The sequence below is a fragment of the Myotis myotis genome, unplaced genomic scaffold (genome assembly GCF_014108235.1).
Source record: "Myotis myotis isolate mMyoMyo1 unplaced genomic scaffold, mMyoMyo1.p scaffold_m19_p_6, whole genome shotgun sequence".
Taxonomy (NCBI): Eukaryota; Metazoa; Chordata; class Mammalia; order Chiroptera; family Vespertilionidae; genus Myotis; species Myotis myotis.
The window spans coordinates 11,697,290-11,841,468 of NW_023416368.1; the positions used below are offsets into that span (position 1 = coordinate 11,697,290).

At 38.1% G+C, this 144,179-nt stretch overlaps 1 non-coding gene and 1 pseudogene across 1 annotated transcript; both read left to right on the top strand.

Annotated features, from left to right (window-relative positions):
• The first annotated feature begins 40,211 nt into the window (after nucleotides 1–40,211).
• LOC118657850 lies at nucleotides 40,212–96,860 on the top strand (annotated as a pseudogene).
• Nucleotides 96,861–127,273: 30,413 nt separating this feature from the next.
• On the top strand, nucleotides 127,274–127,378 carry LOC118659417. The gene has a single exon (XR_004968546.1). It is a non-coding gene; the product is annotated as a U6 spliceosomal RNA (small nuclear RNA).
• The last annotated feature ends 16,801 nt before the right edge of the window (nucleotides 127,379–144,179 follow it).

The window sequence follows — 144,179 nt, forward strand, 5'->3', positions numbered from 1 at the left end:
TATTGGAAACATTTGTGAAAAAGCATTTCACATATAGGAAGAGAAAGTAAACAAAGATAAATCATAGAAATTTAATCTGTCACAGATGCACTGAAAAGAGAAAACATGTGAGGGAGGGGTAGAAGAATCGTGCAAATATTTCAATCAAATTAACATCAAGCATAAGTTAGAGGAGACTGGAAAGATAATTACCTGCCTAGAAAAGCAATTAAATTATGGTTTGTTTGTTTTTTATATTTTTAACAGCACATGCTGCTGTTAAAAAGACGGAATGGAAGTGTTCTTTCCAGTAATATAATATTTTAGGATTAACTTCTTTTGGGAGATACCTATAAATAAGAATATTTGAATGTTTGGTGTAAAGGTAGAGCCATGCATAATCAAAATACTGTGGACACAGCCCAGGCACACATGGGCATTCCACTTCACTAGATCTTGATCGGATGTTATTATTCCGCCTGCCCATAATAAAATGGTTCTTTTGAAACAAATGTTACCTTCCAACAGTTCCTCCTGCTTTATTGGAAAAGTGGAATCTGTGAATCTTTTCTTGGTAACTTTAGGCTGTTCATCTCGAATGATTATTCATTTTACTTGAGTCCTTTTTCAAGAGAGTGTCAAGGACTTTTATGTTTGTCATAGAAACCATTAATTTGCATTTGAAAGGTGGGAAATTGGAAATAAAATCCTCAACTAATTATAATCAGTGGCTGCATCTCTGTGCAGAAGCCTGTGCATAGTCACAAAGATCAGAGAAGTTATGCATCTGTTTTATTCCTCTTTGTGTTTCAAGAGCAGTGTGGAAACTTCTATTAGTCTCTTCCACATTTCATTTCTCACCATTTCCTGTCTATGTTTTATTGGCCTTTCATTAGTCAATATTTCTAATTCTCTTTCTTATAATTTCTCTCTTCTTCCTCTCCCCTTTAATTTTCTTTGTTGTTTTTTCTTATTGTGAGAAAAGGTACAGGATAAAAGAAGGACCTAATGAAGATGGTAGGGAGTGTATTCTCTAATCTATATTTCAACAGAAACTGAGAAAGATATATTCACTGAATATCTCTACAGAAATAGCAGACAAAGTATAAGTAGCTACTAGTAATTAGTAGCAATATAATTAGCTTTTATATTGATTATATCTCTGAAAGAAAACTGTATTTTATAGGTAGTATTGCTAAAAGATGAAGAAAGCAGAGAAACTCTCTGTGGAACAGCAAAGTAAACTTGTAAAGGCTAGTCATCTATAAATAGGAAAAAAAATAAAACCAACATGAAAAAAACAATCCAACAATGAACAGAAGCCATACAATTTCCTGTAGAAGGAGAGAGTTGAGTAATGAAAACTTAATATAAAGTAAAAGTGGTTGCAACAAAACAGGTTCAAATTTCAAAGGTCAAAAGATACAGAGAAAAGCATTTCCATAACAGAAAATAAAATAAATTAGTACAAATGAGGTTTGGTGAAGAAGCTCAGATCAAACAAAACCAAACCAAAAAAACCCTCAAAAAATCACATTCATTCAAATTTAATCAAACCATCTTCAACTTAACCCACACTTCTATTTTGTATTTTAATAGTGTATACAGAAGCATTCTGGATCATAAAAATTTAATTTTTTGGCATTTGTAAAGAGTAAAGAGTAGTCACAATAGGATCTTTAAATTACAAAGATCAAATACAACAAACTTCAAGTGAGTTTCTGCATGTGAAAATAGGTGACCTATTAGGGTTGATTTCATATAATAAATCATCCATTAATATATCAGTATACACTTTCATCAGAAATTTATCAAGAGGCTTTGGATAAAATATTCGACAATGCTGTTAAAATATATTTTAGCCATAGTATCTGCTCTAAGGATATGCTAGTGGCATTTGATTAACTTTTTTAGGTCAAAGAGCCTCTAACTCTGAGAGAGTATTAAATTAATATAAAATAAATTTAAGTCCATTTCAAACCTGCATGCTTTCCAGTCTAATTTTCATTAAGTAAAGTTTTTAAAATAAATTTGTCTCCAGCTTCTGGTCCCATAAAGAGTCCCACTAAACATCCATAAGAAAAATACTTAACTACAAGAGAGAAGATATACTCAGACATTGACTTCTTATCTGTGGAATTAGAGTGGCAAAGCTAACAGCCAAAGAATGAGAGAAACATTGTGCTAATAGATATTTCAACTATTTCCCTTGGAAATGGCAAGACTAATATTAGCTTGCAATAATGCTAATGAATCTTACTAGCTTTTCAAGATGATGATGATGATGATGATGATGATGATGATGATGATGATTACCCTAGGTTGAAAATAGGATTGCTAGAAAGAATATTGTGCAAGATGTTCTCTAAAATTATAAATGAAATATGTGCTCTTCCATATGTACAATATTCCTTCCAGACAATGAACAAGGTCGCAGCTATTTCTTTGGTACATAATAACAGAAAGATCATTCTAATCATGCAAATTCAATTCTGGTCATTGTTTCCGTGAAATATATATGAGAAACAGCATATATGCTTTCTTTTCTCATTTCTGCAATATTGCTTTTTATCTGAGAAATCCTCTCTCCCCCAATATAGGGAGAAATTATCTCATATATAACAATGAATTAAGCCATCCTCAAAATTTAGTTTGGGTAAATTTAAGTAGGTTTAATTCTTACTCTAGAATGTGGTTTTATGTCAAAAAAAACCAAAACACCTAAATTAAAAATCCCCTGAAGTGTAATGAGATTGCTCACCTCATGTCATTACATTTGTTTAAAAATGGCAATCCTCTATTTTCAATAAAGTTGATGTCAACCATGTTATCCTTAGCTGTAATACCTTGATAAACAGCAGGTGGGTTTAGGCTATTATCATTTCAAGCCACTGTTATAAATATTTATAAAAGTTCCTATTTCAATAAGACAAGTTATTTTCTCCCAACCTGTATGGTGCATGATTAAGCAGTCTTTAATATTATGAAACTCTGTAGAACAATATATATAGCCTTCCATCCTGATTGAGCGCCAAGATAGAAAATGAATAAAGAAGAAAGAACGTGCCCTAGCCAGTTTGATTCAGTGAATAGAGCTTTGACCTGTGGACCAAACCTAAAGGTCCTGGGTTTAACTCTGGTCAAGGGCATGCACCTTGGTTGCAGGGTCCTCCCCAGTCCGGGCCCTGGTCAGGGCATGTACAGAGGGCGATCAATTGATGTGTCTCTTTCACATCAATGTTTCTCTTGGTCTTTTCCTCTCTCTAAAAATCAATGAAAAAATACCCTTGGGTGAGGATTTAAAAGATGAAGAAGAGGAAGAAGAAGAAGAAGAAGAAGAAGAAGAAGAAGAAGAAGAAGAAGAAGAAGAAGAAGAAGAAGAAGAAGAAGAGAAGAAGGAGGAAGAGGAGGAGGAGGAGGAGGAGGAGGAGGAGGAGGAGGAGGAGGAGGAGGAGGAGGAGGAGGAGGAGGAGGAGGAGGAGGAGGAGGAACACAATCAACAGTTGGGGTGATTAATGAGAAATGTGTCACCTAAACTTTAGCCAATATTTGTTCCATAATTTCAAATCTCTTCCTATTAAATGAAATTATTTAATGTAATTAATTGTGACTTTTCTTAAGGTCACATACAAGCAACTTCCCTCCATCCATCCCAACTCTCTTTCAAAGGGACTATTATGAGGCTTGTCCGCTTTATCACACATCAGAGGAGAACCATGCAGTTTAAAATGAACTGTTGGAACTTGTCTGGGGTAAATAATGACTCCTTCATTCAAAAAAATTATCTCTAGGATGCCATTTCTATGCCAGGCAGTTTGTTTTGAGTGTTTAACTCTTCCAGGGCTCAATCTTAAAAGAACTTACTGACTTTTTTTGGACACAGCTGCTTAGCAGTCAGCATATAGTCTCAATAGGGTATGATCTAAGATGGTGACTTTAAAAGGGGAAAAAGCAGTGGTGCAAAGGAGTTGGATCAGAAATCAGAAAAATAGATTGAAAGCTTGTCTTTTTTTTTTTTTGAGCTGTATGATCTTGGGCATGTCACTTACCCAATCTGGGCCTTAGTCTCATTTGTTAGATTGGTGAGTGATGAAGATGACCCTTGATCTTTGAAATGATACCATGCTTCCTTTAATCACGTTATGTCATTTTGTCTATGATTCTAATTTAGAATTTTTCAATTAATATTGATTAATACAATAGATTTCCAACTGATCTATATTTTCAATTCCTTCTGAGTATTCTTTTGTCTGATGTCCCTATATTTGCTTCCAAAAGCACTGCTTTCATCATGCATTTACCAGTGGTTCTTAAAATTCATGATTTCAGATTGGGTGAGCACTTGCCCTAATGAAGGGGACAGCTGTTACTTGGCTCAATCGATCACTTACCCCATTGGAAAGTTTTAACAGTAGACTAGGAGAAGCAGAGGGCCAAATTACCGAATTAGAAGACAGAGAAGCAAAACACACCCAAACTGAACTGTAATTGGAGAAAAAATATAAAAGACAGGAGGAGAGCCTACAGGAGCTTTGGGACAACATGAAACTAAGCAACATATGAATAATAGGGGTGCCAGAACAATAGGAAGAGGAACAGGGTTAGAAAACCTATTTGAAGAAATAATGTCAGAAAACTTCCCTAAGGTGGGGAAGAAAAAAGTCACACAAGCACAGAGAGTCCCAAACAAGATGAACCCGAAAAGACCCACACCAAGACACCTCGTAATCATGATGGCAAATGTTCAAGACAAAGAGAGAATCTTAAAGGCTGCAAGAGAGAGACAAAAAGTTACATACAAGGGATCTCCCATTAGATTATCAAATGATTTCTCAACAGAAACACATCAGGTCAGAAAGGAATGGAAGGAAATTTACAAAGTGATGCACAGCAAGGGACTGAATCCAAGAATACTCTATCCAGCAAGGCTAACATTCAAAATTGAAGGGGAAATAAGGAGCTTTACAGACAAAAAAAAAAGGCTAGAGTTTATCACTTTATATATAATATGAATTTTATTTTAAGATGCACAATATGAGCTTCTAACAACATGAATTCTCCTCACAAAATCTTCAAGTCTGGGTACACATAGAACAATATTTCCATTACATTTTCCATTGTTATGAACAACAACTTTCTCTTTCTTATATTATTTGCCTGAAATATGCATACTTCCTCAAGGGTACTACTTAAATCACAGTGGAAGAATGCTAATCCTGACAGGTCAGTAAAATCACTTGGATAAGTCAAAACTGATCCATTCTTTTAGATGTCATTTTTAATCAGTGATTTAAATTTGAGTTCTCAAATACAAAACATAAGTAGCTAATGGCTGCCAAAAAAAATGAAGGAAAAATGCTATGGTAACAAGAAATTAGTTTTTAAGTGTCACTGCATTCAGTATGTTTTAATCCACTGTTATTCAAACACTCAGGAAAAATGTACACATGGGTCCTTTTTATAGTATTGCTCAACAAGAATGAAAATTAATGAATAGTAGAAATGAAAATGAATATCTCTGGGAACATTAAGCTACTTGAATCATTTGTAATCCCATTAAATTGTATGAATGTTCTCAGACTTGTTTCTCCTCTTAGAAAAATGCTAAATCAGAGAATAGAAAGTAGAAACCTATAGGCCATATCTTGTGTACACATATTTTTATGTCTATATATATATATATATATATATATATATAGCGAGCGAGAGAGAGAGAGAGAGAGAGAGCGCGAGATGGGGGAGGGGAGGGGAGAGAGAGATTGAGACATTATTATTTTTTTGAGGTTGTTGTTGAAATTACTAAGTTGCCTACTTTGAAAAATTCTGTAGATTTTTACAAATGCATTGGATTCTGACTTCTCTTAAATAATGGGAAAGTCTGGAAATAACTAACGAAGCCTAAGTCACCCCTTTCCCTTTATATCTTAAAATGTTTTTTAATTTATTTTCAGTGTTGACACTAATAAGTTAACTCTAATCTAAAACATGCCATATAATTTCAAATGTGTTCATTACTTCATTTTTATGTCCATTTAAGGACAAAGATTGAAAAACCTCTTATACAGGTGTTCAGCATATTCTGGGTGAATTGTTCATAATCAGGGTTCTGGTACTCTAGAGCAGCGATTTTCAACCGGTGTAACACAAGAGGCACACTGGTGTGCTGCACGAATTTTTAAAATATACAATATCTGACCTCTTTTCCCTTAGACTGTCAAATTTTAAAAATGTAAACAGACAACATAACAATAGCTGTTCACTGTGAATAAATTAAAATTATACTTATTTTTTGTCAGATCAGCAAAAATATATTTTGTGATGTGCTACAGAATCTTAGTAATTAGTTTATGTGTGCCATGAGATTAAAAAGGTTGAAATCACTGCTCCAGAAGTTGGTATGCTATGGAGCAGTGATGGCGAACCTATGACATGCGTGTCAGAGGTGACACACGAACTCATTTTTTTGTTGATTTTTCTTTGTTAAATGGCATTTAAATATATAAAATAAATATCAAAAATATAAATTTTTGTTTTACTATGGTTGCAAATATCAAAAAATTTCTATATGTGACACAGCACCAGAGTTAAGTTAGGGTTTTTCAAAATGCTGACAGGCCAAGCTCAAAAGGTTCGCCATCACTGCTATGGAGACTATGAATACAGGCTCTGCAATCAGGCAAGCTAGATTTAATGGTTCCCTCACCTATTAACCATGTGAAGTGTGAACTGTTGTTTCCATTTATTAAGCCTCAGCTTCTTCACCTATAAAATGGGTCAATACTTTCTATACTGTAATGTTATAAGTATTAAATTCAATACTTGCAATATTAGAAATTTTCTTGAGAAATTCATGAATAACTTATTGGCAAATTGTTTATTATTATTATTATTATTGATTTACTATGAAGAAACAATAGAATGTTTAAGTTTCTTCCACCCACCCACCCCCACCCACCCCCGCCTCTTCTTTACAATGTTCAGTAGGGTATTCAGGTCTGTATCCCCAAGTTCTAGATTTTCCTTATCCCTATAGGGTATTTTTTAAATATATTTTTATGTATTTCAGAGAGAGAAGGGGAGAGGGAGAGAGAGATAGAAACATCAATAATGAGAAAGAATCATCGATCGGCTGCCTCCTATATGCCCCCTGTCGGGGATCCAGCTTGCACCCGTGGCATGTGCCCTGACCAAGAATCCACCTCCTGGTTCCTGGTTCATGGGTTGATGCTCAATCAATTGAGCCACACTAGCCAGGGCTCACTATGCATTTATTGAGTGACCATATGCCCCAGTTTGCCTACAACCCTCTCTATATCTATTTTTCTAGCATAATTATCAATAGTGCCCCAGTCCATTTTACTCTTAAAAAGTGACATGGTTTGTATGATAAATTATACAGTAAAACGATATAAAAATCAGGCAACACAGTTTTCTCACTGTTGATTGTGCTAGTTGTTTGGTATTCCCAAGACTTAAATAAAATATTTTCCCCTCAATAACTCACATTTAACTCCATCTCTCTTTAAGCACTAATTTAACCAATTATTTCTACATCCATTACCTTTCATTCATCACCAATGAACTGTGTGCTGAAACACCTGTTTTTAATTTATCCTTGAACATATAATATATCCTGCACCCCAAACTTAAGTGTTGAGGATTTTTACTGTTACAAAGGAGTGTCAGAGATATAATTTGTTACCATTAAAATCATGTTACTAAGGATTACTTTTCAATCAGTTTGTCGAATTTAACCTATACATACTAGAAGGCATGAAAAATTGGCAAAGGGTAAAAGCTTAATTGTCTTACTTAACAAGGTGTTAGTATGCATTCCTAGCAAGGGCATTAAATGGATTAAGCGCCTCAAAAAGGTGTTGAAAGGGGGCCCTAGATAAAAGCAGGAACTACCTGGCTAGCCATAAAATTGTGTTTCATCATCCTGTCATCTGATGAAAGAAAAGAGAATTTGGAACTGTCTCTTAAATCAACGATGGAGATGAAAAGGTGCTTTTCTAATTTAAATAACACAGGATAGCGGAAGTCACTCCATGGATTTGTAGAAGGAGTTCAATGGGAAAACCGAACCGGTGGCAAGATTTGCAAAAATAACAACAAAGAAAACCTCTTATCTCTGTTTGTGAGAGAGATTTCCCTCCTGGAACGAAGTTTGTTCTACAGGAAGAATTTACCTTTCGGATAGTATGGCAGAATATATTTATAGTGCAAAATAAATACTACCCTGTATTATCTGTTATACATGTATTACAAAATTATTTTGAGGTCATTTTTATTTATTATTTGTTGTTGCATCCGTTCTTTTCTTTCTTGCAACACAAAAACTAACCTCATAGCATCTTAAACTGCAAAAAATCCAACCATACATTTTGGTCAGTACACCTAGAGATAAAGTTTGTTTTGTTGTTTTCCTGCTGGGAATTTACTAAATAAGCAATGTGTCTATGTTGTGCATTTCAAATTTCATTAAATGTCATTTTGTCCAACACTCTTTTAAGTTAATTCAATTGGCCAAGCTTCCAACAATGAATCTTAAAATGAATTTTAGCCTTCATCTTTAGGTACTGTCTCCAGGAAATTTTTTCTGCTACCATGATCACAAGGCTGAGATTTTATAGGACACATGTGGAATCTTTCACTAAATATAAATGTGCAGGTCCCATCTCTACTTAGCTTCAATCAATAATATTTCTAGACTTGTTAATATCTATTTAAAAACACTCTAAAACAGTGGTTCTCAACTTTCCTAATGCAGCGACCCTTTAATACAGTTCCTCATGTTGTGGTGACCCCCAACCAAAAAATTATTTTCGTTGCTACTTCATAACTGTAATTTTGCTACTCTTATGAATCGTAATGTAAATATCTGATACGCAGGATGTATTTTCAGGGGTCACGACCCACAGGTTGAGAACCGCTGCTCTAAAGCTTCAGAGTTTGTTTTGTTTTTTCATAGAGATTTCTCTGACATCAGGTAACTAAATCAAACTCTACCTCTCATGAAAACACCACAGATGGTCTTCATCCCTGAATCTTGTCCTCAGCCATTCAAACATGTCTTTGGGCATTTCACAGCCCTCTTCTCACACCCTCTTGGGAACTATTCTAGTCATTCCTGATGTTAATTGATCTCATCAGTCATAATCTTCTCCTGGCCAACCTGTGGCCAACCTGGCTTTCTTCCAAGGAGAATGGCTTCCTGCCCCCTCTGCCCACCCCACCCCCCAGGAAAACATCAGAAAAACTGCCCTTCAAATGTGTACAGCTTTTTCTAGAAAGCATCCAATTCATGATAAACCACATTTAAACACTAGGAAATAGAACCCTCACACACTGCTTGTGGGAATGTGTAACAGTATGTCACTTTGAAAAACCATCTGGTATTTCCTCAAAAATTAAATGTAGTTACCATTTGATTCAGCAATTTCACTCCTCATTATAAATCTAAGAGAAAGAAAAACGTATATTCACACAAAGCTTATACATGAATGCATTAGCTGTAATACCCCAAAAGGTGGAAGCAACCCAAATATCCATCAACTGAGAATGGATAAATAAATGTGTTATATCCATACAATGGAGTATTATTCAGCCACAAAAGAAATGAGAAGCACCGTTACAAGTGGAGTGAAACTTGTAAATACTATATAAAGTCAAAGAACTTGTCACAAATTGTGACGTATTGTATGATTTCATTTATATGACATGTCCAGAATAGGCAAATTTATACAAACAGCAAGTACATACATTAGTGTTTGCCTCAGAAGGAAGGATGATGAAAAGGAATAAGGAGTGACTATTAATGGAAAAGAAGTTTCTCTTAGGATAGAAGTGGTGATGGCTGTACAAATCTGTGAATATACTTTGAATTATATACTTTAAAATGAGTAAATTGTATGATAAATTGCCAGGAGCCGGTCCATCCTTGCTGTTTCAAGGGACCTGGCATATATGGCATACTGTTCTTAATATGTTTGCTCACCTTCTTGGCACTATGTGTTTTAACCAAGGTCTCTGAGAAAGGTTGTTTCCCCAGGTAGGGATTTTCCCTGAAGTTAGGGAGGGAATAAAACCTCTTAACTAAGTGCCAGGCGGGTAATTAATCACTTTAACTATGAACAATCATGCTTAAGCTACATAATCTTTACTCCCTGGAATGGAGATAAGAAACACCCTAACCTTTGGAATAGAGATTGATAGGATTGGAATCAACTGGTATAAATACAGATGCAACAAGACAGCAAGACACAGAACTCAGAAGACAGAACCTACACAGAACCTAGAGACAGAAGAACTTCGCTGGAGAGAACATGGCAAAAGATCCTGGACTGAACCTGACTACAGAAATTGGCAAGAGAACCTGACTAGAACCTGGTGACTGAACCTGGCTGGAGAGCCTGGAGAACCTGGCTGGAGAACCTAGCAAGAGAACATGGACACAGAACCTGGCTGGAGATCCTAACCAGAACTTCGCTGGAGATCCTGACCAGAACTTGGCTAGAGATCCTGGCTAGGCTGCTGATCAACTGAACGCTGCCTCCGAGTCTTTCCTTCTTCGCCGACTCCATCCACACCTTTGGGGACCCCTGGACCTGCTGGGGTTGGACCCCGGCAATAAATAAATTAAGTTATTATAGTTAAAGAAGAGCGTAAAGTGACATGAGATACATACATGCATATATACATATGTATTCTATATTATGAACAATAACCAACTTGAGTATTTATTTTTTCAACTAACATTAATTGAGCGCCTAGAAAAGCAAGAGGAATATATTGAATATAAGAAATAATTAAAAAAAATAAAAGTTTAACTTTTAAAAAGAATGAAGTAAATAAAGTGCAAGTAAATCTAGAGAATAGATGTGGCATATCTTCAATGTAATCTTAGCTCCAGCAGTCAATAGAGTAACCTCAACCTGGACACTTAACCACCGTCAGTCAAAGGCCACCTGTCTCCGCTAACTCCCCTCAGCACCGCAAATGCACTATTCCTACTTGTCATCTATTCCAGAACATTTGGCTCACTTTTGATGTTTGGACAATTATAGTTGTTTTTTTAATTTAAATAGAAAAGAGTGGAAAACGCCTTTGAAAAATTAAACTGATTTAATCAAACTATGCATTTTTTAAAAAATAGAAAAGAAATACATTCACCACACCTGTGCACACTACAACAGAAAAGGTGAGTGCCTATTGCAGAACAAAACATACAGTGTCAAAATCATGGGCTGCATTTTCAATTCTGTGCCTATTCCTACTGTTTTAAGATACTTTCTTTCTATTCTGGTCAATAACAAATAATTCAAATCTGCTTTGCCACAAGAGTGTTTACAGTCCACAATCCTCATCTTCTTTGCCAAGCAACTTCATTTTCAAACTTGCAAAGCCCACAGAACCATTACTCCTAAATTCACAGAGAGCAGTGCTCTGAAGGTTGACAGACCTGGCCCCAAACCCAGCTCTGCCTTCCCTCCACGTGCCTTGTGACTCTGGCCAGTTACTTCACCTGAGACTCAGTTTCAGTAGCAAATGCTCTTAAGTTGCCTAATCCATATCCATTCTCCTCTTGTCCTTAGATATGAACACCAATTAATCGGGGGTATCGGTGTGCCCAGTTAGTACTCAGCTTTCCCTGGGTGAGTCGGTGAGAAGTATGGGGATGTTTCTCAGTGGAGCTTCCAATAAATCTTTCCAAAAAGGGCGGAGTCCCTGGCATTGCATTTTGGTTCTTTGTTCTTTACCTTTCCCCTCGGTGCTTGTTGAGGATGTAGACACAATACCTGGAGGAGAAGCAGCTGGACAGCCCATGAGGAAACACATCCCTTGCTAAGGATGGAGAAGAAGGAAGATCAAAGGATTTCTCCAACATCAATGTAGTAAACCCACCAGTCCTGGACACCGTACCTATGAACTACATCTCATTTGCTTAAGCTCCTATTCTCTGCGTTTCCCATTCCTTGAAACAGACCACATTCTAGTAGTTTCCTTTTCTGATTCTGTCTGAAGAGCATGATGGTACCGATCTCTGTGTTTTTTCATTGGCACAATGCTTAGCACATTGTGTGAGAAAGCGTGTACTATTAATATTATGAGCAGGGGTCCTATCGCAAACCTTACATGACAAGCATCTCTGATCCCTAATGTCTGAGGCAAGACATGCATGGGAAAGAGACACGTGTGTGTAAAACCAACCATAGAGATATACATCTTAAAATCTGATTGGTTTCCAGTCACACTTCCCTTTAGCTAGGGAAGACTTCCATATTATACACTTAACCTTGGAGCCACTACCGTTTTCCCATGGTCTCGAAGAAGTCAATAAGCAATTGATAAATTTTCTGTCACTGTGGGCAATTAATAGGAGTTACACAGCATCGGTTACATCAATTTTCCTGTATCTGAGGAGCAAAAAAATTGATTTCACAAACTTACTGGTGCGTATTGATTCAATGTCTATCTTTAGGCTATTTCTATTTAATGCTTTTGTGCAGTCATTGAAAAAAAGAGTCTCAGGACTGTCGAATAAAATCTAGTTCTGTGGAGTTTTTATCTATTACTCGGCTTTGCAAGTACTTTTGGTATCAGTAATGCACTTTCAAGCTGAGGGATATGGATATTCTCACTCTTAAAATATTTTCATACCTGGCAAATAAGAAGAGGGAACAGCTAAACATTATTCACTTAAGTCTGAAAACTCAGATGACACATTTGTAGAGGTATTAAGAGTATGTGTTATTTTGGGGGTAAAAAAGAATAGGATTTGTGTGTTTTAAGCCCCCCTCTTGCGTTTCAGTAAATGTTGTGAGATAAAAGAATATAAATCTATTTCTAACACTTTATTATCAGAGATGCTCTGCTTGCTCATCTTCCCAAGGAGGCCTGGGTAGCATTCAACAAGAAGGGAGGCATCTGGATATATGTTATATTCAGCAATAATAGACCTTAAAAACATTTCTAAAAATTTCCTTTTGGAAATATTTCCCTGTAAACAAATGTGGGTGAAATGTTCATTTATGTGTCAGGTACATTCTGGGGATAATGGTGTGAGCAAGACAGACAGGACTCCTGCCCTCATGTAGGTTATACTCAATAGAAGTACAGGTGGATGAAGAAGGGGAAGACAGACAAATAAACAGCATAATTTCAAATCGTGTTAATGCTGTGAGGAATAGCATCAGAACCTACCAATAGAAGAGACTGTGAGTGGGAATTTGCTATCTAGTTAGGGTGGTGAAAAAGTCTTCTTAGATGAGGTGACACATGAGCTAAAACCTGAATGACATGAAGAGGGATATACAAAAACTGGGAGATGAAAATTCTAGAAAGAATAGACTGTGCAAAGGCCCCTAAAGCAGGATAAAGCTTGCTTGGGTTGTTCAAGGCCCAGACAGAAACGCTGGTGTCTGGAGTGAGCAAGGGGTAAATGGTAGAGAATAAAATAAGAGTTAGCAACTGAAGCAGATCATGAACATCTTACAGACGGTGATAAAAAAACATGTGGATTTTATTTTATGTGACATGAGTAGCCACAACAGAGTACTAGGCATGAATGTTACTGGACATGATTCATATCATGTTTCTTTAATTCCACTGTCCCTACTTAATCCTATATTTCCTAGGAATTAGTTAACATTATTTTAAAAATATAAAGAATGTGATTGTTGCCCTGATCAGTGTGGTTGGGCGTTATCCCATGCACCACAAGGTTGCAGGTTCAATTCCCGATCAATTCCAGATCAGAGAACATGCTTGGGTTGCTGGCTCTATATCCAGTAGGGGGTGTTCAAGAGGCAGCCAATCAATGTTGTACTCTCACACTGATGCTTCTCTCTCTCTCTCTCTCTCTCTCTCTCTCTCTCTCTCTCTCTCTCTCTCTCTCTCTCTCCCCTCTCTATCTCTATCTCTCTCTCTCCCTCCCTCCCTCTCCCTTCCTCTCTAAAAATCAAGAAAAATATTTTTTAAATAATGTAATTGTTTATTATAATCACTCAAAAATAAAAATAAAAACTAGTAACATTTTTTGTAAAAGAGTGATTCTCACCTGAGGGAAATTTTGCCCCATAGGATTATTTGGCACTATGTGGAGACATTTTTGGTTGTCACAATTGCATGATCCTACCAGCATCTTGTGGCTAGAGGCCAGGGATGCTGTTAAACATCATACACTGCACAGTGCACAGCCACCCCCACAGATATGCCTACCTGGTCCAAATGTCAATAGTGCCAAAGATGAGAAACGCTGCTCACTATAAAGGAATACAAACTATAGAACTCAAAGAGCACATAGCATTTTTTTAATAATCGCTGTTTTTTGTTTGATTTGATGCTGGTCTCTATTTACTCAAAGTTCCAACATCTCCCTTGTAAATGAATGCATAAATACAGAAATAGACCAGAAGCAATCAATGTCAGGTGTTATGGATTGAACTGTATATCTCCCAAATTCATAGATTAAAGCCCTAACCCCAATACAACCATATCTGGAGATAGTATCTTAAAGAGGTTATTAAGGTTAAGTGAGTCATAAAAATGGAGTCCTAATTCCATAGCATATGGCCTTATAAGAGGAAGAAAAAGAGTGAAATCATCTCTCTCTCTTAACCCCCCCCCCCCCAATTTCTGTTGTTTAATCTACCAAGTCTATAGTATCCTAATATATAAAAAGCCAGGGGCCGCCACGACCGAAGCAACCGAATGGATGACTGAACAGCAGGCTGCATGGGGCAACCAGGCCGGCAGGAAGATTAGTGAGGAATGACCAAACGACTGAACAGCAGGCTGTGTGGGGCGGCCAGGCTGGCTGGGGGGGGGGGGGGGGGGGTAGTTAGGGGTGACCAGGCCAGCAGAGGGGGGCAGTTGGGGGCAACCAGGCTGGCAGAAGGAGGCTGTTAGGGGCGACCAGGCAGGCAGGCAGGGGTGGTTAGGGGTGAATAGACTGGCAGGGGGGCCAGTTAGGGGCAATCAGGCAGGCAGGTGAGCAGTTAGGAGCCAGTGGTCCCAGATTGTGAGGGGGATGTTCTGGATTGGAGAGGGTGCAGGCTGAGCTGAGCCCCCCCTGCCCCCCCGCACGAATTTCGTGCACTGGGCCTCTAGTTTTGTCATAACAGTCCAGGCATGCTAAGATATTTGCATATGAGCCTTCCAAATAGTGATTAATGTAGATAGAGAGAAGAGCTTGAGAAACACTAACCCCTGTGACACATTTCAAAGTCATAGCAATTTTCAACCTAAAGCTCATCAAAACTATTACATTCAACTTGATAGGTGACCAAGAAATCCTTTTCCAAACCCTGGGATAGAAAAATCTACAGTGTATACACAACACCCCTGACTTATTCACTGCAGCATTCCCCCTGAAACCCATTATTTCCTTGATGACGAGGTAAACATTCAAGCATATGGCTGCATTCAATAAAACAGCAGTTACGCTACGTATATTTCCATTTTAGAACAACAAAATTTATAGTGTGGGATTTATTTTCTAATTGAAATTTACTATCATTTCTTCCTGAGACATTATTCCTAGAGATGTAAAAGTATTTTATGTTTCAGCCATTGCAATTTTATTCTTTATAATTAATAACACAATCACTGTGTGTTTCTCATTTTGATGTATTACAGGGGTCCTGACAGTTGGGAGAGTTTGTAAAATGTGTTGTGTTTTGTTGCTTAATACCTTATTAGAAAAACTGTCTTGCCTCCAAGTTAGTTCCATTTGCTACATTACAATAGACTGTAAGTTATTTTGACAGGGAAGCAGAAAAAGGAAGTCTATACTTATAAATATAAATAAGCACCCAGACAATAGAGAACATGTAAAATTATTCCATAACCCACTGATGATTGAGAATCCTGATCAGTATAAGCATAAAACTCAAACACAGGCCATTTTCTTTTTCCTCTGATATCTTTATGAACATAATCAAGACTTTCATACAGTCCTATTGGCCAATATTATAAACACTGTTAATGTTTATGAACACATATAACTCATTTCCATTGTTAGCATTTACATATCCTTAAAAATAAATCCCCTGCAATTCTGCTCAATTTAAAGATTTTTAAGAATTTATCATAACCTGTACTCCTCTGTGAGAATAACAAAATAAGCTTATTTCATGTTTATGTGTGATTATGTAGTATAAAATATTCATAAAATAGATTGTAATATATGACTCTCTTCTGCAACAAGCAGTCTAATAAACAGGGTGGGGACGGCACAATATTGGTCATGATGGAGATTTGTTTTTAACTGAAATAATAGAAAAATTAAGCAAAGGAGTTTCAGGCCAAGGGAAACAAAATATTCTGTTTTCCTGATGAATTGTTACAGGATTAAAGCTAATCAATCTTGTTTGGTGAGTGCTCTTATGCTAAATTTGTTGAGTGCAACATTAATTAATCATCTGTACCTTGAAAAGAAATCCTTAGTTTATTTTTTCTCCTCTCTCAAAAGAAAAAAGAAGGAAGGAAGGAAGGAAGGAAGGAAGGAAGGAAGGAAGGAAGGAAGGAAGGAAGGAAGGAAGGAAGGGAGGGAGGGAGGGAGGGAGGGAGGGAGGGAGGGAGGGAGGGAGGGAGGGAGGGAGGTGAGAGGAAGGAAAAAAGAGATTGAAAGAAAGAGGGAGGGAAAGGAAAAGAAAAAAGTAAAGGAATAAAAACAAAGAATGTGAGAGCTGGGAAGAGCATGGACATAGCTTGAAAAAGATAGCAGGTAAGTTTCAGGTTGCTTCAGGAGCAAGAAAAAAAATTATGGAAATCATAAAGTCAAATCCTCCCTTTCAGTAATGACCATTGTACCAAACAGTCAGTCAAATGTCACAACCGCATGGAAGCAATGGTCACACTCACCATAATCAGCTGGGTGCCCTACTGGGCAAATCTGCTTGAGGAGCAACTAAACCAGGTCTGCACACCTAGCTTCAGGTAGTTTGCATAGCAAAATGAGGACTGGCCTGCTTACCTATACAGCAGCTTTTGAACATCTTGCATTGCCACAAGATATGTCACACTTTAAAGATAAACACATAATACCCTCCAGCAATCATCTTTTATCAGTCATTTGGGTCTCAGTAGAAATTAGGTTCATGTTGTCAGGGCCTGGTGAGAATGTTCCTTTGTAATCACAGGTGGGCTTCATGCTGCTTTGTGATGTGGCTACTTGCATAATTTATAGCCCCAACACTTGGCCCAGGATTGTAGGAAATCTAGGCTGTCTGTCTGTATTTTGTTCTTTCATTTGGCTGAGCATTTACTTTAAAGAGATAATCTTAATGATTTTTTTCAGCTTTTCTTTAAATTGCTTCTTTATTTAAACAAATATAATTAAAAGAAGAGAACTTTATTCTCCTCTCTACTCTTTGTGCCTACTTATCTTGCCTTACAAAAAGACAAAAAGAAATATTCCACCTATTCATGTTGCTTTTAACCACAGGCTGACTTTTTATCTTCCTAGTACAGGACCCCTTAATGAATAGTATGTGTCTTTTTATGTAGGAAGTTATAGTCCTCCTAACATCCCATGTATAGTTCTCAAATAACCCATTCTCTTTATAAAGTAAAATTACTAGGGTTCATAGCCAAGCCATTAATAATTAGAGGAGAAGCTCTAAAAATGTATATATATAAACTAAAGGAGGTTTAAAATTGAGGTACTGCTAATATGTATGTTGTCTTAGTTTGGGCTGCTATAGCAAATTAGAATAAATTGGGTGGCTTAGACAACAAACGTTTATTTCTTACAGTTCTGGAGAGTGGAAGTCCATGATCAGAGTGCCAGCATGCATGGGTTCTCAAGGAAATCCCTCTGCCTGGTTTACAGACTGGTGGCTTTCTTGCTGTGACCTTACATGGCAGAAAAAGAGGTAGTTAGCTCTCTGACCTCTTCTCATAAGGGTACTAATCCTATTCATGAGAATGTCACTCTCGAGACCTAATTAGTTCCCAAAGATCCCAGGTCCTAATACCATCACAATGGGATTAGGGTTTCAAAATATGAATCTGGGGACACACAATTTATTTATTTATTTATTTATTTATTTATTTATTTATTTATTTTTTATTATTTATTTATTTATTTATTTATTTATTTAGATAGATAGATATAGACCTTGATTGCAAGTACAATGAGGAATAGAGGCAAAATTATGAAACATCATGGATACCTTTCGTCTACCACAAAATCAGTAGTCTGTGTCCACGCAGTGTCTCTAACACTCCCACCTTAAAGGAAGTGTTCTGGTTTTATTATTGCTTTAATTGTATCCTAAGAAAGCACTTGAAAAAAATACTGCATATTGCAAATGAACATACCACTATTGCTAGAATTCCTGGTATTTACAAGAAGATGGTAGAGGAGATACAGTTTTTATCAGCAAGCACTACATGCCCTCTTAACTAAAAATACATAATTTTAACATCTATTTGCTTCATCCACACACAAAAGGCTAAATCAACTGTTCAAAGTGTACTTATGTATTTTAATACTCTATAAAATTATAGACTACTGTACACTCTTTTAATGAAACAGCTAAAACAAATTACTATTATGTGGCTATTGATATATCAACACATGTGTAAAAACTACTGTAAAGTCATAGAAGAAAACAGAGTCCATTGTTCCTGTCATCTTGATCTTCCCCCAAAATATAAAAAGTGATAAGCCATCTTAGAGAAAAATATAATATGCAACAAGAGCCAAATTTTTGGACTTTCTCCAGACAACTGCCACCATGGCACCTTCTACAGGGATAGAAGCAACAACAACAGCACTGACAATTGGAGTTTCCTAAAAATCCATCCCTGCAAAAGGGGTAAGAACTAAAAGCTCCCTCATTCTTCCCTTCCCAGGGAATGAACACTTGACCATGTGGCATGTTTCAGCAAGACTCCAGGTAAGTGGTGAACCTGTCCTAAACCCGCCACTCCACTTCAGAACAGCTGCTCACTTAGGCCCCTTCTGAACAGAGACAAGAGTATATATCTTTCCACTTCACCTGTTAGTCCCTTTGAAGAGTTGCACTTGACATTCAGTGAGAAATCATCTCCCTTGAGGGTCTTAAGTCACATATCACCTACCTACTGCAGACTTGAGATTTAAGTCCTGTGTAAAACTATCACTATCTACCAAAACAAAAATGTGCTTCCCAGGAATTCTCACCCCCTTCTTCCATCCTGAGCCCCTCCGCAACTGGCTATCTTGAGAGAGGCTTTTAAAGTAAACAGAAAGTAGCTCTATTCCCATCGGCTCACAAGATATTCAGTATCAGGTAGTGTGTCCACTATATTCATGGGGGATTTCTTGTAACAGGAAAATGGGTATCACAATATAAATTTACTAAATGCTAATTGTTGTTCTTTGTAGAAAATGAACCAGAATTAATTAAAATTACAGAATTCTAACATTCTTTCTAGACAATCAGTGTGCAATTAAACATCAAGGCAAATGCAATAGTTCTACAATAGAGAGCTGTATCAGCTATCTTTTCTTATACATGTATGGTGGTAAAAATGAAGGAAATGATCTAAGCTTTTTTCCTTTAATTGAAGTTAGAAATGTATAAGCAGTCAGTGGATGTGAACATAATCTTTCTAGGGTTTTTACTGTTGTTTTGAATAATGCTGCTCATATTCTTCATAGCATGGGGATCACCTGACTTTGTGCCTAAACAATTTCACATCAAAATATCCAAATCAGTCCAGCTGCCCTTTGGCTACATAAAAGAAATAGCTTGTGCAATTTTGTGGGTTTAGGAAAACTAACAACTGAATATTTTAGGTCCAAATAGGCCCTAACAAAGAAAGTCAACAAAGTTCTTAGAAATATAACAGATACGAGTTACTAACAGGAATTCTGTTGGCCTCACCCTCTAAGTAGGCAAGATGAGAAAACATCTGTATGATAAAGAGTTCCCATCTTTCTCACTTGTACCATCTGGCTTGGTCATCTGTTACAACTTTCCCAAACCAATCTCTCTCTGATTTGTATGTGGAAGAGATGCATTCCCTAAGGAAATATACAAAATTGAGGTGTTTTATGGGTGCAGTCAGCATGTAACAGAAGACTTATGGCAACCATCTGAAATGTAGCAATTTTGCATTTTCTAAGTCCATTTACTATACTCCTGCTATACTCTTGAGACATAAACAAGACCCTAAATGTTTTATCATGTCTGGAAGACACTTAAAGATGAACTTTTTATAAAGTAATAAGTTTCCTTGGGCATGTCTATTGCTTCAAGGTAACCATAACTATGATGGCCATTAATATAGTTGTTGGCAGAAATGTCCTGTATGTCTCAGTTGCAATTAAAATAAATAAAAGGATGCCAGGTGTTACACATAACCCACCTGAGCCTCTAGGGTAAACCACTGTCAAGATTTTCCCAGTATACTTTTTGTCATATGTAACTCAGTCTAATATATAGAGACAGGTTTTTAAAAGCCACTGTTATTGGCAGAATATCAAAATTTCAAATATATTTAATAGTAGGTAACTATAGCTACATTGAAATAATGAAATGCTATTTCAATAATATTTAGTTGTGTGTTGTATCTCTGCTAACTTTACTATTTTATTATTACATGCACAAAATTTCATGTAATGGCGGGGGGGGGGCGGGGGGGCGGGCGTCCCTCAGCCCAGCCGGCACCTTCTTGCAGTCCAGGACCCCTCAGGGGATGTCTGCCTGCAGCAGAGGTGGGAGAGGCTCCTGCCACCGCTGCTGCACTCGCCAGCTGTGAGCCCAGCTTCTGGCTGAGCAGCACTCCCCCTGTGGGAGCACACTGACCACAAGGGGGAGCGTCTGCCCCCTGGTGGTCAGTGCACATCACAGCAACCTGTCGTTCTGCCATTCGATTTGTGTATTAGGGTTTTATTATATAGGATTACTCTTCTTAAGGCTTAGAATATAACAGTTCCTACTCAGAATCAAATGCTTCCTCACTAAACTCTAGATGAAGTCCAGTTCCCTTGCATACAACACAAAATTTAACAAGTCTACTCTACTTACTTCTCTAAATTTAACTCCTACTGCTTCATGGGATAAACCACCTCAGCTACCTCCACAACCTTACATCTCTTCTTTGCCACCCCCCTTAGTGCCTTAGCATTCTCCTCTCTCTCTGCCTGGAGCTCTCTTCTTATCCAGATCCAAATGTCTCATTTGCTCACAATCTGTGTTAGTCAGATTCTCCAGAGAAATAGAACCAACAGGATGTACATGTAATACATACAAATTGCCAATTCAAGACCCAGGAAGAGCCAATGTTTAAGTTTGAGCCAAAAGACAGTAAAAAGAAGCCTATCCCTGTAAGAAAGGCAGTCAAGAGGACTTCTCTCCTCCTCACAGAAGGGTCAGCCTTTCTGTTCTATTCAGCCCTTCAACTGATTGAATGAGGCCTACCCACATAGGGAGGCCAATGAGCTTATCTCAGCCTACCAATTCAAATGTTCATCTCAACGAAAGCACCCTCACAGAAACACCCAGAATAATGTTTGACCAAATATCTAGGCACCCTTCAGCCCAATTAGGTTGGTACATAAACTTAATCATCACACAGTCTTTCAGTTTTGCTGAAATATTATATTAGAAAGGACGTCTCTAACTACCTATGTATAATTGCAACCACATTCTGTCTTTATTTCTTTATTTTTCTTCACAACACTTATCATCAACTGATGTATATGTTCTTTCTTTACTCTCTTCTCTCCAACCCCTCCTCAATACATTGTATTATAAGCTCCAGGAAAACATGGGCTTTGTTTCATTCACTGCTGTATTTCCATTGCTTGGAACAAAGAGGCAGTCATTCAACATTTGCTCTTTGAATGGATGAATACCTTCCTTGCATGCCACATTATTTTAAAAGTAAACTGGTTTGTTCTTTTATCACAAAGAGAAGTAATATACCATAGAGTTTAGTCATTCATGGGTGATAACCCAGAGATAATATTCTATTAGTAAGCCATTGGTGGCTTGTAGAAAATGCTTTTTGTTTTTGAATATATGCGCTGTGTGGATTATCATTACTCTTTTAAAAAAATAGATGTTTATTTCTTAGTGTTCACCAAGACAGTAGCAAAATCTTTTGATGAGATTTTAAGATATTATCAAATTCAGCATAATTGTCAGAAACATAAGAGCATTGATTTGTATCTTAAAGCTATTTCTCATTTTTTAAAAACAGGTAGATTTCTTAACTACTCAAATAACAGCTTACATCAAATAGTTATCAATTGAAAGTTGTGATGACTACATTTCTGAGTTAAAATAAACTAGCATGGAAATCACTTAACAAAGAATATATATATATATATATATATATATATATATATATATATATAGTGCTTTTGATTCTAATTTCTTGTTGTTTAACCTGACAACCATCTCCATTCTGCTGCCTAGACTCACTTTATAGATTAAAAAAAAAACACACACAAAAAAACACATTTTTCATTTTCATTTTCCTTCTCTCATTTGATCTCATGTGATCTCATTGCTATTTCTGACTTCTGTTAGGAAATGGAATTTCTATATTCAATCTACAATGCCCTGTATCTTCAGCAATTTTGCTTTGATGATACACAAATCTGGAAACTGATGACTGCAGCCTGTCAGGAAGAAATATCTATGGTTCATTTTTATGAGAAGTTTCCTAATGAATTTCTAGGGCACATATTTTTTTTTTCATTCTTAGCATCAAAGTCTATTATTCTCATAAGCAGTTTTGAGAATGGTATATCCACATGTGAAACTTTGATAACATCCTTTATTATGTTCTTAACAAGCGTAGAACTCAGTTATTTTAAATCATTTCAATTAATGCTCTATTGCTTTTTCATGTGAGTCTCTCAGTATTTTAAGATCTTTGTGGAAATAACAGAAGCTTAAACCACATAATACTAGGTGCTTGAGGAGGGAGTATGTTTTAAAAGGCTCAATTCTCCAGGCAAAGTAGTTCTGAAAACTCTTTTTATTTTCTTAATGATAATCCATCAATTTCTACAGTCCTTAAAATAATATAAAGCAGTTAAGCCATGGGGTTTAGAGCCTCGCCTACCCCTGGAAGTAAGCTTAAGTCCTGTTTGTAAGGATGTAAAAACATTCTTATATAAAGAAAAATTAATAACCTCAAGCATTTGGGTAAGGACAACATAATCCATATGTTCTGATGTTTTGGTTTACTTGGGGAGCCATCACAAAGTATCAAAAAAGAAAAAACAAATATCTCAAAGATACCTTGAAAGGAAAATTCTAGAAATCAAATCTTTTTCCTATAATGACATCTATTCACTTACTTTAAAGATAATGTCAAAGATTTCAGAATTGAATGGACTGTTCCAGCTCAACAATACCAGAGAAAACCTCTTTGTTGGGTAACTGCAGAAATGGTTCAAGAAGCTAGGGAACAGAGACTAGGATTCTCTTATCATCTCTCAGAAATTTCAACAAAAGTTTATTGTAAAGAAACAATAATCATGGCCTTCTAGAGCAGAGGCAAAGGTCCTGGATCTTTACATGAATTATAAAGTAAAAGTTCTGTCAAAGAATCTCAGAGTTGAAATGATCTCGCTCAAACCTCTAAATATTTCCAATGAAGTGGCCCTTAGCCCTGTGCATATACTTCTTTCGACTGAGAACTTGATTTTTGCAAGGGAGCCCAGTCAAGTGGGTATTTGTGTAACAACCACTACAAACTTCCATTTCTATAGTATTATTAAGTGAACGCCTTCTGTTGTCAAGTACAAGAAGTTCTAGAATATAACAGGCAATCTTTTAAAAGTATACATATTGCATGTGTTTTGTGCATGCATTCAGATCTCCCAAGAGACCAAAACTAAAAGAAATCTGGAAATCCAGGGCTGGCATGTGAGTTGACTCCACAGAAGCTACATGGAGGGTTATTGCTCTCAGAATCCAAGGGATTTAGGATTTAAAGATTGTAAAAAGGAAGAGATGTTATCACATGGAGTCTTGAATGAAGACAGGACTTTTGAGTGGTTATTAAATCAGTAAAATGCTATTAAACGAGTTACCACTTAACAACTCATATATGGAGGTGAGAAAAAAAATGTGTGGATTCTTTTTTTTTTTCTTTGAGAATTCATAGGTCAGAGGTTCTGATTATAATCTACTTGCTTGATCTGGACCACACCAAGCTGAAACATTAATATTAAAGAAGCAATGATCATCATTAAAGACATTTTTCAGAAGCAAACACAAAGATGAAGTATTACAAATAAAGGTCTTCTAATAATAAGCCCACAAAAGACAAAGTTGCAGAACATTCAAGGAAACAATAGACCAGGAAGAAAGTCAGTAGACCAAACAAACACAAAAATCTTCAGATAATAAAGATATCAGAGTTCAGTATTTTGAAATTATTATATTCATGAGAAAAGAAAATTGAGGGCATAAGTTATAATAAAAGAAACAATTTTAAAAACCTGACAAAATTTAAAAAACAAGTTAAATTTCTGAAAGTAAACAAAATAAAATCACTGAAAGGAGAATTTGAAAACTGTGCATGTAAAGAATAATCCAGGAATAAGCACACATAAATAGAAGAACACTTGGAAGAAAAGTTAAGTGATATGGAGGATAGAATGAGGCTAAGTCAGTGGTTCTCAACCTTCCTAATGCTGTGACCCTTTAATACAGTTCCTCATGTTGTGGTGACCTCCAACCATAAAATTATTTTCGTTGCTACTTCATAACTGTAATTTTGCTACTGTTATGAATCGTAATGTAAATATCTGATATGCAGGATGTATTTTCATTGTTACAAATTGAACATAATTAAAGCATAGTGATTAATCACAAAAACAATATGTAATTATATATGTGTTTTCCGATGGTCTTAGGCGACCCCTGTGAAAGGGTCGTTCGACCCCCGAAGGGGTTGTGGCCTATAGGTTGAGAACCGCTGGGCTAAGTGCATACTATTTAGTAGTCATACACAAAGAAAAGAATCCAAAGAACAGGAAAGGGGATATACTGAAGATTACAACTGCAAGCTCTCCATAACTGACTCAGCAAGAATCCTTTGCCTTGGGAAATGTACAGAATACAATGGAAGCAAAGCAAACCAAAATCCACCCCTGGATTCACGGAATTTAAAGACAAAGAACAAGTCTTAAAAGTGGCTAAATAGAAAGAAACATATTACCTTAAAAAAAAGACAATTATATTTTTAATAAAATTTTAGTAGCAACAATAAAATACAGAATAGATGGAAATAAAAGTAAAGTATTAAAATAAATTGTTGCTAATTACTACCCAGTTGAACCATTATTCTAGAATAAGAAAAAATAAAAGCATTTTTAGTCAAGAATGAGAGAAAGTTTGCTATAAGAACTATTTAAGTATGCATGTCATGGAAGAGGACGTTAAACTCAGAAGGAACACGTAGGGGGAAGGAGTGGGGAGAAAAGAAAGTGGTGTGTGGATTGCTAAATCTAAAGAAGCAATGACCAGATCTCTCAGTCTGCTTGGGCTGCCATACAAAATAACACAGACTGGGTGGCTTAAACAGAGGAAATTGATTTCTCACAATTCAGGAGACTATAAGTCCAAGATCAAGGTGCCAGCAGGGCTGGTTTCTGGTGAGATCGTCCGTCACCTTGCAGAAGGCTATCTCCTCTCTGTGTCCTCACATGGCCTTTTATTCCTGTGTGTGTACATTCCTGGTGTCTCCTCTTCTTCTTATAAAGACAACAGTCCTATTAGATTGGGGTCCCATCCTTGTAATCTTATTTAATTTTATTTATATTTATAAGAAAGACAGGGCATGGGGAAGTTCACATCATGGGGAAATAGAGAGACCAGTACAAAATGGAGATTTTTTTTTTTTGCTTGACAACAGACCAGATCTCCTCACAAGTCAATCTATATATTTAAAAGGCTAATATGCTAGGTGTCTGACCGTCCAAACAGTCACTATGATGCACACTGACCACCAGAGGGCAGATGCTCAATGCAGGAGCTGCCAAGGTGCAATGACTTGGCAGTGGCGGTTCTCAGATGACACCCCCCAAAACCAAAGAGGAGGGAGCCCGATTCCTTGCAGGGCCGCACAATTCCACATTGGGCTGTGGGTTATGTTGTTTGCTGGAGCACTGGGGGCCCAAATCTGGTTTACTGCACACTTGCGTTTGCATTCCACACCCTGTATGATAGCAACTTTGCAGAGTGGCCTCTTGCACTCCAGGACCCCTTGGGGGATGTTGGAGAGCCAGTTTCAGCCCAATCTCCATAGGCCAGGCTGACTCCACCTGCTGGAGGAACCCCGATCACTCTGCAGAGGCCAGGGAGGGACCATGGGAGGTTGGCTTGAGGGCATGTCCCACCCATCTCGCCCACTCCTGCCCCACCCGCCACCTTCTCATTAATTTCCTTTCAATGTGCATGAATCCGTGTACTGGGTCACTAGTATTATATAAAAGAAAAGGAAAAAGAAATGTGAGGAACTATTCTAAATTAAATGAAACAAAAAGGAAATTCAACTATGGACTATATTTTGGTGATATAAAAGAATTATTGCTAGTGTTCTTAGGTATACATAAGAATTCTTTGTTTTGAGACTATGCACACAACAATATTTAGGCATAAAGTGGTCTTATGTTTGTAATTTACTTGCAAATGATTTAGCAAAGACAGATAAATGTACAGAGAGATAAAGTTAATGTGACATGTATTCCCTAAAATAAAAATCAGTTTCAAATGTTCATCTGTTAATGCTGATCTGTAATGAGATTTTACCAATTTCATCTTTAAAAATGTCTTTTCACAGAGATAGGTATTGTCAAGTGCTAATACCAATTCATGAGCATATAATTTTAATTGAGGATATTCATTATTTGGAAGACATTTATAAATTCTGTTAGATTCTTCTCTTGGTGTTTGTCTTTTGGCATGTCATTACAATGTAAATTAATCACTTCCACTGAAAGGTTAAGTGGAAGCTACTCAGTTATACAGTTAAGTGGATTTTGAAACATGGAAATTTCCTTTTCACTTGCACTAAGGTCCAAATATGCTGCTAGATCTGTAGCATGAGCTTGAAAAATATATCTGTTGTAAATATATGCCAGATTGAAGATCTTACTTCTTGTTTTAACTCCTAATAATACAGAAAGTATAAAAAGATGCTTGACATTACTTTGATTCAAGCAATGTTAGTTGTCATCAAACTATCATTATTGGAGAATAATTTTATATATAAGTGCTGCTTTGCTCTGTAATTTTAGTTTGAATTTATTACACAACATTATCAAGTCTTCAGCAAAAACAAATTAATCTCCAAAATGTGCAGTGTTGCAAAAACAGTTCAAGATGGTTCTTCTTATTTGGAAAACGTTTAGTCTCACTCCTGAGCTCAAACAAGTGCAGTAAAACTTTATTCCTGTAAGCTCATCAGACTCCTGAGTGTAGGGTAAGTCATGATATCTAACTTCTATTTTTGACAAAAATTCACAAAACTGATGACGGTTAAGTCCATGAGAGTGAATGCAGTTCACCAATGAGAATACCAGATTAAAAACATGTGATAGATTCAAATATTTTCTGCAAAGTACCCACCAATGAATGACACAATGAATAACCATGCTATTTAAACACTTCATATTTTCACAAGCTTTTTAAATTTGTCCAATTAAATCTATTCCTGCTCCACACATATTTTTAGCACCTTCGATTATAACATATCTTAGCAGATTCCACTTCATTCAGTATTGAGTTAGTGCTTTCTTACAATCTTTTTAAAAAATTCTTGCCTATAAATATTCCATGCGAACTAACTCTTCAGTGACTTCAAACGCAGTGTTGATTCCTCAGATAAATAACTGAGCAGTAGGTAACATCTGTCAACTCACCAATAACCAAAGAAATCCACTCAAAATTGTTTGCCTTACTTTATAATTGACTTTTGATGTTTTTCAAATTACCTCAACTCTTTAACTGTTCTCTCTGAAAAGCTAATATAGCCTTAAACAAGTCTATTATCTTTAAACTAGAGGCCCATTGCAGGAAGATTCCTGCAAGAATAGGGCTTCCTGCGGCTGGAGCAAATCAGAGAAGGGAGCGAAATCCACTGAGGCAGGCTTCGCTCCCACTCCCAGCCACTGCGGCTGTGTTTCCCCTGCCACCCCCAGTCACTGCGGCTGTGTTTCCCCTGCCACTCCCAGCCACTGCAGCTGGGTTTCCACTGCCGCCTCCCGTCTCCGCAGCCTTGGCTCTGTTCCTGTCTCCGCCGCCTCTACTTGCTCCCTTCTGTAGCGCTTCACTTCCATATTGTCTTCAGTCTTCATTCCCAGCTGGTATATGCAAATTAACTGCCATCTTGGTTGGGTTGATTTGCATATAGCCACTCTGATTGGCTGGTGGGCGTGGCTTAATGCATAGCAAAACTACAGTCAATTTGCATGTTTGTCTTTTATTAGTGTAGATACATTTCTTTGGCTGTTCCAGTCAAACTGATGTGATGATTAACTCACTATCAGTAAGTCACTTTTCTTGTCTAGTTAACAAATAAGTCATTCTAAAGTTGGCTGTTTGCAGCTTCACGTTTCATTTTCACTGTTGTGAAGAATTTCTACTGAAATGAGATACTCCTGTAACACTTTCTAGTTTTCCTGACCATTGCTTTCCTGTGCATTGGGCATATTGTGATGAATGCTCATTCTGGTAATACCATCACATAGGGTAGTCTTTTACCACATCTATCTTGCCACTGCATGATAAACATGACTTTGGGCATCTAATTCAATAATAAAATAATTCACACTCCATTGTGCTTTAAGAGTATAATAGATGCCCTATGTTAGTTTTTTTGTAGCCTCTGTAACAAATTACCACAAACTAATTTAGTGGCTTAAAGACATAGATTTGTCCTCTTATAGTTCTGGGAGTTAGAAATCTGAAATAAATCTTGTGGGGCTAAAATCAAGGTATCAGCAAGCCCAGTGCCTTTGGGAAGCTTTGGAATGAATCCATTTCTTGTTTCTTCCAGCTTCCAGAGGCTGCTGGAATTTCTTGGCTTGTGACTTGCATCACTCCAATCTCTGCTTCTGTGAGCCTCTCTGACTTTCCTGTATCCTGCCTGTGATTACACTGGACACACCCAGATAATCCAAGATAATCTATGCATCTCAACATCCTTAATTTGATCACATCTACAAAAGCCCTTTTGCTATATAAGGAAACACAGAAGTTCCAGAAATTAGAATGTGAATACCTTTGAGATGTTTTCAGTCTATTGCCCAAAGTTTACTTTTCTTTACTCATTTTTATATGATGAGCATGCACTGATAATTTTGAAACAGCCTAAGTGCCCATCAGCAAATGAGTGGATTAAAAAACTATGGTACATCTACACAATGGAATACTATACTTCAGTAAAAAAAGAAGGAATTCTTACCATTTGCAACAGCATGGATGGAACTGGAGAGCATTATGCTAAGTGAAATAAGCCAGTCGGAGAAAGATAAATACCACATGATCTCACTCATTTATGGAATATAACTAACAACATAAACTGATGAACAAAAACAGATCCAGAGACAGAGAAGCATCGATCAGACCATCAAACCTCAGAGGGAAGGTAGGGGAGGATGGAGGTAAGGGGGAGAGATCAACCAAAGAACTTGTATGCATGCGTATAGGCCTAACCAATGGACACAGACACTGGAGGGTGAGAGCATGAATGGGGGGGTGGGGGGAGAACAATGAGGTCATAAGGACACATATGTAACACCTTAATCAATAAAGAAAAAAATTTTAAAATATAATAAAAATATAAATAAATATTAAAAATTGTGAATGGGAGGGAAGAAAGGGGGAGAAAATGGGAAATATCTGTAATACTATCAACAATAAAAAATAGCCAAACCTGTTTGGCTCAGTGGATAGAGCATTGGCCTGCGGACTGAAGGGTCCCGGGTTCAATTCCAGTCAAGGGCACGTACCTTGGTTGCGGGCACATCCCCAGTGGGAGGTGTGCAGGAGGTGGCTGGTCGATGTTTCTCTCTCATCAATGTTTCTAACTCTCTATCCCTCTCCCTTCCTCTCTGTAAAAAATCAATAAAATATATTTAATATATATATATATATTTAAAAATAAATAAAATACACATAATGCAGTGAAAAAAAGTAGATTAATCAGACAATGCATAATAATCTGCATTTTAGGTTTAGGTGTTTTTTTAATATATTTTTATTGATTTTAGAGACAAAGGGAGAGAGAGATAGAAACATCAAAGATGAGAGACAATCATCGATTGGCTCCCTCCTGCACGCCCCCTATCAGGGATCAAGCTTACAACCTGGGCATGTGCCCTGACCTGGAATTGAACCATGACCTCCTGGTCCATAGGTTGATGCTCAACCACTGAGCCACGCTGGCAGGACTAATACACATTTTGAAATGCTGTCATGTTATGGCAGCATCATTACACTTTATAATAAACTAAACACGATGAGAATATAGTCTTTCATGTAAGTACTCAACTCTGCTCCTGTAGCACAAAAGCAGCCATAGAAAGTATGTAATTGAATAAGTATGACTATATCCACACTAAAATTTAAATTTCATATAATTCACATCATAAAATATTAATCTGATTTTATGTTTCCAACCACTAATGAAGTAAGTACACACATTCCTATATACAAGGCCATACAAAATTAGATGGCAGGCTAGATTTGGCCCCGAGGCTACAGTTTGCTGACTCCTGGCGAAAATCAATAGACAACACAACTTCCAGACAAGATGTGCTCTTCTCAAAACTTCAGCACAAGGACATTCTAAATATTCAAATATATAGGAAAATGTGGTTTTACAATTAAAGAAAAAGAGTTGCCTTAGTTATTATGACTCTCTCTTTTTGTCTATGAAACAAAAGTTATGGCTAATTTTAGGAGCTTTTTTCCCTTTGAGTATACTTACACTGTTCCTGGAATTTTCCCAGATGAGAAAAGGGATTTTCGTATATGTCTCCTTGCTGTGCAGCAGCCAAAAAGACAACCAAATAGAGATGGAAGTTTCCTCACTCACAAGAAGCCTCCTTGCCTGGATCGTATCTAACCTTCGCATGATAATGTGAGGGGTGAGCAGGTCTAGAGGTGTAAGCTCAGGACCATAAGCTTTGCTGTTGATGGCTCCAATCACTCCTCCTAAGTCATCTTACATGCTTTAGACCATTTATAAAGGGTCACAAAAAATAAGCACCGGTGTATTTTTAAAATCACACCTAGGTGAGAGTGGAGGTGAATTTGCCTGTGCGTCTGCATGTACTGAAATGATACCTCTTTTCAGAGTTCTAGGAATGTCACAGATACAAATTTTACCTTTTCTCACATCACACTTCCTTCTCCTAAACTGTCCATACTCTTATTTGAACTGCTTTTTCCTACCCTGTGACTAGAATTACATTACATATTAAAAAGCAATAAGAAATTTTCGTGTGTCTCCACTTGAGAAAAAATACAGGAAGATGTGCTTCTCTAGTCACTTCTGATTAGCTCTCATCTGGCTCTCCAGAGGGAAGGGACACGGCATGAAACATCGAGTCTCTCTATTCAGAAAGTTGATCCTTAATAGCAGTGAGGGGAGAAAAAGATTCTTTTGATCTTGTGTTTTAATCTTAAATTTTAATTTGCACCATACAATTTTAATAACTGTCATCTAGGTTTCAAAGCGAGTAGAATTGAGTATTTTGCGCACGTTGCATATTACACATGTAACTTCAGAACCCTTTGTATCTGCAAGAGCTCTGAAGAGTGCTTATTAAATTAATAATGACCACCAGTCAAGGGGCTGACAACCTCTCTGTACGCTCATGCGCCTTGGTCACAAATCAAACGTAGATGTTGAACTCCTTTTTGTACCCAAGCATAATATAATGATATGGCCATAATTAATAAACTCAATATTTCACATGAGACGGTAAGTAGCCATACTTCTTGTGTTTTCCAAGCTCTGCTTATTACACACAAATAAATAAAGATGCCAAGGGATTGCTTATACTGCCAAAAGTCTAATAGTTAAGTTTTAACACTGCAAAAATGGAACCACTTCTGAACAGTATGCTCCTAACCCCATTATTCTAAATGAAAGTTAATGCTCCTTAAATGGAAAGACATCAGTAGTTCAAGCCTATGTAGAAGTGACGATTGCACTTTTCATCTGCCTTTTTGTCCTATGCAAAGATTAGATGGCATTTAACATTAAAGAGTACATCTGTAAGAAATCACATCCTGCACTTCTTGACTGCAACTGAAATAATGAATCGAAGCTTATATATTTACAATTCAATTGGAAGCAAGCACTAAAAAGCCACAAATGCATAGTACAATTGGCAAACATTTATATTTTTCCAAGAAAGTACACTTCTTTTCATTAGTTCACTCAAGAAAAATACACTGAGAGTTTGTCATATGCTATGCACTGTACTGGGAGCTGAGGAGATACAAAACAAGGAGATTTGTTCAGTAATCCACTGTTTACTAGGGAAGATAAAAGGAATGGAATACTGCCAGGAAAGCATTGCAAGTGCAAGATTGGAGGCCAGGCAATGGGCTAGAACAAAGGTGCAGGAGCTCTGCCTTGAGGGGGCAGGAAGGTCCTGTGAGGACAGAGGCTTGACCTAGAACTTGAAATATAAGGAGAAACTCCTCAGGCAGAGAAGTGGAGCACGGGCATTCCAGGTGGGCCAGATGTAAGGAAAAAGATACAGAGGTAAGGGAGGTAAGAACCAAAGGCTTTCTGAGTTATCACTATTGCTAGATGATAAGTGGGAGAAATAGGAGATGATGCTGGAGAGGAAATCAGGATTTTGTGTGTGTGTGTGTGTGGTGTGTGTGTGTGTTCATGTGCATTCATATGCACATATATGAATATGCATCACAGTTTATGAGGATTAAAGTGGGTACCTTAATTATCTCTGTATATTTAAAACATAACCATATAGGAAAAAAGAGTAAGAGATTGCTATTATGTTCTCCTCCACCTCAATGCCTCAACACACCCACCCCCAACACACATACAAACAACAATTAAATTGGCCCAGAATAAAATATTCATTGAATATAAACCACAGCTAATGATATGGTAAAATATAAATAATAATAGACTGAAGCCTTTATTATCATGATGATTAACGCTAATGTTGATTCAACACATTGTCTGATATACTTTGTTTATTGAGTTATAATATACACATTGTAAAATTAGTATTTTTAGTGTAAGGTTCTCCGAGTTTGAAAAACATACACAGTTGTAGGAACATCATAACAATCAAAATATAGTACAGTTCTACCACCACCAAAAAAGTCCTTGTGCTCCTTTTAATTACTCCCTTTCCTATACTTCCCAACCCCCAACCAATGGCAGAAAATCATGTTTCTTGCCTTTTCAAGAATGTAGTGTAACTATAATCACACACCTTCCAGCCTTTGGAGTCTGGCTTCTTTAGTTTATTGCTTAGGAGGTTCATTCAAATATGTTGTATGTTCAAATATACATGTATCAAGAGTTCATTCGTTTGTATTGCTGAGTAGTTTTCCATTGTATGGATGCATCACACAGTTTGTTTATCCAGTCATGAGTTTAAAGATATTGGACTTATTCCAGATTTTGTCAAATATTAGTAAAATCAATATAAACATTAAAAAAGTTTGTGTGTGAACATAAGTTTTATAAAGTATGCTTATAACTATGTAAGTGACAAACTCTTTCCAAAGTGGCTGTACCACTTTGCATTCCCACCAGCAATAAGTGAGGGGCCCAATTGTGCCACATCCTCAACAGCACTGGGTTTTTGTCATATTTGATTTTAAGCCATTTAGTAAGTATCTAATACCACAGTGTATTTTTCATTTGCACTTCCCTAATGACTAATAATATTGACTATTTTTTTCATTACCCTTTTGCCATCCATTTATCTTCTTTGCTGAAGTGGCTGTGCACACCTCTGCCCATATTTTCAGGTGGGCTGTTTTCCTATTACAGCATTCCTCATATAGTCTGGATACATGTCCTTTATCAGGTATAAGTTTTGCAAAGAATTCTCTCAGCCCACAGATTTTTCATTCTCTTAGTAGCTAGCATCTTTCACAGAGCAGATGTTTTTGATTTGAACAAAGACCAATTTATCATTTTTTCTTTTTAAATTGTGCTTTAATGTGATATCTAAGAAATGTTTACCTAATCTAATATTACAAAACTTTTCTCATTTATTTTCTTATAAAAAAGATTTTAGGTATAATTTTAGGTTTTACAATAGGGTTTAGGAATCATTTTAAGTTAATTTGCTTGTAAGATGCAATATATGGGTCTATGTTCATTTTCTTGCACATGGATATTCTATTCTTCCAGCACCATTTTTTATATGTTTCATGTTATTGATTTCAGAGCGAGGAAGGGAGAAGGAGAGAGAGATAAAACATTAATGATGAGAGAGAATCATTGACTGGCTGCCTCCTATATGCCCCCTACTGGGGATTGAGCCCACAATCTGGGCATGTGTCCTGACCAGGAATAGAACTGTGACCTCCTGGTTTATGGGTTAACGCTCAACCACGGAGCCACACTGGCCAGGCCTAGCTCCACTTTTTGAAAAGACTCCTCTTTCTCCATTCAGTTTTCTTTGCAGCTTTATGTAATATCAATTGCCTCTATAGATAAGGCTGTTTTTTTTAAAATTCTTTGACATATTTTAAGTGAAATTAATAAAATGATGGAACGCACTATAGTTCTACTAAGCAAGCTACCTAAAATACACATTAAAAACAAGAAACCCTAACAGATATATGAGGAGATAGGAAGTCAGAGGCTTGGAAGAACCCCAATCTCGAAGGACCTAAAAACATGAGATGCTCTAGATCAGTGATGGCGAACCTATAACACGCGTGCCAGAGGTGACACGAGAAGTCATTTTTTTGGTTGATTTTTCTTTGTTAAATGGCATTTAAATATATAAAATAAATATCAAAAATATAAGTCTTTGTTTTACTATGGTTGCAAATATCAAAAAATTTCTATATGTGACACGGCACCAGAGTTAAGTTAGGGTTATTCAAAATGCTGACACGCCGAGCTCAAAAGGTTCGCCATCACTGCTCTAGATGGTAATACAGAAACATCCTTCTTTGTTAAGCCATTTCTAAGCATCTGGGGCACCTCTCTTTACTAGAAAGATCAGGCTAGATTATTTTCCATGGAATCGGTGACTTAAATTGAAGCTGACACATCACCTAGAAAAGCAAACAGGAGGATCTGACCCATGGTGGACAGATCCATTAGAAGCCAGCGCACATCGGTACCAGGACATAAGTAAAGAACAGCATTTTCTAGCTCTGTGCACAGATCTTGCAGTGCTGTTTGTTTTCTTCCCTTCTCCTGGCTCACTTTACATACACATGGATCTGTCTCTCAAAGAGCGTGCCACAGAAAGGCAGTTCCCCAGGTTCAAAACCTTTGTTGGGAGGCAACAGTGTTTGATACTTGAACTGTCCAAATCCAAATCCTCAACTTTGTCTGTATGTCATCCATGTTTCTTTGTGTGGTTAAGGACGTCATTCATAGAAAAGTCCTCTCTCTCTTGCACAGGCTGTAATTCTCCTTTAATTAGATTGTAATTAAAACCAAATAAAGAAACATGCAGATGAATAACTTCATATCTTTTCTTCCACCTGGAAAATAATTATTTTTTGCTTTGACAATCAGTCTAAAATAGAGTCAGGAAATGGTTTTGTGCATTTTTATAGTAAAACACCGGTGTGTGTGTGTGTGTGTATGTGTGTGTGTGTGTGTGTGCATTCCCCTGAAAGGCTCTCACACAAAGAGTATTTTAATTTTCCATGGTACTGCTATTTTGACCTCTGAGACCTTGCAAAGTAAAGTATTTATGATCCTGGGCTTTTTTTATGGTATTGTTTCAATATTTTTGAAACATTTGTATTTCTTGCTGATGTTTTTGGCATTAAAAATCACTCAAGCTGTGCTGAAATATAATGGTATTCACTGAACCATACCATGGGAGGATAATTCAGTGCAGTGAGGTTATTCTAGCTCATCATGTACACAAAAGATTGAAAGAAATTGTAGGAGATTCTCAGTTCTCTACATGGGCAGCATTGAGTCTGTGTTTTTCTTTCTCTCTAATAACCTGACATAGATAAACCTCCACATGAATATAGAAATATCTAGTTTTATGTCTTTAGAGCAAACCAAAGGAAAAATGCAATGGCCCGAGGTATGAGGAAGCAAAGGACTGCTGAACGGTTGCTCTGGATCAGTAATTCCCTTTACCTGTTACCCAGACAAACATCAAACCTGAGCAAACAGCTTCCTCTCCCAATTTCAACACATCCCTAGACAAGCCCCCAAAATGATGAGACTCAAACTTTAATTAGAGTAGTGGAGAGTAGTATTACAGATAAAAACCAGGGATGATTTAATTTCCATATATTTAAGTTGTCCTTAACTAGGAATAGTCATAATGCCTCAGATTGACTACAACGTTTGTATCATTTTATATATGTTTGTTTTTAATTTTCTGCCCCAAGAATAGGTAAATGCAAAACCTTCCTGTCTCCTGTCATCCTCAGCTTTGAGATGTCAATTACAACAGCCCCCCATATTGTATATTTTGTATATTTTCTCCTTGATTCAAGTTTGTGTTTGAGAACACAAACTCATAAGAGAGGAAGTACAAAAGAGGACAGGTCAATGCACTATAAAATAATATTGACTCAAACAAGATAGAAATTAATTTTGCTCTCAAGTGACATACTGAGCATAATAGTCTAATATAGAAGCTTTATGGTGCCAGGTATATGGCTCATTCTATCATGTGACTCAGCCATCCTCAATATATAGCTTCCATATTTTGGTCAAAAAATGCTGCTTAAGCTCTTGTAATCATATACATGTACCAGGCAGCGGAAAAGTGAACAAAGGAAGAGGAGGTGAGGTACACTCTAAAAATGATCGCATTCTCCACTCTTCCCTGGATCTATAGTATCTCTGTAACTCTGTAGTATCTCCCATGAAGTAGCTTATGAGACCCTTGAATCCATGAGTGCCTTATGACTTACTTTAATCAAGAGAATGCCCCCAAAATGACATATGTGACTTCTGTGTCTAGATCTCAATAGCCCTTGTACTCTTCCACTTGTTTCTTGGTAGCCACTGTGTGAACAAGCCCAGCCAGGGTAGCCCTCTGGATGAAGAAAGGTGTGTAGCACAGCCATCCTCGTTGTTGTAGCTGATGGTCAGCCCCCAGTCAATCTGATAGCTAAGCTCGGATAATGCCAGAAGAACCTATTAGCTGATCACACCTCATATTGCCAACCCACAGAATTATGAATAGAAATAAAATGTTGTTGTTTTAAGCCACTAAATTTTGTGGTGGCTTGTTAGGCAGCAAATGATAAAAGAAAAAGACATCACTTCCCTAGGAGTGCCATGACCCAGAATTTGTATGTTATCACTTCCACTCTTGTGCCATTGGTAAGAATTTAGTCACAGTACCTGCAAGGGAAGCTTGGAAATGTAGTCTTTCACTGGATGGTTGATCATGTGTCTAGCTCTAGCTAGATTCCTATTACTAAAAAAAGAAAAAGGGGATCTAGGTCATCTATATTGTGGGACAAGTCTCTGATACCTTTAACTCTTCAGCTGGTTGTGAAGATTAAATGGGAAATACATGTAACAGTCTTGGTCTAGCAGCTGGAACCTACAAAGGGCCCAATAAATTGTCTTTTATATTCAAAATCAGAAATAGTTACAATTTATTTTAAAAATTCTAAAGAGTAGTTAGGAGTGTCAAATTCTCCATACCTATTTCTCATGTGTCCATTATCTTCAAGCAACCTTCCTTTTTTCCAAAACTAAAGTCAGGAACCACAGTGGAGGGGGTCGATAGAGAGAATATAAAGAGTGACATTGAAACACGATGTCTACTGATATGACGCAAACAAAGTCTGGATGTCTGTTAGGAAAGATTAGATAGAGCCTATGGCATATAGCCAGGGGACAGGACTAAAGAAAGTCCTTTCAATTCTGTCACTGTCGCTGGGTAATAGAGGACATCACTGGGCAACTGTCAGAAATTGAAGTGGAAATGGCTTTTCTTCCTTTTCTTTCTTTTTTTTTTTTTGGTACTAGGAGTTTTGTTAAATATTACTACTACTAATAATAATAATAATAATAATAGTAATGTAGTGGGCAGGGTTATAAACTATTTTAGCCTTGAGGTGAGGAAAAGAAAAACCACAGGTGTCCATTTCCTGCAGCCAACTTGTGTGTCTATTTCCAATTTTAATGCAAAAGAAATGAAAGACAAGAACAGAACAGGGTTGTAGAAAAGGGACTGAAAAGAAATCTGAAATAACAGTTTTTGAAAACAATTTGATGGATGTATGCAAACCCCACCCCCATAAAAGATGATCATCACTTATTAACCAGATGATTACCTAATGGTAAAGGCAGAATAAGTCAGAAATCTTTGAACAAGTTTTAGTCAAGAACACATGTTTATCTGTATTTTGGAAACTGATATTTGGAGTTATTCTCAGTCTACTAGATGGTCTCAAATTGGGTAAACTGTTACTATTGTTGAAATCTGGGTGAATCAGATTTCTCTCTTTCCTTCCAGAGTTGCTGCCAATTCAGAATTTGCTATTTCAAGTCAAGTCCTGAAACAACCTCCCCGCCCCCCAAAAAAAGTGTAACTGAGGGACCCTGGATAGAAGAGAGATTAAATAATCAATAAGTGACACATGCACAAAAGAATGAGACAGCAGTGAGATGCAGGGCAGGTGTGGGCCATCTTGTGAGTGGCAGTGTTTACAGAATATGTCCAACTGAGATGCGAGGAAGGGCTCAAGGTCAACAGCAACTAGAAAAACAGAACGCCACAGAAAGAAGGTTTGTTAGGAGCCATATATGGACAAGGCCTAACAGCTGAGAGAAGGGTGCTCCAAGGTGAGCCAGAGAATGCAAAGGCCATTTCAAAGGAGAACGACTTCAGAATGGAAGAAGGATCATAGACCAAGATAATGGCATAGAGGAGAACAGGGAAATAAAGAGCTCCAAAGCAGCATCTTTAGAAATATCTGTCCTATTTAAAGTGATTCAGAAGCAAACACCCATGCTACCTACAGCAGTTGATATTTTAAAATATGAGAAATTGTTGGAATAACCCTACCAAAGAATTAGGAATTTTATGTATGTATGTATGTATGTATGTATTTATTTATTTATTTTCATTGTCTAAAGTTTTACATATGTCTCCTTTTCCCTGATTGGCCTCTCCCCCCCCAGACATTCCCTCTCCGGGCAAGCCCCCACCACCCCGTAGGAATTTTCTATGTAAGGCATAGGAATAATCCAATCAGATATTAAAGTGTGATGCCCAAGAGACATAAGTCAATCTTTTCAGAGGGTATTCAAAGGACTATGAGTCTCTCTTGAGGGTAATATGTATTACATAGAAACAATAAATATGAAAATGACCAGGTGACATGTGGTTGTATGGGTTTCTTTTCTGCAGAGAATATTCAGAGTTAATGAGCACTGTGATGTCCTAAAGGGAGGTGTGTGGCAAATACCCGTTCTTTGTGCCCCCATCATCACCTAGCTTTTCCTTTGGGAGCAACATTCTTGCATTGGGATTTTCCATCAGAGTGCTCAGGGTACACTTCCTCCCAAACTGCTGGGCATGTGACCAACTCCGGGCCAATCAGGTTCTTCCTCCTAAGAATGAGCTGAAGACTGGAAGCGTAACAGCCTGTGCCATCAGCATGATTGCTTTGTTCCTGCTAATAGGCTTCCTCTCCCTCCCAGGGCCTGAGGGTTCAGGTGTCCTTCAATGTTCTGAGCCACCTCAAATCTTTCTAATGAGTTCCACTCACCCTTGATACCCAGAGTTCTTTCACTTGCAACCAAATTGCTCTGAGGGGAGGAGTTTACAACACTTCACAGGTACAGTTAACTATGGTGTGTGTGTGTGGGGGGGGGGGGGGGGGGCGGCGGTATTCTTTTCTCTTTTTTTGGTAAAGAAACACCCTGCTCTAGAGAATAATAGCAGACTTTTGGATCATATTAAGGAAACATAAACTGTACTCGATGCTTGTATTTACTCATGGGAAATCAAGCAAGGAGCAGTAACACATCCAACGCTGCGTGTTCTTGCCACAGAGCACATTACAATGGCCTTGCTGATGATGGAGAAGTCACCTCGCAAAGGTATTGGCACTAAGACTATCAAGGGTCAGAAGACTCCTAGTCTGAGGAGAAATATAGTGTCCTTAGCAAAGTGCAGGGTTTACCAGGGCATTTAGAAATGACTATACAGGGGAACTTGGAGCTTACCATGAGTCAGGACCTTCCTGGACAACAGTAAGACCTATCTAACCTAACAATCTCCCTCAAGCTGGAAGGGTGTGAAAGGGTAGGGGAAATACCCCTCACAAGTCTCCTTCCAAAGCTTAGTAACATGGTGGTATAAACAACTTTGAAGAAAAAAAGTAGCTTTGTAAGTATATTGACGTAAGAAAAGTAAACTTTCCCTAATATAAGCACAACAACAAAAACCCCTTCATAGAAAAATAGGAGAGAAGAGGAAGGTCTAAGCAGAAAAAAAGGTGCTAAAAGCACACACCCAAATCATGTTAACTCTGTTTGTGTTTCTACACAATTTGTACAATGAGTCCAGAAAAAACAATAGTTTTCTTTTTCTTTTTTATTGATTGTTTACAGAGAGGAAGGGAGAGGGATAGAGAGTTAGAAACATCGATGAGAAAGAAACATTGACCAGCTGCTTCCTGCACACCCCCTACTGGGGATGTGCCTGCAACCAAGGTACATGCCCTTGACCGGAATCGAACCTGGGACCTTTCAGTCCTCAGCCCGACGCTCTATCCACTGAGCCAAACCAGTTTGGCACAACAATAGTTTTCATAATAGTAAGAGAAAATACGAATAATATGATTCAGATTCTATTTTATTTACAGTACAAACTCTATCATCCCCATTATACAGATGAGAAAACTGAGGCAGGGGGTAGGTTTTACTGTCCAAGAGCCTGCATCTTCAACCAATTTAACTTCTCAGCTAATTCATTTGCCCTAATTGTTTTCCTCTCTACCTCACAAGAAACGAAAACATGTTACAATTCATTAATAATAACGTCAATCAAGGAATTATATATAGGGTTATAGGCACATAGTTATATACACATATACATACTTATACATATTCAAAAGCTGCAGGAGAAGGATGAATAATAGAAGGAATATATCAATGGAGCGAGGTCCTGAAGGGGATAGGAAGGAGAAATTAAGAACATTCTTGAAGACCAGTAGGGAACATATATTTATATATAAGTCTGGATAACAGTAAAAATAGAAAAATTGATAACATAAATATCTCCTCTCCTATTTTCCTATTAAGGGATTTTTTTTGTTGTGACTATATTAGGGATATTTTACTTTTCTTAAGTCAATATACTTACAAAGCTATTTTTTTCCTTCAGGTATCAAGAATTTTGAGGAAATTCATGCCTGAAAGTAGTTTTTGGAGAAATATTATGCAGAGTAATCTAGGAAAAGAACATTTTGGGTCTGTTTGGTGAGTCTATTGGACTGGGCTAGTTTCCCCTTTTCTAACAACCCTTCTTTTATCCATGTAGGATATAAATATTCATCTATGATGAAAGTTAAATGAATGTTTATGGAGCAAATCAATCGTGTGGTTGTACTATGTTTACATAAATCCTAACTAGCAGCTCTTTCCAACTCTCACAGAATTACTTTTAGAAAAGTTATGATTTCATCATGAACTTTCAGTCAGACTTTATCAAGACTGAATAAAGAGTGTTGGCCTCTGCCCAAAGGGTCATGGGTTCGCTTCCCAGTCAAGGGCATGTACCCGGTTTGCAGGTTTGATCCTGAGCCCCAATCGGGGCACATGAGGGAGGCAACCAATCAATATGTCTCTCTCAAATCAATGTCTCTCTCTCTCTCTCTCTCTCTCTCTCTCTCTCTCTCTCTCTCTTTCTCTCTCTTTCCCTTCCTCTTTTCCACTCTTTCTAAAAATCAATGGATAAATATCCTTGATTGAGGATTAACGGCCCCCCGCCCCCCAAAAAACAAACAGAGTTCCAATGTCTTTGTCTTCTCTTTATTCTAAAGTCTTGAAAAATATTTCAAAATTAGAAGTTGTCTAGGTCACATGCCCCAAACTCACATAACCCCAGAATCTAGGCAAACAGCATTGAGTGAACGATGAAGCAATCTGTGTGTGCAAACCAACTGTGTGGCCATCTTGGTCTGCCTCTCATTTACCCACCTAATTTGGTCACTTTTTAAAAATATATATGTATATATTTTTATTGATTTCAGAGAGGAAGGGAGAAACATCAATAATGAGAGAGAATCATTGATTGGCTGCCTCCTGAATGGCCCCCACTGGGGATCGAGCCCACACCCCTGGCATGTGCCCTTGACCAGAATCGAACCCAGGAACCTTCAGTCCACAGGCCAACGCTCTATCCACTGAGCCAAACTGGCTAGGGTCTAACTTGGTCACTTTTTAAAAAGCATCTTTGTATTTTTCTTTAGTGCAAAATCACTCAGGTCTTCCCTCCATCCTTCCTGCCACTTTGTTTTTGTCTGGAGGCTAGATCCTCAAGAATCATCCACACTGCATTCATCTCTACAAGCCTCAGCCGAGCCCTGTCAGCTATTATCTTTTAAGCAGAGGATTTAAATTCTCTTGTTTTTCCCCAGGAAAGATAACATTTCTAAAAATGTGCTTGAGGCCATGAACTGGGTATATTCTTTCAGCATTAAACTCATACCACCACTCCCCCCAAAACAAATGAATAAATGATGGTTCTACTTTAAAATGGAGTAATTTCTACACAGTGTGCTGACTAAGGCCAAATTCCCATGAAATCTGGGTAACAATGGTCTCCGCCAAGCACAAACAATCTAGGATAAGAGCAGACAGGCAAATTCTAGTAGGGCGTGTGTCCATTCATTTAGAAAAGCATCGTTTCTCTTTCACAGAGCTGCTGAAGGAGAACCCATACTGAAAGTTGTGCTTATTGTTTTAGCTGGGATTCATAAAGAGACTAAACAGCTGCACACTTTATTAGGTCTAATCTAAATACCTGCTCCTTGTATTTTGTGCTGAGAGATATTTATGTTATCAATTCAACTTTATACTAACCATCAGGAAGAATGCTCCCTGTAGCTCTGCTGACTCAAAATAATGACTTGTAAGGGAGCCCTAATGACAGAACAAGGGGCAATTATAGACGCAGCATGAGACTTGGAAGAACTGTATGATGTATTTTGTGCACTTGATTGACCTCATGTTCAAGTTCGTTTGTGCCTCACTGTGGTAGATAGGACCTATGCCTCAGGGTATATGCCTTGTTAATTTCAGTATAAGAAGACAGAACAGATTAGATCAGATGGCTCATACAAAAAAACAAAGCTGCACCAGAGCTTGGCAGAAAAGCGATGGCACCTTAGGGTCTACCAGAAGGAACCATCAAATATATTTCAGGGAAGGAGGAGAAGTTAGAATAATCAATATGGAGTGTTAATTTATTTCTACTCTTGGGATAACTAAAACAATGTACATCTTCTCATGTCTTTACATAATTGTGGTGGCTGCTGGGAGAACTTAGCATCTATTAACATGAGGGAGGGAGAGGAAAACAAAGGGAGAACAACAACTCATTGTAGAATAAGGTTACTGTGAGATGTCGTAGATTGCACTGTTTTACAGAACACCATGTGGCAGCCTCTTCTGTGCCTATCACTGAAATGCATGCCTGCTGAGCTGTGATTTACTGAATACGGAGGGCGGACATCTTTTCCGTTAGGTTGTTTATAATCCCAATTCTAAACATGCTTACTTCAATGGGGGAGGGGACGCAAAGTAAGGGTGTGCAAAAAAGGAACAGTTGTTTGTTTGTTTTTTATCAATTTTAGTGTTTACAAAAAAATAAGAAACACAAATCCTCTTGTTTTGCTGTGTACAAAAATCATAGAGGGAATTCAAGCACATAATGATATTGCAGGCTGACTTGAAAACAACATGGAATAACGGGCACTTATGCAATTTCTCAGATATACAGCTTTGATTCTAAATTGGATGAAAGGAGGCGTTCAGAAATAGTCGTTTCATCAGGCTTGGTTGTTTGCTAATAGTAACCTAGTCAACTTCGCCTACTTTTCGAAAGTGGTTGTTAGAAAAACCTGCAAAAGCCTTGGTGAACATTTGAAATCGATGTTTCCTAAATGATACTGGGAACCACATCTTTGCTCTTCCACTGTGAGACATGTAATCTTTGAGAAAGTGCATAACTAATATCTAATATGGAATGAGGAATCTCATAACTCAGAATATAAAAATAAATCGCCAACCTTACAAGGAATACAGGCAAACAATACCAAGTGATTACAAACTGGAACATCGGGAATCTATTCCATAGTTATCTGTACTGAAAAAAATGTAGGATTGAAATGGGTCATAATTAAAACTATATGAACGTAAAAGCTATTATAGGAAGGGACAAGATGCTGATGTTTTTCACACATATTTTTGCCTCTAATGTTAGGTAAAGAGTAGGAAATGTGTGCTTAAACAAACAACACTTTTTTAAAAACTGATTTTCAATAGAGCAAGTTTTAAAAAACGAATATTAGTAAACTAGAGGCCCGGTGCATGACATTCGTGCACTTGCGGGGGAGGGTGGTGGTCCTCAGCCTGGCCTGCACCCTCTCACAGTCTGGGAGCCCTCAGGGGATGTCCAACTGCTGGCTTAGGCCCGCATAGCCAGGAGTCAGACATTCTTAGCACCGCTGCAGAGATGGGAGATGCTCCTGCCACTGCCACTATGCTCACCAGCGTTAAGCCTGGCTCAGGGCTTCTGGCTGAGCAGTGCTCTCCCTGTGAGTGCGGACTGACCACCAGGAGGCAGCTCCTGCATTGAGCGTCTGCCTTCTGGTGGTCAGTGCATGTCATAGCAACCTGTCGTTCCACTGTTTGGTCAATTTGCATATTACCCTTTTATTATACAAGATTCTATTTAAGACACTAGTCCGGTAAATATACTGATTTTAAACAGTATAGAGAAAAATGAATTTCCAGATTTCTCTGAGAAAATAGATTCCTAACTGAAAGTTCTTTCTTTAGGAAATATTTTTTCCCCACTTATTTGGAGTAACGAATAAGATGCAGGAAATCCTAATAAAACAAGTATAGCACATGTGACTGAGTCATTCATTTTAAATCACCACCTTTTAATGTTATTTTAACAAAACTGCCACCACATTTCCCAAAATTAAACCAAAGAGAAAATTCTCAGAAAGAGGACAGATAATGGTATTATTTTATAGTGCAGTTAACCCTGAACAACATGGGTTGGAACTGCACAAGTCCACTTATGCGTGAAATTTTCAATAAGTACCGTAAATGTGTTTTCTCTTTCTTATCATGTTCTTAATAGCATTTTCTTTTCTCTAGTTTATTTTATCGTAAGAATACAGTATATAGTACATATAACATAAATAATATGTGTATTAATTGACTATGTTATCAGTAAGACTTCTAGTCAACAGTAGGCTATAAATTTTTGGTACATCAAAGTTGTATGTGAATTTTCAACTGCACAGAGGGTTGCTGTCCCTAACTCTTGTGTTGTTTAAGTGTCAACAGTACATGTTTTTTAAGTCAACAAGTTAGAAAAGTAAAGCTATTTTCATGCAAAGACTTTTTTCCCAAATAATATCACATTACAGGTATTAAGGATTGGTATTTGGATGTATTTGCGGGGAGGACACCATTCAACCCACTCAAATACAAAAAATACATTTCTTTTAAGTCAAAGGAAGAAATATGTAAAACATTTGGGAATGTCTAAAGCACCATTGCAAGGAACCAAGTTTGAAAATCATGACTGTAATTTCAAAGACATATGGTTATTTTATTGTAGATTGCTAAAATTTCATAGAATGATGAAGAACTGAGTTTAAGCAGGACCAATAGATAGAAGAAATTAGTTTATACTTCAGGTATTGTATACTCACAGCACAAGCCTACTTAAAACACTTGAAATGACTGAAAAAATCATTTTGAGAGTCCCAATACTTGAGATGTGAGCCTCCATCTCCACACATAAGGAATTTTTATTTTCATCATGCCTTCCCTGAACCATCCTTACTCCATTTACAGTGTGAATTTCAATTTATATTGCCGTCCTGCATGCCTGAAGGTGACTCAGTAGGGAATAGAGGAGGGAATCACTGTAATATAGACAAGCTTGGTGATATCTGTCAAACAAAAAGAGCATCCTGTGAATGTTTACTGACTCTGTTTCTTATGTCGCATCCAATTGAACAATTGAGTCAAAAAATAATTATAGGGAAATAGAGATTAGAGAAAACACTGAAAACGCAATATATGGTTATTCTAATTTAAAACTACATTTAATAGCAATTTTCATTTCAGCCTATAAATGTACATAATAGGCCCATACTCTTAACATGGGGAATGTTTGCATATCCTTTATGTTGGCACATTTCTAATTTCATGCCTAAGAATATTGTGTTAGTCAGAATAATTTCTGTTCTAAGTAACCGCAAATGCAACTCAAACTGAATTTAGAAGGGAAAAAAAGGCAAAAACAAAAAGAAACAACAAAAGAAGATAGTAACTTAATGAGTCCCCAGTTTCAAGTATACATGGAGCCAGGTCCCTAAATGACCAAGTCCATAAATGACATCTCTCTGGATCCTAAATTTATTTTCCTATGCACTGCCTTCATTCTCAAAAAGGGCTCTCTCCATGATGTAGTCCTGCAAGTCTTGAGTTACATTTTATATTTCTTTCAGGTTCAAATCCAGTAGAAGACTAAATGTTTCTCCCCCAACACGCCATCAAAAGTCTCAGGTTTATTTTAGCATGGTCATTTGAAGCCAATTTAGGAAATTTAGGTTGCTCTCTTTTATTTTAATTATAGACATCTCTTCAAGGAATATCCTTATGTAAGTCTATATATTATTTTCTAATTATCTTATAGAATAAATTTGTAGAAGTGACATTGCTGTGTCAAAGTTTATACATATATTTTGAAACTTTTTTAAATGTACCAAAATTGCCTTCCAAGAAGGTGGTATCAATTTCTATTTCAATGAGTAGTGTGTAAGTTTGCCTTCACATAGTCTCATCATATATGAATATTATCATTTTCGCTAATCTTTCCCACATTAAAAGAAAAACAAGTTAATTTATGTTTATATATTGTTGAGCACACACCTTACTTTTGTTGAAACTTTTGAAAGTAAATTGCAGCTATCAAGATACTTTTTATATTTCAGCAAATATTTCTTACATAACCAAAATTCCATAACCAAGAAATTTAACTTTGATGATAATATTTCATAAAAAGTCCACATTCAAATTTTTCCAATTGCAACAAAGTGTCCTCTATAGGTTTGGGTTTTCTTAGATCAAGAATTCAATTGGATCATGAATTACATTTACTGCCGGGGTCCAACCCCAGCAGGTCCAGGGGTTCCCAAAGGCGTAGATGGAGTCGGCAAAGAAGGAAGGACACAGAGACAGTGTTCAGTTGATCAGCAGCCTAGCCAGGATCTCCAGCCAGGATCTCCGGCCAAGTTCTGGTCTGGATCTCCAGAGAGGTTCTGCCCTGGATCTCCAGCGAAGTTTTGGTTAGGATCTCCAGCCAGGTTCTGTATCCATGTTCTCTTGCTAGGTTCTCCAGGTTCTCCAGCCAGGTTCTGTAGCCATGTTCCCTCGCTAGGTTCTCCAGCCAGGTTCAGTCACCAGGTTCTAGTCAGGTTCTCTTGCCAATTTCTGTAGTCAGGTTCAGTCCAGGATCTTTTGCCATGTTCTCTCCAGCGAAGTTCTTCTGTCTCTAGGTTCTGTGTAGGTTCTGTCTTCTAAGTTCTGTCTCTCGCTGTCTTGTTACATCTGTATTTATACCAGTTGATTCAATCCTATCAATCTCTATTATAAAGGTTAGGGCGTTTCTTATCTCCATTCCAGGGAGTAAAGATTATGTAGCTTAAGCATGATTGTTCGTAGTTAAAGTGATTAATTACCCGCCTGGCACTTAGTTGAGGGGTTTTATTCCCTCCCTAACTTCAGGGGAAAATCCCTACCTGGGGAAACAACCTTTCTCAGAGAGGAGACCTTGGTTAAAACACATAGTGCCAAGAAGGTGAGCAAACATATTAAGAACAGTATGCCATATATGCCAGGTCCTTTGAAACAGCAAGGATGGACCGGCTCCCGGCAATTTACAGATCATGACTCTTTACTTCTTCCTTCCCAAACTATGTAACTTTAATTTCATTTTCTTGTATTATTGCATTGGCTAGGACTTCCAGTATGACATTGAAAAGGAGTAGTGAGGGGAAATATCCTTGCCTTTTTCTTATATTCAATAAAAAATTTTGAGTTTTTCACTATTAAGTATGATGTTAGTTGTAGGTTTTCATAGATATTCTTTATCAAGTTGATAAAGTTACTCTCTATTCCTAGTTTACTGAGAGTTTTTATCATGAATGGATATTGGATTTTGTCAAATGCATTTTCTACATTTGTTTATATGATAATTCTTTTTCTCCATGTTGATGGGATGGGTTACATTAATGGATTTTCGAATGTAGAACAGGTCATGCATAGCTGGGATAATCTCATTTGGTCCTGATGTATAATTCTTTTTATACATTGTTGGATTTCTTTTTACATGTTGTTCAATTTACTAATGATTTTGCTAAGGATTCTTTTATCTATGTGCATGAGAGCCATTGGTCTGTAGTTTCCGTGTTTTGTAATATCTTAATTTGGTTTTAGTAAAAGAGTAATGCTGGCCTCATGAAATGAGTTCGAAAGTATGGCCTCTGCTTTTATCTTATAAAGAAATTATTAAAAAATTGGTATAATTTCTACCTTAAATATTGGTAGCAATGAACCAATCTGAGCCTGTTTTTTTCTATTTTGGACGATTATTCACTATTGATTCAATTTCTTTATTACATATAGGACTATTCACATTGTTTATTTCTTTAATATATTTTTATTGATTAAGATATTACATATGTGTCCTTGTCCCCACGTTACCCTCTACCCCCCCCCCCCCCGCTCATGCCCTCACCCCCCCCCCCCTGTTGTCCGTGTCCATTGGTTAGGCCTATATGCCTGCATGTAAGTCCTTTGGTTGATCTTTCCCCCTTACCCCCACACTTCCCTACCCTCCCTCCAAAGCCCGACAGTCCAATCAATGCCTCTCCGTCTCTGGATCAGTCCTTGTTCATCAGTTTATGTTGTTCATTATATTCCACAAATGAGTGAGATCATGTGGTATTTATCCGCTCTCCAGTTCCATCCATGCTGTGGCAAATGGTAAGAGTTCCTTTTTCTTCTTCCTCTTCTTAAAGAATACCTTTCAGCATTTCATATAATGCTGGTTTGGTGGTGATGAACTCCTTTAGCTTTTTCTTATCCATGAAGGTCTTTCTCTGACCTTCTATTCTGAATGATAGCTTTGCTGGATAAAGTAATCTTGGTTGCAGGTTCATGCTATTCATCACTTTGAATATTTCTTGCCACTCCCTTCTGGCCTGCATGGTTTCTGTTGAGAAATCAGCTGACAGTCGTATGGGTACGCCCTTGTAGGTAACTGACTGTCTTTCTCTTGCTGCTTTTAAGATTCTCACTTTGTCTTTTGCTCTTGGCATTTTAATTATGATGTGTCTTGGTGTGGTCCTCTTTGGATTCCTTTTGTTTGGGGTTCTCTGCACTTCCTGGACTTGGAAGTCTATTTCTTTCACCAGGTGGGGGAAGTTTTCTGTCATTATTTCTTCAAATAGGTTTTCAATATCTTGCCCTCTCTCTTCTTCTGGTACCCCTATAATTCTGATGTTGGTTCGCTTGAAGTTGTCCCAGAGGCTCCTTACACTATCTTCATATTTTTGGAATCTCTTTTCTTTTTTCTTTTTCAGTTGGGTATTTTTTGTTTCTTTGTATTTCAAATCTTTGACTTGATTTTTGGGATCCTCTTGTCTGCTGTTGGATCTCCGTAAATTATTCTTTATTTCAGTCAGTGTATGCTTAATTTCTAGTTGGTCCTTTTTCATGTCCTCCATGGTCTCACTATACTTATTGAGGGACTCATTAAATTTATTGGCGGTTTCCATAAAATTCTTGAAAAACCTTATAAACGTGGCCTTGAACTCTATATCCAGTCATTTGCTTTCCTCCATTTCTGCCATTTGTGACCTGTTTCTTTGTCTCCGCATTTTGGCTGCTTCCCTGTGTTGATAGAGTGGCTTTGTGTGCTAGGTGTCCTGTAGGGCCCAGTGGCTCAGCCTCCCCAGTTACCTGAGGTGGACACTCTTGGTGCACCCCCTCGTGGGCTTTGTGCACAGTCTTGTTGTAGCTATGCCTTGGTTGTTGTAGGATCACTGGGAGGAATTGACCTCCAGGGCAATTGGCAGCGAGAATCAGCTGCCCTGATGATGCTCAGCTGTGTAGCAATGCAAGCCGCTGTGGGGCCTGGGCCTTCTCTTGGAAGCTCTGAGTCTATCTGGCCTGGCTGTGGTTAGGTAATTACAGGTTGCAAATGGCCGGGGCATTCATATGCAAAAGCCTCTGCCTCAGCCTGGGCGGGGCGGGGTCTCAAGAAATCAAAGGGCAGAGAAAGCAGCTATGGCGGAGCCTCAGCCCTGCCCTAAGGAGTCGCGAGTCCCAGTGTCCCGGCAATGGCTGCAAGCACCTCTGAGGGAAAGCCGCTCTCAAGCTCGCCTGCTGCCAGACAGTCCAGTATCTCCCCGTATGAGTCCTGGGTCCCCAGAGACTTCCCGGAACCGGATTTCAGAGCCGTCGGGAGCTTGTGTCTCCCTCCGGATTCAAAAAGACAGCCGCGTCCTCAGGTGCCAGACCCTTTCCGTGCGCGAGCCTCCGTACCTCTGCACGCCACCTCCGCAGCTCCTCCCGCTCGCAGTGTGCTTTTCTTTCCTTCTAGTTGTAGAATTTACACTCAGCCAGCCCTCCTGTAGTTCTGGATGATGTCCACCTTGTGTTTTTGATGCATTTATCGATTGTTGTGGGAAGCAGAAATTTCCCGGTGTTTATCTATGCCGCCATCTTAGTTTCTCTCCCCACATTGTTTATTTCTTGTGTGAGTTTTGGCAGATTGTGTCATTCAAGAAATTGGTCTACTTCATCTACATTATCAAATTTGTAGGCATAGAATAGTTCATTGTATTCCCTTACTATCAGTTCAATGAACATAAGATCTATAGTAATGCCCCACCTTTCATTTTTACCATTAGTCATTTGTGCCATCTTTATTTTTTCTTAACCTGGCTAGAGGCTTATACATTTTATTGATTTTTAAAAAAAACAACAAATTTTAGTTTTGTTGATTTTCTCTGCCTCATTTCAATATCATTGATTTTTGTTCTATTTTTTATTATTTCTTTTCTTCTGTTTTCTTCAGATTTTATTTGCTCTTCTTTTTCTAGTTTCCAAAAAAGGAAGCTTAGATTATTGACTTTTAAATCAATATATGTATTCAATGCTCTAAATTTCCCCCAAAACATGGCTTTCACTGCATCCCACAAATTTTAATAAGTTGTATTTTCATTCTGTTCAAAATATTTTTTTTTAATTTTCACTTCGGAATTCTTTTTTTTTACTTATGTGTGATTTAGAAGTGTTTGGTTTCATCTCCAAGTACTTTGGGATTTTCCAGCCATCTTTCTGTTATTTATTTCTACCTAATTCCTTTACCTAATTCCATTGTGTTCTGTGAGGAGACATATCTTTTCTACACTTTTAAATTTGTGAAGGTATGGTTTATGGCCCAGAATATGGCCTTTCTTGGTGAATGTGCCATATGAGCTTCAGAAAAATGTGGATGTCAATTATATCCAGTTGATTGATGGTGCCATTGAATTCAACAATGTCCTTACTGATTTTATGCCTGCTGGCCCTGTCCATTTCTGCTATAGGGATGTCAGAGTGGTTTCATCTGTTTCTCCTTATAGTTCTATCAGTTTTTACATAATTTATTTTGACACTTTGTTATTAGGTGCACACACATTAAGAATTATGTCTTCTTGGAGAATTAACCTCTATATCATTATGTAATGCCTCTCTTTTTCCCTGACAACTTTCCTTGCTCTGAAGTTGGAGGGTGTCTAAATTAATATAGCTACTCCCTTTTACTATTAAATAGAGCTAGCATGGTGTATCTTTCTCCATCCATTTATTTGTATTCTATACTAGAGGCCCATTGCACAAATTCATGCACATTGAAAGAAAATTAATTAGAAGAAATATTTTAATATATTTATTAAATATATTCGCCCCTTCTCTATAATAGAAGTGTCAACCAAATTCACAATTGACAATGACAGATTGAAACACGTGCGTGTGACTGGCGCCAGTGAGAGCTTTCTATGTATCACGCATGTGCGAGTCAACTTAGCCTTTTATATATATAGATAAACTTGCTTAATTAGACCTGCTTTCTGATGTAGCTAAACTTTTCCTACCCAGTGAAGCAACCCAACTTCTCTTTCAGGTAATTGTCAGCAACACAGCAGTAAGTATCAACACGAAGCTGATTATTATTATAGATCATGCAGCGAGAACAAAGGGTAAAATATTTAACTGCAGCAGTGTCTGACTGTATTCTGCACAGTGAGAAAACCTAAAGTCATTTTCAAGGTCCACCATTTCTTCTTTTCCGTCAGGTCAAGTTTATAAACTTTCTAAATCTCCATTTTCTGGCTAATGAATAGAAAATAGGATTCCACCAAGTCTCCTATCTACCTACTCCAGGACTTCTGTGAGGATCAAATGAGATGAGGCATGGGAAAATACTTCACAGACATTTGGTTGAAGTGTGAAATGTTTGAAGTTGGCTATAAAGCAAGTCATGTTCTTGGGCTGAAGAAACTGTAAGGGGGCTAATCGTCACTAGGGAGAGGAAGATCGGTCGTTGCTATGTGATGTCATTACCCGGTGCCCACAGCAACCATTTCTGGGCTGGGCTGGGCTGTGGGCCGCATTTTGTACCCTGAGGTCTCAGCAGCATTGTCTGTGATTTGGTGGGCAGTCACTCCAGGATGCTGGCAGGCCTGTGTCCCACTTGGGGGAAGCCAAGTGTTGCTTTGTAGGTGCCAGGTTTGCAGTGCCATTTCTCTGTGTGCATCATGGCAGCTCCTGCATTGAGTGTCTGCCCCCTGGTAGTCAGTGTGCATCATAGCAACTGGTCAGATGGTCAAACACTTAGCATATTAGCTTTCTGTATATATAGATGTGTCTTTATATTTAAAACAGGTTTCTTTGTCTGGCCAGTATTGCTCAATGGTTGAGTGTTGACCTATAAGCCAGGAGGTCACAGTTCAATTCCCAGTCAAGGTACATGTCCGGATTTCAGGCTTGGTCTCCTGTGTAGGGTATGCAGAAGCAGCCGATCGATGATTCTCTCTCATCATTGATGCTTTCCTATCTCTCTCTCTCTCTCTCTCTCTCAAATCAATAACACTATATATTTTTTAAAGTTTATAACTATAAGTGAATAATAAATAGCAGGAATCAAAAAGAGAGAGAGAGAGAATAAAGGCTCTGGTTTTGTGAAAATGCTCCTTTCACTCTAGGTGATGACTAAGACTAGAAACTAAATTTTGAATGTGATTTGTGATTTATTGGTACCATTGTATTTTGTTTGTTTGTTTGTTTGTTTTTCTTAATTCTCACCTGAGGATACTTTTCTATTGATTTTTTAAATTTATTTTTAGTTTTTTAGAGAGAGTGGAAGAGAGAGGGAAAGACAGAGAGGAACATCGATGTGAGAGAAACACATAGATTGGTTGCCTCCTGCACGAGCCCTGACCAGAGCTCAGGCCAAGGAGGAGCCTGCAACAGAGGTACGTGCCCCTTGACCAGAATGGAACCTGAGACTCTTTGGTCCACAGGCCAACCCTCTATCCACTGAGCTATACCAGCTAAGGTGCTACCATTGGTTTTAAACACACACACACACACACACACACACACACACACACACACACACATTTTCTCCTAAGGTATGTACTTGGGTATTATAATAGTTAATAATTCATAAGTGTTGAACTGCTATGAAGTTCATTTTCACTATTATTATTTTGAATGCAAAATAATAAATATAAAGTTGTTCTAAATGTACACAGTTGTGTGTATAACACAAATTACAGAGTTGATAAAATCAAAAGTAATATGACAGGACATGTAGTCTATAGGAAATTACAACCATACAATAGGTGCTATGCGTATACAAAGACTAAAGGTATTTTGATAAAAAGTGTGAGGAACAATAATCTAAATTAAAAGTCTTCTTACATTTAAAAATCACTGACATGGAGTACAATGGAGTACAACAGAAACTACATCTAATGAAGAAGTCCCTGAGCAGGGATCATTAGTGTTAAATAAATATTCAACGTTCACTTTCCACAATATCTAAATGCTGGCAGGCTGAATCCCAATGGCTCTGCAGAGCTATCTCTCACAGAAGCGTGGTTTTGAATTAACAAAATATTTAGAGCTCAGTAAAAGTCCTTTAGTTCTCAGGCCCAGGGGGCCATATGAAGAAAAGAGGAAGATATGCTGAGATGTCAGGTATTGCTTCTGTTGTCATCCCACCCCCATAGAGATAAAAGTAGAAATCACATAGCATCCTCTATACACCAAACAACTTTGTGCATTTTACAAATATTTACTGAGCTCCTAACAAATGTCGGGTGCAATTTCCAGATGTGTTTTAAAGTTTCAGTTCACAGTACACTGTGAACTCCTCCAAGACTCTCAAAATAACTTTCATAAATGAGATATCAGGTTGGCCAAGGAGAAAGAAGACAAAGGTAAAAGGTAGCTTTAGTTCTTGGGGAAAATCTTCTCTAAATAACCAGAATTCTAGTATACAGTAATGGAGTAGGAAGCACATGACATGTGGAGTTCAGGAAACCTGAATATGAGTCTTGACACCCACCAGGTGCAGTTTATAAACTTGGGTCAACTTGCTGAACTTCTCTGAGCTTGAGTGTGATCACTCATAAATGGGTGGTCACTCTAACTTCATAGGTTTGCTTAGAGAAAATATTCTTAATCTAAATTTTGAAGAGATTTCTTCATTGACCTAAAATTATGTGGAAAATATATATCTGTGTGTGCATTATTTTGTGCTACTCTTACTGGTATACCATTGTTAAGCACTTCAATAAGCTAGCATATGAAATCTTGTGTATCTTTATATTTCATTTTTAAGTATATATGGTAATTTATCATCTATTCTCTTTTTCCAAAGGGGGTGGGCGGGGAACCATAAGTTTACTCTGACTATGCTTTCAAGAAATGTCATGTATCTGCAAGTTTCTGAGTATCAGTTGAGGATTTGGAGCATAGAATTTCCAAGACCCAAGAGATTATTTTCACTTTGTCTAAAATATCTTATCCAGTAAGGACGAGAGGGGAAAAGAAACTTTTCCATTTAATTACTTCTTCGATTTCTATCAGCTGCCCTAGCTTTGTTGCTGATGCCATAGTTAGAAGACTGGAGAGGTGAGATATAACAGAAGAAGAGATTCTGTATGGCTTACAAATGCAAAGCAAAGCATCTTTATTGATATTCTTTTTAAAGAGTTCACTGAGGTTCAGCTCACAGTTGTCAAATGGAATGGAAAACAGAAATCCCTTTGAAAATAAGAGATAGAATTCAAGGTCAGTTTCCCACAGGCCATATTCCCTCTACCCTCACCATTTTGGAAACAGTAAACCACTTATCTGGATTTTTTCACTGCATGCTGATGGTATCAGACCGTATCACTGTCTAAAAGGAAACTTCACTAGCATATTTTTAAAACAACAATTTATCTTCTCTTGTGCCCTAAAGTAAGTTGAACCCCAAAAGTCTCACTGGAAAAAAATGTGTAAGTTGCAATGGTTTGGATAAAAGTTAAAACTTTCTTAGATCTACCATTCAAAGTTAATGAGTAGCAGGTACATTTAAAATAAATACATTTCTCTTAGATGAGTCCACTAGGCCTATGCCAATAATAAATTTTTCAGAATATATTCACAGCATTCAAGATAAGAGGAGAATTATCACATTATTCTTATGGATGACAACATGTTTCTGGTCATTTCTCCATCTCTTTCATGCTGGGTCTCTCATGAAGTGAAACACTGGTAATAAGTGGCCGAGACCATCATACAACCCTAGCACAGGATGCCTAAAGCCAGAACTACGTACTCAAACTTTAGCTCCATCCAGATTTCTGATTCAGTAGGTCCGGGATGGAGCCAAAAAAACTGCATTTCTGACAATCTCCCAGTTGATGTTGATGCTGCTAGTCTGGGGACCACACTATGGAAATCACCAGCTTAAACCATCCTATCTAATAATAGACAAACATGGTAATTAACTGTACCTCCAACACACTTCCCATTGGCTAATCAGGGCAATATGCAAATTAACTACCAACAAAGGTGGCAGCCAGCAGGCAAGCAGCTGAAGCGAACAGGAGGCTTGCTTGCTTCCAGTGAGGAAGCCAAGGTTCCCTGCCTGCTGCTGCTGGCCTCTGAGCTGCACTCTAAGAAACATTGTTACAATTATAGAAGCTAAACAAACCCCAGAAACCTGCTTTCAGCCAGCCAGGCCTCAGAGCTGGAGCTGCAACAGTGTTTCAATTATAGAAGCCAAACAAACCCAGATACCTGCTTTCAGCAGCCAAGGTCTCAGAGCTGGAGCCGAGCCTCAGAGCTAACGCCGGCTCTCAGTTCCAGTGACAGCCATAGAAGGTAAATAAATCCCAGAATAAAAAAGAAAAGAAAAAAAGGAGAGGTTGGGAGCTTCAGTCACCTGCCAGCCTGAAAACAGCCCTCAGCCCCTCACCCAGACTGGCCAGGCACCCCAGTGGAGACCCCCACCCTAAAGGGGGTGTGACCAGCTGCAAACAGCCATGATCCCCTCATCCAGGCTGGCCAAGTACCCAAGCAGGACTCCCACCCTGATCCGGGACACCCTTCAGGTCAAACCAGCTGACCCCCACCCGTGCACCAGGCCTCTATCCTATATAGTTAAAGGGTCATATGCAAACTGACCCTAACAGCAGAAAGACTGGGAATGACTCATCACTATGACACACACTGACCACCAGGGGGCAGACGCTCAATGCAGGAGCTGCCCTGTGGTGGTCAAGGCGCTCTCACATGGGAGGAGCTCTGCTCAGCCACAAGTCAGGCTGATGGCTGCCAGCACAGTGGTGGTGGTGGGAGCCTCTCCTGCCTCCTCAGCAGCGCTAAGAATGTCCAACTGCAGTTTAGGCCTGCTCCCTGCTAGCAAGTGGATATCCCCTGAGGGCTGCTGGGCTGCCAGAGGGATGTCTGATTGCCATCTTAGGCCCAGCCCCCCGGGGAGCGGGCCTAAGCCAGCAGGTGGTCATCCCCTGAGGGGTCCCAGACTGTGAGAGGGCACAGCCGGGCTGAGGGACCTCCCCACCCCCCGAGTGCACAAATTTTTGTGCACCGGCCTCTAATAAAAGCCCGGCCTCTAATAATAAAAGCCTAATATGCTAAGTGTCCAGTCATCTGGTCATCCATTCAACCAATCAAAATGTAATATGCCAATGATATGCTAACTCCACTCAACCACTCGCTATGACGTGCACTGACCACCAGGGAGCAAACACTCCAACTGGTAGGTTAGCTTGCTGCTGGGGTCCAGTTGATCAGGACTAAGCAAGATGGGCTGGACACACCCTGGAGCCCTCCCGTGGTCCCTCTCCAGCTGGCCAACCTCTCACATCCCTTCCCGGCCCCGATCATTCACCAGTGGGGTCCCTCACCCTGGCCTGTGCCCTCTCGCAATCTGACTCCTAGGAGGATGTCAGAGAGCCGATTTCAGCCCGATCCCACAGGCCAGGCCAAGGGACCCCACTGGTGCATGAATTTGTGCACCAGGCCTCTACTAGAAAGATAAATTCATTAATCATCAGAACCAGGATTTTAAAGTATTACCTCATTAAAGATTAAGGTATTTCTAAAAACACTTGAGCTGTATAAAACAGAGCAATATCTGTATCATATCTGTCACAAAATCAGTTCAGTGAGCAGGATATTTTTAGACTATTAAAATAGGGGTATGCTACAAAATGTAAGATTACTTTTTCTGCAGGCACTTAAGATAAAAAGCACATACAATTATGGAAAAAAAATTTTTTTTGCACACCTAAGTTCTATGGCTGGAATCATTGTTAAAGGGTTGGCTGAGGCACATTAAAACTGTCAAGAGTTTACTTGAGCACACATGGATTCCAATCAGGCAACACCAAACCAAAGGTGTTTGAGGAACATTCTACTGACAGGAGCTGAGGGAGGAGTATTTATAATGATGTGGAAGCAAAGTAAGGAAATTAGTTGATTGGTCATAGCTTAAGCAGTTGCCTTATTTGAGAAAGCCTAGTTGGCTACTTGTGATTAGTCATTCTTAACTTTCATTTTCTCTGATTTGAGTACATTGACTCTGGCTTAGGTTTTGGTTTGCTTACATAGGCTACCAAGGCATGAGAACCACCACTATCTAATTACCTCCTTGTTCAATTACTTTATCAACATTACAACTATTTCATTTATTTTAAGGGGACCAGTATTTATTGGTGCTTTCCGACGGGTAATGCAGTAATATTCTATCTCTGTGCCAAATGTAATTAGTGCATAAATTTCATATTTGTTTTGTCATACCTTGATCCAGACATAAAATTTACATTTTCTTTAATTTGAATATTCAGATGGTTAGACAACTCTAAGTGTTGCTGTGAAAATAGAGATCAGCGTACATATTTCTACAAATAGGTAAGAGGCAAATGTAACCTCAAGTCAAGACCAAAAGATAAAACAACAACAACAATGATAAAAGAATTCATATTTACGGGAAAGTTAAAGGGCTTCGTATCAATATTATACAGGACTGAGCTGAGGGGGCAGTAAACAGTTCTCTAAAATGAAATGTCCTAAAGAACAAACAAGAAAAGAGAATAATTCCTAAAAACATTTAAATTAAAAGCAAGACAAAAAAAGAAGTGATTAAGCTTGGCTGGCGAGGCTCAGTGGTTGAGTGTCGACCTATGAACCTGGAGGTCACCTATGAACCTGGAGGTCACAGTTCAGTTCCCAGCCAGGGAACATGCCTGAGTTGCAGGCTCTATCTCCAGTGTGGGGCGTGCAGGAGGCAACCAATCAATGATTCTCTCTCATTACTAATGTTTCTATCTCTCTCTTCCTCTCCTTTCCTCTTTGAAATCAATAAAATATATAGGTATATTTTTTAATGTGATTAATGTAATATATCTCCCACAGTTACAATTTAATATTTTGAGTCTTTTAAGGTTATCTTTCTCCCAAATCTAGTATCATTCAGGTGCCCTAAGAACACAGAGAAGATCAGAACTGTAGACCTCGAATTGAATTGCATGATTTAAACAAATCAAAATAGGAAAGATAGAGTAGACACCCCTCAAGGGTAGTGGGTATTGCTTGCAAAAACTAAGGATAAAAAAAACCAAAACAAACAAACAAACAAAAAACACGCGATTGATTAACTCAGGAGTGGGCCCAGGAAATATATTTATAAATGATTATGATCAGAACCAACTTGGAAAACTCTGAAAGAGATTGTAATCTTTGGAAGGTTCTTTCTCTTCTATGCCTTGCTTCTTACTCTACTTTAATTTCTTTCCCACCCAGGATTACATATCGGATTCACCACTGATCACTAGACTTACAATGAGCTACGTTATTGAAAATAAATGTTATACTCTATATACACTCCCAGTCTTGTAGACATTCTGACAAGGAAAATTCATACACATCAACTTCTTTAAACTATTGTTTTTAGCCCTGGCCAGGTAGCTCAGGTGGTTGGAGTATTGTACTGATGTGCCAAGGTTGCAGGTTTGATCCCTAGTCAGGACGCATAACAAGAATTAGCCAATGAATGAATAAATGGGTGGAACAACAAATCGATGTTTCTCTCTCCCCCACTTCCTCTTTCTCTCTAAAATTAATAAATAAAAAGTGAAAAACAATGCTCCCTTTAAAAAGAAGACATTTACAGACAAGCAGTTCAAGATGTCCCTGTCTCTGAAAACCTTGGCATAACACCAAGGTTTGCCCAAGACTTTCTCAGTTTTAGCACTGAAAATCCCGCAGCCCAGGAAGCCCTTCACTGATAACCACTGTGGTTGGTAACCCCACCAATCACTCTGTGATTGAATGTTCATGTTTCATTCCCAGATGCCTATATAGCAGCCGAAGCAATAAAAACAGACAAACAAAAAACTTTCAATCTAGAGGTTTTTTTCCCTCCTTTTTCAATTGCACTCTTGCTTCTATTTTGCTGATACCCTTCACATATTTTTTCAGAACAAAAAAACAAAACATCAAACAGCCAGCAAATCCATGAGTGACCTGAGGGCAAATATAGCATCACATTCAACTTTCTCTCCCCAATGTCTAGCCGAGTGCCTGACACTGTGAGAAGCATTTGATAAACTTTTAATGAATGAAAGAGGTTGGAGGATTTTAAAATATTGTTTTCCATATACCAGAAAGAAGTCATTTCCTTCTGTGAATATGCTTCGAGTCAGTTCTCCTCATCCCCATCTACCAACAAATGTATTTTAGCAATCTTAAGTCATGTTTTAGGTATATACTTCATTTGCAAACTAGGCTTGCTTCTCCAAATGCTCTTTTTAAAATAATAGCTCTCAAATTTATTTGGAGGGGCACTGTTGAAGTGCCAGAGAAGAGATCTACTTATCTGTTGTGAAGTTTGCTTTAGGGAAATATAGAAATGCAGATATTTGCACAACCAAAGATTGGGACATTCATCCCAAGCCTTTGTTTTTCATCAACAAGGATACCCGAAAAATCAGATTAAGTTCAGACACATTTCTCCTGATTCCTAGTGACAGCTGGGAGGCATGTAACAGCCATTCTGACAGTGAGGAAACTATGATGGAGAAAACTATAAGACCAAATGCCAAGCTACGGACACTAAAGTGAACACTCCAAGCTTTCTGGGGATTTTCCAGTGAGGCTTAGGAAAAACTTCTGGCTCTTATTAGAAACATGTATCACAGAAACATCAGCAACAATTAAAAATTCAGAAATCAAGCCCTGGCTGGTTTGGCTCAGTGGATGGAGCATCGGCCTGTGGGCTGAAGGGTCCCGGGTTCGATTCTGGTCAAGGGTACATGCCCAGGTTGTGGGCTTGATCCCCAGGATGGGGCATGCAGGAGGCAGCCAATCAATGACTCTCTATCATTGATGTTTCCATCTCTTTCTCCCTCTCCATTCCTCTCTGAAGTCAGTAAAATATAGTCTTAAAAAAGAAAAAAATTCAGAAATCAGTAAATCCATTTCTCCATTATCATCACCCCATATCAACTAAAGTTATAAAGACTCCAAATACCTAGAGAGGGAGTGAGGAAGTCAGGGAGGGGGTGGAGAAAGAGAGAGAGAACACATCTGGGCAGACGTGCTTAAGTTTGGGAAGGAAATATAATAAGACTTTGAAGAAGATGGACATCCCATTCCTACACAAAGAACAAATAACTGTAGCTGGAAGTTCACACTGATATCGCTGATTTGGGAAACTGTATTAATGACTCTTCTCCCCAAATCTTAATCTTCACCCTTGTGCCAATTTCACAGTCTCCTTTACATATTTCAGTCACCCATTAATAATAATAAAATGCCCTTGGAAAACATCCTTTGAGACATAGCCTTTCAACATAGTCTTTTGAATATTCCATTGCTCCTGCCTCCACCACTCACATTTTTCCATCACCTCTGCCTGCAACATCAAGTTCAAGGCCTTCCCTCTCCATCCCACCAATGTGTCATCACTTTGAAGCCTTTCCTAGCTCCTCCTGCCCTGACAGACTGAAGAAAGACAGGAGCACATGGCTTGTACAAAGTCTTTTCACTTAGGCAATATTACAGGTGATGTAGCCCAGCCAAATTCTCCCAGAGAATTCAGTAGTCACTGAGGACATTTCTACTATTTCTTCCATTTCACAGCCCATCTCTCTGTGCTGACAGCTGGCTTTGACAGTGTGTATCATTTTAATGTCACCCAAGGCATGGGAGTGTTATGTCAAAACTTTAACAAGAGTGATTCAATCCAGATGATGAGGAAACACATTTTTATTCAGTGTATATTGACTTGATAATAGCCTAAGATGGTGGAGCCATTTATTCTTAAACCCAAACACATCGTAAACAGAGCATTCTACCATTAAGAGCATTGCATTTATTTTGTTTTATTATGCTTTGGGCGGGGAGAGGGGAGGGGAGATTTTTGTTTTTATTTTGGTCTTAGCACTGGGTAATGTTTTGTGATTTTTCTTGGAAGAAAATTTACCATTTCCAATTGTGATTTTTTTCTCTATGTTTGCATTTAACATAGAGACTAGATATATTCCTAGTGATAGCTGGGAGGCATGTAACAGCCATTCTGACAGTGAGGAAACTATGATGGAGAAAACTATAAGACCAAATGCCAAGCTACGGACACTAAAGTGAACACTCCAAGCTTTTGCATTTACCAGAACCAACTTGGAAAACTCTGAAAGAGATTGTAATCTTTTGAAATTTTTGATTGTAATGTTTGGAAGGTTCTTTCCAAACATTTACTGTGGAGAATTTATATCTACATCTACTATAGGATAAACATATTAAAACTAAAAATTAAATTGAAATCTCTTCAGACATTTTTACCCAATTTAAGAGCATGGTATGTTTGTCAATTAAAATTGTCTGGGTTTTTAATGTAGAATTTACCATTTCCAATTGTGATTTTTTTCTCCATGGTAAATGTTTGATTGTAATGTTTGGAAGGTTCTTTCCAAATATTTACCATGGAGAATTTATATCTACATCTACTATATGTTAAACATATTAAAACTAAAAGTTAAATTGAAATCTCTTCAGATATTTTTACCCAATTTAAGGGCATGGTATATGTTTGCATTTAAGATAGAAACTAAATATATACACATTTCTCCTGATTCCTAGGTCATAAAATTCAAGACTAGCACTACCCACCAAAATTGATCCATAGATTATCTTTGAAGTTTTTCTTGCAAAATATGTCATTAGACTCTCTTGGGCATTCCCATGCTAAATAGCAGTTTGGGTTAAAAGAATAAATAAATAAAATTTATATGCACTCTGCAAAAGACACTGTACTTCACATGTTAGATATTTAAGAGTAAGTCCATGATTCCTTACCATTACAACTATAAAATCATCACAGAATAAGAAACACCTTGAGTTGCAATGTATCTTATATGGATTATAGGCTTGTGTGAGTCGTGAATTTTTATAGATTTAGACATGAAGCCTTTTATGCTTTCATGCAGACTGGTTTAGGCAGACAGAAAATGCCAGGTCATGCAGAGAAGTGACTGCCATCGATGAGAAGAGGTACAGGACTTTGGCATCTGCCTGTCCACTCTTCACCATCCACCCTCTACTGGAGGATCAAACTGGTAAGTGACAAAGACCAAACTCTAGGCAGGTTCCTCTGAGCTCTTTTCACTGGGTCCTGTCTTTGGGCATGTCCTTAAATTCAATTTTAGCAAGAATCCTGTCCAGATGGATTAGCAGGAATCCCCCCCCCCACACACACACACCCTTGATAAATCTTCTCATCCCTTCCTATACCACAGGTGATGTCAGATCGCCTTGCTGGGCCTGTTAGGTCAGTTTAGCCAGAATCTTGTCTTATCCCTGGTATTTTTCTCTTGGCAATTTTCCACCTGCTTCTTGACTATAAATTCCCATTTTCCTTGTGTTCAGCATGGAGTCCAATCTCAGTCCCTACTGCAAAATCCAATGGTCCCTAGATCTATGCAATAATTCTTAATAAAGTCTGCTTTATTTTCCTTTAACAAATGCCATTAATAATTTTTCTTCAACATAAGACTCTCAAAAGATATTTTAGGAAGCAATTATTATTTTGTTAATTTAATGTTTCATCATACCATGAAGTTTATTCATCTGTGAAAAAACTACATTGATCTCCCTGGGTATATTTCAGTGGTCCAAGGAGAAAATGTGGTCCCACCCAAGAAAAACAGACCTGGAAAAGAAAAGCAACATACCCCTGAGGGAATGCTAGAACAGCAAAAGGCAGAGCAGTGAAAGTCAGAGGTAAAAAAAAGATGAAAATTCATGATCTTGGGGATAGAGAAATCTGTCTTGCCCAAAAAGATACTCTGGGTGATTATTGGGATTTATGTATCTATGTAAAAAAATGATGCTGATTTGGAAACCAAAGGCTGTTGCTAAAGTTCAAGTGGCATCTATGTCAACCCTCATATTTGATTAGAGACTACAGTTTTGAGAGGCTGTTCCAATTTTCTAATTCTCTTTTAAAATTAAGAGAATAATTTTAATTCTCTTTTAAAATTAAGAGAAAAATTAAGAGAATAAATTCAAAGCACACAAATGAATCAAAAATATGGTGGATCACACCACTGCTGAGTTCACATTGTATCCCTTGCCTCAGATTATATTTGGGGGGGATTCTTCATTCAATTTTAAGTAATGTTTGGATTTCCAAAGTGAGATCATATTCCTCGGTTGGAGTACACGCTTGTGGACGGGTGAGACGAAAGCCCAGATCACTGAGGACACTCAGTCCTTGGCTCTCCCACGGCCTGTCACTATTCTGAATTGCTGGAAACACATTAAAAGAATATCTATGCTGTTCATGCTTTGGAGGTCTATTTTCTCTCTATTACACCTTTACCAAGAAGCAGCTTTGATTCACTTCCATTAATTTCTCCTTACCAAAGCCAATACTCAGAGCCAAGATCACTTTTGATTAACCACAGCTGTTCTAGCCCAAGCTTATTCCAGTATTTTCCCATTTGAGCTGTTTTCAATATCTAATGTTAATTTCATTGGATTTCCTGAATTACTTTAGGGAGGATGGAAGGGAATACTCCCATACACTACAAAAGTTTATTATAGGATGATAATTTGCATATACAGATATAGAGATAGAAATATATAGATATAAACACACAACATATACATAATATATATGTACTATATCTATATGTCTATATATGTGTGTGTCATTCACAAAATAATAAAATGTGGGTCAATTAAAATGTATTACAAAAATAATCTTTTATATTACAAAAAAAATGTATGCATTATAACTTTTAAATGGTCCTTTTGCTGAATTTTTTTCTAAAGGCTTTTTAAATAAGTCTCCTAAAATCTCTCTTTTAATAGGGAACATAAAATGTGAAGTGTTGATCCTTGATGTGGAGTTGAATAGATAAAATATACACATTTAAACCAACTGAAGAACAATAAAATCAAGTTCAAGTTTCTATGATACAAAGTTCAGAAGTGCACATAATCTTATTCCATAATGCCCTCCAGTTTATCAAATCATAGAAAAGATATTTGACTCGAGTGTCCAGACAACAGTGCAAGTAAGAGATCCCATGTATGCAACTGCACGGAGGAGGGAACAAGCATGGCGTCACATTTTAATATCCTGTTGTACACAGGCACCAGAGCCAGTTGAAGAAATAGTGAGAGAGAAAGCTTAGAAGGGAGGAGAATTTATATCTACATCTACTATATGTTAAACATATTAAAACTAAAAATTATATTGAAATCTCTTGAGACATTTTTACCCAATTTAAGAGCATGGTATATGTTTGTCAATTAAAATTGTCTGGGTTTTTAATGCAGAATTTACCATTTCCAATTGTGATTTTTTTCCCCCGTTTGCATTTAGCAGAATCTATGCCAGGTGTCCCCAAAGGTAAGAGTGGGGTATGTATATTTTTTTCATCTTAATTGTTTAACTGACAGCTAAAAGAACGCTCTCATTTCTAAGAAAATGAATGAGTGAAGTTGTCCATTCTAGCTCTGATTCCAGTCAAAAGCAGCTGGAGTTTATACAAGGTTCACACAGTTCAGCCCAATCAGAGAAGGTTATTTTCCTTTTCCACTTCTGACTGTGAAAGACCCGGTTATCATTTCCAGAAAACATCTATGCCAGAAAAACCTGCAGATAGAGACTTTTTTTTTTCTCGTTCTGAATTGTTAGTCAGTCTCTCAGCACATTTTGAATGTAACCTTTTTAATCCCTGCATTTGCAATTAGAGATTAAAATTCCATTCCAAGAGCCATTCGGCAGATGGCATAGCATGAAAAAAATGGAGGTAGTTTAAAATTGTATTTATACAGAACACCAGATGAATTTGCCAGCCTGTTTCTTCCTGAGCTTATACATTTGCTTGTGAAAATTGATTGTTTAAGATGCAAATTTCATTTGCTGGGATTTCGCATTTTTATAGGATTTTAAAGCATCAATTAATCCATCTCTTTTGTTTAGCACAGTTGCTTTTAATATGGAAGTAAAAATCTATATTTTAAGAAACTGCATCTTAAGAAGATTAAGTCACCTGTGCCAGGGTCACCAAGGTAGGCTCGGAAAGGCCACATGATAATGGAATGGACAGGCCACTGTATCAACACACCTGTTAAGCAGAAATCTCATCACTTCTTACACCATTTAAGCAGTTTGATTCTTAATTAAGATTTTTCCTTTAGCTTCCTCCAAGAGCTTTTTAAAAAATCCTTATAACTATTAAATGCTTATTGATATCTAAAAGATTCAGAAATGCACACAAATCAAAAGTGTATAGCTTAAGGGTTTTTTTTTAAATGAGCATACCTATGTAAACACCTCCCAGATGAAGAAATCAAAAATCGCTCACTCCCCGGAAGTCTCTCTTCTGGTCCTTCTCAACATAACCACTATTCTAATTCTAGCCCGGAAGATTAGTTTACATCTTACTGAAATACATGTAAGTAGAGTCTGTATTACTACTTTGTGTCTGGCTTCATTCACACAACAGTCTGCTTCATCCATTCACCCATTCTGTTGCATGTAGGAGTATTTGTTCATTGCCGTTGTTGTATATATATTTTTTTATGAATATGCCAATGAACTTTGGGGACTTTTCTAGTTTGGGGTGATTACAAATAGTGCTACTATCATTACTTTTATTCGTGTCTTTTGTGAACATATGTAGGCATTTCTGGTAGGATTAGACCTAGCTGTGGATTATTCACAATTCTCCAAATTAACCACATCCTCCACCAGGGTATGAGGGTTTCAGTCGCTCCACATCCTTGACTGAACCTGACAATGTCAGTCTTTTTCACTTTAGCAATGTCATGGCCATGTAGTGGTTTGTATTATCATTGTAATTGACACTTCCCTGGTGACTAATAAAACTGAGCCTGCTCCCATATTTATTGGTCATTTGTGAAGTGTTTGTTGAAATCACGTGACCATTATTTAATTGATTCATTTTTTTATATACAATATGTGTGAATCTCTTATGAGGTGCATGTATTGCAATCAATTTATATTCTCTAGTTTCCTTTTCCACCCTCATGGGTCCATAATTTTTAAAAACTTTAATTCATTAATATTTTTAGCTTTTTATGTTTTGTTGAAGAAATCTTTACTTCTCTTAAGTTCACAAAGTGAACTATGCTATCTTCTAAAATCTCTATTATTCTATCTTTCAAACTGGGTTAACAATCCAAATTTATTTTTGCACATGGTGTCCACAGGGATTAAATCATTCATTTCATTTATATATATATATAATTGATCCAGCAACTTTTATTAAAGAGACCACACTTACCCCTTACCCGCAATGCACTGCAATGACATCTTTTTCATAATTCAATCGATCCTGTACATATGGGTCTATTTCTGAACTCTATTTGTCTCTCCTTGTATCAAGAGCACACCAGTTAATTGTATAGTTTTAGAAGTCTCAATATCTGGTGGAATAACTTCTCCAATTTTGTTCTCTTTCAATAATTAATTTCTAGGCTATTTTAGTGCTTTAAATTGCCACAAGAAAATGTAACTTGCAGGAATTTTGACTGAAATTTCATTGCCAATAAATTATTTTGGTGAGAACTGACATCTTCTTGATACTGAGTCTTCTGTTAATATGGTATGTCCTCCTACTGACATTTTTAATTTCTCTCAAAAATGTATTGCTACATTCTGCGTAGACTAAATATACATCATCTAATAGGCTTCCTCTAGTTCTTTGCTTTGTTTTGCTATTATGCAACTAAACTATTGGGTTTTTTAATTGGTACTTATTTTTAAGTTCTAGAATTTTTGTTTGATTCTTTGTTGTTCATTCTAATGTTTAATTCTCCATATTCTTTTCTATTTTCTTGAACATAATGATAAACTATTTTAAAGTCTGGAACTCCAGTTTTTGCATTGCTAAAGTAAGGATTCTGATAGAAACTCTATTTAGATTTCTAGCCTCCATTCCTTCCTGCTTGCCTTTTTAGCCTTCTGCCCTGCCCAGAATATGAATCAGTAAATGCCTCAGTTGGGAAAGAACCACAGAATGTCAGGTCCATTTGATTATTGTTGATCCCTACTCTTCAGAATCTTGACCTCTCAAGTCTTGACTGCCTGAATGCCATCTTTTACCTACTCAACCACAGTGGACAGCCAAAAGCCTTGAGCCAGTATTCTCTGCCCATAAAACTTATGAAGCAGAGAACACTTTTAAGGAAAAGTGGAGAAGAATGTTAGGTTTACCCCACCCTTTTCTACAGCACCTTAAACCCTCCAATCCTGGATATTTTGGTTGCTTTACTATGCTTCTTTATGACTGTTCTCCACAGAGGGTTGGTCAGATACAGCCCTTCTATCATAGCCAAAAGCAAAAATATATTGCAGAGCTTAACAAAACTTCAAAGTTTGAAGCTGTAAGTGAGACTTGGGAGAAAAATCAATGTATCTTTGGTCCTTTCTTGCCATTTAAAAATATGTGGTATTATAGATTCAAATATAAAGTGAAAGATTGCTAGACTCAAATTAGTAATTAACTTACTCATTATGAGAATGGGCGGAAGGGAGGAATTATGGGATGTGGAATAAAAGTACTTATTTTTAAATCCCATGAATGAGATTCACTAGCTCTAGGTCCATGGCTAGTCACATATGTTTTCTGAGTGTTGGTTTTCATCCATAAAAAGAAATAATAATTGAGGTTAATATTTTAATCTGAAAAAACATTTGTAAACTGAAATGCAAGAAGAAAATGTGATACCAAAGAAATACAGAAAAGTTAAGTCATATTTATATTTAAAAGTATCAGAGCATGAAAAGTGAGAATTGACATATACCAACCTGCTCCACATAGAAGAGCCAGGCTTTTGTTGCTCTGAGAAGCTATTTTTTCAAAGGCTCTTCATTTAATAAAAACATACCTAACTAAAACATGATCTTTATAAAGGGGAATTTAAGATATGAATAGACTATGATAAGTAAAGAGATTAAGCTAGTAATAAAAAAATACCCACAAAGAAAAGCTCAGGTGCAGATGATTTCATTGGTTAAAGAACAAAAAGATATAAAATAAGAAAAATATAAAATAATATCTTTTATAAATATAAATCTTCAAGAGAATTTTAACAGACCAAATGCTACATACAGCATATAAAAAAAATTATACACTGTGACCAATTGGGATTTATGCCAGGAATGCAAGATTGGTTTAATATGCAAAAATCAATTAATGTAATAGACCATATCAACAAGTAAAATTAAAAACCAAAAGCCACCTAATCACCAATAAATTGGAGAAAAAGCATTTGACAAAATCCAACACTCTTTCATAATAAAAAATCAAATCATTTGGGATAGAAAAAAACTCACTTGACATGATAAAAGGCATCTATGAAAAACGCACAGTACACATCCACTTAATTAGAAAGACTGGATGCTCTCCTCTAAAGATCATGAACAAGACAAAGATGTCTGCTCTCTCTACTTCTATTAAACCTTATAATGACAGTTGTAGCCAATGCATTAAAACAAGGAAATGAAATAAAAGGTATCTAGATTGGAAAAGAAGAAATAAAACTATTTCTATTTGCAGATGATCTGATCTTGCACAAGAAAATTCCAAGAAATCTATAATTAAAACTAATTAATGAGATCAGGAAATTGTAGAATGTAAGATCAATACAAAAATCAATCACATTATTATACTCCAGCAATGAATAATCCAAAACTGAAATTAAGAAAACAATCTCACTTACAATAGTATCAAAAAGAATAAAGTGCTAGTTGGAATAAATTTAACAAAGAAAATGTAAGATTCATACTCTGAAAACTACAAATTGCTGAAAGAAGTTGTAGAAGTTCTAAATGAGGGGAAATACATACCACAACCATGTTCAGAAGGCTTAATATTGTTCACATGGCAAATGTTCCCAAATTGACCTGCAGATTCAATGCAATCTCTATTGAATCCCAACTAGCTTCTTTGTAGAAATTGACAGACTGATCATAGAAAATCAAGGGACTCAGAATAGCCAGAACAATCTTGAAAAAGTAAAAGCTTAAAAAAAAATAAAATAAAACCGTCTGATGTTAAAAGTTGCAACAAAGCAGCTATAATCAAGACAGCATAGTACTGGCATAGGATAGACATACAGATCAAAAGAATAGAATTGAAATCCAAAAATAGCTCTGGATTTGGTAGAGGTTTCTTTAGGCATAACACCGAGCACAAACAACAAATAAAAAAATTAATTAAACTTTATCAAAATAAAAAACATTTTGCTGCAAAGGACAGTATTAGGGAAGTAAATGCACAATCCACTGAATGAAAATATTTGCAAGTCATATATATGAAAAGGTAGCTGTACCTAGAATATATAAATAACTCTTACAACTCAAAAAATCATAAGATAAATAACAATATAGGCTAAGGATTAAATAGACATTTCTCCAAAGATATACAAATGATGAACAGACACATGAAAAGATGTTCAATATCATTAGTTATTAGGGAAATTCAAATCAAAACCACCATCAGATTTACTCACTTCACACCCACAAGTATGGCTAGAATCAAGAAGTCAGATGCTGTAGCTGGGTTGCTCAGTTGGTTGGAGCATCATCCTGTATACCAGTGGTTCTCAACCTTCCTAATGCCGCGACCCTTAAATGCAGTTCCTCATGTTGTGGTGAACCCAATTTCATTGTTAAAAGTTGAACATAATTAAAGCATAGTGATTAATCACAAAAACAATATGTAATTTATATGTGTTTTCCGATGGTCTTGGGCAACCCCTGTGAAAGGGTCGTTTGACCCCCCAAAGGGGTCGCGACCCACAGGTTGAGAACCGCTGCTGTATACCAAAAGGTTGCAATTTGGATCTCAGTTGGGCATGTACGGAAGGCAACTGATAATGTTCCTTATACAACTCTCTCTCTCTCTCTCTGTCTCTCTCTCTCTCTCTCTCTCTCTCTCTCTCCAGTGTGTGTGTGTGTGTGTGTGTGTAGGTGTATGTGTGTATCTCTTCCTCTTTCTCTAAAATCAATAAAACATATCCTTGGGTGAGGATAAAAAAAAGTCAGATAACAACAAGAGTTTGTAAACATGTAGAGAACTTGGAATCCTCATGCATTGCTTGTGAGAATACAAAATGGTACAGCTGCTTTGAAAAAGTTTGGCAGTTCTTCAAAAAGTTAAACAGAATTACTATTGTACAAAGCAATTTCACTCCTAAGTTTATATTCAAGAGAAATTAACACATATGTTCACACAAAAAACTTACATTCAAATATAGCATTATTCACAATAGCCAAAATATGGAAACAACCTAAATGTTCACAATTATGTGGTATATGTACATAAACAAAATGTGGTATATTCTGAAATGAAATAGTACTCAGCAATTAAAAACTAAAATATTGATACATGCTTCAACATATATTAACCTTAAAAACATTATGCTAAGTCAAAGACTTATAGTCATAAAAGAGTACATAGTATTTGATTCCATTTTTATGAAATGTCTAGAATAGGCAAATTTATTGAGACAGAAAATAAATTAGGGATTTCCTAAAGATGAGGGAAGGTGTGGCAATTGGAGAATGATAGCTAAAGGATTTGGGGTTTCTTTCTGGAGTAATTAAAATGTTCTGAAATTGTGGGGATGCTTGCACAAGCCTGTGAATATACTAAAAACCATTTCATTTTCTAGATGGGTAAATTGTATGGCATGTAAATTATCCTATCTAATACAGAGGGAATATGCTAACTGACTCTCACACTGTCACAAAGATGGCTGTGCCCACAGCCAATAAGGAGGGAATATGCTAATTGACTGCCCTGCCCTCAAAGATGGTGGCACCCACAGCCAATAAGGAAGGAATATGCTAATTGACCATCCCACCCTCAAAGATGGTGGCACACATAGCCAATAAGGAGGGAATATGCTAATGGCTACCCTGCCCTCAAAGATGACGGCACCCACAGCCAATAAGGAGGGAATATGATAATCGACTGCCATATCCTCAAAGATGGCAGCATCCACAGCCACAAGATGGGGGTTCCCATTTCCCTCAGCCCTGCCAGGGTGGCAGGCCTTGCCACATGCCTGCCTCCGGAGTCCTCCAGTCCCCTCAGCCCCCCAGCCGCCCAGGGCTGGCCCAAGGCGCATGCAGGCCTCAGATGTTGGCTGCCTAGCCGCCCAGGGCCAGCCTGAGGCAAAGGCAAGCCTCAGATGGCAGCTGCCCAGCTGCCCAGGACCAGCCAAGGCTTGCTCTGCCAGCAGTGGCAGCAGCAGAGGTGTGATAGGGGCATCACCTTCCCCTGATTGCTGGGTCACCTCTCCGGCCCTGAGGGCTCCCGGACTGTGAGAGGGGGCAGGCCAGGCTGAGGGACCCCCCTCCAGTGCATGAATTTTCATGCACTGGGCCTCTAATATCTTAATAAAGCTGTTACCCCTCCCCCATCCAAAGAAAGGGTATATGTAGTCAGCACTGATACTAGGTACTATGAGGACTTAAAATATATTAATTCCCACTAAATGCAATAAGATCTGTAGAAAGAATATATAGATACATTTCATAAATTAAACATCACACCAACAAATATGTATTTGCCTTCCTTTTAGATCCTAAATATCAGTGGCTTTCAAAATCTTACCATATCTACAAATAGGCTATATCTTTCCTTTGTCAACAACTTAGAGTCATATAAATGTTGAGGAATGTAACGGAAAATCATTTGTATTATACAGGTCAACCCACATTGTGAATTCATGCAGGAAGCCCCATGCTTCTGCGGCTTGAAATGGTCAGCGAAACCTTTGTCAACATTTCTGCTCAAAGAAGCCTTTGAAGAATAAGCAATGTACAGATTGGGGGAAGGAGGGAAGCAAGAAAAGAATTTTTCAAGCACTTTTTATGCAATTTCTGCAGATGCCCAATACTTTCATTCCCTTTTACTTGTACTTCTGTGCCATGGCTTTTTAACATATTGGATGCACACATCTGCTACATATAATCATTCAAATGAAGAATGAGATCCATGTCTTTTCCTTTTATATGTCACACAGATTACCAGTACAAATATTTCACACCATTCAAGATAAGATGGATAAAAACAGAAGATTTTTAAAAATAAATGGTGAGGTGAGGGAATTACAATGAGGCTCTGATAGTCTATTGTCTTTTCCAATCATGGCCAACAACTGTATTTATATAATATCAAATTCATAGTGATTTTACATTTTATATAATTTATTTCATCCTCCTCAAATATTCAACTAACTAATCCCACAAAGCAATACAGGATAAGCTCAGGCATTCATTCCTTTAAAAACAAAATAGAATAGTGTAATTGTTAAGAGCTCAGTCTGGGTTCAAAGCCAAAACTTTGTCATTACTTTGTCAGTTGTGCGTGATACCTAACTTTGAGTTTCCTCATCTTAAAGTGAGAATGATAATATCTATCTTTGGGGAAATGGGTTTGTTTTCATGGTCCTTGTAGGAACTCAGTATCAAATCACCAGGTAAAGGACGGTTACACCAGACTTAAGGGAGACTTCAGGGAAACGGGCCTCTGTAGTTCATACAAACTGAAGGAAGCTATACATCTACTTTCTGCTTTCAGACAAGGCTACAGATTTGCTATTACTACTAAGTTTGGTTTCAGAATCACAACTGTCCCATCACAGTAAAGATTCCCTTCAGAGGGAGCACAGATATTGTTAGTACAACTTTCTGAATGGTCACACAAAAATGACTGTGGCAAAGATTTACTCTCGGGTGTGACAAGATCCTACCTTGTCAGTAATCTGAGTGATCTCCTGTTCGGGACTCAGACACAAGAGAGGCTATGCTAAGATCTGCTGAAACTGGTTCTGCTGTCTCTCAGCATCCACCTCACTTACACAACGATTTTGTATCCTTGACTAATTAACTCAGGGTCACAATATAACCTACAGAGGATGTTTTTGTAAGCACAGGCCTCTCCTAGGATCTGTAACCTCATAGGTTGGTGTGTACACATAATCATATATAATACATTTAAAGTGCTTAGTAGGATATCTGTTACAGAGGAAAGCCCTAAATAATGATGTTGATTATAAAATGACTAGAGGCCTGGTGCATGAAATTCGTGCATGGGAGGGGGAGTGTCCCCCAGCCCAGCCTGCACCCTCTGTAATCCGGGACCCCTCAGGGGATATCTGATTGCTGGTTTAGGCCCGATCCCTCTCACAATCCGGGACCGCTGGCTCCTAACCACTTGCCTGCCAGCCATTCTGATCCCCCTAACTGCTTTTCCCTGCTGGCTTGATTGCCCCTAACTGCCTCTGCCTTGGCCCTGCCACCATGGCTTTTTCCGGAAGGACGTCCGGTCTAATTAGCATATTACCCTTTTATTAGCATAGATGAAGTCAGTATTCTATGTGGGTAGGTGATCAATAGGAACAGAAGTAGGGGAGATGTTACTTTTATTCCCCAATTAGGCACTGACATTAAAGAATGGGAATTTTAATCAGTTCCTAGAGAATCTTGTTTTGTTTTGTTTTCATTTAAGATCATTTAAGGCAATAAGACAGTCCAGAGATTACACAAAGGAGTATTTTTTCCTTTGTCTTTAAATTCAAAATGCAGTGATGGATATTAAATGAAGTTGGAATCTGACATTCTAAATGCAGTCTTGTGTGATTCAGAGGGATTCTGTGTTCAAAGTTCCATTCAACAATGGTTCCCTCACTTAGTAGACAAGCCTGCAAGATCATCCTGAAAGACGCAGATGGAAGATCTAAAGGCCCCTGGGAGTGAAAGTAATGCAGAGAGATGAAACAGCCTCTGTCTTCTCTTATAGTAAAGCTAGGCCTTTATCAGCTCTGTGGCCTTAGGCAGATACTTAATCTCTAAATCTCAATACACTCACTTGTAAAGTGGGGAAGTAGAAGCCACCTCATAAACTGTGTGGGCACTATCAAAATGTCTTCATTAGAAGGAATGGAAGAAAAGGAAGCCAAGAATAATCCCAGGCCATGACCTTGTATCCATCTTCCTTCCTAGCTTCCTCTTTGAAAGAGCCTTCAACTCTTCCTACATTTCAGAAACATCCAGATATTAATTTTTCCTTAAGTACATCCTAACTCATTCATTTTCAAACATTACTTAAGCACCTACTAGCATTCACAGTCCTGAAATACAACGATGAAACAAGTTGGACCCTGTCCTCAGAATATTTACAATCTGGTAAAAGACCATTATTTGACATTTATCCCTTAATTAAGACATAACTCTCTACTACAACCTCGATGCAGGAAACATTTTCCAATACACCCAAACAGTCTGAATCTATCAGCCCTTCTCTTGTTACATTTTTCTTTAATCTTGAATATGCACTTAAAACACTGGCTCATACAGAACAGTTAGTAACACTGGCTCATACAGAACAGTTAGTTGTAATTCTATTATGGAAAGGATACTGCTTTTTTTATACAGGGCCTCCTTTCTCTGTACCTAAAAGCACTAGCAAGCTGTATCTATCCACAGACATTACACACAAGTATATATACATGCACATAAATAATAATACTTATACTCCTTTGGCATTTTGTATGTTCAAAATGCTTTCTCACAAATCTCTTCTGTTAACTTTACAGCAACTTCTATAATGTATTGATGCAAAAGAAACAAAAAACTGCTTGAATGAGTCACCAAAAGTCACCAAAAGATAAAGCTGGTGGAGTCTGGAACAAAAGACTTGCAACTTCTGTTCCAGGGATTTTACTACCATGATCCCACTGCCTTCCAATGCCCTCTTTCAATGTGTCCATTTTCAGATGGACTTCAAGGAGACATGAAGGCAGAAGATTTGAAGCTAGATGTAAGAAAGATCAGGAGAGTGAAGGACTGCCTACCTTCTTGAGAAGGATGGAAAGCTATTTATTGTTAGCAAATGACAAGCCTACATTTGTCATGTAATTCTAAATCCATAACTTCTAGCACTATCTACCTACTAAGATATAACTTAAGTCAAAACCTTTTCACTTGTGGGAGCTGCCAACACCCTTTACTTCATCTTCCTAGCACTAGGGTTCAGGGGTATGTTATTCTCCCATTAATAAACCTTACCTTATTGGTTACTGTGGTCATAAAAGACATGATTGGTTTCCCCACATATGTATGTGTATATACATTGTGTGTGATTCTGTCCTTGTACCGAAGCAGTGCCAGATAAGCTCCTAGTTCAGAGAGCTCTCTCACCAAATATTCTACACTTTCAACATTATGATTCTCACTTGGAAAAAGGGGCAACTAGACAGAATCCAGTGACGGAGGCTGGAATTCATGAACTATCTTCTTTGATCCAGCCAATTATTTCTGTCATCTAATCTTTCCTCTTTTTTTTTTTGGTACATTCATTATGATTTAAACAATTATTTTTCAATTGTATGATTTTCTAGTTGATATTGGTACTAAATACATGTGCTGAAGTAGACGATAAGGTCAGTCAAGGGGGACAAAATTGCCCAAAACAGACTGGGCTGAAGTTGTCAGGCTTCTCCATTATCAAAGACCAATAGATAGGAGACTATTCTGAATTCCACTGACCTCTATTTCTCTGCGTGGCCATTACCTCCACAGCCATTTAGATAACCCCACGCAGTGAAGCAAGAACTTTTCACTGATGCTGAGCTCATCTCTTTCTCCTAAACTCCAGGGTGAAGGAGGAATGTTATTTTATTGTCTGTAAAAAAAAGGGGGGGGGAAGGGGAGAGACAAAAGGACAGCTTTTAAAGCAAGAAGATGTCCCTATTTGTTGAAAGTTGTTAAGTTCAAAATGTAGGCCCCACACGCACTAAATGTACTCTTTATTCTCCCTTCACAACTTTGCATGTACACTTTCTAAAAGTCTCCTGGTGTTTGTTTGTTTTTTATAAGCTCTCCCAAGGTTTAATTATCAAGTCACATGATAGGTCTAAAACCAAGTGCAGAACCAGATGTATTGCTGTGGGGACAAGGCTCTGTGCATAAAATATCAGTCCCGGTGGCCAACTGGCAGCTCTCTTTGTTTGCACACTCTTGCAATTACTTCAGGTCATTAGGCCCATCTTGAGTGGATATTTTATTGTCATTAAGAAAAGTGGTGTAATGACATTCAGCAATTTCATGATTACAGCAATAACAGAAGGGGGGAAGGTGATGCCAACAGGGAAGACCTATAGGCATTGACTCAGAACTATATTTTATATGAAAAATAAATTAAGAAAAAAAAACAGCATTTCCATACATCAATTATCAATAGATTTGTTTCATTAACAAAAATATACTAGGGCCTACAATGAGCCAAATACTCTTTTAGGTGCTAAAGGACAGAGCTTTGCATAAGACAGACAAGACCTCTAGCTAACAGAATTAATTTTTAAGTGGGATGAAAGACAAATGAACAGATGTACCAGAAACTACTAGCTAGTTGTAATGAAGAAATTAAACTAGGTGATATAATAGAAAATGACCAGGGATCAAATAGATGCTCTTCCTAATACAGAAGTTAAATCTGAATGACAAAAAGTACCGAGTCATTTGGAAATCAACTAAATGTCAAGACAGCTGGTACAAAGGCTATGAGACAGGAATAAATTTAGAATGTTTTAGAAACAATGTTTATAAAAATAAAAAAAGGCCAATGTGTATAGAGAATATTAACCTGGAGGAAAGTGCTAGAGAATTAGTTAGGTCTAGATTATGTAAGACCTGATAAGACCAAATAATTGTATAATATTTACTGAAAGCCTAGTATGTGCCAGGCACTATTCTAAACTCTGGGAATGTATCTGTGAGTGGGCAAATTTCCTGACCTCAGGACCTCGCTTTCTGGTTGTCAGAGACGGATAATAAGCAAAATGTTAAAACTACAAATGCTATGGAGAAAAATAAAATGGGATAAAACAGATCATTAGTATGTGGTGGGGTGGGAGGTGTGCTATATGATATAGAGTAGTGTGGTAAATGAAGAAAGACTGCAAATTCTTTGCAATTCCTTGCATTGAAACATGAATCTGATCCCCTTGCCCTGGAACCTGGGCTACCTTTGATGAGTTACATGAACCAAAGAGTGCAGTACAAGGGATTTTCTGAGGGTTGAGGCCAGAACATAAGAACTCTTGCAGCTACGACCCAATTCTCTTGGAATAATCTCCCTAGTCACTCTGAGGGCACCAGGCTGGAGATGTCATATGTAGACCCTCCGGCTGTGGTTGGCAGCATCTAAAAATCTCAACATCCTAATATTCATAACCTTGTGTCCCCCCTCCCCTTGAGTATGGGCTGAACCAGGTGACTCACTTCCAGCAAAGACAATACCACAAACACATTGAGATGTCACTTCCAACTTTAGGTTACAAAGAACTAGATTTTCTGTGAGGTGGTGTGTTTTGGGGGGGGGGTTTTGTTGGTTTTTTTTTTTTTTTTTGGTGTGTATTTTTAGTCCTCACCTAAGGATATTTTTTTAATGGGTTTTTATTTTTTTAGAGAGAGAATAGAGGGAGGAAGGGTGGAGAGAGAGAGAAACATTGATGTGAGAGAGACACATCAATTGGTAGCTTCCCCCTGCACCCCGACCGGATTCAAGCCTGCAACTGAGGTACGTGCCCTGGACCAGAAATTGAACCCGAGACCTTTCGGTCTGCGGGCTGATGCTCTAACCACTGAAACCAGCCCTGGGCTAGATCTTCTGTTTTGTTTGACCTCTCTTGCTCTCTCTCTCCCAGAGTTCTCACTCCAGAAAATGCCAATTTGCTATGTTGGAAGGTCGGCCTGGTTGCAGGAAACTCAAGTCTCTGAGCAACAAGCAGCAAGGACTTAAGAGCTGGCAGTAGCTGAATGAGTTTGGAAGCCTCTCTTCCCCAGCTAAGTCTTGAGATGACTAAAACTCCAGAAAACACATTGATCACAGCCATGTAAGAAACCCTGAGCCAGGGGACTTTGCCAAGTCCCACCTGGATTTTTGACCCACAAAAACTGTGAGCTAATAATATTTGTAATTTTAAGCCACTATGTTTTGGGGTAGTTTGTTTCACAGCAACAAACAACTGATGCACTGAAAGACAATCCCAGCTGAGGCCAGTCTTCCATCCATCCCTGCCAAAGTGCTAGGCATGTGAGTATAGCCTCCTTGCAAAGCCATCACCCAACTAAACACCATTGAATGATCTCTGTCAATGCCAAGTGCAATAGAAAATTCATCCAGCCAGACCCTGCCCAAATTTCTGACCAAAAAAAAAAAGTGCACTATAATAAAAATGGTTGCTGTTTTAAGTCACTGTGTTTTGGGGTAGTTTGATATGCAGCAATAGATCAAAGGAATAGGTAGGAGGTCAGGAATACCTCTTTGATAAGGCAGCCTCTGAGCAAACATGTGAAAGACATGCCAATGTTAGGCAAAGGAAATAAGTAGGAAAGGACCTGGTGAAAGCGTGCTAGTCAAGTTCAAAAACCATCAAGTGGCCCTCTGCCAAAGTAGAGCACAGAGTGGCAGGAGATGGGCTCAGAGTGGAAACAGACTAGCAGATCAGGAAGATCATGTCGAGGACTGACATTTACTGGGAGTGAATTGCAGAGTTTTGATCAGTGGGCTCAAAGTTCTGAGCAGAATATTCTGTCATGAAATTCGGTCTCTGAGTTGTCTTCCTTCACTTCCAGTAGTCGTCCGTGTCCAAGTGGTGAAAGCCTACAGCCAACCCTTCATGGCATCAACACCCAATAACAACTGGTCATCTTCCAACTGGTCCCAAGAGAGGGCCTCATGGCCTGGAGCCTGTGTGTGGCCAGTGCCTTCCCCTCCCTCCACCCCCCTGCTTTGCCTGGCCATATCTGCAGTTCAGTGTCAATGCTTTCATTTTCTGAGTGTTTACATTAACTTGAAGTGGTTAACGCAGTTGTGTTGCAGAATGTCTCAGACAATGCCAGAGGCTATAAATAAGTAACAGTCACTTCAGGTCTGCCAGGCAAACAAGCGCCTGGATTCTGTGGAGACCCCCAGAGACTGAGACGGCTGCGGTGCTGAATAGCTCAAACAGGGCTAAAAGCTGACAAACTCCAGGTGACAGTTACATCTGCCATCGACACACGTCTCCTGATTGCCACCAGGACCAATAAATGGTGATGGAAGGAGACTTGATTTGGGGTGGTGAACACACAATACAGGGTACAGATGATGTGTTGTGGAACTGTGCATCTACATAATTACATTTTATAATCTGTGTCATCCCAATAAATCAATAAAAAGGGGGGGGAGAGTTAAAAATGTCACCCAATCTGCATTTACAAGCATAGCAACAAAATTACATAATATACTATAAATTTGAATTAAGGCAAAGTCTTAGATTCTAGGTAATAATTTTCTTTACCTAATTTGATTTCATTAACATGTTTTTGGACTTAACTCTACAAAGGTAGTAGAGAGAAATATCCTTTGATGAACTGCAACAGAACAGGGTTGTAAAGGAACAAAATATAATATTTTAGGAAAAAGGGAAAGAGGATAAACTAATATTAACATGGGGACTATTTACAGTTTCACTAATGAATCTACCCATCTTTTAATAATTTTTCCTTCATAACCATTTTCACATTTGCCTTTCTTAGGGACATACACCAGTCCCTGTAAACAAGCCAAAGTGCAAAATTAAACGCTATCACAACATCTAATTACTAAGAATATTTTTCTTATAAACAAAAGAACATATTACTGCTAATCTTTAGTACTGAATCTGCATCAAAATGTTGACTATCTTTTTGCCCAGATTAGCTGAGTACACCCATTTCAAGCCCCTGCCTTTGTTCTATAGCTGGTGTTAGAATTCACAGGTTACCTAACTGCCCTCTGCGGGCTGAGGTTGGACTAGGAATCCTCACCCGCTTTGTATTCTGTGAAACTCTTGACAGTACAGGTTAATGATCTCACCACACCTCCCATAACTACTCACTCCATTAAATACAAATTTGAATGGAAAGAGCAGTTTTCTTCCCATGCAAATGTTTGGTTTTAGCCTAATGCACTTTCCAAATAACTGGTTGCCATGGTGGCAGGCACTTTGGACAAAGTGACACAGAGTGGGTAAAATTGACTAATGGTCGTGGGATAGGAAGCTGCTATTTTTATGACCAAGTGAGAGCCAGGATTTGCTGTGCAGATTCCATATACATGCACATAAAGTAGGAGAGAGGTGAAGGTGAAGAAAAGAATGTTTTCTTTTATCCTTCTTCCTCCCTAGCAGGACGCTTTTTGAGAAGTATATTATAGGCTACAAAAATTGCTTGATCCTCTTGGTTACCTGAGTACCAATTACTGCTGTTTTTTGAGACTATCCATCCAGTGTCTGTCCTTTCATGGGTCAGTTGTTTGGGATGTCCATGAAAAGAGTGCAGCCATGGGGAGTTCAGCCATTAATTAGATTCTACTGTTTTCCCTCACCAATTCAAAACTCATGATTGTATTTCCAGAGAAATGTTTTCACGCACAAGGTCATAAAACACTACCAATTTCTGTTTAACCTGCCTCTTCAATTGACTACTTAAACTGACAACTCTAATTGTCTACAAGTGGGCACGTTTATGCATTAAAATGTCTAGTTACATTGTTCTAAACCAAAGGATAAGCTGACTTCGATTATCAGGTCTGAATTTAGAGGCTAATTGCATCTCATCCTTTAACCTTTAAAATGAGTTGACCTTATAATTTAACAGGATCCTCTGCACATTTGTCTAAAACTATAGGTTCCAAAGAGGATGAAAATGAAAAGATTATTATCTGTGACTGAAGAGTGACAAAGCAATGACCCCCAACACAGCCCCCAATTCTTCAAGTTCAAATGGGTTTGTGAAATCAATGTTCATATTGCGTACTCACCAGATTTATAATTCTTTCATTGACCGTTGCTCTCATTTGTGTGAAAAAAGGAGGGAAAGGTCAATATGGTCCTTTTCAAATATGTAAATTTCGATTCCAGAAAGCACTGTTAAATGATGACATCTTTCTTTTCTTCTATCCATCTCTTCCTCTCTTCCTTTCTCCCTCTCTCTCTTCTCTCTTCTCTCTCTCTTTCTCTCTCTCTCTCTCTCTCTCTCTCTATCTCTCTCTCCCTCTCTCTCCTTTCTCTCCACAAGATATAATCCCATAGTGTAGATTTGTGTTTGGTTTCAGAAAAATCCAAGTCTTGATCCTAATACTATCCTAAGAAGTCAAATAACCCAAGGAAAACATTAATCTTTTATTCAATATTATTTATTTCCTGATTGTAAATATTATTTTTACAACCTACTCTGTTTAACAGATAGTTCATTAGGTGTTTGTTTCTTGCCATCATTTGGTACATTTATACTAGGCTAAATAGAAATAAAATGAATTATGTTTATTAGGGACTACAATCACTGTCCTCAAAGAGATGATAAGCATACATCTATTCAGCTTAAGGAAACAATTAAAATGCATCCTCAGAGATAAATCCATATGTAAATACTAGAGACCTGGTGCACAAAAATTTGTGCACTTGGGGGGTCCCTCAGCCCGGCCTGTGCCCTCTCGCAGTCTGGGACCCCTTGGGGGATGTCCACCTGCTGGTTTAGGCCCGCTTCCTGGTGAATCAGGACTAAGCTGGCAGTCAGACATCCCTCTGGCAGCCCAGGAGCCCTCGGGGGATGTCCACTTGCCAGCAGGGAGAAGACCTAAGCTGCAGTCTGACATCCTTAGTGCTGCTGAGGAGGGAGGAGAGGTTCCCACCATCATCGCTGTGCTGGCAGCCATCAGCCTGGCTTGTGGCTGAGCAGAGCTCCCCCTGTGGGAGCACACTGACCCCTGGCGGTCAGTGTGTGTCATAGTGACCAGTCATTCACAGTCATTCTGCTGTTGCGGTCAATTTGCATATTACCCTTTTATTATATAGGATAGAGGCCTGATGCACTGGTGGGGGCCAGCTGGTTTGCCCTGAAGGGTGTCCTGGATCAGGGTCCCACTAGGGTGCCTGGCCAGCCTGGGTGAGGGGCTGAGGGCTGTTTTCAGGCTGGCCACACCCCCTTCAGGGTGGAGGTCCCCGCTGGGGTGTCTGACCAGCCTGGGTGAGGGGCTGATGGCTGTTTGCAGGCTGGCCATGACCGCAGGCTGGAAGCAGGTATCTGGGATTTATTTAACTTCTATAATTGAAACTTTGTAGCCTTGGTCCCCCTGGAAGCCTGGGTTGCCCCTGGCAACCCAAGGTCCCAGCCCCTCCTTGAGCAGAGGAAACAGCAGCTGAAAGCAAGTATCTGGGGTTTATTTATCTTCTATAATTGAAACTTTGTGGCCTTGAGTAGAGCTCAGGGCCTGCAGGGCAGGTGGGAAGCTTGGCTTCCTCCATTACTGGGGGAACTTACTGCCACCAACTTAGTTGGGTTAATTTGCATATTTTCTCCTGATTGGTTGGTGGGCATGGCTTGTGGGTGTCACGGAGGTATGGTCAATTTGCATGTTTCTCTTTTATTAGATTAGATCAGCTCTTATTACTTGCTTAGATTACTCTACCAGTTGTTTATTCTGCTTTTTAAAAGAACCAGTAACTCGAAACTCATGTTTATCCTCTGATTCCTGGACTGACTCTAAATTGTAGTTTCTATTCACATTCAACACAATTTTCTATTGGGTAATATTGGTGAAAAAATGATAATTCTAAAAAAAATAAAGTACAAAATGTGCTTATTTATGCCTATTTGATTGCACCATTGAATTGAATATAATACCCTATATTTGAATTTTTTGACATTTTGCCAATTTGAATGGAATGAAGAAAATCCCTCTTGTCCAATCAGAACTGCTCTGTCAAAAGTAAAGAAAAAGCCAGAGGAGAGGAGAGTTGCTGGTCAATAAGTGTAAAATTTCAGTCATGCAAGATGAAAAAGTTCTAGAGACCTGCCTATCATTAATAATAACTATAGTGTACATCTAAAATTTTGTTGAGTAGATCTCATTAATTTTCCTACAATAAAAAATATGGAAAGTCTAGAAAAGTCTCTACTCCATGGGTGATTAAAAACAATGAGATCTGAAGAAATAATTTGAATAATCAGCTATTTATCATTCATATATTTAATGATAACTTGCTGACCTTTTTAAGTGCAAGTGTATTATTGCGGTCTCTTTACAGTGAGCAGACTAGATTTGGGTTGCTTGTTTGACAAGCAGTTTCTAGGACTCCCTGAGATTCTAATTCAGTAGATCAGCCATCCCCAATATCTGCATTTGTAACAGTACTTCAAGGACTCATAGGCAGGGGTCCACAGAAGTCAGGGGTGGTGTGCCCCTTCTACATCAAACACCACCGATGAATCTGATGGACTCCTTTATAATACCTTTCCCAGTCTCTGTTGAAAAATGCACTAAGAAAACATTGGCCTGGATATACTTGGAAGCTTAAACAGTATAACATTGAGGGGTCAATTCTAGAAACAAAAATCTATGACTCTAGCACTATTAATACCAATAACTAGTTGCCATGATGACAGGAACTATAGCCAAAGTGCCTCCATAGAATGTAAATTTCATTAAAAATGACTAATACACCATCAACAGGAAATTTACTAAAATAGCTATAATTCATAGTTAAGTTAACATAACAAAGGAAGAAATAAAGAAGAAAAACAGCTACCCTCAGAGCCGGTATTTTTTTTAAGCTCCTTACAAATATAATGAGACATCTGAATGGAGAAGCATCAATTGCAGCCATTCCTTTGGCTTTTAGTAGGGCATCACGAACTGTGATTAGAAGATTAAAATTCCAGGAATTATTGCAATTTTAAAAAAAAAGGCTGATGATAACAAAGACATGGACAAAATATATCCCCAGGCCATAGGATATTCCAAGTTTACAATTCCTTTTGCTTTTATTAGTAGGAAAACCTTTTTCCATTCAAAAATCTTTAAATTGCGCAATGTTCATGACATCTTGGCATTCTTAGAATATCCATCGTTTCTATGTATGGTCCAATGATTACATATCAAAACCATCAAATAGAATCATACTCCCAGACAATAATTTCCTGGATAACTAACCTTGTATACTTTAAGATGTCTTTGAATATGTAAAAATCCTCTTTCCCTAATCAGACTTGCTTCAGGAGGAGTCTAGGCAAGTCTTTCATACTATGGGTGATTAAGAAACCATTGGTCTCTTTACAGTGAGCAAACTAGATTTGGTTTGCTTGTTTTACAAGCAGCTTCTAGGACTGAATGTGAAGGGAGGATTTAAATAATACAACCTCTGTAATGCTGGAATGTTGTCAAATCATCCACAGATCACCTGCATTTTGTATTCTTCTTTCTTTGTATATGTGAACTGTAACAACACTCATAATACCAAGTTATCAAGCAAAAAAGTGAAACTCAAGTGAATTTTATATATAGACTTGGATGGATACACTAGACTGGTTAATTCAGATCTGTCAGCATTTTAAAAAGTTTGTCACAGTTTTCTGCTTGTCAAAAATACAATACTGCCATCAAAAGAGAAGTTGCAAATTATAAGTACTGTAAATGGAGTCCAAAACCCATGTTCCGTCTCTGCAATCCAAAGAAATGATTTCACACTAAAGACAACAGTTTGAATAACTTAGGGATTTTGCTTCCATTAATGTAGCAGATTCTGACTAAGTAATTACGGGTCTTAGACTGCATGTCAATAGAGACTCAATGCTAAACAGAAGAAGCTTGCATTGTAGCAGGTCTGACCATCACAGGGCCAGGTTCAGCCAAAGTGGTGAGAATCACAACCCAGGTGTGTGAAAATTGGGTGGACGCATAGCTGAACATGAGAGGGATTCTGTCTAGACTAGTCACTATTTAGTAAAATACTTATTTTACAAACCCCACTCTGCCCCACAGCAGGAGTAGATCCTGGGTAAGTAGAAAAGAATCAAATGTATGGGGAACATTTGTCAAGTGAGTGGACTGCATCATAGGGCTGAAGAATGGAGTAAATGGTGGGCATGGCAGGAGGTGATAATCGAAAAGTCTTTCCAACCACAAGTTTATCTTTTTCTTCAAGTCATCTGCATTTTTTGAGGGCCATCCATTTTCTTTCCAGCTGTTTCATGTTCACACACTCACACACAGACACAGACACACACGAAAATATCTGTATGGCACAATGAAGTAAAAAAGTCCCTTCCAGGACTGAAAGAAGCAAAATTCCAGCATATCTGAAAGTCATTCCCAGCCCACCAATAGGAAGGTCCAAGTTAAAGAAGAGCAAGCCCTGGTTAAGGATCAGATGTCTCAGAATGAAACTCTCTAGATTCAAATTCTGATTCACTAGCTGGGCAAGCCAGAAGAACGCTCTTAACCTGGTTAAGTTTCTGTTTCTAAGTCCGTAAAATGGAGTTGATAACACTTAATTACCAAGTTGTGAGGATTGAATAGTGGACATAACAAAATATATGTAACAACAGCTCAACAACTCTTAACTACTAATACAGTGGGGCCTTGACTTACGAGTTTAATTCGTTCCGTGATGGAGCTCGTAACTCAAATTACTCGTATGTCAAATCAAAAGTGAACGAGTGAGACACGTGATGCTGGGCTGATGTTGTGGCGTTCACTGTGACGTTCGCTGCGCCAACTAGCAGTGAGGTATATGAAGCTGGCTCGTAACCCGAATTTTAGCTCGCAACTCAAAGCAAAAAATCGGCCGAGAGACGGGTCGTATCTCGAAAAACTCGTTAGTCGGGACACTTGTAAGTCAAGGGCCCCACTGTATTCTCATTATTAGTTACTATAGGGCATGCAGAAAAAAAAAATAAGATAACTATTATATGCTGAACTCCTACAAAGAGTTAAGAGCTGTTTAATCTTCATACATCCTACTGAGGGAGGCATTATAATCATTTCCCTTTTACATATGACAAAACTACAGCACAGAGAAGTTAAATAATTGCAGAAGGTTGCACAGCGAACAGTAATAGTCATGTGAAGCATGTTAGGAAAATTGTTATTCCAGAGAGACCTTCTAGCCAAGAAAAGAAATGGGTTCTCTTCAATAAAAAAAAAAAAATAGGTAAATTCTCAGCTTCCCTTAAGAGGCATCATGCCATCTTTTAATTTATCTAAACCCTCTGTATGTTCATGTATGTTTTCTGCTCAGCTATCTGCTAGTGATTCCGTACTTTTTCCTTTATTTTTTCCTACATTTACTTCATTCAAATCACACTTCCTATCTCCGTGGGTTGACATTTCCAGATTTAAATAGAAAGTACATTTTCCCTTTTGACTAACTCTTGTTTCAACTCAGAATTCTTACAGTAACCCCTGTCCCCAATCCTTTAATAGAGCATTTTAAGTGATTGTCTTTTGAGGTATATCTGCTAAGTTACACCCAGTATTTCAAGATAATTTGGGAAGTTGTGTTGAGTTGTGTAAGTATTCAGTCCTATAACGACAGACAAGTTTGGCTAGAGTGAAATATTCACATTCAAGACGTGTTTTTGCAAAACAGAGCTCCTGGCATTTTTTTCACTATTGTGTTGCGTGGTGCAAGCATAATCAAGGTGAGACATCTGGCTCACTGACATCATTAATTTCTCACTTTGCACAAATAATTTCTATAAATTAAACTGACACCCAGAGAAAAATTGTGTTGTCTGTTCAATGGAAATTACATTTGACTTTATTCAAAAAGGTTGAGCTATAAATTAATTTTTCAAATCACCAAATGAAAACTAGGGATTGTTTTCTGAAAATAGACTGAACAGACATGCATGATAGAAACTTTCCAAATTGTCATCGTTGCTGTAGCACACCATTCCCCCCAAAAAATGTATGAAGGATTATCTTGTCATTCAAGAACATGGACGTAAACCACAGATGAAACAGCTAAAATAGTTTAAAATTGTTTTTCTGAAGAATAATGTAAGGGCAGGAGGTTGGTAGAAAGGAGCAGGGGTAGCTGTTTTTAACTGTGCCTACTGTTGGTACTTGAACACTTGTGTAAAATTACTTTGTCAAAAATATTAACATTATTCAAATAGGACATATCTTTTCCATTTAATACTCACTTGCTAAAATCTATAAGCACAGAAATGAATATTTAACCTGAGGATGATTCAACCATGTTATACAGCTAACACTGGGACATGGTGTCTATTTAATGTTTGATTACTAATAAAGTATCCACCCTCTACTTACCAAGCAGAGAGTTTAGAATAAAGTCACTGAAGGCAAGTCTAAAAAAATTCAAAATATTTCTAACACTCCAATCACTTTGAATGGGGTTATCCCCCTTGAATTTCAAAATATAATATATCTTCTTCTTCCCTGTGGTATTTATTATTTGTGTTATTTATCAGACAATCCTATACAACCAGTCCATAAACTCTGATGGAGGGTCCATATTTTCTGTAATTCTTATTACAAATAGTCACTCATACTACAGGTGCACAATGAAGGAGAACAGAAAGGAGGCGTGGGGGTGGTTAGAAGAAACAAGTGGGGAGATTCTTATTCAAGGTTTTTCCTAAACAAAACCGTTTAAAACCATCTTGAACTCTGGCAGCATTGATTTTCTGTTCTCTGGGTGTTTTTATTTAATTATACAAGAATAACCTCAGACGCCCATGATTTCCATTTATCTGATAGAGAAAGCTAAAGAATTACCCTTCCTGATATTTAATTAAACATTTCTATCAATTACACCAAATAAGTATACGGTCATAACAACCACTAATTCAGGTGGCGTCTAAAAAGACAGCACATATTAAAGCCCCAGTTTGGCTGTGGAACACATTAGATCCAGGTAGCAAACATAGCAATTGTTTCTCTGAAGAAAATTGTTCCTAAGAGAAGAAAATTTGCTCTTCTCTTAGCACTTGACATTGTGTGATGCAAAACAAACATAAAGCAGGTACTTCAGATTGTCCCTCAGCTCGATCAGTCCAGATTCAGAATCATGTAATTCAGAATAATTTCTTAAGGTTTTATTTACTTGCAGTGAAAGGATAAAACACTACCAGCAATTTTGGTAACTGGAAAAGGTACTTTATCAATGAATTGTACTACTTAGAAAACTCCTATAGAAACCATTGACTTGATTTGTTAGTCAAGTCCATGACTAACAAATAAAATCTGCAGTTATGTATTAAGATGAGTGTTGCAAAAACTGTCACATGGAAAATGACTGATTCCAACACTGAAGTAAAAATAAAGAGCATGGGTCTTCAGCCTAAGGTCATTTCTCAGAACTGGGAATTTATTTTTCTCTTTGAAATACTGCAATTAGCTAATAAGGGGAACTACTTTTAGTTTATTTTGATTTTTTAAACTAATCTCTGAGTATAATATAACTGACCTATGCTTCTATTATAGTTTTACAATATTGAAATGCTTCTCTCTCACACTCTTTCTCTCTCTTTCATGCAGTAAGTGCTCACTTAAAGTCATCCATAGGCTCTCTGACTTTAAGCAAAATGACATGTAACAAAACCAATTTAACCATAGGCTCTAGTGGCATCTCATCAACGTTATAATGAAACAAGTGGCCCGGTGCACAAAATTTGTGCATGGTGGGAGGGGTGTCCCTCATCCCGGCCTGCACCCTCTACAATCTGGGAATGCGGGCTCCCAACCACTTGCCTGCCTGCCTGCCTAATTGCCCCTAACAGCTTCTGCCTGCCAGCCTGATCACTCCCTAACCAATCCCCTGCCAGCCTGATCAACGCCTAACTGCTACCCTGCCTGCCTGATTGCCCCCAATTGCCCTCCCCTGCTGGCCCAATCACCCCTAACTGCCCTCCCTTGCCAGCCTGGTCGCCCCTAACTTCCCTCCCCTGCTGGCCTGGTCACCCCCAACTACCCTTCCTTGCAGGCCTAGTCACCCCCAACTGCTCTCCCCTGCAGGCCTAGTCACTCCCAACTGCCCTCCCCTGCAGGCCTAGTCACTCCCAACTGCCCTCCCCTGCTGGCCTGATCACCCACAACTGCCCTCCCCTGCTGGCCATCTTGTGTCCGCATGGGGGCGGCCATCTTGTGTGTTGGAGTGATGGTCAATTTGCATATTACCTCTTTATTATATAGGATGACATTATTCAAGAACCTGCTGTATTTTTAACTCATACCCTGGATCCGCTTTTGTTTTTAAATGAGAATTAGAACAAAGAATGTTCATCTGGTATTCCTAAATCATCCAAAAAAAAGTGTGATTCTGGTGGAGTTTTCTCTTCAAGTTAAAGTTAGCAGAAATTTTAGAAGCTCTGGAAACAAGTCCTCCAATAGAACCACTTCCAGTGGAGACTAAGTATAGAATTGTCAGCCTATAAAATAGATGGGTAGCTAAAATTCTTGATGAAAAATTCAATGAAACAATTTTATGGTCTAAACTAGATATTTAGAATTCACTGGATGTTTTTTACCCATGACTGAAAGTAAGAAAAGTCCACCCACACCCAGAAAAAATGTGTGTATGTGTGTATGTGTGAAAGTTAAAGGAATAGGTCACAAAACTAGAGACACGAAGTTTATCTTTCTTCATGAGAACCCAGAATTACAAATCAACAAGAAACTACCCCTCTGTCCACCCCTCCTTTATAGTTGCCAGTGCCTCGGCCACCTGCCTCGGCCACCTGCCTCATATCTTTGTCCCTTTCCCCACATTCCTTCTGACTCTCCTCTCTCCACTCTCTTCTCCATGAAAGGAGCATCTCTCTTTTTATTCTGAACAAAGTCCTAAAGTCACTCCTTCATTTTGAAAAGAAAAAATTTGAATGTCTAAAGTTTGTTTTAACAACTAATAGGAAAATCTCTGCCAAAACTCTAATGGGATTGACAAAGTCAGTGGGCATTGGGAACCCAGTTGACAAAGCATATGAAACAGATACTATTCACAGCAACATCTGTGCTATCATGGGTTCAGGACGAGCAATTACGGTCATAAAAAGACTCTGCAGGAACTCTGAAACCTGCCTGGCTGTGGTCTGTGTGGCCATTTGCCTTGGGTCTTCTGTCCATGTCTTTGATTCTATGAACTGCACCTTTTTCTATAAATAAAAAGTCATTTTCTTCTTAAATGAGTCAGTAGTAGTTTCAGTTGTCTACCACCAAGCCACCTCAATGATAAGGAAAGAACTCAAATTTTTAATAACTGGATGGTCAGGTGAATGAACTGATATACAAATAATTAAATCAACAAATAAATGACTAGAACAAAAAAATCAAATGAAGACTGGGCTCAATTTCCATGATAGTTGCCATTCTTTCTCTCCTTTTTCCTATGGTCTAGCCTCCCCCAATCTTCTCCTTAACAACAACTGATTTTTAAAACAAACATTCCAGTTTCCTAGAATCCCTAAGGTCCTTACAAAACTTATAATTATGATTCCTAAGATATTGGTTTAGTTATTTTCAACTAGACTGGGAACTCGTTGAAGTAGAAGCTTTATATCCTCTCCTATAAGCTCACTTAATTGTTTTGAAACTAAGAAAGAGATTAGAAGAAAGGAAATGAGCATCTTTGCATTTATAGAAACTAGCTGAGCTTAGTACTATATTAAATTTTGAGCTTCAATAAATAATTCCACTTGTGATTCTAAATAGCAATTAAAAATCTTCCTGTGAATTTCCCTCAGGTACCTTAAATTCAACATCTTTAAAAATTAATTTACCTCTTTATTTCTAAAGATGGTTTAAAACTTTGTTTATTCTTCAGGTTCCAGATAAAAATATGAGCCCTTATATTGACCTACACCACTTTTTACCTTCAAATGTCCTTAAAATTAGGGAAAAAAATGCAGTTGCACAAATCTGTATTACAACAAGAACAAAATTTTACACTCTTTCATACAAATGCTAGATGTTTTGAGTCAATTCTAAACAATGGAAGGAAGGACTAGAGAGTAGAATTTCATTGACCTCGCTAAGGAGACTTCTAAAGAATGTTTGAGATGCCATTCTGACCTGTTCTAGATACCTATAATAACATGAAAGAGCAGAGCAATGAGTCAAAGCATAAACTCTTCAATTTTTGAATTGGATTTGGGAAATATAAAGGGCTCCAGACATTCTATCCAAGCAATTCAATGCTTTCAAAGATATAGCCCAAGGAAAAAGGTCAAATTCATAGCACTGCAAATAAAACACAGCCTCAAGGAACCCAAGATTTGGCTGTAAGATCCTTTCTTAAGAAGTGAGAAAGACTTAAGTAAGCACCTCAAGCATTCTTTCACTAATACAGAAAGGCCTCTCAGAACATGGAGAGCATGCCTCAGAGACCCTCTCAACTAGACAGTGGTGCTTCTGAGACTCATAAGAACCCCCAAATCTATGACAGAAAACAAACTAAGAAAGCTGCAATATTAGTTATGTTTTAGGTGAAGAAGGTATTACTAAGAGGGCAGAACCAAGAGTTGCAGAGAATCATGCCCAAAGAGCAGGGTTGAGCCCTATTCATCAACTAATAATATGTACACAGATGAAATTCGGAATTGCTCTACTAATGTACCTCCTGTTTCTTCCTTTTTGTTCTTTTTTAAAAATATATTTTATTGATTTCAGAAAGAAAGGGAGAGGGCTTCCTTCACAACCCCCATTGTGGATTGAGCCCGCAACCCGGGCATGTGCCCTGACAGGGAATCAAACCCTGACCTTCTGGTTCATAGATCAATGCTCAATCACTGCGCTGCACCAGCCCAGCCAGTTTCCACCTTTTTGGACGAAGAGTATCTAGTGTCTCTTTTCAATCACTGTACCTTGCCTGTGTGTGCATATGTTGGGAGGAGAGGGAGGCAAGAAACTGCTTCTTAAGTTCTCAATTCTTCAGAACAAGAGAAATTGTGCCCAAGTAACTAGATCAAAGAGCTTCATCTATTCCTGGACATGATTTAATATGTAACCAAGAGGAATGACTTCTTTTCTGCCCCTATTGGATGACAGGCACTAGAAAAAAATTGTATCCAGAATTCTAGTTGGGTGAAAGAAGTAAAAGGATTCAGCAAAAACAAAACAAAACAAAACAAAAAACTCATAGACGCAGACAAAAGTTTGGTGATTACCAGAGGGAAAGGTGGGGAGGGGATGGAGAAGAGGGTGAAGGGGGGATAAATGGTGACAGAAGAAGGCTTAACTTTGGGTGGTGAACACACAATAGAATATGCAGATGATGTTTTATAGAATTATACATCTGAAACCTTTATAATTGTATCAACCAATATTACCCCAATACATTCAATAAAAATATAAAAATGAATAAATAGAGAATACTCTTGTTTCTAATGCTGTCATGTTGACATTTGTAAATACTCCAGCCAAATATATTTAGAGGTACTGACTTTCTGCTTCCATTATGACTATATTTCTTTATAACCATTTTTACAAAATAAAAATCTTCAAATAAATCTTCTCTATTTTTATATATGTTTATGTTTTTCACAAAATATAAATGCTAAAAACTCATAGAATACTTAAGCCAATCCTTTCCAGTATAGAATATAAATTTATTCCATTAAAAATGGGAGCTCCATCAAAATATTTTTCCATCCTTTGAAATATTCCAATGTGCAATTAGAATTTCAAATTTAAAACTTGTACACCATTTGAGGAATAATATTTAATTTGTTCTGAATGTCCCTTGTTCTTGGAGAGATTCATTGCAACAGTTTCCTGTTCTTAAGTTTTGTTTTGAACAATTACAAATTGCTAAAAAGCATTAAGAGCTGATGTTTCTTGGTGCTCCATTAATAAATATATACATTGATTAAATATTTCTGAGCTGATTTTGAATAAAATATAATAAAAATTTTAGGCAACTCATAATAAAAAAAAGCTTAGTATCATAGGAGAGCTGTTAGATTTATTTCTAAAGTTTTTAGAGCCTAAAACATTTCTAACATTTTTCAATGGTGGGCAGCAGAGATGGAAAGCACATCTGCCAGCTAAAATTCTTTTTTTCTTATTCAGAGGAGCTTCTCACATAAAAACAAACTTGTAGCTCAGTTACTCTTAATTGTGCATGAGTTTAAGACTATAAATTTGAGCACTCTTGCTTCTGTTACCATTAATGGAATGAGAATAATGATATGTTATGTGCTCACATGATGCACACCAAGAACATTGCTACAAGTCTTCTTAATTTAATAAAAATAGTGTTTTCCTGTGATACTTTACTCCACCATTTTAGTAATGCAGCAAAGCCCAGTGATTTTATTGTGAATGGTGAAACTTTTAACTAAATTTTATTAAAATGTCTACCACAATAATATTTCACATTTGACAGAAGGAATATCCAAAGCCTTGACTCTGATTTCATAAATTGGGTGGGGAAAACAAATTGTTCCATTATTGAAATTAACTAGTTTTCTGTTTGAAGGATCTGAACGTTCTGATATAAACCTGCCATCATTTAACTATTGGAGATATTCTTCTGTTAATGCAGCCAACACGGTCACAGCTACTGCTTAAGTTTTCATACATGCACAAAAAAGTCTGAAATAAAAATTGCATAAAAGCTATTTTAAACAGTCATTTTATCTAAATGATGAATGATGTTTCACAGAGTGATATATAAACATACCATCCGCAGCTGCATATTAAATCACAGTCTTTGCACACATTTTTCTTAATATAATTATGAATGTTTGAAGTAAATTCTGATGCTTCCTCAGCATCTTTGTCTTCTGTAGTCATTGATATCATCATGGTCCCCTAGCAGGGAGTAACTGTCAACAAATATTTTGCTTATGCTAAATGCTCTTGATCAACTTTTTTGAAAATCAGAAATGTGTACTTACTTTTTTAAGTATGCTCTTTTAGTTTTTTGGTTCATTGCACCCAAAAGAATTAATTCCAACATTAAATGTATCGCCAAACAATGACATGCATCTTTGTATATTTTTCCATATAATAACTATCACTATCAATATAGCAGTAATGTTTAGAACACTCTCAATATTCTCACCCTTGCCCTCTTGCACATTTAAACCAGTAACTGTTCATTTCACCCACTGATTCCTCCAAATGGTGACCTGATGACTTCATGCATCTCACTCCATAGCGCAATTTCAAATTAAAGAAATAATGTCATATATAATAGCATCAAAACAGAAAACACCTAGGGGTAAATTAAATAGATAATGTCCAAAGGCGATACAACAAAACTACGAAGTGTTGCTGGGAAAACTTTTCAAAGACCTAAATAAAGACAAAAGATTATGAACATGGTTTAGAAAACTCACTGTTGGTAAGATGTCAAGGCTTCAAAATTAGCCTATAGATTCAATGCAATCCCAATCAAAATATTGACAAATTCTGTGTAGAAATTGAGAAGCTGATTCTAAAATTAATATGCAAAGACACGGGATATTTTAAAACCCCCAATAATTTTGAAAATGAAAAAAAGAGTTGGAGAAGTTACAACAATGGATTTTGAGACATCTTAGAAAGGACAGACACATAAATCAAGAAACAGAATAGAGGGAGTAGGAAATACACATGTGTCTTTTTTTTTAATATATTTTATCGATTTTTTTTTTTACAGAGAGGAAGGGAGAGAGATAGAGAGTTAGAAACATCGATGGGAGAGAAACATCAATCAGCCGCCTCCTGCACATCTCCCACTGGGGATGTGCCCGCAACCCAGGTACATGCCCTTGACCAGAATTGAACCTGGGACCCCTCAGTCCGCAGGCCGATGCTCTATCCACTGAGCCAAACCGGTTTCGGCACATGTGTCTTTACATCTGTGTAAATTCATTCCTGTGACATTCTGAAAAAGGCAAGGGCACCCTGGGCCTGACAAGTGGGAGTCACAAGGTTCCATTCCCAACAGTGTCCAAGCTGATTACCCAGGAGTATGGGGGCACGTCGTTGGTTGCACGCAAGAGGGCGCTGGACAAGAACAACAGCCACATCAAGCTGGTGCTGAAGGGCCTGGTGAGCCAGGGCACCCTGGTGCAGAACAAGGGCACCAGCATCTGGGCTTCTTCAAGCTCAGCAAGAAGGCTGCTCATGAACTCACTAGGTCAAGGTCAAGAAGTCCACTTCTGCCAAGACCAAAAAGCTGGTCTTGTTCAAGGAGTCCAATCTCCAAAGAGAACCAAGACCAACAAGAGAGCCCAGAAGCCAAGGGCAACAGCAGTTCAAAACTCTGCCCAAGGGGACATGAAGCTGCAGGAGCCAAGGCAAGCCCAGCAGAAGAGTCCTGGCAAGGTCAGGACGGAAAAGCCCACAGCTGGGAGATCCAAGTTGGCCCAGCAGAAGACCAATCCCAGGAAGGCAGCACCTAAGATGAAGAGTCCAATCTTCAAAAACATCCAAAGGTTCTTTTAAGAGCCACCCAAGTAATATTAAAATAGCATAACACTGTCCTAGAAGGTTAAGACCCTACAGGGCAACTGTATTTTCTGCTAACAGTCAACTTGTGATGAAGTGAAAGAAAGGATTTTGTCACACGTGCACAGATCTACAGAGATTCAGATACTTAAAACTACTCTAATATTGCCCAATCCCAACATGCTAGGTTGTACTCTCTAGTTAGAATACCGCTATATATGCCTTGTGTAAACTTATACTTTATTAGAAATACCAGTGTTATGCAAAGGAAGGAGTAGAGATCAGCTCAGTGCCCAAAATACTTCCATTTTCTGTCTTTTTTTTTTTTTTTTTTTTTTTTTACAAATGTCACATTCAGTTTTACACTTTTATATGGTACCATTCTAACAGGGTAGTTTCTTAGATTTGGCATCCATGGACTTTGTAGGGGTTATAAATAGAAATCAAGGTGTCAGAATATGGATTGTAGGAAAAATTTTTACCTGTTTATTTCAAACTTTAACTGAAGTTTTTTTTACACTATGCGTGTGACTAGCCAGTAAAAATCATAAATATTCATAGTTTGCAGTTGCTTCAAGAATATTGAAATGCTATGTATCCTCATTATTTACAAAATACTAGTTACCATATGTCATTTATATTAAGCACATATATCGTCACGTTTAAATTTTCTGGTTTGATGATTAATATGATTGCTCTAATTATAATTCCATGTGCTTTATTTATGAAGAGAGTGTATGGATGGTGCTCCACAGCCAGAAAAATGCTAAACCTAACGCCTTTGTGGAAATGTTGGAGGTTACACAGTTGTTAGGGTCTGAATCAAACATTTGAAAACAAAAACTGCTTGTATTAGAAAACGCTCAGGGTCCAAATTAATGCACGTTTCTCCTTTTAAACAAAATTAGTTTATTTCCATTTTCACTTACTTTGTGATTTAGCATTCTTATTTAAAAATCATCGTAAATATTAAATTCATACCGTTGTTAATCCTATTTTGGGCGTTGGTATGTGAGTGCAAAACAATGTAATGCATTCTTTCAATTTGAGCATCTTCAGGTGACTCACAAGGACCTAGTCTTTCAGAACCATTTGCATAATTGGGCCTCTGAGGAAAAAAAATTAATTGTATCCTAACTGGAAATAATGGCTTTGATTTCTACAAAACCAGCTCCAGTCCCTGCCTTGCTTGAATATGGTGTCCAGTTTCCCTTGAGGCTGGAGCTTTTCTGCATCAGAAATAGGCTTTGCTTGCCTGACAAGCGGTGGACTGACCTCAGGTCCTCATACCCTCAAATCACAGAGGAAAAGGATGAGCTGGCTTTGTCCAGCCAGCAGCCACCAGTCTCCCAGTGTTGCTCAAATCGCCTAGAATCAGTTCCACGGGGCTATGCACCCCGCTCCTCTAGCCTTTCAGGGCCTGGCACACACCAAGTAAAAAACAAAGTTAACCACCCAACATCTTTCCTCCAGTTCAGGGAACAGCAATTAACCCCTGCCTTTAGCCATGGGAAATGGGCCTGTGATTCCATCCTCCACAATTTAACATGCTTTTCCGCACAGCACCCTGTATGGCCCCCTGGAATCTTGTCTCCAAGGGGCTTCATTTACATACCTGTGTGTGTCAGGCCATAGGAGTAGACCTTTGTGCCACCTGGGCCACTCAATATCCCGCTAAATCCGAAGGACCTTACTTGGAATTTTGCTCCTGCTCACTTTACACTCCTTTTAAAAAGACCTACTTCTGTGTTTTGGAAAAAAAAATGATCACATTCCATGCTACTTTGGGTGAAACAAGACATTATAAGTGCACACATGATTTGATGCAAATTTTCCAGATTAATACACATCAACACTCACTCTTCAAATATTCATGTCTCCAAGAACTTACTACCAGGAATGCCTTCTAAAGAAATAATCTTGTCCTACAGAAATCTGGAGAAAGACTTATGTATATAGATGTCTGTATTACCAAAGCTATGGTGACACATTACAAGCCATCTGGAAAATAAAAATGACTTAATTAGACAATAATAGGGGGAAAGTATGCTTAGTATACTACATACACATCAACATTGATTAAGGAAGAAATACACCGAATTTTAACAGTGAATTCTCTCCATATGATAGGACTGTAGTTACTTTATTTCCCAAACTGCCTAACATGCATCTATATTACCTTAACAAGCAGGGAAGAAAACTCTCATATTTTACCTTGAAAAAAAAACTATTTCAAATGTTTAAGAAAAAAGAATAAAGAAAATAGAGTTAACACAACTCCTATAGTATCTTTCCTATACACATTATGGTTTATTCCATAACTTTAGAATAAAACTGTGTGTGTACTGCTGGTTATCTAGTTGCTATCGCTATTTTGAAATCAGTCTAACATCTCTCTAAATACCAAGTGAAGAATGGCTTACCTGATGTGCTGAGGCAGAGTCCTCTATATTCTGCAATAAGCACTATGTAAACATGGAGAGAGATATTTAATTTGTGTATGGAAAGATGGATTACACAGTCAACTTCTTTAACTTTTATTTCCTACTGTGAATCAACAAAAGCCACGCTTTACTGCCTCCCGGGATAAGTAATAGAAAATGCCACAGAGGCAAACTGCTGAGTTATCTTCACCCTTGTTCTTTTATTTGATATTATGTCCATGTTATTTTATTTAATGAAAGATACAAGGCCTGAGAAAACACAATAGGGTGTCTGAGCATGTAAAGATATAGGAGAAATCAATTACAATACAATAGAAAGTATTACATATTCTTACATACATTTTGTTTCAAGTATTAGGGGAAAACCACATGGTATTAGACCCCAAAATATATTTACCTTAATATAAACTCCGCTATAACAAAAGAACAAAACATGTATCACTGTTCTAAGATTACTATTAGATTTTCATTTGAGATCTCTCTCCCACATATCTGCTTTTGGCATTATTCAGTGTTAAAGTTGGGAACCATAATTAAATACAAGCCATCAAATATTTTTACCATACGGTTCTCTCCTACCGGGTAAGTGCACAAAATAACATATTCATTTAGGAAATTGTGTTTTGTGCCTGACATGGTCTCTCTCAATTGCCCTGTCATTTCCAAAAATCTTCTATGTTAATAAAAGTGTAATATGCAGATCAACCGAACGGCCAAACAGTGGAACAACTATCTGGACGAAGCCGGGGCCACGAGGGCCACACCTGCAAAGGCCTACTCTTGCACTAATTTCATGCATTGGGCCACTAGTATAAATATAAATGTTGGATAACTCTAAAAAGAGTTTTAAAACATAACCTATAACAACAATAGTAATATTAAACAGCTAACATTTGATACGTAACTATATGTGCTAATTAAGTGTTTGACATACATTATCTCAGTTACTCCTGCAAACACCGCCTGAGGGATGTACTTATGCCATCCTCATTGGTGGATGAGGAAACTGAAGGACAGAGGAATTAAGAAAGCCATGCGATGACTCAGCTAATAAGTGGTAAACCCGGGGTTTTAGTGAAGGGCTCTCTTACCCTTGGACCTAAGCTTTTAAGCACTCTATTATGTTGAATCTTGAGTATAAGCTGCTTGTTGGTGCATTTTTTTTTCCTAAAAAAGCATGCTTAATGGTCCTATGAGTACCCACAAAAACACTGTATCCATAAAAAAGTATGACTACTGTGATACAGAATCTGACCATAATCTGTAAAGTTGCTTCTATGAGACAATCTATTCTAACATTTTTATTCTCAGCATAACAAGAATAGATTTTTTATCTATGTAATTGGACAAGAGACTCTTTTCCCTCTCCCCTGCTCCCCATTAAACCTGAATACAGCTGATTATGTGGGGGTTTGTGATAAGAGTAAAAGAAGAATCATTCTCACCATTGAGAGGACAGAGATAGACAACTGAAGAAAGACTAAAATAACTACAATGGGTGGAATAGTAAATGAGAAGCAAAATTTGTTTTCAAAAAAATATATTTATATCACACATTTGTGTACCCATAGTGTCTAAACCCTTGCTACATATTTTATTTATTAACTTTCAATTATAGTTGACATATAATATATTAGTTTTATGTGTAAAGCATAGTGATCAGACCACCTTACAAAGTAATCATATTTTATAGATATCACCTCTAATTCACACAGCATCCTTGTGAAGTAGATATAAAAATTCTTACTTTATAATTTAGGGTCAGTTGAAACTAAAAGTGGTTCACACAGCCAGCAGGGAAGCAGGTGAATCAGCCTCAGAATTCCTGGAATGTGTAGATCCAAAGTCTCTACTATGTGTGGTCATTGGTGATGAAAAATTTCTGAGAAGTCCTGAAGGTCAAGATTGTTCCACAGTCATATTCCACATGGTGCACATGGTGTCTTAAGGAGTTTTGAACTTAAGTTCCTATGCTCACCAATTTGTTAAAGTTCCCCCACACTCCATCTCTTCAACTCAGCTTCCAACAGTTACATTAATTTCATGGCTAATGAAGGAATTTTAGAACCCTGGTGGAAGATGATGAGGATAATGATGATTTCAAGAAATCACAGAAGCACTTCACTAAATTTTTGTTGTTGTTGTTAATCCTCACTCGAGGGTATTTTTAGGGAGAGTGGAAGAGAGAGGGAAAGACAGAGAGAAACATCGATGTGAGAGAAACACATCAACTGGTTGCCTCCTGCATGAGCCCTGACCAGGGCCGGGGCCAAGGAGGGGCCTGCAATCAAGGTATGTGCCCTTCACCAGAACCAAACCCAAGACCCTTTGATCCGCAGGCCTATGCTCTATTTACTGAGCCAAACTGGCTAGGGCTTCACTAAATTCTTTACATATATTATCCCACATTTAATCACAATAGCCATCCAATGTGTTAAATATAGTCATTCCCATTTTATAGATAAGGAAATTTATTAATTTGCCTACGGCAGCAACTTTCAACCTTTTCCATTTCACGGCACACAAACACTAATTACTAGAACTCTGCCACACACACACAAAAATAGGTATAATTTTGATTTATTCACAGGCTATTGTTGGGGTGGCTATTTTCTTTCTCTCTTTTTTTTTTCTTTAACAGTCTAAGGGAAAAGAGGTCAGTGCCCCTGATGAAATAGTCAGATATTACATGTTTCTTTTTTTTAATCTGTACTGTTGAAAGGTACTGCATGTTTTAAAAATTCTTCCGCACACCAGTGTCTCTTGCAGCACATGGGTTGAAAAATCACTAACCTAAGGTCATGCAACACTCAAGTGGTAGAACTGAAATTTGAATCCAAGTCTATATTACCCAAATTGTGTACTCTAACTACTAACTGTATTGCTTGTAGAGGACTATGTTTTAAATGTTTCTATGAAAAACAACTCCCCAGCAATAGCTACAAGCATCAGGATAGGCTCTAAGAGCTAGCAAAGAAAGATGTTTACCGTGTTCATGAGTGAACTCTTTCCCTTACTTCCAAAAAGAATCAGCCTAATTTTCAATTCAACTCAATTGCAAACACCTCATATTGAGAGAACAGGTTCACCGCAGGAGGTTGGCTTCATTGTCCAGAAGATTTGAGGCTAGACTGTCCTTGGATTTCACTCTTAAATCAATGGCCCTCAAGTCCTTCTCTCACTGTGAAGACTACAGCTTCTCATCTCTAGACAGCAGAAGAGCGAATGTGCCCAAAGGGAGGTTTGCTGATGTATTAAAGAGAACTGCAACCTGGGCAGAGGATTGATGGTGGCTTCAAGGGAATGTGCTCTCCCATCCACTCACAAATGTAATTTAAGGAGGATTTTTCAAGGCATGGATAGACACCATTACTCACATCAATTCCCACTGCCTTCTCCCTCTATAACTCTTTACAGATTCTGGTCCACAGCTACTCTGCCCTGTTTAATCAACAGCATGCATTTCAGGACTATTCTCCAGCATCCCCAAATGAATCCCTTATAACGCAAATTGAGTGAAGTGGTGAAAATGATAAATATGTCTGCATGCAACAGATTTGTTCTGAGCTGCATGATCTGCCTGAGAGTAAAAGGGACTTCCCAAACCAACTATGCCAACCTCAGATTTGAAATGATCTATTTTGACCATGATCTTGCTCTGTTCCCATGAATATTTTTTCTGTGAAATGTTTTGTTTTGTTTTTACCTACAATGTTTTATGATATTGAGGTCAAGTCTTTGCTTGGAAAGTAAAGATATAAGTGAATTCAAGGACAGGAGTGTATGCAGGACAAACATTTCAGACACTAGGGTGCATTTGTGATTTCTGATGTTTTTCTAAGCCTTTCCCATATAACCATTGTGGTAGACATAATAACATACACCCTAAAGATGTCCAAATCCTAAATCCTAGAACCTGGGAATATGTTGTGTTACGTGTCAAGGGTATTAAGGTTGCCAGTCACGTGACCTTGAGACGGAGTCATTAACCTGGATTACCTGAAATAGTACAATGTAATCCCAAGGGACCTAATAAATGACAGAGTCTGGAAATTATGTGTCAGAGGGAAGTGATATGAGAAAGAAGGGCCATGAGCCCAGGAAGGTGGGCAGCCTACAGAAACTGGAAAAGGCAAGAAAACTGATTATCCCAGAATCTCCAGAAAACAATGCAGCCCTGCCAACAACTTAATTTTACCAAAAGAGATCCTTTTTTAAGATGTCTGACCTTCCAAATGCTAAGACAATACTTTTATGATTTTTTTAACCCACCAAATTTGTGGGAATCTGTTATAGCAACAAAGGGAAACTTAATACAAACTTTGGTACCTGGAAGGGGGGTAATGCTATAACAAACATCTAAAAATGTGCAAGTAGTTTTGTAATTAGGAAATGGAAATAAAATGGAAAAAAAATGGGGGATAGTGATAGAAAAAGCCTAGATAGCCTCAAACACAGTGTTAGTAGAAACATGGATGATGATGACTCAGCTAGTGAGGAACCAGAGGAAATGAAGAGAAGTTAGAGAAAATATTGTCTCAGAGGAAACATAAATTGCCATGAACAGACTACTGTCAACAAAGCTATATTACATTGTTAAATGCCTGTCATGTGTGGGAGAAAACTTTAATATATATACAAACTCATTAATCCTTTCTAAGAATTATTGAGAGGCCAATAGGAATATGGTGAAAACTTAGGAAATAGAAGTTCGCAGGGTAAGAAATCAAAGGTATAATTTTTTAAAAATAGGTAAGTTGCATTATAGAACTCCAGTTCTTTTTTTTTAATATACTTTGTATTGATTTCAGAGAGGAAAGGAGAGGGATAGACAGAAACATCAATGATGAGAGAGGATCATTTATCCACTGCCTCCTGCACATCCTACACTGGGGATCGAGCCTGCAACCCTGGCATGTGCCCTGACTGGGAATCGAACCATGACCTCCTGGTTCATAGTTTGATGCTCAACCACTGAACCACACCAGCTGAGCTCCAGTTGCTCATAAAGAGAAGGCCTCACCCAAACTCTGTTTCCAGAGGGGTTTGTGTGTGCAGGTTGGAATCAATGTTTGGAAGATCAGAACTACTCTGTATAGCTATGGGGTGGAAATATGTTGGGGGTGTGGAGACCTCAGAAAATGGGCCAGGTGGTGGGACAATGCATGGGAATTGGTGGGGCGAAGGGGGGGGGGATATTTGAAGGCACTGAGCCAGAACAGGCCAAAAGAGACTTTAGCCAATAAAAATACTAAAAATCTGAAAACATACCTAAATAACCAATATAAGTATGGAAAGGTGCTGGACCTCATCAGTGATCAGGAAAATGCAAATTAAAATCAGAACTAGATACATTGCACCAGTTTAAAAAAAAAAATTGACCGTATGAGGGTTAACAAGAATGGGGAACCATGGGAATTCTCACAAGTGGCCTTTAAGAAGGAAACCCCACAACTCTGACTTAGCAATTTCACTCCAAAGGTTTGATTCCCAGGTTTGATTCCAATCAAGGGCATGTACCTTGGTTGCGGGCATATCCCTAGTAAGAGGTGTGCAGGAGGCAGCTGATAGACGTTTCTCTCTCATCAATTTTTCTAACTCTCTATTCTTCTCCCTTCCTCTCTGTAAAAAATCAATAAAATATATTTTTTTAAAACTTAATTGTTTAAAAAAAATAAAATAATGGACTAGATATCTCACATATGTCCATAGAATGCAGTATTACACAGCAATAAAAACAAGTGAAATGCAGCTACACACAACTTGGTTATTGAACATATACTCACAAACGGATTACTGAGCTAAAGAATCCTGATTTAAAAAAATAGCATATGGTGTGTGATTATCCATATCAACTTGGACAACAGGGGGGAGAAAGCTATTCTACAGAGTTTGGAATGCATACTTAGGTGTAAACTTAAAAGGAAAAGCAGGAAGTAATTCCCACAGAAGTCAGGATGCTAGTAACCTTTGAGAGACATTGAGGAAGGGGGGCGGACTCATGGAATCCTGGTGATGATCAATTCCCTTGACCTAGGCACTGGTCACACAGCTTACCCATCTTTGTTTTGTGTACTTTGCCACATGTGGGTTATATTTCATAACAACAATAATGGCAAAGAAAACATTTAAAGCTGCAAGTAGATTACAGTGCTAAGGTTCTCAAAACCACCACAAATAATTGTTTACCTCTCAGCTACTTTTTCCCAAACAACATGGTTTCTGAGCTCAAGTCATCATTTTTACCCCATGGATGTAAACCATTACCGATGTGCATTACAACGCACGTGAAATGACTTGCCAGAAACGTGCGTGTATGTCTCTGTCTCCTTATTTTTTTAATATATTTTATTGATTTTTTACAGAGAGGAAGGGAGAGGGACAGAGAGTCAGAAACATCGATGAGAGAGAAACATCGATCAGCTGCCTCCTGCACACCCCCCACTGGGGATATGCCCGCAACCAAGGTACATGCCCTTGCCCAGAATCGAACCCAGGACCCTTGAGTCTGCTGGCTGACGCTCTATCCACTGAGCCAAACCAGTCAGGGCTATGTCTCCTTTTAAAATATTTAATTCAGAAAGCATTCCAGACTTAGAAACAGCAGCACAGACTGACAGCATTCTAATGCATGCCACTGTGTCCTTCGTCTCTGTGAGGCTGGACCTGGCCGCTCTAGTTATGGACGCCCCCTCCCCCCCGCCCCGCCCCGACCTAAATTACGGAGGGAGAAAAACAATACATTTTTAAGCCATCTTTCTTCCACATATAGTGTGCTTGAATAAATGAATGATTATAGACTAATGGAATCATACTTATTTGTCCTAAAAGTTACTGCAACTAATTCTTCCACATTTCACCAAATAAATATTACATGACCATTATAATCGCTAGTAGCAGTTCCAGGTGCCCAAAGAATCAACCCAGAAACCTAACCCTCTGATGAGGCCTTCAGATGTGTTTCCTTGGTACAAGGGGATACAGTATCTGTATTCCATGTGTAAATAAGTTCAATTAACAACGAGTTATAATTGCACAGGGAGATGAAAATTAGTTTAACAAGTCAATTAAATCATAAACATTTCAGAAATAAGAGGATGTGTTTGTAATCCAATTAGTGTGTTAATATACTAATAAATTTGCTGATTTGAATGGTGTCTTAATTGTCTGGTAGGGCACCAGACGAGAAAAACAGTATATCTTAATTGTCATAAAGGGAGCTTTGGCTGCAGTATGACTACATAAGTTTGGAAAAAATTATCCATGTTAATGAGATCAAAATGCTTCTATGTAGAATAATAAATAAGGTTACTTGGTGGTTTGGCTAATAAAAATGCATCCAAGGGACAGGCTACATGACTGAACACTGTTGTCTGCCAGATGCTAATTACACTAAGTTCCTGATGGGAGAGAATGGGGCATTTTATACCATGACCAAAGAAACCGCTTTCGTATTTTAAACACTTAGGTAATCATGGGAATAAAATATTCCAGGGATAATTCTTTATTGCTACCTCAATTACCACAAATTAAGCTGATATTAATATACTTTACTGCTGCTCAGCCTTAAGTGAAATCAGTTGCACTTCATAGATAACTCGAGGGAATGAGCTGATCTCCTATTTCAGCGTAATTACCTATAATTTATGGAGCACAGAGAGACCTGTAAGCAGCCTACTCAAGGTCGCCTAAGAAGGTTGAATCGCATTGTTTTCTATCACCATCTGTGATCTGGGCTGAGGTTGCCACCTCCCCAACTGCCGCAAGAGGAAGGGACCCCTCCCCAGCACAGGAGTCACAAGACCAAATCCTCAGGCCAAGGGGCAGAATGATCATGAGCTCTATACAAAGTGCGCATTTTAATGAGTACATAGCATTTTGATGAAAATGCTGAAATAGATAAATAATGGGTTTTAGTGCTGATTGCACCATTTTAAATCAATTGGAATGCCTGAAAAGAATTTTGAGAACACACTTTGGATGAATTCCAACTTCTGCAAATTTGTCAGCTCCTCAAGCCTTCTTCTCTAGTGCTATCAGTACCTATAGCATCCTCTCCAGGTTTCTCCAATTTGGTAAAATCCCCAGCTATTTTTAACATCACCAAGAGCCATTATTACTCCACTAATATTGCTCAGTACTTACCACACCGAAAAAAATCTCATTGTGAGGATGTTCTGTTTGCTTTTATGCTGTTTTCTTGCTTTAAAAAAAAAATCAGCCTGGCCAGTGTATCTCAGTGGTTGAGCATCAACCCATGAACCAAGAGGTCTCTGGTTTGATTCCCAGTTAGGTCACATGCCTGGTTGTGGACTTGATCCCCAGTAGGAGGTGTGCAGGAGACAGCCAATCACTGATGTCTCTCTCACATCGATGTTTCTATCTCTCTCTCCCTCCCCCTTCCTCTCTAAAATTCAATAAAAACATTTTTAAAAAATCAAGTGAGAAAGCATTTGGGAAATAACATACAAGGTAAATCACCCACTCCAGTGATAAACTGGGAGTAGCTAAATGTGAGAGAAAAAGACAATCTGGGTTTCTTGGTGAGCACTATATGTAAAATTTTAATAAAACAATTGCATTTTTAAGCCAAAATCAGGAAAATGAGATAGAGAATGATCTCATATTACTTAATTTAACAAAGATGTAATAAGCACTTGCTTTGCGCTGTCCACTAGAACACACAAGGCCCCCAATGGCCTGGAGTTCACAATTACAAGTTCCTTGCTTGGAAGACAGGTGGTAAACAAATAAACAAGAGCAAATATAAAATATAGACTAAGTGAAAAATAAGACAAGGAAGAAAGGGAAAGTAGTGGGGGGAGAGAGAAACATTTATTTGTGGTGTTAAAAGAAGGCTTAACTAATAAATATTTGACCACAAGTAAGAGAGAGACTATTAAAGAAGTAATGTTTCAGGCAGTAGGAGAATGTGTGAGGTTAGGCCATGATGTGAAGGTGTGCTTGATATGTTTGAGGAAGTGGAAGGAAGCCAGTACAGTCGAAGTTTAGAAAGCACAGGGGAGAGCTGCAGTACATGATTTCTCAGAGATTACAATGGGCCAGATGTCAAAAGGTATTATAAGCCACTATAACAAAATTTGCTTTTGTTCTGAGTGATATTCCTGTATCACTGGAAGCCACTGGAAGATAGCGTAATATACCCAGTTTGGCTCAGTGGATAGAGCATCGGCCTGAGGACTGAAGGGTCCCAGGTTCGATTCTGGTCAAGGGCATGTACCTTGGTTGTGGGCACATCCCCAGTAGGGGGCGTGCAGGAGGCAGCTGATTGATGTTTCTCATCGATGTTTCTAACTCTCTATCCCTCTCCCTTCTTCTCTGTAAAAAATCAATAAAATACTTTTTTTAAAAAAAAAAAGATAGTGCAGCATAGTATTCCATCGTGTAGATGTACCACAGTCAATGAAGGAAAAATACCACATGATCTCACTCATTCATGGATAATAGAGACCATTATAAACTTTTGAACAATAATAGATACAGAGGCAGAGCTGCCTCAAACAGATTGTCAAACTGCAGCAGGAAGGCCGGGGAGGGTTGCGGAGCAGGAGGTAGGGGGGTAAGAGATCAACTAAAGGACTTGTATGCATGCATATAAGCATAACCAGTGGACATAAGACATTGGGGGATAGGGGAGGCTAGGGGACTGTCTAGGGCGGGGGGATAAAATGGACACATATGTAATACCCTTTGTAATACTTAAGCAATAAAAAAAAAAAAAAAAAAAGATAGTGTAATATGACATATTTCAAAAGAATCATTTTGATCACTGGATTCCAAGTGGGTGTTAGTGTGTCAACATAAGAAAGAGAACAGTTAGAAGGCTATTGCAATAATCCAGGGGAGAAATTATGGCTGTTAGAGAACATGTTGGTGATCACCAGAGGCAGTGGGTGGGGGTTTGACAAAAAAATTATGGTTGTTGAATCAGTTAGATAGCAGTTGAAGTAGTTAGAAATAATCAGGATTCTGTATATATATTAAGAGTAGAGCCAAATGGTGGAGGAGGATAAGAAAAAAAGACAAGAGTGATAGACCAATCCAAGACTTTGGCACAAACAATTGGAAGGATGGAGTTATTCTTTACTGAGATGGGGAAGACAAGAAGAAACAGGTTGAGACAGAGAGAAGAATTGGCAGTTAAATTGTAGACAATACATATTACGTTTGTGATGCCAATTCGCCATCCAAATGGAACCATTGAGAGAGCAGCCAGATAGATGAGTTCATATTGGCCCAAGCTCGGGATATAAATTTAGAAATCAACAGTTTGTAAAAGCAAGAGTCTGGATGAGCTCCCTCTGGAGTGAGAGTAAATTGAGAAGGGAAGAGATCCAAGGACTAAGATGGGAATGAAAAAAAAATAGCAAAGGAGATGGAGAAGAACCTAGTTTCTAAGACAGTGATGGTGAACCTTTTGAGCTCGGCGTGCCAGCATTTTGAAAAACCCTAACTTAACTCTGGTGCCGTGTCACATATAGAAATTTTTTGATATTTGCAACCATAATAAAACAAAAATTTATAGTTTTTATATTTATTTTACATATTTAAATGCCATTTAACAAAGAAAAATCAACCAAAACAAGGAGTTCACGTGTCACCTTTGACATGCGTGTCATAGGTTCGCCATCACTGTTCTAAGAGGACAACAGCCCAGGATACAAGTGTTACATCTGAGGTCAAGAAAGATGAGAACTAAGATGTGACCATTGGATTTAGCCACATGGAGGTCACTGGTGATTTTTGACACAGACAGTATAGGATTTTAGGTTGGAGAGTAGGAAGCAGTGGGGGTTTCACTGGATGATTTCACTTTTGTCTCTGTAACCACTCATACCAAAGTAACAAATGACCTTTCTGCTCTTAAATCCAATGGACACTTTGCGGCTCTTGTCTTCTTTAGCCTCTTAGCACCAAGTCACATGTAGACTGTACCCTGTTTCTTGAAATGCTCTTGCTCTTGACTTCCCTGACATTTCATTCTGCTAGATATTTTGTTGTGCTTTTTCATTTCTTTAAAGACAGCATGCCAATTAAAACCTCAATGAGATAACAGTACGCATTAGTAGAGTGGCTAAAAGTGAAAAGATGAACATAGTGCAGTGTTGGTGAGAATGTGGAGCAGCTAGAATTCTCAGACTATGTGGACAGGAATGTAAAATAGTATAGCTGCTTAGAAAAGTCTAGCAGCTTCTTAGAACTAAAACATACGTGCTCCCCATGACTTAGCAATTCTACTCATAAGTCTTTACTCAGAAAAATTACTTTGGCCCATAAAATGAATTACACATGAATACTCACAACAGTATTATTTATAATAGTCAAATATTGAGGAAGAAAAAAATTTCATCAGCATGTGAATTAAAAACCAATCATGATGCATCCATACAATGGGGCACTAAGCAGCAATCAAAAGAACTAAACCACTGGCATGTGATCTCAGTGGACAACATGGATACATCTCAAAAACATTATGTAAAGCACAAGAAGCAATGGGAAAGAGAGTATTATTACATTTATATAAAATTCTAGAACAGACAAAACTATTCTACAGTTTCAGGAAGCAAGTCAATGGTTGTTTAGGGCCAACGATTGGGATATGTAGCAAAGGGCATGAGGGAAGCTTATGGGAAGATGTGTGTTCAGCTCTGTGCTGCTAAATGCTTAACAACCAGCTCTCTGAAAAGAAAACTTATGTGCATATGCAGATGTAAGTTTTACGATATAAAAAATGTACAGCACACAGCTTACAAATAAAATATACAATACAGTTGATAGTAAATTCCACATAGCGAATTAATTCTCACAGAAAGCTTTCATTGATTTTGCTCACCTCTTACAGCCCTAAGTCACCTACAATTCCAATTTACCAAGTTTTCACAAATGAGGTTGCATTCCAATTCTCTAATTCTTTTCCCAATAAATTTATTTTCATTACATCTGATATGTGACATAGTGTTAAACTCTTTCTCATTCTCTTGAAAATTGCATTTATTAAGCTTCAGCATTATGTATGTTGGAACCTGACTTGTTCATGAAAGACATGAGTGATTTCCTTGCTGAACCAGATAATAGTTTTCAAATAGAGGAAGAAAATATACTTAATTTTTGTGTTATTTATAATGACAGCTACAGACAGGGAACTTTTACATTTAATCTACATTATTAACAGTTTATCCTTCCCTTACTCGTGTCTAGACAACTAAAAATTAAGTCAAGCCCTGCCCTACCTGGTTGGCTCAGTGGATAGAGCATCAGCCTGTGGACTAAAGGGTCCTGAGTTTGATTCCAGTCAAGGGCATGTACCTCGGTTGCAGACTCAATCCCTGGCCCGGTCAAGGTGCATGCGGGAGGCAATCTATCTATGAGTCTCTCTCACATCGATGTTTCTCTCTCTATCTCTCCCCTTCCTTCCACTCTCTCTAAAAATCAATGGAAAAATATCCTTGGGTCAGGATTAACAAAACAAAAAAAATAAGTCAAGCCCTGATTTGTAGCGTTTGCCAAATTCCATGAAATAAATACTCTCCCGTGGCTCAATTCTAGTTACCAACATGACATCACTGAACACATACCAATATGTGGTATCTCCTCCGTTCAAATAAAACACGTGTAAATAACCCCAAGATCACAGATAGTGTTAAATATATAGAAAATAACTAGGAAGTATCAAGTTTTAGAATGTTTTGTTTTTAATATAATTGATTTAATTATAAGATCATATACATATTTTGAAATATTTTTGTTTTTTAGAGACAGAGGAAGGGAGAGGGAGAAAGAGAGAGAGAGGCATCAATGTGAGAATGAAACATCCATCAGCTGCCTCCTGCATGCGCCCCCTACCGGGGATGGGCATGTGCACTGACCAGGAATCAGACCAGCAACCTTTCTGTGCACCGAACGATGCCCAACCAACTGATCCACACTGGTCAAAGCAAGGTCATATAATTTTTAACTAATGACTGTATTTAATAACCAGCATCCAAAATTCCTAAAAATTAAATAATCAGAAATTGCAAGCTAGATCCAGCACAACACTAGGTATTTCTGTATCTCAATTACTGTGTTGGTTACAGGGTGTACACATTTGTCAGTCATTGAAATGTTTGCTTAAAATGGGTGCACTTTGTTATATATAAACTAGAGACCTGATGCACAAAAATTTGTGCACTCGAGGGTAGAGGGTCCCTCAGCCTGGCCTGTGCCCTTTCGCAGTCTGAGACCCCACGGGGGTGACCACTTGCTGGCTTAGGCCTGCTCCCCGGGGGATTGGGCCTAAGATGGCAATCAGCCATCCCTCTGGCAACCCGGCAGCCCTTGGGGGATGTCCACTTGCCAGCGGGGAGCAGACCTAAGCTGCAGTCAGACATCCTTAGCGCTGCTGAGGAGGCAGGAGAGGCTCCCACCACCACTGCTGTACTGGCAGCCATCAGCCTGGCTTGTGGCTGAGCAGAGCCTCCCCATGTGGGAGCACACTGACCACCAAAGGGCAGCTCCTGCATTGACCGTCTGCCCCCTGGTGGTCAGTGTGTGTCATAGTGACCAATCATTCCCAGTTGTTCTGCTGTTAGGGTCAATTTGCATATTACCCTTTTACTATATAGGATAGAGGCCTGGTGCACGGGTGGGGGCCGGCTGGTTTGCCCTGAAGGGTGTCCCGGATCAGGGTGGAGGTCCCGCTTGGGTGCCTGCCCAGCCTGGGTGAGGGGCTGATGGCTGTTTTCAGCTGGTCACACCCCCTTCAGGGTGGGGGTCCCCACTGGGGTGCCTGGCCAGCCTGGATGAGGGGCTGATGGCTGTTTGCAGCTGGTCACACCCCCTTCAGGATGGGGGTCCCCACTGGGGTGCCTGGCCAGTCTGGGTGAGGGGCTGAGGGCCGTTTTCAGGCTGGCGGGCGACTGAAGCTCCGAGCTCTCATGCTGCAAAGCCTCAATCATTGGTAGTCGATATAAAATACACTGGGGGCAAAGGGAGAGGATACGTGTGTCAGATGAATTTTAGAATTGACCAGGCACACAGTAAATTGTTTGCAAGCATTTTTTTTTCTCTTCTATATTCGGGCCAAGTACAATCTGTATACCAAGCTCAGGGGCAGAAATGAAATCCACAGCTGCCACCTCTCCACTCCAATATGTTCATACATCAGACCCAAATTTTTTCCTCATTGTTACATTTATTTGTTTTGTTTGAAGTGGGGTTGGGCATGTGTTTGTTTAATACAGAAAAGTCCCTCAGGGAGAAGAAAGAAGGAGTACCACCACACCTGCTCCTGTAGTGAATAAGCCCATCATTTTCCCCATTTTTATTGGAAAAGGAGCCTGTTTCTTGCACTTCTCAGTGTAGAAATGGAGGCAGGCAGATAGGCCAGCACAGACTCCCTCATCCTGCGGGCACACCAACCACACACAACACCACTGCCCAGTGGCCCTTCTGCTGCTTTCACTGTTTGCATGAAAGAAAAGCTTGAAATAAAATTTACTCTTTGCTCTCAGCAAGAACTAATACTTATCAAATGCCCTGGTCAAATACAATAAAATCATACTGTGTAAGAAAATTGCTTTTGTAATTGATTTACTCGTTTTCATGGAGGGAAATGCATTTTAGTAGCATTTTCATGAAATTGCTTGTCTACATCAACCAAAAAATATCTAGTTTTCAGTTTTTAAAGACCCAGTATCTCTGTCATTGGGATTTTTTAAGTAATAGAATAAGGGGAAATAGTAAACCTAATGGTGAACTGTATGGTAAATAAAAGATCTGGACATGTCATGTTCTTCATCCTAGAAAAGCATAAACCTAGAGATTATTTGTAGGAAAAAGTGTTCTGTTTTAGCTGCTTTAGGCTGAAAGACAGGACACTAAAGTGAGAAAGCAGTAGTTTGGCTTTGTTTATATTTTAAAAGTGCCTTAACCCACTCCCCTGAGCCTCGAAGGTTCCGGCAGACTAAACAAATTCCACCTCTCACATTCTGCTCCCCTGGATTCTGTATGTCACTCGAGGCCCCATGATGAGCCCAGAGGCGCCAACAGAAAAGCTTTTAATCACTTAAAATGCACTTGGTTCAAAAGAGATCAAGGTAATGAACTACATCCAAGTTTCCTGTTGGTGAATTTATTTTGTGTAAAACCAAACTACTGAGACTTTGGATAAAAATGTGTATTTAGTCACTTCCATATTAAATTGTAAGCACCGTAAGACAAGGTTTGTGTGTGTGTGTGTGTGTGTGTGTGTGTGTGTGTGTGCGCAGCTGTGTCCCCAGGGCCAACCAGAGAATGTGGCTCACAGTTAATATATGCCTTTTGAATAAATAAATGAATTATAATTTCCCATTGAATCAAATAAAATGTGTTTTTGAATGGATGTGAAAACAGTGTATCTTTCGCCATTCACTTTTCAGGCTAGAAATCTTCCCAAGTTCCCCCTTGCTCTCCCATTTTTAGGGAGCATCAAGAGGAAGAGGAAGAGATTGGGGAGCCAGGATAGAAAAACGGGAGTAGAAAGAAGAGCTATAGGAAATGGGAAAATGTCATGTGGCACCATCGCATCAAAAGCTTGAGCTTCAAATCCCAAATGGCAACCTTTGCTTACCTATAAATCTAAATACTGTTGATTAAACTGTAGCTAGATTTAGTGAGCACTGCAAGAAGCTAGCTAAGTAGAGAAATTTCAGTAGGACAAGGTAGAGTATTTTAGGAAACTCAGTTGATATGCTGACATAACGAGAGCATTCATTTATCCAACAAATATTTAAAGACCTGCTAGATGCTCAGCACCGTACTATGAGCTATGGATTCAACAGTGAACCTCCAATGCACGCATAAGATTAGTTTTGAAGGCCCTGCATAAATTTAAGAATCTGATATATAGGACTTCTCCCCCTGTCCTGCATACAATTTCAGGGGAGTTATAGATCCACCAGACAATTCACATACCCAGGTATATACACGTCACAATTCTACCTATTCTATTGCCCAAGCAATAACCTAGCGCACTGCTGTATTTTGTCTGGTTGCATTTAAACTGCACTCGGGCTGTGTTCTGAACAGAAGTCTCTTGAGGACAACAGTTACAAATGAAGGCTGCGGAGACAGGGCAAGGTGGCGGGTGATCTCAGCCCTCTCCCCATCTTAGGGAGCTTTCTGATGTCGATTGCAGACATTAAATCATTTTAATACAGTTTCTAGAAACCTTCCCTACCTTGATGAATCAGCTTAGAGTACTTTCTAGTTCAAAGGTTTTACTCACTTAAAATACGTTTGCATTTTAATTTGTAGGTAACAAGCCGTATACGATGCAGAATTTTTAGGAGAAATCAAGCTGAAATGTCCAATTCCACATAGAAAGAAAACAGTAGGTTAACACTAAAAATATCTGTTTGCACAAAGGACACCTGAGTGCGTGTGTTTTAAATTAATTATCCTACTCTCACTGGCTTCATGCATTATAATTCATGGATTACTGGAATTCATAATTGACTAATATGTAGATGTCACCTAGACGTGCTAAATTAATTCTGCTACTTGGAATTGCCTGTCTAAATAAGAACGACACTAACTTTAGCATTTTCCCTCTGATTAGAGACCCTATAGATCTGCAGTCGCCTCCATGTAATATAAATCAATAAAGAATAATTTTCCAGGCAGTAAATCAATTGTCAGTTCACAGACCCTAATACCCTTGTGCAGGATTTATTGAAAAAATGAATGGCAGGCTTGTTAGGAGATGTACAGCATGCTTTATAGGGACATAACAGTGTAAACCCCAGATTATTACATTCACTATAGTGAGGGATCCAACAGAAATAACCCTTTCCTTTCCATGGAACACACACTCCAGTGGATTTTCTAGTGACAAAATGAAAAAAAAAAGAAAAGAAAAGATGATAGAAAGGTATTTCTCTAGAAGGGCATGCTGGTCTGGGGGACACTGTATCCCCTTTGCTGGGACTTCTTGCACTTCCGGTCTGGTGGAGCTGAAAAGCTGATATTCTAAATCTTTGCCATCCAATAGGTTACCCACCAGCCACATGGGGTTTTGAGTTCTTGTGATGTGTCTGGTCCAAACTGAGATAGACTGTAATGTAAAATAAGCACTGGATTTCAAAGACTTAGAATTAAACAAAAAATATAAAATATCTCATTCATAATTTTACACTGGTTATTTTTAAATGGTAATGATTTAGTTATATTAAGTTAAATGTGTGTCTTTTTCTTTTTTCATGTATTTTTATTGATTTCAGAGAGGGAGAGAGAGATAGGAACATCAATGATGAGAGAAAAATCATTGATTGACTGCCTCCTGAACACCCTACACAAGGGATCAAGCCCACTTCCCAGACATATGGCCTGACCAAAATCGAACAGTGACCTCCTAGTTCAGTGGTCGGCAAACTGCGGCTCGCGAGCCACATGCGGCTCTTTGGCCCCTTGCGTGTGGCTCTTTCACATAATACCGACTTCTGCGCATGGCCCACGAAGTTTCAATCACACTGTACACGTGCCCGCACGTGGTATTTTGTGGAAGAGCCACACGCAAGGGGCCAAAGAGCCGCATGTGGCTCGTGAGCCGCAGTTTGCCGACCACGGTCCTAGTTCATAGGTCGATTCTCAACCACTGAGCAACACCGGCTGGGCCAAAACGTATTTTTAAAATTAATTTCAACTGTTTTTTATCTAGAAAAATGTTAATTACGTATGTAGTTTGCATACTCTTTCTGTCATGGAGATTTGCTCTACCCAGTAAAGTGGCTCAAGAGACTTATTGAACGTTATACACTGGTTCTCCGGCAATGAACCAGCAAATACCCAGTTGAGTAAGGGAATGACAAAATGAGACTCCACTTTGTAGAAGGGGACAAAATGTGGGTCGTCTGAAAAGCAGGAAGAAGACAGAAGATGTTCCTGGGTGGGGAGGCGGGTCCGCAGGTCATATGGTAAGTAATATTATGATTTAAAATGCTTGGCAAATGAAACTAGAGAACCTGAAAGGAAAGAAATCTCCAGATCTGCTAGTGGCTACGTAAACAGATTTCAGCTAATGAGAGGTACAGGGAAGAGGACGCCAAGGGAAGTTTGATTAATGCCATACAAAGATATTTTAAGTTTGTTTGTGTCCAATGTTATCTTTGGTTCAACAGTTACAAGCAGTCTAATTTATTATTAGACCAGAGGTCCGAAATTCATGCATGGGGTTCGGCCCTCACAGCCACAGCTTTGTCTGGAAGGTCGTCTGGTCTAATTAGCATATTACGCTTTTATTATTATAGATTCCCAAAATCTTACATAGGGCCTGACTTTAGAAAACAATAAAAACTTTGCTAAATAAAAGAATGAATGAGATTATTAAATAGAGAGAGAGGGAAAAAAAACTAAGACCTAACACCTACTGTGCTAAACTAGCAATGCCCATGAAGCAAAGCGGAAAGATTGGAAATCCAGACAATGAAGAAGGAATTACTAAAAAAAGGAGAAGAATGATGGAAAGGTTTTAACACATAAGAGTCAGGGAAAATTTAAATGCATAGTAGTATTAGTGACTTTTTTTCTTTTACTTTTTTTTAATCTTTATTATTGAAAGTATTACATATGTCCCTTTTTTCCCCCATTGATCTCTTCTAGCCCACCCCCACCCCCTGCCCCAGGTCTTCACCACCCTATTGTCTGTGTCCAGGGGTTATGCATATATGCATAGAAGTTCTTTGGTTGATCTCTTCCTATCCGCCCACCCTCCCCCACCTTCCCTTTGAGGTTCAAAGTCTGTTCCATGCTTATTATGTCTCTGGATCTATTTTGTTCATCAGTTTATGAATGAGATCATATGATACTTATCTTTCTCTGACTGGCTTATTTTGCTTAGCATAATACTCTCCAGGTTCATCCATGCTGTTGCAAATGGTCAAAGTTCTTTCTTTTTTACAGCTGCATAGTATTCCATTGTGTGAATGTGCCACAGCTTTTTATCCACCCATCTGCTGATGGGCACGTGGACTGACTCTTAAATCAGTGGAAGAGAGCCCAGCTAGTATGACTCAGTGTATGAGTGTCCACCTACAAACCAGGAAGTTACAGTTCAGTTTCCGGTGACCAGGTTGTGGGCTTGATCCCCAGCACAGGGCCTCTTGGAGGCAGCCAATGGATGATTCTCTCTCATCAATGATGCTTCTATCTCTCTCTCCCCCTCCCTTCTTCTCTCTGAAATCAATAAAAACATTTTTTTTAATAACGTAACACCTAAATACATTATTCACCGCTGGCTGTCCTATCTCAATTATCACTTTAGAAGTTTTGCTAGAATTCCTCTTAAGAAATCATCTCTAAGAAAATGAGAAAAATAATTCAAATTTATATGGGAGATGTATGGGCATTTTATGATGAGGAAGTAAAAATTATGCTTTCTTCTATTATAAGTAAAAAGACCTGTCATTAATTTAGACTGGGTTCATTTCTTTATGTTTAATAAAACCTGCACACAAGCACCTAAGGAAAAAAATAGATAGAAAATGTATCCATTAAAATATTTACCCTTCCAAGTAACCTAAAGTGGTAAGAAATATAGACTTAATTATCTTTGATTTCCAGCTAGCACAGGAATTTTCAGGCCTACAATCCTTGAAAAATAGAGAACACATTCAATACCAGATTTAAAACTACTGCTTTCAAAATACTTGCCTTTGGGCTGCAGACTATAATCAAGTATTCCATATCACCATCAGTTTTAGTACATTAATGTGATGTAAAAATGCTTTAAAGATAGATTCATGATTTATAATAATTGCAACTCTCAGAAACTAATAGCCAGAAGCATTTGACTTTTACCTTCAAATACACTAACTCAAATCCAGTTAAAACACTGTCCGAATTAGCCTAAGAGCTTTTAGAATAAAATGCTCGAAACAATCAGCATTTTTTAAAAGAACTCTGCTATTGTGTTCATGCTTGATGTGTTACTCTTCCCAGATAACATATATTTATTTTGATATTATTACATTAAGGATATGCTTCAATAGAATTCTAGTGGTAATATTTTGAGAGGCCCAACGCTGCAAAGCATATACTGTATATGTATATTTGGGGGCGAGGTAGGGGAGGAGGAGAGGGAGACTTATTTGAGTGCCTCACCACCTGAGGCTGCTATAACCAAGTACTACAAACTATGCAGCTTAAAACAACAGAAATTTATTCTTTTACAGTCATGGATGCTAGAAGCCTGAATCAAAAGGTGTCAGCAGGGTTGGTCCCTTCTGCAGGCTCTCAGAAACAGTCTGTCCTGTGCCTCTATCCTAGCTTCCGTAGCTGCTAGCGATCCTCATCAGTACCTTGGCTTGTGGCAGTGTTTAACCCCAGTACCTGCCTCTGTCTTCATATGTTCATCTTCTTTATTGCTCTACTTCCTCTGTGTCTGTGTGTCCTCCACTCTTAGGCAATAGTCATTGGATTTTTTTCATTCCGTAATGATTTTATCTCCAGATCCTTAACTAGCTACCTCTGCATTTCTATATCCCTAACTAATTATAGCTGCAAAGACACTATTTCAGCAGTTCTCAACCTGTGGGCCGCGACCCCTTTGGCGGTCGAACGACCCTTTCACAGGGATCGCCAAAGACCATCCTGCATATCAGATATTTACATGATGATTCATAACAATAGCAATATTACAGTTATGAAGTAGCAACGAAAATAATTTTATGGTTGGGTCACAACATGAGGAACTGTATTTAAAGGGCCCGAAGTTTGAGAACCACTGCCCTATTTCCAAAGGGCACATCCTGAGCTTCTTTGTGGACATCAAATTTGGGGAGGATACTATTCCACCCACTACGCTCATCATACCTTATTTGTGGTCAACTACTTGGTTTAAATGAAAGTCTGTCTGTGTCTCCCTCTGTCATTTTTCTTATGGCTCCAAGCCTGAAATTACATACAGATAATTCTTCCCACAGACCCATTGTCTCATCTATAAATGGATGTCAATGAAAGAATGCAGACTGACTAGGAATAAATTGGTCAATGTACCAGTTTGGGCTTTTTCAAATTTTAGAGCTTAGTGATTTAACGTCTTAATGTTTGTGTTATCAGGAAGATAAAATGAATTAACCATGATATAACACAAGTGGTATTTGATCCTAGCTCTTTCACAGAAGAGCTGTTTGACTTCAGACAAATTATTCACCTTCTCTTAATCTCAGGTCCAGTATTTCTATAAGCAGAATAATGTAATGTTGATTTTAATGATAAAATAAAGATCCTGTGTATGAATATGCCTACCAGTAGATCCAGTGTTTAGCCTGATGACAGATTTTGTTTGGCCAGCACAACGGACTTTATTTTTTATTTGAATTTAAATGACATTTAAGCAGAGAGAGAAAAATTTAACCAACTGGCCATAGGTACCACTCTTCACTGCCTTCAAATAGCTTTATCTATCCTGGGAAGACTGAGTTTATTAGTACAATGCAGATAACAGCAAATATTCAATAAATGAGAATGATAACAAAAACCACTTGCCTCAATACTGACTGTCTAATTCTAGGTAATAATTTACTACCTAGCCCTAGCTGGTTTTGCTCAGTAGGTAGAGCATCGGCCTGCAGACCAAATGGTCCAGGGTTCGATTCTGGTCAAGGGCATGTACCTAGGTTGCAGGCTCCTCCCCAGCCTGGCCCTGGTCAGAGCGCATGCAGGAAGCAACCAATCGATATGCTTCTCTCACATCAATGTTTTTCTCTGTCTTTCCCTCTATCTTCCACTCTCCCTAAAAAATCAATGAAAAATAACCTTGGGTGAGGATTAACAACAACAAAAAGAAGAAGAAAAAAGAAGAAAGAGAGAAAGAAAGAAAGAAAGAAAGAAAGAAAGAAAGAAAGAAAGAAAGAAAGAAAGAAAGAAAGAAAGAAAGAAAGAAAGAAAGGAAAAAGAAAAAAAGAAAGAAGAAGAGAAAGGGAGGGAGGGAGGGAGGGAGGGAGGGAGGGAGGGAGGAGGAAGGAAGGAAGGAAGGAAGGAAGGAAGGAAGGAAGGAAGGAAGGAAGAAAGAAAGAAAGAAAGAAAGAAAGAAAGAAAGAAAGAAAGAAAGCAAGAAAGAAAGAAAGAAAATTCACTACCTAGAGATAGATCTAATTCCATTTTTTAAAATAACTCCATTTTCTGATAAATTCTTCCTTCTATTTCTATGAGTTTTATTCACTGACCTTAATGTTTACTCCTAAGATAATATTAAATAAATCAAATTCTGCATCGAGTCAACTATCTCTCATTTACGGGAACACATCTATTGTGACTCCCCAATACATGAGGTCATTTTGATGACAGCATTCAATTAGTATATATTGAAGATGCTAACTTGGAACTATTAACCAGTGGGCATATGTCAAGAATCCAGAGCACTGGACAGGGGCTCTGAGTCAGCCCTGGTATTCCTGATATTCAGAAACACATGAAAGAAACACCAGTCACCTTAGATAGCGACATCTCACATGAAGGCTATAATTGCCAAGCGACCAGATGTCGATATAGTCGGCTTTCTGCAACAGTTATCGAAATTCTATAAGATCTGGAATGCGGAGATACTTATCATGTTGACCACATAAAAAAAAAATTTTTAATTCTACAATCACCAAGCCCTTGATATTTAGGTGCTGTAGAAGCTAATTCTCTTTAAAGATATAACAATTCAAAATGCCCTGTACAAAAACTATTGCCAATAGGAAAGATAAGGATGTCCTTGCCAGTAATTTCCAAAGAAATAATCTTCTGATTATTAGCAAAAGTCTATGAAGTTAGTTGGATTGTGTTAACCTATCGATTACAATTTAGAAAACAGACTCTGGTATGAACATAGGGTTTTTTAATTAATTTGTTTTACAACTCACATAAAAACTACATGTGCATTGTATACAAATACAGCAAAGCAGGAGAAAAGGGGATAAAAATCACTTATAATCTGAAGCATGAGAGGTAACAGATGGTGAAATTTTGAATTTTGCACGGTACCTTTCAGATAAGCAGACTTATAACGACGGAAAGTAAAATGATTATCAGCCCCATAAGACATGAATACAGTTCTAGTCACGGCAGCATTTTTCACAATCATTCTCTCCAACTGGACGTTCTGCCAACGGGTCAGCCTTGCGGATTTCTCCTGTACCGATGAGCTACCTATATTCTCCAAACTTCCTGACCTTTGTTACCATGTAATTCCTCATACATTTAGAATGGCTAGTAAAATTAGCCTACAGTCAACCACATTTTATTATATGCAATAACTAAACTCATATAACTCAGCCTCAAACTCCTCGTGTTTAAGAAATTCAATTCAATATAAATGAATTTGGTCCAACTTGATGTTTGACACTCAGTGCATTTATTTAGTTTTTTTAGAACAAGAGATCCTTATAAGGCAAATGTAATCAAATACATTGCAGAGATTTTAAAATGTTAAAATAATAAGTGCATTGTCATAGTAACTTTTCTTAAAGAAACAAAAAAACTAACCAAAATTATTCTCAGTTCTAGTGTGCTGATGACAACAAGTGACAACAGGTGAAATTTAAGAATTAAAACAAATGGCTTAAAAAGACTTGGCAATTGTAGTTACAGGCTTTTGGAAAATTATGTATCTTCAGTTCAAAACTTTCAGTTTATAATTCAAAGAGAAGATGAATCAACCCTAAAATGGTATTTAATGGTATTTAATAAATATCAACCTATAACTGTTCTAAAAATAAAGTTAATCCATTTAATAAAAAAGTGAAAGCAAAATAAAAGCTTTTTCGGATATACAACAGTTGAAAGAATTCATCATCAGCCAATCTGCACTACAAGAAATGTAAAGGAGATCCTTTTTAGGCAGAAATACTGGTAAATACCAGATGGAAATATGAATCTCCACAAATGTGTGAAAAATGCCCAAAATGGTAGCCATATAGGTAAATATGGAGACCTTGTTATTTTAAAATATATAAATGATTTACTGCCTAAACAAAAGTAATAATTACCAATATAGTCCAAGGTTTATAACATACTTAAAAGTAAAAGTTATGACAAAATATTTCACAAAATATATAGGCTGAAACATTATGCGAAGAGGCATATCACTTGAAGGTATACTGTGAAGAGTTAAATATGGATGCAATAAATCCTAAAGCAACCATTAAAATAATAAAGCAAAGTATCATAGCTAATAAGTAAGTAAAGGAAACAAGAGGGAATCATAAGTACTACCCAATTATTATAAAAGTAAGGATAAAAGCAGAAAAAGGAAAGAAAAAGCAAGTGTGACAATAGCAATATGATAGATTTAAACTTTATTAACAATAACATGAATATAAATGTTCTAAGAGCTACAAGTAAAGGCACATTTGGTCAGACTCGATACAAAAGCAAAACTCAATTATGTTCTTCATATAGGAAATGCACTTTAAATAAAAAGTCGCTAATACATTAAAAACCATGACAAAAAGAAATGATGGTTTTGTCATGGTAACTCTAATTAAAAGAAAGCTGGTGTGACCCTGTAATATTGGACAAAATTGAGACCAAGGAAAAGAATAATACCTGGGATAAAGAAGTTGACATCAAAAGATAAAGAGGTGATTTCGTCAGGGATATCTAATGTGCTAAATAACTTTGCACTTAAGAAAAGAGCTTCAGAACACATTATTAAAAACTAAGTTGCAAGGAGAAATACAAAAATCCACAATTTCAGATAGAGAAAAACTGTTAGTATATAGAAGACAAAAAACCACTACAATCAACTTGACCTAATTGACATTTATAGAACACTTCACCCAGCTACAGAACAATACACATTATTTTCAAATGCACAAAAAAATTAACTATATGTCATATTCTGCATAATAAAACATTATAAACTTAAAATTATTCAAGTGATACAACATATTGTTCCTGGCCATAATAATACTAACTCAAAAGCAGTAAGAGATCTTAGAAAAATCGTCAAATATTTGGAAACTAAATAACATACTTATAAATATTTTGTAAGTCAAAGAAGAATGTATGGTATGTTAGTTGTATCTCTATGAAGTTGTTATAAAAAATTATAAAAGAACATTATGAACAACTTCATGGCAATAAATGTGAAAACAGATTAGATGGGCAAGTTCCGTGAAAGATACAAACTAACAAAAACTAAGAAAGCTCACTCAAGAATAAATTGATGACTTCAATAACCCTATGTCAAAAAAATTTCATCGATAGTTAAAAATCTATGCAGAAAGTAAATACCAGTCACAGATAATCTGGTGAATTGTACCAAACAATTAAGGAACAAGCAGTCCAAATTCTACACAAAACCATCCAAAAATTTAACAGAAAAAATACTTCCCACTCACAGATATTACAAGGAAAGTAGATTACAGACCAGTGTCTTTCATGATCATAGGTGTAAAAATCCTCAACATAATATTAGTATATCAAATCCCACAATACATAAGAAGAATAAGCCCAGCCCATGTGTCTCAGTGGTTGACCATCCACCTATGAACCAGGAGATCATGGTTTGATTCCCAGTCAATCCCCAGTGTGGGGTGTGCAGGAGGCAGCCAATCAATGATTCTCTCTCATCATTGATGTTTCTCTCTCTCTCTCTCTCTCTCTCTCTCTCTCTCTCTCTCTCTCTCTCTCTCCCTCTCTGAAATCAATAAAAATATATTTTTTAAAAAAGAATAATACACATGACCAAATGCAATACTTTTTCACAAATCAATGTAATCTACCATATTAACAGTGTAAAGAAGGAAAAAAATCACATGGTCTTATCAAATGATGCAAAAAAATATTGGACAGAATCTAACATCCATTTGTGATTTTTTTATATTTTTTTACTGATTTCTTAGAGGAAGGGAGAGAGAGATAGAAACATCAATGATGACAGAAAATCACCCGGTCAGCTGCCTCCTGCACACCCACACTGGGGACCGAGCTCTCAATCCCGGGTATGTGCTCTGACTGGGAATTGAACCGTGACCTCCTGGTTCATAGGTCGATGCCCAACCACTGAGCAACACTGGCTAGGCCATCCATTTGTAATTTTAAAAATTTCAGAACTAAAATTAAAAAGGAACTTCCTTCATATGTTAATAAAAGCAACTAAAAATAATCTGCAACTAACATTATTCTTAAAGGTAAAAGACCAAATAAAAAATGCTCTCCACCTCAGATGAGTAATAAGACAAGGATGTCTACCCTCACTATTTCTATTCAATTCTATTCAACATTGTACTAGAGGTTCTAGGCAGTGCAATCAGAAAGGAAAAGAATGAAATGCATCAAAATTAGAGAGGAACTAATACAACTTTTCACAGCCAACATGATTGTCTATATAGAAAATCCATTGGAATCTACAAAGAGGTATTAGTTTACTACAAGCAGATAAAAGATCTGAAATACAAATGTGAAAAACAATTGTATTTCTATATTCATCAGCAACTAATCAGAATTTTAAATTTTAAAAAATACCATTAACACCTAAATAAATATTTCTCCTACAGATGCCAACAGATATATGAAAAGATGCTCACCATCACTAATTATCAGGGAAATACTAATTAAAACCACAATGAGATAATATATTAATTTTTAAAAATTAAACCAAAAGCAAAGAGAAGAAAGTTCTTATTCAAAGTTAATTTAATAGTAAATATTATAATCAACATCTGGGAATATGCCAGGGCTAGATTAAAATGCAATAATAATTTTTAATTGATTAGAGTGTTGAAAAGTTATAGTTCATTTATATTTACTTTTAAAAATTACTCTATCAGAAACACCTGCTTCATCTAATTAGGAATTCATAGGTTCTGCTATATTTATAAAAACTCATTATTTTAAGAAATCAAAATCTGGCCTACAACCTGACAATTATAATATTTTACTTCTGGTTATTAGCATATATTTTATAATTTTTATAGACATTTGGAAATACAATTCTAATTTATGTTTTTTTATTTTTAAGATTTATTGAGTATTTTGTGTCAAGGGAAATCTGATCCAAGCACCTAACATTTTGTAATATGTATTATACTTTAATATAGATAATTCAATTTATATGTTTAAAACCATCATTCAATGTAAACTGAATACAAATAAATTTCACCTTTACCCACCATGTTTCTGTATTTTATGTAGATGGAGAATTGGTTATGCAGTGCATAGGAAAGATTCCCAAAGGTAAAATATAGCTGTCTTATAAATTTCCAGGTATTTAATATGTACTTTTTATGTAAAATATTGTGAGCTAGCAGCTATCTGGCCTCTATAAAATATAAAATATATTCTCTGCCCACAAGGGGTTTGTAATCTAATAGAGGAAATAAGAAAAACACATACTAGTAAAATCTATAGAACGGATAAAAATTACTAATGTTATAAGTGGCCAATGAGTAAGCTCTATGGGTTCGGAGGAGCTACTAGTAAAATGGTTCAGGATGGTTTCCAGATGCAGAGATGGAACTTTACCACATTTTACCATAATTGCCTACTTACTTGTGAGATTGCCTGGTACAATGTAAGTTCCTTGAAAGCAGAGATCCTGTGATGGTATAAGCTGAGCACTAAACACATGGGTGCCCAGCTCAATCCTTGCATATACCATGCACTCAATAAACAGTTTATTAATAAAATGTGAATAACACAATAAACCATAAAGAATTTAGGCATGTAGAATTTGAAAACACAAGACAATTCAATTTTTGACAGAGCTAATAATGTTAAGCAAAAGCACATGGTTGGGAAAGCAAGAATGGGTAGCCCAACTAGGAGGGTAAGATGCAAGCAAAACCATCAACTGAGTTAGAATTGAAGTGGTTAATACAACCCCAACTGAGACTGAAAGGAATAGCCTCAATTAGTGGCCAAAGAAGACCTAAGCCAAGGTATGGACAGTGGAGAAGGAAACTAGTTGTAACTAACATCCATTAGAAAGAACAAACTGTGCTCACCTTGGCAATAGGTATTAAAACTGGAATGACACAGAGAAGATTAGCATAGCCTTTGAGCAAGGATAACATGCAAAGTCATGAAATGTTTCATTTAAAAAAAAAAAAAGAACTTCCAACATTAGTTGACTGAGGTGAGAGGGAGCATAAAGTGTGGAAAGTCAGGATGACCAAGTCTTCCAGTTGGGGCAACAGGAAATACAGGGTGTGCCTTTTCAACATCGGATGGGAAATTAACATTGTGTACATCAAACAAAAAGTTTCAAGGAGAAAATGTGAAATTTAAAGGCACACCATTGGAGAAATTAGAATTAGATATATTTTCTTATAGAAAACATAAATCAGGGCTTTGGGCTCAATCCAGAAGACTACATCTGAGCTGTAGTAAATATCCATAGTATCAGGGGCAACTAGAAAGAAAAGACCAATGGGAAAAGAAGGAAGACACTCAGGATATTGGAGCACTTAGGAGGCTAAAGAGTGGTCTTCAGGAAAGGACTGATCATGGTGCAACTACCAGAAGATTAAAGAGAAACATCTGCCCTCTGTGGAAGACATTGGTAAACTTTAAGACTATAATTCAGGGGTAAACATTAGGTTCCTAAGTTTAAAGAAGAACAAATAATAAAGAATTTGATTCAATATAATATGTATATAGTACTGCCTCAAGAAGTATAAAGATAACAGAATTTTAGTGCTTAGTGATAACAGCAGAAATAATGGGGAATTGTGTGTGTGTGTGTGTGTGTGTGTGTGTGTAAGACCAGACAAGGAAGGGATACACAGATGAGTAGGAAATGATGCACATTTTAAACACAAGAAAATATGCTAACAACTAGTGGCCCAGTGCACGAATTCATGCACATTGAAAGGAAATTAATTAGAAGAAATATTTTAATATCGCTATTCACCCTTTCTCTATAATAGAAGTGTCAACCAAATTCACAACCAACAATGACAGATGGAAACACATGCATGCAATTGGCACCAGCAAGAGCTGTATATGTATCGCGCGTGCATGGGTCAACTTAGCCTTTTATATACTAGTATATAGAATAAATTTGCTTAATTAGACTTGCTTTCTGATGTAGCTAAACTTTTTCTAGCCCAGTAAAGCACCCCAACTTCTCTCTCAGGTAATTGTCAGCAACACAGCAGTAAATATCAACACGAAGCACATTATTATTCCAGAGCACACAGGGAGAACAAAGGGTAAAACATTTAACTGCAGCAGTGTTTGACTATATTCTGTGCAGTGAGAAAACCTGGTCACTTTCAAGGTCTACCATTTCTTACTTCTTTTCAGTTGGGTCAAGTTGCTAAGTTTTCTAAATCTCCATTTTCTGGCTAATGAAAAGAAAATAGGATTCCAATGAGTCTCCTTTCTACCTACTCCAGGACTTCTGTGAGGATCAAATGAGATGAGGCATGGGAAAATGCTTCGCAGACCTTTGGTTACAGTGTAAAATGTTTCCACCTGGCTATAAAGCAAGCCGTGTTCCTGGGCTGAAGAAACTATAAGGAGGCTAGTCGCTAGGGAGAAGAAGCCGAGCGTTGCTACGTGACGTCATTACCTGGATGGACACTTAGCATATTAGCCTTTAATATATAGAGATAACAATTCAAGAGGAAAATAATCTAATTGGCAAACTGCATAACCAGATGATGACTTTTTGAAAAGTATTTCCTCAACATCTTATTTTAAAAAAACCTGCTCTGTCCAAAATGACAGCCCTTAATAAACACATTTGGCTATTTAAATTTAATTAACTTAAAATAAGTTTAAAATTCAGTTCCTCATTTCAACTGCTCTTGACTTTCCCAGATTGTTCACTAGAGTATGAGTGGCAAGAGAGCAAGAGTTTGGCCATTAGTTCATACTGCTATATTAGCAGCGCCTAAAGAGAGTGCCTAGAACTGATTAGATAGTCACTCAATATTTGTTGAATGAATTAATGGGCTGCATTCCAGTAGAACAATGTTTCTCCAACTTCAGCACACATCAGAATCACTTGGAACACATCCAAAACATAGATTGTTGGACCTTACCCCTAGAATTTCTGATCAGTAGTTCAGGGGTGTGGCCCATGACTATGCATTTCTAACAAGCTACTACATTAATGCTAATGCCACTGGCCTGGGAACCACATTTTTAGAACCACTGCTATAGAAAATATCTCTTTAAACTTTTCTCTTGCTTCAATAACTCCTGCTTCAAAAATGAACACTGTACTAGGCAGTTCTTTTGTATGATACTTAATGCACCTTATTGTTTATTTGACAAATAATCTTCTTATGGTATTATAGGAACATTTCAGCTTGAGTTTAGATTACTCAAAATTCAGACACTTTTCCCATCAATCAAGCCAAATATTTACCATAAGCATTTTTCTCCCTGCCAAGAGAAGCTAGAATTCCACATTAGCAGCTCAGCATACTACTCCTCCAGCTCATATTTGCACATTTGGAAGAAGGCTGTGAAAATACACACTATCTCTTCACTGCATGATTGCTCCATGAAGCATGTCTGCCCCCAGAGAAATCAGGTGCCTCGTGCACTGCAGAAATTTATGTGAAAGAAAGTCTGTTTATGAGAGACGAATGTGTACCCAAATTTATCTCCTAGTGACAACTTCTGAATCTGAAAATTTCCAACTTCTCCCCTTGTGACTTGCCTGAAATTGCTGTTTTTCAAGTCAAGAACACCTGTTTAGTGTTTTTCTCCTCGCCCTCCCTGGTGAACAGAGCTGCTAGGAAAACAGCATCTGAAGGTTTTAATGAATAAGAAATACAAAGTATTGACAGATTTCAGCACATTATACAACCCTGACCCTGTCCCCCTAATGAGGGAAGATCAAAAAGGAGGAAAGCAGTTGTGCTGCTGGGTTCTGAGTTTGTTTTTAAACTGCTTCTAATGAGCTCAGAAAAAGGACCATCCTACTGAGTACAGTCAGAAGCAATTTGCATGTTGCTGTGAAATAACATATACAGACATGACTTTGGTAAGTGAACAACTAAAGGTTCGATGTTCAGCATCAGGCGCCCTTCCAAATAACTTTCCATCTCAGCTACATGACACTCTGGCAATCAAATTTCCACTTGGGCTAAATCTCACTATACTAGTATATGGTGTCCCAAAAGAATGTATAAACACACTTTGAATACTTATAAAGGCAGTGATTATTAAAAGACATTTCATTTTCAAAATTAAGCTATCAGCTGTTAAAGTGTGTTCACTATTTGGGAGAAAAGGGGGAAGACCAGAAAAACATGTGAATATAGAACAGCATGACAAAAAGATGTAGAAATACATATACTTTGACACCATCAGTAAAAATGAAAAAAGGCAGAAACTCACTGAATAGAACTGAGAGCTGCTGATTGCTATGTTTAGGAATTAAAAGTCAACAGCTGGCCTAGCATCAGGCACCATGTCTCCCACCCTTACAGTCTGACCTCTGCTCACCTCTCCACGTCAAACATGCAATGAATGTCTTAATCTTACAACTTACCTCCTTCCTCACTCTTCCCCCCTCTCCAACTGCTTTTCATCCCATATTCAACTCATCCAACAAAGCTCCCCTTAAAATTTTTTTTTCAGGTAAATTAACATCTTCTGCCATCCTCTCTCAGATATCATGGGTGGGTACCACAACCACCACCACCACCACCATCAGCACTATTCATGTCACACTACATGCTAATTGCCTTGTGTCAGTCTCTCTTACACTGCAACAGTCCTGCCTTCAAAAGTTTGTGTTCACTGTTTTGGGGGAAAGAGGGAAGAATGAAAAGAGGAAATAAGGAAAGAAACCTTCTCACACAATACATTGTTCTGCCTCTGCATTCTTTGTCCAGTTTTCATCACAGCAAGTAGAACGGATAAGTGTTTTGTGGTTTAAACCATTTGGGTCTTCATCTACCACTTCCTTAAGAAACCCAACTGCCATTAACAACTTTGTTCTTCTGGACTATCAAATTATTATTTGATTTTTGTTGATGTATTATGAACACATCCAACCTTACTCACTCATCTCTAATGAGAATGGTGTCCTTGGTTGGCAACTAATTGAGGCTGCTCAACGATATCTATTTTTCTTCTATTTGTAGAAATGGGTAGGGGAAGGAAGAAATCAGTAAGTATGCCATTACTACTAAAGGTTTTTCTTCCACAACTCCTATCCGTAACACATCTCATCGGACATGGGAACCATTTTCTCCAGGCCAATCAGGTCATTGGTACTGAGTTTCTCTTCACAGCAAGGTATCCTAATAGCATTTTGTTCTTTCCTTCGCGAAGGGAGCCAGATTATCTGCCTCATTTTCTCCAAACTATTTACATCTCAGCCAGTGTCAGATTATTTCTTGTTCTCATGCTTGGCTACCTCCATGTTGTTGACAATAAATCAAACTTCCCTGAAAGTCCCCAAATGTGGCCAGAAAGAAGAATCTGATTTTTTCTTTTGTAATAAGCACCCACTTGCCAATCACTGAGACTCCTTTGCACTTCCAGAGCTAAGGAGGCATTCCCATTACCTCACAATGTCCCCTATTAGTTCTCTGGTTTTATTAAAACCTTTTCTCTTTCATTAAAATAAAAAGCCTCTGAAAAACTACAGTTACAGATTTTCTGAAACCCACAATTTATGGCTGCTACTGGCAACCTTCAAAAGCTTTTAAAAATAGTATGGGCTCTATTATTCTATATTATGGTAATTGTAGTAAAGATTTAAGAGGCACTTTAAGACTTTTTAGCTCTACAGTCTATTTCTGTTCCAATTTCTTGCTTAGGCATTTGGGAAAGAAGTCTTATTTAAAAGCTTTACCCTCTGCCCTCTGATATACAGCTTCCCTCTTAACTACAGTAACTAGACCTCACCACACAATTAGGGAAGCTGGGTGTCCAATTAGAGCTCAGCAAAACGTGGGGCAAAGCACATCTTTCCTGAAGCCCATTGCATTTATATGCACCTGACAATAATCAAAATGTGTCTCCTGTGCTATGGACCTTTGACCCTTTTGTTATGCTTCACATCCTCTTGTTAACTCCCTATCCCTCCTCTGGTCCCACAGGAAATCAGTGAAGATAATCATAAGATTAAATAACTCCAATGCCACTGCTAAAACGTTCAAAGCCATTAATATAACAAACGCCCAAGTGGCCACAGGGATGTATGTGGTATTGAAATTAAACTGACCTCGCCCTGTCCTCCACATAGATCTGTTCTCGCTAGTTAACCTGTGTGTTTCTCTTCTTGTCTAGTCTAGGATGGTTACAATTCAAAACAACCGAGGAAACAGCTAAGAGATTTCCACAACCCTGAGCATGCGCAAAAAAATCCCAGCCTAACGGTTGTCCCCGCTTTGTCCTTTGTGTTCAATGCTCCAAATGGGATGAGCATTTTAAACACAATTCCCTCCACATCACACTGCTCAGGCATTTTTCTTGGGCACATACCATATGGAAAACCACACATTCTCTGCTCCTTCATTCCCCTCCTTGAGGATTTCAGCAGCATCTGGACAGCATAACTCTGCAACAGTCCCCACCTCTGCTGCTGCAAAGGACAGAGCCAAATCCCAGACCTTCCTCGTTCTGACAAGAGCCCTCCCACTAGAGCCCCAATATTTTATTGTGTCAACAGTTACAGCTAGGGAGCTTTTCACAGGAACTTCCTCACTGAGCACGCCATCCCCCAACTGCCAGCTTGCTCCCAAAGCAAAGGATAGCTCTATTCCACACCCGCGGTAAATAATCGTAAGTGTTTCTGCTTTGTTTCGCCTTGCTCCAACTTCCCATGTAAATTTCAGAATAGTGAAACACACGGTGCTTCCTGCCCGCTGGTATTTTATGATTTTAATTTGCTCGAAAAGCTCTGAATTTCATTATATTTTCCCATTTGGTGCATGGGATTTTTACAGTTAACAGATGTTCACTTAATAGAGCCTCCTAGTGAGCAAATCCGTTTTTTCCCTCTGGTATTCATGTAACTTTCTAGTCCTGCGGTAGCTGTTTCTGGGGCCTGCCAAGTTTTCCCGGCAGCGGAAGCACAAATGGAAACGTGAAGCAGCTCTTTGAAAACGTATATTCTCAGTCCTTCAGTCTTGCTCATCCACTGAACTCCTTCCTCATTAACACCATGCGAGAGAGCCTGCAGGGGAAGCACCAGCTTCAGACACTAGGCAGGTCTCGCTCACAGATGCAAAGGTGTTCTGCACCCAATAAGTATTTTCTTAGCCTGCGGCCACTGCAAATGCCAAAAATTTTTAATGCATCCAAAAGACTAAGAGTTTCCCAAACAACTGGTCCTGACCAATCTCTAACTAGTGAGTCATTTGGAGCTTTTTACTCCAATATATCTCAGGACATTAAAATAAGTCACAACACAGAAGCAAGGTTCCTATCCCAGAATTCTGAGATGTCGCTTAAAGTTTCTTACTTAACTAGGAAATTCAGGTTACATCACCACCTAAAAATTTGAATATCCAATGTCCCATCAATTTGATTCATGATACAAAGAATGAATTCTCTTGAGAGTCCATTTGAAACCCCCAAATTATCCCAATAAGTAACACAATTACACGACAAATTTTTTATAAGAAAACTGAGATCTCAACTTGCAAAAGGTCCTCTGGGTTACTTCTTGGTCTGACTCTTAAGATTAGGGCCTGTGACAAGGAAAGGATAAAAGGGGGGATGAGCGGGACTTGGGGATGTCATCAAATATTTTTTATTGATTTCAGAGAGAAAGGGAGAGGGAGAGAGAAATAGAAACAATGATGAAAGAGAATCATTAATGGCTGCCCCCTGCAGGCTCCCTATTAGAGATCAAGCCCACAACCCAAGCATGTGCCCTTGACCAGAATTAAACCCGGGACCCTTCAGTCCGCAGGCCAATGCTCTATCCACTGAGCCAAATTGGCTAGATTTGTCATCAAATCTTATTCCTTCTCTCCTGATTGAAGATCCCTAAACATTGGCAATGGACTTGTTGACCTCGGAGGCCATCAAGAGCTGTCTGGCTTTCTAATGTGGTCTATGCTAATGCTCTCATCTAGATGTTTATAGGCCGACCAGCTTTCCATTCTGGCTGTGACACTGACAGTCTCTAAATTAATCATCCCTCAGGGCTCGGGCAAATGTCCCCTTCATGCAGTTCCCCAAGATCCCCACCACTTACCCTCAATCGAATTAATATGCATCTTTTTTGTAGCTTAGAAACCCATTATTTTCCAAATGCCTCGCTGAACAGGTAGATGTGCTGAGGTTTTTAGCATTTTCATAAGCTGTGTGACCCTGGGCTGGTGAATTTTCCTCTCTGAGCCTCAGTTCCCCTGTGAGTAAAATGAAAATAATAGGACCTACCATACAGGGCTGTTAAGAGGACTAAGTTGGATCAGTTACATAAAAAAGATAAGATGATGCCTAACACAGTTCAAGTGCTCAATAAATATTAGGAGAGATGATAATAATAAATGTTCAGAAAACCATTCCTTGGGAAGAAATACCTCTTTCCACAGAGAAACCAAACACAATTGCTCCAGCAATAACTTGTGGTTGTGTAGTGATTAAACAATACGTTGGCAGTAACGAACCAGCGACCTGGGTCATCACCAAATCCCAGGGTCTCTACTGCTACTATTGGGGCATTTAGATGTTTGTGTCTTTGATGTTTTTATAGGGGGGGGAGCTTTTAATTGGCAACACGTTGATAACTCTAAATTATAAAGAACTTTATCTGCACCAGCTAATCAATATTCTCTCAGCATGCTCAGCTCCTCGCCTCTCAGACGCATAAAATAAATGGTTGGTCAGCAGCACAATTTAGTTGTGATGGCGGCGGTAATTTTCCCCCCTAAATTATTCACCTTCTCAAAAAGCAATTTGATAAATGTTTATTTCTTCATAATAGATTCTAACAACCTCTGATTTGTGACCCTTGCCTCAGACTGAATTTAAATTGGGGAGGAGGGAAGGACTCCAGGAAAATGCCAAGACGGGGTCATAGACGAGGTCTGGGGCTGCCTCCTCCTTGCTCCCTGAGAGTACGCCGGCCTCCTCCGGCAGGAGGGCACTAATTGGATTTGAGAGAGTAATGAATGAGAAGCGCACAGGAACACAACCTACAGGGGGAACGCCAGCACCTCCGGCTTGGCAGGAGATTGGGGAGCGCAGCCCGGGGAGGAGCCCCCCCGGCCAGGCCAGAGACCAACACGTGGGGTTGTCCTGACAGAGATCCGGGTGATGAGGAGACAGGTGAGAGGTGGGGGAGGCGGAATTCTGAGTGCTTTCTGGCATCAGCAAGCTTTCTGACCAGGAGACCTCAACTTAAAAAACAATCGTGTATATATGAGGTGGTTCTCTTCTTGCTGCCTCTTCTGAATAATCTCTCTCCAACGCCCCAGACTACCATTTAGCATCTAAACGGTTCCTATTTGAGAAAAAGCAAATGCTTCTTTCAGGTTGCTGGGTAGGAACGTGGTACACCCTAAGAACCCTTCTCCTGCTTCCCTATCGTCTTGATCTCCTTGATGGCAAATGACTGAGGGTTTCCACAGCCTTTTCTCCACACATCTAAGAAGAGCGTTATTTTCCTGCACAGGAAAAAGACAGGCGTTAACGCATGCTGTTGGCTCTTGTCCCAGCCGTGTAACCATGTGATAGAAAGTCCCTCTCAGCGAAGGCACAGGGCACACCCTGACTTCTGTCCTGCCTGCAGCGTGAACAGATTGCTGGGCTTCAGCTTGGTTGAGACTGCAAACTTCTAATCAATCACTCACCTTCCCCAAATTCAAAGTCTCTGGCTTGGAAAATTCTGGAAAAGGACCCACATTAAATTCTTTAATGTAGGTGATCCTGAGCTTTGACACTGTTTTATTTTTCCAACCACCATGTTTAACATACATAATTTTTAAAAGAAGGCAGAATTTAATCCTAAGCGAGGCAGATTCCCAGGATTTTGTACTCATGGTCACTATAATTTTAGGGCTCATCTTTGAGATAAAGGCTGTAAACTCAAATACCTACAGTGAAGGGATTAAGCAGTACAAACTGGCAGTTATAGAAGAGTCACAGAGATTACAGCATAGGGACTATAGTCAATAACATCGTGATAAATATGTATGGGCCAGGTGGGTACTTGAAGCAGCAGGGGGACCACTCTTTAAAGTACAAGATTTTCTAACCACTTTGCTGTACATCTGAAATGGATACAGAATAAAAGGAATGTAAACTATAATTTGAAAATGTTAATGGGGAAAAAATGCCTACAATAGTCAGGAAAAATAAATGAGCGAATCCACAGGGCAAATGCAGCCATATGTCAGGGCTGATAATCACACTCACCCTCTCAACCTAGTGTTTTTAAGCTGAGTACCAACTGCATAACCAGACCCAGCAGCCCTGAGTAAAGCCTGAGTGAGTTGAATGAATTGCTCAACATCAGAAAACTGGGAAGAAAGATGTAAACCACAACCGAGATCTCCAAAGGTCCATGACAACCTAAGGGGCAATTCAACCTTCTCCTGGGTCCTTCCCACCCAGCACTGCTCACACACTCTCAGTATTATAATTATCTGCATCATGTTTTTACTCCAGACAACTTCACAGAGTAAAGGCAGCGAGTAATGACGGACAAACCTAGGGCTTTGCTGTCTGGTTTTAATCCCACCTGTTTCTCTTGCTATTTGTGTGGCTTTGAGCAAGTTGATGAAGTGTCTAAGCATCCATCTGTTCTTCTGTAAAGTGGAAATGAATGTCTAATCCATTAGGATGTTGACATATAGCAAGAACCAAACAAATAGCAGGTCTTCCTTTCCCTCTTCTGCCCACTCCCCAGGCTCTCAGCTGAGCTAGACTTTCAGGACAAGGCACACACCTTGGGAGCAGTCAGCAGTGAGGATCCCCTGACTCCTTGCTCTGATTAACAAGAAGCATGCAAAGCTCAGTGGAGCTATGGCTAGGGCGCTTGGCTATACCGAAGGCATCCCTCCCTTTTCTCATTTATATTTTACAAGACCCAGATCTGTCACTCCACATCTACTTTGCTCCCACAGGACAGAGGTGACCTAAAAGTGTAAAGTGAGAATATCAGTGATCATTTTGCCAGATATAATAGCAATGATTAGTCGGAGAAGAGAAAGGGTACTTCTCAGCTGACAGGAGAGGGCAACTGGCAAAAAAGATGGAATAACGAAAAATACTCTTAGAACCTCCAGATAAAGTAATAGAGAAGTTCAAGAATCTGGTTCAGTGCTATTAGTTTGTATTCGAGGAGGGAAAAAAATAAAATAAAATACCTTTCCAAAGCCCTGTATGGCAAGTAGCACTTTTTCTCCGACAAAAAAAAGACAAAAGCAAAGATGAAAGTAAATGTGATTCCTTTTGAAGGGGAAAAAAGAGTATATTCACTCTTTTTCTTTTTAGCTCCACTATGTGCTTTCTGTGGTGCTACATACAGGGTGAGGCAAAAGTAGGTTCAGAGTTGTTCCTATGGAAAACAATACAATAATTAGTGAATAATAATGCAAGAACAACTTGTTTCACATACTCACAACTTTAAACCTACTTTTGTTCTACCCTGTATAACACAAACTGCTCCCCGTGCCTTATGAAACCAATGCTTAGATGGAGAAAGAAGACAAAAAGGGAAGATTATTAACTTCATGAGAAATATATTTAGTCAGCAGACACTTGATAAATTCAAATGTTACTGAAGACAACCTGATAGAAAATTCATTCAGATCTCCCCTCCTCCCTTCCTTTTATATATACATCCAATCAAACACATAACCCCATCTTTCTTCCTCTCCTCCATGTCTCCCCAACTCTTTCTTTCCATCACCACTCCCCTAAATTGGGCACCAACATCTCTAGCCTTGACTATTTCAAGAAGCCTTTGTGGCCTCCAGACTTGCCCCTCTCTATCTTTAACTTGGAAGGATGTTTTTCTAATGAAAATTGTGCTTCAGCCACATTGGTGAAGCTGCATAAACTTCAGAATAAAATCAAAATAACTTTAAACAATATGAGAGTCCTTTATGCTTTGTCTGCCTCTTCAGTCTTGTCTCCAACAAACTGTCCCTGGATTCAAGGCCTAACTGAAGGATGAGTCTCCTGCCAGTCTTTGGAATACTCTCTTCTCTCTGCACAGAATAACCTCACTGTCGTTCATTTTCTTATATCTGGGTTATTCCTGTTCACTTTTTGGATTCAGCTTTAGATGTCCATCTCCATGGTATCTCTGACCCTTCACACAGACCGACATAAAACTAGTCCCTAGGTACTCTACCTGGGTACTCCCCAGAATATAGTATTTACCCTCATCATGATATTATATTGGAATGTCTGTTGACTTCTCTGTCTCTCCATTAGACTCAAAGGTCACGGAGGCTGGGAGTTCTCATTGTAGTAGATTTCCAGTGACTAAGACACGGGGCAGTCTAAGAAAATCCTTATTAAATGAATGAGTATATTAGAGTTACTGGGTAAGATGTTAGGGAGGAGATGAAGTTCTCAATAAGTTTCAGAGGAACTTAGGTAAAATGGAATGGAGAGACATCCCAAAATGTTTTACCTTCAATAGAGCTTCCCAAAATGTAAATTCCTTAATGGTTAACACCAGAAAGTATTAATTTTTTATCACGAAGAATGTTCCAATTTAAAGTTAGTCTCCATATAAAATAAAATAGAGTATTGAAGGGGATAAACTTTTGGAGGGTAGAACAAAACTCATTCTTTTTTTATATACTAGTATATATTTTTTAATAAATTTTATTGACTTCAGAGAGCAAGGGAGGACAGATAGAAACATCAATGATGAAAGAGAATCATTGATTGGCTGCCTCCTGCACACCCTGCACTGGGGATTGCAACCTGGGAATTGCCTTGACCTGGAATCAAAATGTGACTTCCTGGTTCATTCATTGATGCTCAACCACTGAGCCATGCCAGCCTGGGAAAAGTCATTTCTAGACTCCTTCATTTTAGTCTATTTACTCAACCAATCAGCAAAACTATACTTCAGTTGGGGGGCAAATGCCCTAGATGAGAAAACATATTTGTTTCCAAAACATTAAGTGCTAGATGGCCATGAAAATAAAATTCATGCTCCACAGAACAGTATTTAATGGCTTACCACTATAGCATGAGCCCAAGTGTCTTAATCTGACACTTTTAATATCCCCACCTTCTTTTCCTTTCTTGTCTCTTTCCTGTTATCATTCTTTCTGTACCTTTTGCAGTTCCATGGGATCTTAATTATTCCCAGATAAACCATAGGTTATTTTTATACCTCTGCCTTCCCACATCTTGCAACTTTTTCCAGAATAGCCTTTTCCTTTCCTGAGCTGGTGCACTCACTCGTTAGTGCTTGGTTCAAATTCTTACCTCCCCTGTGAAGCCATTTCCATCCCCTCCAAAGATGAATTAATTCTCTCACTCCAGTCTAATACTTTCTGGGGAGCACTAGTTTTATGGAATGTCAATAGGTTATATAGGGAACAAAGGTTCCCATTATCAATAAGTTGTGAAATATTTGGCTCATGATGTGCCATGTCTGTAGCATGTCTTAGTTCTTATGTGCAATGTGAAACTTAAAAAGAGATTATGGTTTAATATAATTTTCAAATGTATGTAACATAAAATTCTTTTTTTTTATTTTTATTGCTTAAAGTATTACAAAGGGTATTACATATGTGTCCATTTTATCCCCCCGCCCTAGACAGTCCCCTAGCCTCCCCTATCCCCCAATGTCTTATGTCCACTGGTTATGCTTCTATGCATGCATACAAGTCCTTTAGTTGATCTCTTACCCTCCTACCTCCTGCCCCGCAACCCTCCCCGGCCTTCCTGCTGCAGTTTGACAATCTGTTTGAGGCAGCTCTGCCTCTGTATCTATTATTGTTCAAAAGTTTATAATGGTCTCTATTATCCATGAATGAGTGAGATCATGTGGTATTTTTCCTTCATTGACTGGCTTATTTCACTTAGCATAATGCTCTCCAGTTCCATCCATGACGTTGCAAATGGTAAGAGTTCCTTCCTTTTTAGAGCAGCATAGTATTCCATCGTGTAGATGTACCACAGTTTTCTAATCCATTCATCTACTGATGGGCACTTAGGCTGTTTCCAGATCTTAGCTATGGTGAATTGTGCTGCTATGAACATAGGGGTGCATATATCCTTTCTGATTGGTGTTTCTGGTTTCTTGGGATATATTCCTAGAAGTGGGATCACAGGGTCAAATGGGAGTTCCATTTTCAGTTTTTTAAGGAAACTCCATACTGTCTTCCATAGTGGCTGCACCAGTCTGCATTCCCACCAGCAGTGCACAAGTGTTCCTTTTTCTCCACATCCTCTCCAGCACTTGTCGTTTGTTGATTTGTTGATGATAGCCAGTCTGACAGGTGTGAGATGGTACCTCATTGTTGTTTTGATTTGCATCTCTCGGATGATTAGTGACTTTGAGCATGTTTTCATATGTCTCTTGGCTTTCTGAATGTCCTCTTTTGAAAGGTGTCTATTTAGGTCCTTTGCCCATTTTTTGATTGGATTGTTTATCTTCCTTTTGTTAAGTTGTATGAGTTCCCTATAAATTTTGGAGATTAGGCCCTTATCGGATATGACATTGGCAAATATGTTTTCCCACACAGTGGGTTTTCTCGTTGTTTTGTTGATGGTTTCTTTTGCTGTGCAGAAGCTTTTTATTTTGATGTAGTCCCATTTGTTCATTTTCTCTTTCGTTTCAAGTGCCCTAGGAGCTGTATCAGTGAAGAAATTGCTTCGGCATATGTCTGAGATTTTGTTGCCTTTGGATTCTTCTAGAATTTTTATGGTTTCCTGTCGTACATTTAAGTCCTTTATCCATTTTGAGTTTATTTTTGTGTATGGTGTAAGTTGGTGGTCTAGTTTCATTTTCTTGCATATATCTGTCCAATTTTCCCAGCACCATTTATTGAAGAGACTATCTTGGCTCCATTGTATGTTCTTGCCTCCTTTGTCAAATATTAATTGAGCATATTGGTTCGGGCCGATTTCTGGGCTCTCTATTCTATTCCATTGATCTATATGCCTATTCTTGTGCCAGTACCAGGCAGTTTTGAGAACAGTGGCTTTGTAATACATCTTGATATCTGGTATTGAGATCCCACCTACTTTGGTCTTTTTCAGGATTGCTGCAGCTATTCGGGGTCTTTTTTTATTCCAGATGAATTTTTGGAGAGTTCGTTCTAGATCTCTGAAGTATGCCATTGGTATTTTAATGGGAAGTGCATTGAATTTATAGATTGCTTTGGGTAGTATGGACATTTTAATGATGTTGATTCTACCAATCCATGAACACGGTATGTTCTTCCATCTGTTTATGTCTTCCTCTATATCATTTTTCAACGTCCTGTAGTTTTCTGAGTAGAGGTCTTTTACCTCTTTAGTTAAGTTTATTCCTAGGTAGCTTAATTTTTTTGGTGCGATGGTAAACGGGATTGTTTTTATAATCTCTCTTTCTGAAAGTTCACTATTGGTGTATAGAAATGCCTCGGATTTCTTGGGGTTAATTTTGTATCCTGCTACATTGCCAAATTCATGTATTAAGTCCAGTAGCTTTTTGATGGAGTCTCTAGGGTTTTGTATGTATAATATCATGTCGTCTGCAAATAAGGACAGTTTTACTTCCTCTTTTCCAATTTGGATGCCTTTTATTTCTTCTTCTTGCCGAATTGCAATGGCTAACACTTCCAGTACTATGTTGAAGAGGAGTGGTGAGAGGGGGCATCCCTGTCTTGTTCCTGTTCTTAGGGGGAATGGTGTTAGTTTTTGTCCATTGAGTATGATGTTGGCTGTGGGCCTGTCATATATGGCTTTTATTATGTTGAGGTATGATCCTTCTACTCCCACCTTGCTGAGAGCTTTTATCAAAAATGGGTGTTGAATTTTGTCAAATGCTTTTTCTGCATCAATTGATATGACCATGTGGTTTTTTTCTTTCAATTTGTTTATGTGATGTATCACGTTTATTGATTTGCGGATATTGTACCATCCTTGCATCCCTGGGATAAATCCTACTTGGTCATGGTGTATGATCTTTCTGATGTACTGCTGGATCCGATTTGCTAAGATTTTGTTGAGGATTTTGGCATCTATGTTCATGAGGGATATTGGCCTGTAATTCTCTTTCATTGTGTTGTCTTTACCTGGTTTTGGTATTAGGGTGATGCTGGCTTCATAGAATGAGCTTGGAAGTGTTCCTTCCTCTTGAATTTTTTGTAGTAGTCTGAGGAGGATAGGTTTCAGTTCTTCCTTGAATGTTTGGTAAAACTCCCCTGTGAAGCCGTCTGGTCCTGGGCTTTTGTTTGCTGGAAGCTTTTTGATGACTGCTTCAATTTCTTCCATAGTTATTGGCCTGTTGAGATTTTTAGATTCTTCCTGATTGAGTTTTGGAATGTTGTATTTTTCTAGGAATTTGTCCATTTCCTCCAGGTTGTCTAGTTTGTTGGAGTAGAGCTGTCCATAGTATTTTTTAACAATCATTTGTATTTCTGTGGGGTCTGTTGTTATTTCGCCTCTATCGTTTCTGATTTTGTTTATTTGGGTCCTCTCTCTTTGCTTCTTGGTGAGTCTGGCTAGAGGTTTGTCAATCTTGTTTATCCTTTCAAAGAACCAGCTCTTGGTTTCATTGATTTTCTGTATTGTTTTTTTGGTCTCTATGTCATTTATTTCTGTTCTAATCTTTATTATCTCCTTCCTTCTGCTCACTCTGGGGTTTTCTTGTTGCTCTCTTTCTAATTCTTTGAGTTGTAGAGTTAGATGATTTACTACCATTTTTTCTTGTTTTTTGAGATAGGCCTGTAGAGCTATAAACTTCCCTCTCAGGACTGCTTTCATTGTGTCCCATAGGTTTTGGATTGTTGTGTTTTCATTGTCATTAGTTTCCAGGATGTTTCGAATTTCTTCTTTGATTTCATTGGTAACCCAATCAATATTTAATAGCATGCTATTCAGCTTCCAGGTGTTTGAGTATTTTGGGTTGTTTTTATTGTAGTTTATTTCTAATATTATGCCATCGTGGTCTGCGAAGACGCTTTTTATGATTTCAATCTTCTTGAATTTGGGGATACTTTGCTTGTGACCCAATATATGGTCTATTTTTGAATATGTCCTATGAGCATTTGAGTAGAATGTATATTCCCTGGCTTTCGGGTGAAGTGTTCTGAAGATGTCTATTAAGTCCATCTGATCTAGTGAGTCATTTAGGATTGCTGTATCTTTGCTGATTATTTGTCTAGAAGACTTATCCAGTGCTGTCAGTGGTGTATTAAAGTCCCCTACAATGATTGTATTGTTGTCGATCTCTCCTTTGATATCCTCCAGGAGTTTTTTTATGAATTTGGGTGCTCCTGCATTGGATGCATATATGTTTACCAGGGTTATATCTTCTTGTTGTATTGATCCCTTTAGTATTATGAAGTGGCCTTCCTTATCTCTTGTTATGGCCTTCACTTTGAGGTCTATTTTGTCCGATATAAGTATTGCTACCCCAGCTTTCTTTTCCTTTCCATTTGCCTGAAAGATATTTTTCCATCCTTTCACTTTCAGTCTGTGTGAGTCCCTTCTAATGAGGTGGGTTTCTTGTAGACAGCAGATGTATGGGTCATGTTTTTTTATCCATTCAGCCACTCGATGTCTTTTGTTTGGAGCATTTAGTCCGTTTACGTTTAAAGTTATTATTGAAAGGTACTTGTTTGTAGGCATTTCTGTTTTTGTGTGGCTGTTTTCTTTCTGAGCTTTTTATTTCTTATTTTTATACCAGTCCCTTTAGCATTCCTTGCATTGCTGGCTTGGTGGTGATAAACTCCCTTAGCCTTTTTTTGTCTGTGAAGCTTCTTATTTCCCCTTCAAGTTTGAA